The sequence below is a fragment of the Callorhinus ursinus genome, unplaced genomic scaffold (genome assembly GCF_003265705.2).
Source record: "Callorhinus ursinus isolate GAN/ISIS: 27379988/994484 unplaced genomic scaffold, GSC_fseal_2.0 scaffold22, whole genome shotgun sequence".
In the NCBI taxonomy this organism is placed as follows: domain Eukaryota; kingdom Metazoa; phylum Chordata; class Mammalia; order Carnivora; family Otariidae; genus Callorhinus; species Callorhinus ursinus.
This window is the reverse complement of record NW_027397084.1, coordinates 337570-479079: the sequence shown is the minus strand read 5'-3', so window position 1 is coordinate 479079 and position 141510 is coordinate 337570. Positions and strand designations below refer to the sequence as shown.

At 45.6% G+C, this 141510-nt stretch overlaps 4 protein-coding genes and 4 long non-coding RNA genes across 14 annotated transcripts; 5 read left to right on the top strand and 3 right to left on the bottom strand.

Moving 5' to 3' along the window:
- The first annotated feature begins 3012 nt into the window (after positions 1-3012).
- On the top strand, positions 3013-33209 carry LOC112838030 (uncharacterized). Its single transcript, XR_003211865.2, has 5 exons — positions 3013-3115; positions 3322-3406; positions 28508-28583; positions 29779-29930; positions 33081-33209. It is a non-coding gene; the product is annotated as an uncharacterized lncRNA (long non-coding RNA).
- On the bottom strand, positions 11782-14667 carry LOC141374822 (uncharacterized). Its single transcript, XR_012381960.1, has 3 exons — positions 14548-14667; positions 13362-13490; positions 11782-12612 (listed from the first exon to the last, which is right to left on the bottom strand). It is a non-coding gene; the product is annotated as an uncharacterized lncRNA (long non-coding RNA).
- Positions 30839-41806, bottom strand: LOC112838028 (natural cytotoxicity triggering receptor 2). 2 transcript variants are annotated; one of them, XM_025890771.2, is made up of 6 exons: positions 41723-41806; positions 41293-41391; positions 40803-41144; positions 35744-35873; positions 35517-35627; positions 30839-34870 (listed from the first exon to the last, which is right to left on the bottom strand). In XM_025890771.2, exons 2-6 carry the CDS (start codon positions 41381-41383, stop codon positions 34687-34689), a joined length of 858 nt encoding a protein of 285 aa, XP_025746556.1. In that variant the 5' UTR covers positions 41384-41391; positions 41723-41806; the 3' UTR covers positions 30839-34686. The 2 variants fall into 2 exon arrangements, with proteins under 2 accessions (XP_025746556.1, XP_025746555.1); XM_025890770.2 differs by lacking the exon at positions 41723-41806 and having other exon boundaries at positions 41293-41610.
- An 11401-nt stretch (positions 41807-53207) lies between these two features.
- On the top strand, positions 53208-57332 carry LOC112837967 (natural cytotoxicity triggering receptor 2-like). Of its 4 annotated transcripts, XM_025890622.2 has the most exons (6): positions 53208-53370; positions 53558-53647; positions 53801-53902; positions 54618-54657; positions 55307-55445; positions 56074-57332. In XM_025890622.2, exons 1-6 carry the CDS (start codon positions 53319-53321, stop codon positions 56155-56157), a joined length of 507 nt encoding a protein of 168 aa, XP_025746407.1. In that variant the 5' UTR covers positions 53208-53318; the 3' UTR covers positions 56158-57332. The 4 variants fall into 4 exon arrangements, with proteins under 4 accessions (XP_025746407.1, XP_025746406.1, XP_025746405.1 ...); XM_025890621.2 differs by having other exon boundaries at positions 53558-53902; positions 55346-55445; XM_025890620.2 differs by having other exon boundaries at positions 53558-53902.
- A 31720-nt stretch (positions 57333-89052) lies between these two features.
- On the top strand, positions 89053-97847 carry TREM1 (triggering receptor expressed on myeloid cells 1). The gene is made up of 4 exons (XM_025890426.2): positions 89053-89135; positions 92176-92532; positions 93914-94127; positions 97448-97847. Exons 1-4 carry the CDS (start codon positions 89087-89089, stop codon positions 97551-97553), a joined length of 726 nt encoding a protein of 241 aa, XP_025746211.1. The 5' UTR covers positions 89053-89086; the 3' UTR covers positions 97554-97847.
- On the bottom strand, positions 89134-102122 carry LOC112837854 (uncharacterized). Its single transcript, XR_003211831.2, has 3 exons — positions 101976-102122; positions 91996-92069; positions 89134-89324 (listed from the first exon to the last, which is right to left on the bottom strand). It is a non-coding gene; the product is annotated as an uncharacterized lncRNA (long non-coding RNA).
- Positions 102102-110628, top strand: LOC112837853 (uncharacterized). Of its 3 annotated transcripts, XR_003211827.2 has the most exons (6): positions 102102-102708; positions 102869-102984; positions 103988-104341; positions 105613-105659; positions 106679-106779; positions 108338-110628. It is a non-coding gene; the product is annotated as an uncharacterized lncRNA (long non-coding RNA). The 3 variants fall into 3 exon arrangements; XR_003211826.2 differs by lacking the exon at positions 102869-102984 and having other exon boundaries at positions 102182-102708; positions 108338-110627; XR_003211828.2 differs by lacking the exon at positions 102869-102984 and having other exon boundaries at positions 102183-102708; positions 103988-104136; positions 108338-110627.
- A 13852-nt stretch (positions 110629-124480) lies between these two features.
- TREML2 (triggering receptor expressed on myeloid cells like 2) lies at positions 124481-134644 on the top strand. Its single transcript, XM_025890425.2, has 5 exons — positions 124481-124731; positions 126980-127300; positions 130756-131173; positions 132228-132334; positions 132642-134644. Exons 1-5 carry the CDS (start codon positions 124671-124673, stop codon positions 132734-132736), a joined length of 1002 nt encoding a protein of 333 aa, XP_025746210.1. The 5' UTR covers positions 124481-124670; the 3' UTR covers positions 132737-134644.
- Positions 134645-141510: the final 6866 nt, after the last annotated feature.

Genomic DNA, 141510 nt, shown 5'->3' with positions numbered 1-141510 from the left:
ATAGCAGTTCCAGGAAACTCCTACAATCACCAAGGGTGTGAGTGTAGATAGTGGGCAGGGGGTTCCCAAGGATGGAGCCCTGGGAAACCGAATCTAAAAGAGGTCAGGAAGAAGAAGAAGATCCTGCAAGAAAGACTGAAAAGGCATGGCCAAGGAGGTAGGAGGAAGACCAGGAGAGTGAGATGTCCCAGAGCCAACATGAAGGGAGTATTTCAAGAAGATAGAAAGCCTGAGGTATTCCAGATAAGGTGGTAACAATGAGGACTGAGAACTGGTCACTGGACTCGGCCATGTGGAGGTCACTGGTGACCTTGACTGGCCTCGTTTTGGTGGAATAATTCATTTAAAATTAGAGAATGGGAGATGAGGAAGTGCAGATAGCAAGTAGACAATAACTTCCATTGTCCTTGATGGCATAGTTGGCAATGAGAATGATCTCATCTCATCCTTAACAGCGACCCTACAAGATGGGCATCATTATTTACAGAAAGGAAAACTGAGGCTCAGAGGTATTAGAGAATTTGTCTAAGTTCCCTGACAGAAAATAAGTGCCAGAAACAAAAGTTGAGGGCTTCCCAGGAAATGTTTCCATTTAAAGAAGCCTTTTCTCCAGCCCTTCACCTGGCCCATACCTTCATCTGGTCTTTCCTGATGTTCAGGGGCCGGTCCCCCTTCCCCATCCCCCAGAGGATTCTGCCCTGTGGGGTGGGGATGCACAGCGATGGGGAGCCTCATCTTAAAGGCTAGTCTGTTTCCTCTCTCCACTCTATGTCTTCAAGTAGAGGTTGAACACTCAAATGCCTCCAGGGGCTGGGCAGGTAATGGACAAGAGTTAAGTGTGTCCTGAATGGGATAATGGGAAATGGGTGAGGCTGAGGGCAAAGTTGAACAGAAGGACCCACCTGAAGGTGTTCAAATTCAAGTTTCAAAAACAGTGAGTCTGCCAACAAATGTGACTATGATTAAATTTGGTCCCAGGCCAGCATGTGGACTGAGATATTTTCAGTCACCCCATTATCCCTCCTATCCCAGGGGCTGGGGCCCTTACCCCTGAGGCTCCCTGTCCTGACACAAATGGGTGCCTCAAGCTCAACCACATGACCGATGTCTAAAGAAGACCGGATGTGAGGGCTGAGGAGACACTGTCACCCCACAGTCCCTGTCCAGACCTTTACCCTTTCCTGGGTCTTCATCTGCCTCTTCTCAATGTGTCTTGCCGACTGTCAACCCCTTATACTTGCCATATTCCACTTGTCTTTCCAGAACCCATTTTGCCCACCTTGGGTGTATGATCTGTACGGGCTACATCATGGCTTTCATGCCCTCTGGCTTCATGTTGGAATGGAAGCCTGACTAAAGGTCCAAGGGAACAGAGTGAGGGCAGAGCACCTATTGCCCTGGTTCCCTCCCCACAGGGCTGCTTTGGGCTTCACCAAAGGTCACAGCTCCTCTCAAGGCAGCCTTCTCTGACTCTCCTCCTGGTTCTTCTAATTACTCCTTCCCCTTGCCTTTTAGAAGTGGTTACATCTCTCTGCTTTTATAGCCCCAGGCACTGCACTATCCCTTGGGGTTTCCCCCATCTGTCCATATATACCTTTATAAATAACAGTCCCTTTGTGCTGAGTTGAATGGTGTCTTCCCCACCAATTCATGTCCACCCAGAATCTCAGAACATGATCTTGCTTGGAAGGAGAGTTTTTGCAGATGTAATTAGTCAAGATGAGGTCATACTGATTTGGGGTGGCCCTAACTCCATTGGCTGGTGTCCTTGTAAGAAGGACATGTGAAGACACACAAGGAAGAAGGCCATATGGTGATGCAGGCAAAGATTGGAATGATTCGGCTACAAGCCAGGGGAACACCAAAGATTGCAGGCAACCACCAGAAACTAGGAGGGAGGTATGAGACAGTTTTCTCTCAGAGCCTCCAGAGGGAACTAACCTTGTTGACACCTTCATTTCAGACTTCTGGCTTCCAGAACTGGGAAAGAAGTAAATGTCTGCTGTTTTAGCCACCCAGTTTGTGGTTATTTGTTACAGAAGCCCTAGGAAACTTAATACACCATCAAATTTTCTTTCAATTCTTCAAACTCGAGTGTGCCATCTGTTTCCTGTGGGGACGCTGGCTGATAGAATTCTCTAGCTCATCTCCAGGGGCTTTCCATTACCCTCAGTAAGCCCTAAATCCTCACCTTGGAACCTAAGACCCTCCCACCAGGGTTCCACACTGCTTTTCCAGCCCTCTTTTTGCCTGGTTCCCATAAAATGTGAATCCCTCGCCCCGGCCAAGCTGGTCTCTTGGCTCCTGATCCTGTTTTGCATTTGTTCCAGCTACTCTTTCCTGGTTCCTCTACCCAAATCTCATCCATTCTTAAACCCAACTCCACTCTTCCTCCCCCAGCAGAAAGCTTTCCAGACACCCCAGCCTGTGGAGATCAACCTTATTATCTCTTGGTGCCAACACACTCAGTCCTGGGGTGCCTGGGTGGCTCAGTTGGCTAAGCATCTGCCTTTGTCTGGGATCGAGTCCCACATCCGGCTCCCTGCTCAGCAGGGAGTCTGCTTCTCCCTCTCCCTCTGCCTGCCACTCCCACTGCTTATACTCTCTGTCAAATAAACAAGTAAAATCTTAAAAAAAAACCCAAACCCACACTCAATTCGGCATATGGGGGGTACACACCAGTGGCATTACACGGCGTCCTGTGTGTGCTTCTCTCCAACTAGACTGCAAGCTCCATGAGATCAGGAAGAGTGCCATATTTCTCATGTCAGGTCCCACAGTGCTGGGCACATGGGAATGAGAGTGAAGAAAAGTCTGACCTGTTTCTGGAACTGATGCTGTTAGTGTACTACCAGGGGAAGAAGCAGGACCTTCTAGGCTCCAAGGAGAACCTGGGGTCCACAGCTCAGTGACTCAAGATGGGGTCTTTGGAACTGAGTAGCTGCAACCCATCGGTGACATCATAGTAGGGATAGAGGCCTTCAGTCCCTGGACTTCCATGGATTCAAAGAGACACTGCAAGAGGTGGAAAAGAGAATTCCCCCTTCTCTCTCAATTACATCTTTCCTCTCATCCCCTCTCACATTTCAGTTCACACCCCAGACTCTATAAAAGAGTAAGTCTGACTGATTCCCCTACTAGAGGTGTGTGTTGGGAGAGAGGGTGTGTGGGAGGTTCTAATCCTCCAGCCTGAAGAATCAAACTTCTCCTCCTTATCCTTCACCCTCCTCTCCCCTGAAAACTCCTCTGACTCACTGATATTTCTAGTCACCAGCTCACTCCTGCCCCAGCTTTCAATTTCTCTATTTCTCTTCTTTTTAGAGAAAATGAAGAGACACCCTGTTGTAGAATCCATCTCTAAGTCCTTGCACCTGGAGGAAGACAACTTCCTTTGGAAAGAGGCGGAGTGAGTACTGTACTGGGACCAGGTGTGGGGGGAGGATGGGAGGGGGCTCTGTCTTTGCATTTTCTTTATTTCTCTTTCAACTGATCTGAACTTCCCCCCTTTTAGGAAAGCCAGGCACCCCAAGGGATCAAGATGGGAGGCAGAGGAAAGCCTAAGGGCTCTGCCCCCTCTCTCATTGGGGAATAAGTTCTGCTTCTCTGTGCTCCATGGCCCTGAGCCCTGCCTCTGTGGGTGTAGTCTGAGGACCAAAGCAGTGCTGCACCCCCGACCCCCTCCAGTTTCCTGCCCAGCCTCTTGGGTGTTCCCTAGCTTGTCAAAAGGGAAGAAGCAGCTGTCTCCTCCAGTGATTATCTTCAGGGCTCAACTCTCCCAGAGTTCTCCAAAGCCCAAGGCCAAGGCCAAGTCCCAGATGCTATCTTGGCACAGGTCAAGAACTTCCTGCAATGCCATGCCACTGCACAAGCTGGTATCCATGGGCGTGTGGCCCCGGGGACTTCTTGACCCACTCCCCCAGTCCTTGCCAGAGAAATTACTGCACCCTATACCCCTTTGGGAAAGAGCCATCTCCCCAGCCAAAGAGCCATCTCTCCAATGATATTGCTTGCAGAGGGTGCCCCAGTCCTCTCTACCACTCTTGTTTAAATAAAAATGTATTTAGTCAATTGTGGTCTTTCTCTCATATCTACTGAAAGCACAGTAATTGTTTGAACTGAGAATACATTTTATCTTCTCATTCTACTCCCACTTGGGTTTTCCAGGGTCCTGATCTTATAATTGAGGGTGTTAATGGTTTTTTAGTTATGGCTGCCTGTTACCTTGTGTATAGGGGATACTGTGACCTTTGGATTTTTTTCTCTAGTGTCCAGTTCCAGTGGGCCATAGAGTCAGAACTACCTGAGTTCAATTTCCATAAACCCATAAACCTGGTGGAATTTTGACTGGAATTGTATTGAATCTTTATATCAGTCTGGTGAGAACTGGTATCATTAAAATACGAGTCTTCTCATTCCTGAACATGGTATATCACTATGTTTATTTAGGTCCTTAAATTCTCCTAGTAATGGCTTGTAGTTTCAGTGTAGAGGTCTTGAACATTTTTCATTACATTTGTTCCTGGGCACTGGATAAGTTTTGCTGCTGCTGTAAATTGTATTTTTTATAAGGAATTTTTCTAAGTACTGGTGATGGGTAGTGTAGGAAGGAGAGCCTCTGCAACACTTACCTTCATCTTTTTTCTAAAAGAACAGTTTTATTGAGATATAATTCACATACTATACTTCACCCATTAAAAGTGTACAATTCAATGGTCGTTAATATATTCACAGATATGTGTGATCATCATCACAATCCACTTTAGAACATTTTATCACCTTGCAAAGAAACCACATACCTTTTAGATATTACCCACCTATTACTGCATTGCTTTTCATAATCTTATTTTCTATTTTTTGTTGCTGGTATAAAGAAATATAATTTATCTGAGTTTATCACTTGCATTTAGTGACTTGGTTAATTCTATTAATTCTAGTAGTTTTGTAAATTCTTTTGGGTTTACTATGTACAACTTAATGTCATCTATGAATAATAATATTTTGACTTTTCCCTTCCCAATCTTTAAGCCTTTTATTTCTTTTTCTTGTCTCATTGTCCTAGCTAGGATATCTAATGCAATGTTGAATTGAAAGTTGAAGTGGACATCTTGTCCTGATCTAAAGGATGAAACTCACTATTTCATCATTAAATATAATGATTGCTGTAGGGTTTTGTTTTATTTGTAAATAGTCTTTTTCAGGTTCAGGATGTTCCTTATAAACTTACTAAGTGTTTTTATCATGAATTGGCCACCCGAGTTCAAATCTTGAATCTTCCACTTATTAGTCAATAAATGACTTTGACTTTGTGAAAGTCATTTACCTTCTTTGAGCCTGTTTCTCTATCTTAAGTTGGGGGAAGGAATTTCTATCTTCAAGTTTCTTGCAAAGTTGAGAATATTTATAAATAACACCCAACTCATAGTAGGCGCTCAACTAAATGCCTGGTGTTACATTATGCCTTTTTTTTTTTTTAAATCATTTTCCTCCTGTTGCATATATGCCCCATGAAGGTTTGCTTTGCCTCTGTTGTTCTGTGCTGTGTCCTTAGTGTTTAAGAACAGTGCCTGGAATAGACAAATGGCTTCAGGCAAGAACTTTTTTGATTAATCAATGTCAATTCCCTCTTTTCTAGAATCCTATGACTATGAATCATGGTTCTGGGGCCTGGAATTATACTTGCCCCTAGAGAATCACATAGTTCTCTTGGGCACTTCCAAAGTTCAGTGCCAACTTTCCTTTTGACCTTTAAAAAATGTCATGTTTTCCCTTCTAGGTTTTTTTTTTTAAAGGTTTTATTTATTTATTTGTCAGACAGAGAGAGAGAGAGAGAGAGAGAGAGAGAGAGAGAGAGAAATAGGGAGCAAGCACAAGCGGGGGGGCCAGCAGGCAGAGGGAGAAGCAGGCTCTCCTCTGAGCAAAGAGCCCGATGTAGGACTCCATCCCAGGACCCTGGGATCATGACCTGAGCTGAAGGCAGATGTTTAACCAACTGAGCCACCCAGGCATCCCTCCTTCTAGGTTATTTAATCAATATCTGCAATCTCTTCCTCCCTAACTTGCTATACATCAATGATAGAACTCGAGGGTTGAGTCCCAGCCTTCCCAGATGCACTGCAGGGCAGTGGACAAGTCCCTCCCCATGAGTCTCTTGGACCTTAGAGATTTCCTTCAGTTGTGGTTCCAGTGCAGATGGGATGCTTGTGGTCTTACAAATCTCAGAGGAATCTGCTTTGCGTTATCGAAGTCTCTCCTGAGAGCAGCAAAGAAACCAGGTCCAGGATGAACCTTCTAGACCCCCAGCAAGTTCTGAAATCAGGGAGGTGAATGAGGAACTTGTAGCCTGAGGGATGAAGACCAGAACTGGGACACCTCTGGGTACTCCCTAATGCCACCTCCCCTCAGTTCATATCAGGTCTTCCAGAAAACACCCTTCTCTGTCCTAGAATGCCTTTCCTTTGCCACCAAATCCTTTTTATCCCCTAGATCAAGAATTCTCAACCTTGGCACCATTGACATTTTGCACCAGATAATTGTTTGTTATGGGGGCTGCCCTGTGCATTGTAGGATGTTTAGCAACATCCCTGACCTCTAGCTACCATGTGCTTGTAGTTATGATAGCGCACTCGGAGTTATGATAACCAAAAATGTCTTCAGACAATGCTAAATGGCCCCCGGAAGACAATACTGTCCCTGGTTGAGAACCACTGCTCCAGATGATCCTCTGAAGCTCCCTTTTCATCAACCTCTCCGCAGCTCAAATTGTCTGTTCCTCGGCCAGCCTTTCCTCCCCAGCTTATACTCATCCCCCCTCCTCTGAACTCTGAGTCAGCCTGAACCGGAGCTGCCACCATGCCCGGTAAGAATAGCGTCCAGCATTTACAGAGCACCTGTTGCTGTTGCACAAATTATCTGATGAAATCCTTACAACAGCCTTGTGAGCAAGTTGATGTATGGTCCTCTCCATGTTTCAGATACTATCCAGAGAGGTAAAGTCACTTGTCCAAGGTCACACAGTTGGTAAGGGGTGGATTGGGAATTCAAATCCAGGCTGTCAGCTCACAGGATCATAAACTATTCACTCTATACCACTGGATATTTCCTCAATTGTTTCACTTAAGTTCGTCTACTTCCAGACTAGACCAAAAACCCTTTGAGGGCATTTGTGGATGCTCCATGGTGCTGAGCAAGGGCAGGAGGGTCCAGTATGACATTAGTGATTGGCTTCCTGCTATTATGGGGTTTGAGACATTAGAACAGGAGTGTGTATGGGTGAAACTGAGGATTGAGGGGAAGAAAAATCTCAATTTGAAGCTTAAATATATATTCACAAAATGCATTTAGCATAGGTGCACATCTCAGTGAACTTTCACAAACTGAACACACTTGTACAACCTGATCAAGAATCAGATCACCAGAGGCACCTTGGTAGCTCAGTTGGTTAAGTGTTAAGCATCTGCCTTCAGCTTGGGTCATGATCTCCGGGTCCCGGGATCCAGCTCCATGATGGAGGGGAGTTCTGCTTTTCCCTCTCCCTCTGTGTGTGCGCACGCTCCCTTTCTCAAATAAATAAATAAATAAAATTTTTAAAAAATCAGATCACCATCAGCTCAGAAGCTTCCCTCATACTCCCTTCTCCTCATCCTCTCTTGAAGTAACTACCATCTTGCTTTCTGATAGCATAGATTCCTTTTGCCTCTCTTGAACTCTTAATAGATGGAAACATGTACTATGTACTCCTTCATGTCTGGTTCTTTTGCCCAATATTGTCTGTGAGAATCATCCATGTTGCATATAGCAATAGTTCGTTCTTTTCTCTGTAGTATTCTGTTGTGTGCCTATACCAATTGATTTATTTATTCTATTGATAGTGGACTTGGTAGTTTCCACTTTGGGGCTATTGTGAAGGGCGCTGCTGTGAACGTTATTGTATATGTCCTTTGGTGAACACACTATACATTTCTGTTGGAGCAATGCCTACCTATAGAATTGCTGGCTCATAAGTATGCATGCTTCAGCTTCAGTAGACTCTGAAATTTTCCCAAAGTTTTTGCATCTGGAGACTTTTAGAGCCATACTTAACTACCCTCCCCACCCACTCCCTTGCTTTTCTGAAGAGGTGGGAGGAGAGAAGTGGTATGGCTTTTCTGGAATCTTCTAGATGACCACTCTACTCAGAACCTTCTTTATAGGTAAATAATGTCAGAGATGAAAGGGATGGTACAGATCCCAAGTCCAAGACTCTCCTTATGCACAGGGAGAAACTGAGGCTCATTGACAGGGTTGTCTGGTCCAAGGTGAGTGGCATGGTTCTAGCCTGGTCTAGAAGCTAAGTTTCTGGATTCTGGATGCCATTTTGTTTTTTGAGTACCCGAAGAAAGATGGTCATCTGGCAGGTGATGGAGTGGAACTAGATGCACCATTGGACCCACCAGAATTGCATGTGAAGCATGTGGGGGAGGTGGGACTGGTGAGCTGTCTTGCTTCCTATATTTTCCTTGAGTCTGGGCTGAAGCCAAGGAAAACAGAAGCCTGGCTGCTCCTCTCACCAGGGGAAGTCAAAGTGAGGGGCTTTACAATTAGAGTCTGGAAAATCTTCCACCTCACGGCCTCCTCCCTGCAACAACCCCCCCAATCCAGGGAGAGGACTGGGGGGAGGGCTCTGTTGGCAGTAGGGACAGGGTTTCCAGAGTCTGGAAACAAGATGGGCTTCCCCCTCAAGGGGCTCACAATCTTAGGTAAAACCAGACAGACCTTGGGCGTAGAGCAAAACCCATTTATCACATACTGAAATTCCATTCACTAGGAACCTGGCAGGAGCCCTGAACCAACCTGCGCGGGAACAGCTAAGCCTGAACGACCGCCAGCTCCAGTCTCAATCCTTACCTGGTGCCCCAGACCCACCCCTATTCCTGCAGCCCTGAAACTTACTTAGCCTGGCCCCCGCCCCACCCGAAACTCCCGTTTCATTTTCAAAGAAGCGGTTTAAGCAGACAATCTGGAAGGGATAGAAAACGTCCCACCACCTTGCGCCAACTTCCCTTACCTCACACTCCCTCCCCAGACCTACAGGTCCCCACCAGATAGTTGAGACCTAAGGCAAGGATGAAAGAAGGGTAGCTTCTCTTTGCAAACTCTTTTGGCACCCCTCTTCCTTCCCTCCCCAACCATCTGCCTTCCCGCCCCGGCTCCCGCACCCGGCTGGGGAGCCAACTAAATCTGATCAAAATGCAATTGCCATGTCGTTAAGGTATTTGAATTTAAAAAAAAAAAAAAAACAACTCCCGAGAAAGAAAGTATTTGATGGCTAATAATCTCATTTCAATATAATGGGACCTTCTTCTGCAGAGAGCAAGACAGGTTAAGAGATATAATTATGACTTTGCAAACTCTCTCCTAAGCGCGGGAGACGCGCTGACAGGTCTGCGCGCGGCTGCGCCCGACTCCGCTCGCTCCGAGGGGAGACGCTTTGTCTGCAGGGCCCGTTAAAGAAACACGGTCCCTTTTCCCCCCCTCGGCCTATATTGCAATTTAACTGTCAATCGCGTCTTCTCCCCTGGATCGGTGTCGGCGTCCCACGCGAGGGTCTGGGTGGGGTGGGAGAGGGGGACCGGACTGAGAGGAGGGGGAAAGGAGGAGAGCGAGGGGCTGACACGTCAAACGCTGCCCCGGGAACCGGGAGCTGGGCTTTCCAACCCGCTCCCTCGGGGCCTCTTTAAGGTCACGTCTGCACCGCAGGCTCCGGGAGGAGCGATGATTGGGGGTGGGGAGGGATTCTGGCAGCGCAGATTGACCCCGCCCAGCTCCGAAGTGGGCCTTTTTGAAGGACCTCAAAGGAACGGAATCCTTTCTGGCCGAATTGCTTGGTTTCAGCTGATGGAAAGGGATCGAATCAGGGGAGAGATGGGGGTGATGCCGTTCATGTCCACTTTAATCCCCCCCTACACTCTAAGCAAACTTTTTTCCTCTCTTTACTTCAATGGGAGAAAAATACCCGTTTGGAGCCCAGATAGGAAATCCTCAAGAAAGGGGACTTTTCTTTTCTTTTCTTTTTTTTTTATTTCGCCCCTTCATGAAAGTTCGAGAAAGGAAATCTCCGATGCGGTGTATACGTGTGTGTTTGGGGAGGCGGGTGGAGGCAAGCGAACGATCCCGCACTCTTTTAAAAAGGAGTATTGATTGCCGTTCAGGTCGAGAGACTTGGGGTAAAGTCAAGGCCAGGATCTCCAGAGGTGTTTGAGCCGCGGCAGCCATTGAACTGCGGGCGCAGCGGCGCCCAGGAACCCGGGACGCCGAGTTGCAAGTGTGACGAGTGTGCGCGCGCGTGAGTGCGCACGTGTGTGAGTACGGCTCCCAGGAGAGCGCTCGGCTCCAAACGCAGTCAATAGTCAGAGCTGAAAAGCGGAGGCAGGGACTCACTACAGACAGACCGACAGACCGACACGCCTGTCCCGAGAAAAGGAGCAGGGGCTAAAGGGGGCCGGAGGCCATTGGGGTCCCCGCCTTCACTTGTCCCCGATTCTCGAGAAGCTGATGGGAGCTTTGCTCTGGGTATTCCCGGCCGTTCTCTGCACCGCCCACCTTCGCAATGAAGGAATTCGGAGGAAGCGGGTGCGCCACCGCCCCTCCCCAACACTCCAACCCCCAAGCTCCAGGCCCCTCGAACGGTGGCCCGCCAGCGGTGAGGCCCGGGTGAATCTCTGGGCCGTTCTGATCGGCGGGGCCGCTAGGCCACCGGACGCAGCGACCCCTTCTCAAGTTGATGAGGCTACGGAGCCCGGGTCCCGGGATCCCCTCAGATCCCCGCGCCTGGGGCAGGGGACTGTTTGCACGCACATGCAGCCACGGAGACTCCCCAGAGTCATTCGAGGGGGGAGCAATAAAAACGAGGTTGGCGCTGTCGTACGTCCAGCGTGTACGGTACACCCAGCGGCGTATCCTCGAAGTGGGGTTTGGACAGGAGCAGGGTCATCCTCACTCGCCCTTCGGCTCCCCCTGGCGGCCCGGGACGCAAGTTTTCCCCGCCGCGGAAGACCTGGGGAGGACGAGGCCTCGGGAGAGAAGCGACGCTCACCTGGTTGGGCCGGGCAGGGCACCCCGCGCGCCCCAGCACACTACCGCTTCGGCTTCGTCGGGCCCGCGGTGGCCTTACTGTGCTGTGGCGCCCCTAGCTTCCCGGCCGCGCACCACAGGATGGGAAGGGGACACATCTGGAGGTAGCGCCCCCCCCCCGCCCCTCCAATCCACTCACTAGGCAGTAGTTTGCCAGGCGGGTTTCTGACACCCCTTGCCATTTCGTCTTGGTGTTTAATGATCCCAGGACTGAGGCCTGGCGCGCGGCCGCCGCAGGGGAGCGATGCCGACAGGAGCCATGTGGCCACGAGGGCGCGGGATTCGGCTGGGGCTCCCCGGGTGGCACTCTGGAGGCGGGGGCCTGGCCCGGTGGGGGGCGCCGGCGAAGGTGGGCTCGGGCCGGGCGCGCCGCCGTCGGGGTCAGGGGCGAAGGGGCAGGCTGAGGGCAGCGCGCGGGGAGCCGGCGCAGCGGCTCGGGTTACCGCAGCCCGGCCCTCCCACCCGCAGCTCGGGCGCGGGGGCCCGGTCGGACTCGGGCCGTCCCCCGCTGTTTGCATTTCTCTGGCAGGCGGCGGGGCTTGGGTTGAAAGGAATCGCCTCCATTTGGAACGTTGTTTATTTTTCTTAACTAGCCAGCGCCGACAGACGACCTCGAGAGCACGGCGGCCGGACTCGGCCGAGTCCTCGCTGGGAAAGGGGTCAGGACAAGGGGCGGCCCGACGAGAGGGCGCTGCGAGCCCCCGCCGGGGGAATGCGCCCGGGTCCCCTCGCGGCCAGGGTGGGGGAAGGGTCGCGGTGAGGCGGAGAATGACTTTCTTCTACGTAGGAAAACATACTTTCTTCTGTCGCGGTTACCTTAGCTTTGACCTTGCGCGAGGCAGGGCGGCGAAGCGGTTAAGCTTTCGGGCTTCGGCGTCCGGCGGCCTTGGATTTCAGTTCCGCTTCCTCCAGTTTTAGCTCCTTGACCTTGAGCAAGGCGTCTTTGTGCCTCAGTTTCCTCTTTTCTCAAATGGATACAACGTAGTGCTTAGCTCTTTGGGTTGTTGCAAGGACTGAATGAGATCATTCACCTAAACCCTTAGCGCAGGGCCTGGAACTTGCCAAGAGCTCAGGAGAGGTTAAGCCCCTCTTGGGGCTGTGGGTGTTTGTGGTGCTCTGGCCACGCGAGGGTGCAGCCAGCAACTGCTCGGCCCACAGGGAAGGGGCTAGAGCTGGAGGCCCACGACTCTCAAGCTCTGGGGAGAGGTGCGGGCTGGGGAGAGTTCTGAGCGTTTTGACATGATATAAAATGCAAATGATATTCAAAGCAAGATGCTAATGAGGATCTATTCTTTGAGCGTCCACAGACCCGGCAGTGCCCAGAATAGTGGCGGAGCTGGTGTGAACTCAAGCATGGGCAGGGTCCTGCAGCCCAGGTCTCGGGTGTGTGTGTGCCCGTGTGAGTGTGTGAGTGTCGGCGCGCGCCTGCTCCGGAATGTGCGTAGCCGGCTCCGGGTGTGCTCGCGCCGTCATGAAAATGAGGTCAGGGAAGGTCGTTCCACTCTGCAGCATAAATCAAGGAGGAAAGGAGAATGGATGTGAGAGACAGTCCCTGGAGACCGCCCCGCGAGAGGCAGCGCGAGGGAAGAGGGAGGGGGAAAAAGTTCTGCGGAGAATAGGCGAGAAGCTGGCCCAGGCAATCTCCCTCCCCGCGCTTCTCGCCCGGGCGGCGGGTCCCTTCGCGGAGCAGCGGCGCCCTGAACCCAGTTGAGATTCGCGCCTGTAATCCCCCAGGCTCCCAGGGACTTTTCCTGTTTCCCCCCTCATTTAAATGTTCCTCATCTAAGCGCTCTTTGTGTGAACGCTGAAGCTCCGTGCACCCAGCCTCCTCAGGAGCTTGTAGGCGCCTACGTGCACACGCCAGTTGCACACAAAATTGCACACTTGTTACTCGCGCGCACAACCGCTGGGGCTCGCAGTCAAACGTTCCGGAGCCGGCTGCTCTCCGCTATCCTCCCGCCGCGCCCTCTCTCCACGCGGTTTGCCTCCCGGGTCTGGCCAACACCCACTACGGCCGCGCGCGGGCCCCTCTTGCTCTTCGCCTTCCTCCCGCCGCCGGGAGAACGCGGTGCTCCAGGCCGGTGTTGCTCGGCGCGTATCCTGTGACCCTAACCAGGAATCTCCGGAGGCTCGGGCCGCCCTGGGCCGGAACGGAGGCACAAATGCCGGGCGACCCGGCTCGCAGGGGAAGGGGACGAGCCTGCAACAATACTGGGATGGAGGAGAGAGAGAGGGAGAGGGGCATCTCTTACCTCTCTCTTGCATCTTTGAGACTTCAGGGCCAGAGGGCTGCATGGGGGCAGGGGACGGTGCAGAGACCGCCCGCCTCTCCTTGGAACATCTGTAGCGCCCAGAGGCTTTGCTCTCCGCGGGCACGATGGCTACCTCCAAAAATGGGAAGAGAGCAGGGAAGAGGATGGACTGAGCCCAGGGTCTGCACTTTGGACCCAGATCAGATTTAGTTCCCATCCCATTCTCTTTGTGACAATGAGTAAGAACAACGATGACACCTAAGAGCCTGTACAGGAGGCACAAAATAGATGCACTAATGTAGTGAATGAAATGTACAAAGAGCTGTCACCACCACGACTCTTCCTGAGCTTCCACATTTGTAGATTAATTCATTAAGTCATGAATTTATTCAACAAATATTTAGTGAGCTCCGACTGACAGAGAAAAGGGATGCCAAGAGCCTGGCCCTCTGGGCACTTACATTCTCCTGGGACAGAAAGACAGGAAACAGATAAACTCAGACACATCATATGATGTTAGGCTGGGCAGTCCTCTGTGCGGGGAATGAAAGATTATACTGGGTTGGAGAGACCCTCCTGGGGAGGAGGCAGAGGCCTGAATGAAGTAAGGGAATGAGCCATGCAGACTGCTGGAGGGACAGAGTCCCAGGCAAAGGGAGCTGGCAGTGCAGTGGTGGAGACATGGGAAGCCTGGGATACAGCCTGCAGGGAGGAGAGAGGAAGGAGGTGAAATAGAAGGTCAGGCCCGGCTTTGTAGGTCATGGTGGGGAGTTTGGGATTATATACCAGGTGTGATTGCAGAGCCACTGGAGAATTTTTAAGCAGGAACTGAAACAACTTAGTTTGTGTTTTTAAAAATGATAAACAAAGAGAATTTAACTAACTTGTCCATGGTTTCCAGGTCTGTGAGTGTCTTAACCCAGATCTCTAAATGTGTCCCCGTCCAAAATAGCAAATAGACAAGCTTAGGCAAGATCGCTCCAGAAGGGGCCCAGGAGATGTCGTGAAGGGTACTCTGTCCCTCCCACCCATACTTTTGGGAAGGTTCCGGAATGGGACAATGGGTAGGGTCTCTAAATCTGCCAGCTCAGGTGTCTGGTCTGTGGGTGAGGATCCCCAACCTGAGGATCTCTGGCGTTTTCAATTCCGGATTCCCCACCCCACCTGCTGCCTTTGCCCTGCCTACCTGGGCCTTTACCGGCTGTGGAGACGCTGGAGAGTCGGATCGAGGGCAACTCTGGCACAGGAGGGTAAGACATAGTCTCCCCGACGCTCCAATTCCGCCGCTCTTCAGGCTGCGGCGTTCTTTCCGCAGAGTGAATCTGGTTGTGCGCAGACCGGCACTGTGGTCCCGCACCGCCGCTCGGTGGCCAAGGACGATACTGCAGCCGGAGTCAGTACAGGATGCAGAACGTACCAGAGACCGCAAGGGGCGCAGAACAGGTTTAGTGATGGCGTGCCAGGTGCCAGGTGCCCTGAGAGGCGCTTCAGTTACTTTATTTAACCATCAGAGTAACTCCCGGAGAGAGAACTACGATTTCATTCACTATACAGACAAGGAAACTGGGGCCAAGAGAGGCAAAGTACTTTGTTTAAAAACATACAGCTAGTAAGTGGCAGAGTGATTTACCCATTTTCACTCTCTCTTGTCCACAGAGTGTGTTAAGAGGGAAATATTGACCTCTATCCTAGAAAGCTCTCCCTCCCTTTGGCCCCGAAGAATCATCTAGAAAATGTCTTTAGCAGGTGCCCTAAGCTTCCAAGTCCGTCTCTGGAAGTGTTTCAAGGTCCTTTGACCTGCTCCCGTTGAACGCATTTCATATGGGTCTGCAGCTGGAGACCGGTTCAGGGACAGCAGCACAATTCTGTCCTGCCTGGGGGGCGGGGGGTGTCAGAGGTCTCTGTCTCCTCTCTGAGATTCAGACTGGCTGAGCAACCTTGTCCCTGACGACGAACAGCAAGGTGCTCTGTGTGGGGAGCTCCTGAACCTCAGATGGCACGAAAGAAGGGGACGCAGGGAATGACCACACTGAGCCCACTCTGTTCGCCTTCCCGAACTTTAATCCCAAGGTTCGGAGACCCATGCTTTGGCTTGGCACTGGGGCTCTCTCTTTATCAGGCCCTGGGACTGCTCAAGCTGGTTTTGCACCTGCAGCTGTCTGGGTGAGGGCAGAGCCTGTGCCCTTCCCAGGAGATGCTGCCAGTCTCAGCGCGGAGCTGGGAACCGTTCTCCATCCTCTGCTGCCCCCTAGTGCACTAGGATATGGCTGCCTCCGGCCGCATCTTCCTTCCTACCTTCTTGCCTTCCTTGGACAAAGGTTTCTTCCAAGAGACCAGACATGGAAGGGTCTGGCTGCAGAACATCCCAGAGCTGTGTCCCCCTAACACCAGGATTATTACCCTCAACAAATATTTAGTAAGGGCCTGCCATGCACTTGGCCGTGTGGGGAGTCAAGAGGAAGCCCTCCCCCAGCCCGCCCCTCCCCTTCTTCAAGACTTGAAGGGCTCACAGTTTAATGGAGAAGACAGACATGAAATGACTCCTACAATCATTTTTTAAGAAGCTTATTAACTTTTTAAATAATTATAGATTAATAAAAAGTTCAAAGATAGTACAGAGAGGTCTTGGGTACCCATGCCCTGCCTGTGTGGATTCTTGAAACCACCACTGCAATCAAGATATCAAGATAGAGAACTATTCCAGTACCACTAAGATCTCCCTGGTGCTCCCTCTTTATACATACACCCATCCCTCCCTCCACCAGTATTCTTAACCATTGACAACTCTTAATGTTTTCCATCTCTACAATGTTGTCATTTCCAGAATTTTATACAATGGAATCATACAGTATGTGGCCTTTTGAAACTGTTTTAAATTCACTCAGAAAAAAATATTGAGATCCATCCAAGTTGTTGCATGTATCAGTAGTTTGATTCCCTGTGATTCCTTTTTATTGCTGAATATTCCGTGGATGTATTACTGTTTATCTGCTGAGGAACATCTGGGTTGTTTTCAGTTTTTGGCTATGAAGTTATGTACAGGTTTTTATGGAGACATAAATTTTTATTTCTCTAGAATAAATTACCTAAGAGTGCAATTGCTGTTTCTTTCTTTCTTTTTGTTTTAGAGTTATTTGTTTATTCTAGAGAGAGAGGGAGCACGAGCAGGGGAGGGGCAGAGGGAGAGAGGAAGAATCCCAAGCAGACTCCCCGCTGAGTGCAGAGCCCATCCCACCACCCTGAGATCATGAGCTGAGTCAAAATTAAGAGTTGGCTGCTCAACTGACTGAGCCACCCAGGCACCCGCAATTGCTGTTTCTTACATTAAGTGTATGTTTAGTTTTTAGAAGAAACTGCCAAATTATTTTCCAGAGTAGCTTACCGTTTACATTCCCACTAACAATCTATGAGAGATCCAGTTTCTCTGCATCCTTGCCAGCATTTGGTAATGTCACTATTTTTAAATTTAGCTATTCTAAGAGGTGCATGGTAATATCTCATCATGGTCTCAATTTGCATTTGCTTAATGGCTAATGATGTTGAACATCTTTTCATGTGCTTATTTGCCATTGGTGAGATGTCTGCTCATGTCTTTTGCCCATTTTCTAATGGGATTGTTTATTTATTTATTTTTACTGTTGAGTTTTGAGAGTTCTTGATATATTGAGATAGGAGTCCTTTGTCAGATGTGTGATTGGCAAATATTTTCTCCTAGTCTGTAGATTGTCTTAACATTGTCATAACAGGGTCTTTTGTGGAGCAAAAGTTTTTAATTTTGATAAGTCCATTTGTGGATTTTTTTCTTTTATGGATTGAATCATGCTTTCAGCGTTACATCTAAGAACTCTTCACTAAGCCCTAAGTCTCCAAAATTTTCTTCTATGTCATTTTCTAAATTTTTATAGTTTTATGTCTTATATTTAACCCTGTGTTCCATTTTGAGTGAATTTTTGTATAAGGTGTAAGGTTTAGATCAAATATCTTGTTTGCTTTTTGCTTTTAGATATCCAATTGCTCTAGCATTATTCATTTAAAAGACCATTCTTCCTCCATTGAATTGTTTTTATATGTTTGCAAAAAGTCATTTGGGTGTTTATGACAACATGGATGGATCTTGAAGACATTATACTAAGTGAGATAAGTCAGACAGAGAAAGACAAATACTGTATATCAATGATATGTGGAATCTAAAAAAGCCAAACTCATAACAGAGTAAAATGGTGGTTACAGGGGCTGGGGGCTGGGGGCATAGGAGAGATGTTGTTTAAGCGTGCATACCTAGTAGATAAGCAAGTCCTGGAGATCTGATGTATATAGACAATAATACTGTATTATAATCATCAAACTTGTAAAGAGACTAGATCTTAGTTATTTCCACCATAAAAAAAGAAGTGATAATTATGTCATGTGATAGAGGTGCTATCACCACAATGGCAATCTTGTTACAGTGTATAAATGTATCAAATCAGTCTGTTGTACATCTTAAATATATACAATGTTATATGTCAAATGTTTTTCAATTAATAATATTTCAAATAAAAAAATCAGCCGGTAATCATATGTGCATCTATTTCTGGGTTCTCTGTTCTCTTCTACTGATCCCTCTGCCAATACCCCCCAGTTTTATTACTGCAGCACTGTAATTTAAGCCTTGAAACTGGATAGAATGATTCCTCCCACTCTATTCTTCTTCTTCAGAGTTGTTTTGGCTCTTTAGTTCCTTTGCCCTCCCACACAAGTTTTAGAAGAATCTGGTCTATGTCTTTCTGGGATTTTAATAGAAATTACATTAAATCTCTATATCAATTTTGGAGGAACTGACATTCTTACTATATTAAGTCTTGCAATCCATTTATTTAGATCTTCTTTGACTTCTTTCATTTGAGCTCTCAGCATATAATTCCTGCAGATGTTATGTTAGAATTATATCTGAGTATTTTACCTTTTGTGAGTGATTGTAAATGGTGTTGGATTGTTAATGACGATGTTCACATGTTTATTGCTAATAAATAGAAATACAATTAATTCTTGTATCCCGTGACTTGCTGAATTTGCTGATTAGTTCTAGAATTTTTTTTTGTAGATTCCTTGGGACTTTTTTTTACATAGATCATTATGTCATCTGCAAATGGGGACATTTTATTTCTTCTTTCTGATATGTATGCTTTTTATTTCCTTTTCTTGTCTTATTGCATTGTCTAGAACTTCCAGTACTATGTGAATAGCAGTGGTGAGAATGGACATTCTTGCCTTGTTCCTGATCTTAGGGAGAAACGCTCAGTCTTTCACCATTTAGTATGTCAGCTGTAGGTTTTTTTTAATAGGTGTTCTTTATCAGCTTGAGGAAGTTCCACTTTATTTCTAGTTTTCTAAGAGTGTCATGAATGGATGTTGAATTTCAAGTGTATTTTGTACCTCAATTGATATAATCATGTGATTTTTTTCCTTTAGCCTGTTAATATGGTGAATTATACTGATTGATTTTCAAATATTGGATCAGATTTGCATCCCTAGAATAAGCTCCACTTGGTCATGGTATATAAGAATTTTTATACATTGCTGAATTCTATCTGCTAATATTTTAAAAGATTTTTTTACATATATATATAAAATGGCCAACTTAAGCCTAATTTATCAATAATTACCTAATTGCTAACAAACACATTCTAACATCTATGCATCTCAGTGTTAGTGTCTTTTGATTATCTTTTCTCATTCAGTTTGAGATCTTTCTGGTGTTTGGAGAGATGAATAATTTTCGATTGAATCACGGGCATTTTGGGTGTTATATTATAAGACATCAGATTTTTTTTTAAGATTTTATTTATTTGAGAGAGAGAGAAAGAGAGAGAGAGAGAGAGAGGCACAGAGGGAGAAGCAGGCTTCCCGCTGAGCAGGGAGCCAGATGTAGGGCTCAATCCCAGAACCCTGGGATCAGGACTTGAGCAAAGGCAGATGCTCAACCAGCTGAGCCACCCAGGTGCCCCAAGACACCAGATCTTATTTAAATCTTATGTTTTAGCAGGCCTTCTCTGACACTGGGTGAAGGTGGGTGTCCCCTTATTACTGCCAGGTGGGGGTGGAAGTCTAGGTTCTCCTCTTGGCCTCCTGGACTCCACTAGTCCTCGGACATCACCCCGCAGGAACGGGGAGAGGCGCCTCATCACTACAGGACTTTGTCAGAGGAGTGGTGGAGGGGAAGTCCAGTCTCCCCACGTGGTCGCCACTGATTTTACCCCCAGAAGTAGAAGGTCCTGGCTTCCTACTTGGCCTTCCCTGGCTCCACCACTAGGTGGTGGGGGTGCCTTCTTACAGCCTGGCTGTGGAGAGTGGGGTCTAGGCTCCCTTCTCAGGCTTTGCTGGGATGGGGTTTGGCTGGGATAGAACGGTTGGTGCCTAAAAGTAGACTGCCCTTTCCTGGTCCTCTGGTCAGAGGAAGCAGGCATTTTTTTTTTCTTGTGATGGGTGGCCCTTCTGAGTTGCCATTTTTCCAGTACCCAGTGTGGGATGCGAGAGGTAAAAAGGAACCCAGGGAACTGACTGCAGTGCTGCTCCTTAGGTCCTGATGCTTCTCTCCCTCCACCTTGCAGTCATGTGTTTGTTTTATATACAACAATGTCCAGGAGTTTGTGTTCTCCTTAGAGGGAATAAGAGAGTAAAGTATATCCACTCCATCTTCCCAGACACAGAAGTTTTGTACAATCATTTTTCAAAATTTAAGTTTGAAAAACTTCAGTGGTTCAAAAAATAAATAAAAATATATCTAAAAAGTGAAAAATCTCCATTCCACACTGTCCCCCATCACTTACTTCTATCCTACCCCCAAACCATTGTTATTGGTTTATTGTTTTCTTTTTTTTTTTTAAAGATTTTATTTATTTATCTGACAGAGAGAGTGAAAGAACACAAGCAGGGGGAGAAGGAGAGGGAGAAGCAGGCTCCCTGCTGATCAGGGACCCCCATGTGGGGCTTGATCCCAGGACCCTGGGATCATGACCTGAGCCAAAGGCAGATGCTTAACCACCCAGGTGCCCTGGTTTATTGTTTTCCTCAAGAGTTTTCTAAACGAATGTAAGTATAAATCCTTAATTTCCACATTTTTAAAAATACAAAAGCTAACATATTATAGGTAGAATTTTGAACCTAACCAAATGCAAAGTATCTTGCAGATCACTCTTTATTGGTACATAGGGAAATTCCTCATCCTGCAAAAGTGCAGAGAATGTCATTGAACGATGTATAATAGCTTGGACATTTAGGTGGTTGTCCGTCTTTTGGAACTACACATGGTGCTGTGATATGTCATTTCACATATGTGTATCTGTGGGATACCTTACAGAAGTGGAATTTCTGAATCCCTGAAGTCCTGAGAGACACTTTCTCACTGAGATAGTTGCTCAAGAGGCTGACAGATGAAGCTGGCTAAGGTTGTGTTTAATATCATGGCAAAACTTGGGGTCAGTCTGAAAAACCAGTCTCTCTTCCCGGACACATAGACCTCTTCCGATAAGAAGGTTGGGACAAGGGCATAGTGGAGAGGTTGTTGGAAAGGACATGTTTTTCCCATAATCTCTTTCTGTTTTGTTACCTCCTGGTCAAACTGCAGTTGGAAGACTCTAGAACAGTTAAGGTAAGCTGTTCACCATGACAGCCCCTCTCAGTGCCCCCCTGGAATGGTCTCTGAAGGCCACATGGTAGGAAGGTTGGGAGCACAGAGCGTGGACACAGTAGGGGAGCTCCCTTTCCTCTTGGGGGCCTCAGTTTCTCCATCTGCAGAAGGAAGACATAGGGACAAACTTCTGTTGAGAGAGGGTGCTTACCCTTCACTAAGAACCACATCACTCCAACGGGTGTCTGTACAGGGGTGCATGTAGGGTTACATTTGGTGGGAGCTTTCAGCTAGTAGAGAACAAAGAGAGGAAGAAGAGGGGGGGAAAAGGAATAATGATGGGAATGGAAGGAAAGAAAGCCCCACTTAGATGTGCTCCATGAGCATGGATCGGGCAGAGGAGGCTGCAGTGAACAGGCTCTTTGACATGAGACAAATGTCTCTGTTTTATTATTTACGTTGGGGGTATGGTTTACATACATAGTGTACAGTTCTAGGAGTCTGACAAATCATAGTCATGGAACCATCAGCCCAACCCAGATATAGACAGACTTATCTCCCCACCCACCCAAATTCCCTCAATCAGTGATTTCTGTCCCAATAGTTTTGTCTGTTCCAGGATGTCAGATATATGGAATCATGTACTATGTTGCCTTTTTTTTTTTTAAATAGAGGCATAATTAGCCTTTTGAACCTGACCTTTTTCAAGGTGCACTGGGGATTTATCAATTTTTTTTTTTGTCCGTGCATTGGTAGTTTGTTCCTTTGTACTGCTGGTTAGTATTCCATTGTATGAAAATACTACAGGGGTGCCTGTGCAGTTGGTTAAGGATCGACTGCTGAGTGTGGAGCTCGCTGAGGGGCTCAATCTCACGATCCAAAGATCTCTCTGGATCTCTCTCTCTTGATTTTGGCTCAGGTCATGATCTCAGGGTCATGGGACTGGGCCGTGTGTCAGGATCCATGTTCAGCACAGAGTCTGCTTCTCTTCCTCTTTCTCTCCCTCTCCCTCAGCCCCTCCCCACTGCTCACGCTCTCTCTCTCTCTCTAAAATAAATAAAACCTTTTTTAAAAAAAGAAAGTACTACAGTTTGCTAGTGGAAGGACCTTTGGGTTGTTCCCAATTTTTGGCAATTACGAATAAGGGCATTATGAGCATTTGTGTTTGGGTCTTTGTGTGAATATAAAGTACACAAAGAATGCTTGCTGTTTGTATAGTTAGTGAGAAGTCAGGGGTGGGACATGGAGTAGGGCTTCAGCTGGTGGTATTGAGCTCACTGGATGGTGGAGGTGACAGAACAAACATGCAATTAAAGGGTTAGGCAACTCATGAGAGCATGCACCACGTGGAAGATGAGCCTCCAGAGAGGACATTGAGACTATCCTGTCACCGTGGGACATAGTCAACAGGATGCACACATCCCTCCACTGCCCTCCTGGGGGCAAAGGCTGGTGGCACAAACTGCTGTGACCTCTGACTTCCTCATTGTCCATTTGCTTCAACAGTCACAAACAAATTTCCATCTTATCTTACCCAAGTACACATTATTGTAAAAATATTCAAATGCAGGATACTCAGTAAAATGTGAAAGTCCCCCTTCACATCCCTGTCACACACCCCCTACCCAGACTTGGCTCCTGTGAGCATGTGATCCTGATACACATTCTTTCCTGTTTTTTTACACACACACATACAAACACATACACACACACACACAGTATCTATGGATATGGCTTTATCTCTGTATCTTTTTAACTTATAATAATGAGGTACTATGATGTGTTACTCAATAGCTTGATTTCTGGGGGGCCTAAATATGGCTTGGCAATCTGATCTGTGCATTCTGTTCTGCTTCATTCTTTGTAACCTGCCACGCAGTACGAGAGACGATACATCATTTATTTCCTTCCTTTCTTATTCATGACTAGTTTAATTTATTTTGAAGTTTTGCTGTTACATAAAACATTGTGACAAACAACCTTTTATATATGGCTTTGTGCACACATGATTCTCTTCTCTCACAGAAACCCTAGAAATGATTAACTTGTTTGCAGGAAAGGGAAGGACATTTAATATTTTGATAAATCTGGACAAATTGATTTCCTAAAAGGATGCACTCATTTATATTCCTATCAATTTTCTCACAACCTTATCACCACTGGAAATGACCAATCTTTGAAATTTTTATTAACTTAATGGGTGAAAAATGATCCTCCCCCCATTGTTTTAATTTGCATTTTCCCATTTACTGATAAAATGGATCCTGTCTCGTACATATGAATTTTCTCTGGGTGTTTCTTTGTATTGTAGTTTCTACCTTTTCTGTTTCTTCCATTGAGCATTGTCCTTTTCTTTGATTTTATGTTCTTTATACATCCCGGATATTAATCTTTGTATAACATGTATTATTTTCTCTATCCTGTCACTTAAAAAATATTTTTTGTGGTGTTCTTTATCATACACATTGTTAAAAAATGAAATTCAACTGAGTGTATTTAAAGATATTGGCTTTATTCAGTGATTCATGAATTGGGCAGCATCCCATCTAGTAGCTGGAAAGGTGTTCCGAGGAGCTGTACAAAATGTACAAAATGCTTTTATAGGCAGAAGGGGCAGAAATAAGAAGTGTCTAGCAAGGAGTGTTTCAGGCAAGGTCACCTTTCACTAGTGGAAGGCAGGGCTCTATCAAGTAGTGTTCACCAGCCCTGACCAGGTAACTCCATATTGACTGGTTCCCAGGAGGGGCGGAAGCTGCAGTTAGGTTAGGTATTAAGTCTTGGTTTGCTGATGGGGCTTAGCACAGTGACTCCATTTTGGATCTGTTGTTTCTGTTTTAACAACAAAAATTGTTTTTTTAGGTAAGAAATCTGTCAGTGTTTTTCTTCCTGGCTTCTGTGGTGGGGAGGGGAGCTGTTGCGGGGAGGCGGGTGCAGTCCTCTGGGGAAAGGGTGGGTGAGCAGAAGACTGAAGCCCGTGAAGAACCACTTCCTCAGGGAAGGTTTCATCTGTGAAAATATCAACAGTTGCAGGGAGCACTGTGTTTCCCAACAGCGGGCCTGAGCTTGCCTGTTGGAGCCCAGCTAGGGTGAGGGTGAAGCCAGACCTATTGTCCTGGGCTGAGTCTTGCCTTGTGCCAGTGACTGGAAGATCACAGAGATTTGCTGAGACTCCCTCCTTTGTGCTTCTTCTTGGGGCTGGCACCCGCCACTTTCCTTCAGGGTCCAGTCTCTCTCCCCAGCAGCTTGGAATACAATGCCTCAGATCAGGGGCCCTGCAGGGCGGGGGGAAGGGAGCAACCAGCTGTGTGCCCACAGCAGGAACATGCCTCCTGCCTGACCCTCTGGTTGCAGAGCTACTTCTCCTTGCCCCACCTCTCCCATCCCCGACCTTCTCTCCTACCCTTTTCCCCAACCCCTCATCTCCTGTCAAGGGCAAAGGCTTCCTTTGGGGAAGTGGAAAGCATGGGGTAATGGGCTCTATGGGAATAGGGAAGGAGCAAAGAGGAGCCAGGAGAACGTCTCCCCTAAGGGGCATGGATCATCTCCGGGTCCTGAGAATCATCACCTTTCCCCTGCCGCCCACACACAGCAGTCACAGGAAACTGAGATGCTCTTGGCTCCCCTGGTCCCAGCTTTCACCTCCCCATTTGGGAGGGGCAGGAGTGCTGGGTGGGCAGGGGAGGAGCTGAAAAGTCCCTGGAGGAAACTGTGGTCAACTAAGCACTGTCCCACTCTTTTTTCTCTCTCTCTGCACACTGTGTCTCTGCAAACTGTCATTTCCTGGGTGTTGGTTTTACCTCTCTTCCCCAGAAGGATGGGCTAAAGACAGATGACAGAGTCAGAGGGTCATTTGGGTCCTGACCACAGTCCTAAGTCCCATTCAGCCCCATAGGCCTTTTATCCAGGTCTAAGTGGTGGGCCAGGGATGTGTGTCCACACTGGGAGGTCTTTAGGGTGCTGGAGGTGAAGGACGATGGGAGGTGCAGGGAGGGTCTCGGGCAAAAGTGGCGAGAGGAGAGCTGAGAGCAGAGGGAGGAGAGCGTGCCGGGTCCTCAGAGGGGCTGGTGGGAGAGGAAGGGGCTGGCTCAGGTGGGCAGAAGCAGCCTCAGTGCTGCCCCCCCGCCCCGGCCCATACCTTAGTTCCCTCTGTGGCCCAACGTCCTGAGGCTTGTGACATGTCACTTGAAAAAATAAGTAGATGAAAGAATCTAACAGATTTTCCTTTAGTGAATTTCAGAGGTTTTAGAATCAGGAAAATATTGATGTTTATACATAATTTACAAAGGAAAGAGAAAAAAACCCCAAGAAACCTGGTGTGATATGTGTGAGATTCTAGACGCAGCCCTTGTAGAGATCCGCCAACTGGTGTCAAGTCCAGGGCCTCATAGAGACCTGAGCACGTTGCTGGGACTGTGGTTCCGATGGTGGCTTCATTTGCATCTGATGACACCCAGGTAGAACCCTTGGGTGTATCAGTCATCAGGGCTGCTGGGGGGGGGGCGGTGGGGGTAAGTCAGCCCTTGGAAGGGGTTGCATTTTTCTCATCAGTGGGCCTCAAAGAGTGCTTTATTGTAACCTCTCCATGGGAATGGGGTCTGGTGGGGGGGTGGGGAGGAGGCATTTGTCTAATTTCCAGAGAGGAGCAGGATGTGCCTGCGGCAGACAGGTCACTGGAGCTCAGAGTCCAGGTACTCCACTCCACTTCTTTATTTTTAACTCACTGTATTCTTTATGAGGAAGTATTTTAAAATAAATTGCAGATATCCTGACATTTCACCCTTAAATAATTCAGTATGCAGCTCTGAAAAAAAAAATAAAAGAGCTTCTTGCTACATAGTAGATTAACATTATCATAGCCAATGCAATTAAAAACCATTTTATAGGCTGTACTACCCAGTCCATATGAGCAGAAATTCTGATCTCTGCAAGCGAGACCGCCGATTTCCCCAGAATGCCCCTCCTTGGACCTGGTATGGAGCCTGGTCCTCGAAGGAACCCAGAATGGAGGCTGAGGACTACAAAAACAGGAGGTGGATTTCTGAGGAAAAGATCCCAAGCCTGGGAGCCTGAATTGTCCCTGGGTACCAGCATGCTGCCAGACTCTTAGGGTGGGACAGGGGCTTCAGCCCCTTCCTGGGACCTTGTGTCCTCGCTAGGGAGCTCATGAGGTCTTGGCTACTCCAAAGACTAATGTGACTCCATAGCAAAGCTCCTCATTAAGATGCGTGTTTTTTCCATACCACCAAGCAATTAATGCAATTCTTCATGGACACTGGGTGCTCCACAAGTGGAACTTCGTTCTGACACTATGGACCTGGGGTCAGCATCAGATCCCACAGGTTAAGGGCTTGGTCCCAAAAGACTGCCCCCACTACAGACCCCAGTCACAAGTCCCAGGTTGTCACCTGTGCTTCTAACCAGCTACAAATCGGGGGTTCCCACGACCCCCTCCTTGGGCTCCACTAATTTGTAGAGTGGCTTACAGAACTCAGAAAACTTGTTGACTCACTAGATTACTGGTTTATTATAAAGGATTACCAGTTTATTACAAAGGATATTAAAGTGTATGAGGCAACAGTCAGAGGAAGCAATGCATAAAGCAAGTTTCAGAGTGCAAGAGCTTCTGTCCCAGGGTTGCTTGGGGCCTGATACAGGGGCACGTGGAAGCATTCACGTTCCCTGATGTGGATGTGCCGCAAGCACTGTCCTTCCTTGGATTTTTTGGAGGCTCCCTTACATAGGCACCATTGATTAAATCACTGGTCATTGGTGATTGATTAAACTTTCAGCCCCTCTCCCCTCCTGGGAAATCAGGGACTGGGATTAGAAGTTCCAACCCTCTAACCACAGTTGGTTCCCCTGGCAACCAGCCCTCATCCTTAGGGGGTTTCCAAACGTCAGCACATTAACATAAACTCAGAGGTGGTGGCCAGGGGCTTGTTATGAATAACAAGTCACCCATGTCACCTTTATGGCTCTGAAGCCATTTTGGGAACTGGGGACAGAGACCAAATATGACAAAAGATGCTTCCATCTCAGGAGCAAAAGAGGCTTTGATTGGGGCACCCGGGTGGCTCAGTCGGTTAAGTGTCCGACTCTTGATCTCAGCTCAGGTCTTCATCATGGGGTCCTGAGTTCAGGCCCCATGTTGGGTTCCATGCTGGGCATGGAGCCTACTTTAAAAAAAAAAAAAAAAGAGGCTTTGATCGCTCAGGAGATTCCAAGGATTTTAGCAGCTGTGAGCAGGAACCATGGATGAAGACCACAATAAACATGTATTATAAATTGCAATATCACACTCATCCTTGCTGGGCTCCTTCTGCCACTCTCTGGTGCTCACCAGTGTTCCTCTTCTCCCATCCCCTCCCCAGCCACTCCCGTCCGACTTTGTTCCCACGCCATTTCTCCTTCCCTCTGTCCACACTGGAATCTTCTATGGGGGCCCCTCCACCTATAGACTCTGAGTTCAAGGGCTGCTGGCTCCTTTTGTCTGTTTGTATCTCATGGTGCTCTGTCCCTGGCAACCCAGCCAGGTGCAGGAAAGTTCATCTCATGCCCATCGGCTTAGCCTCCTGTGGAAGGGGCTTTAGAACTCGTCTTCATCCCCTTCGTTTTCCAGAGAAGAACAGAAGTTCAGAGAGGGGCAATGACCTGCCTAAGCTTATACAGGGCTGAGCTGAGACAATTAATCGGGGTCTTATTTCCAAGCCTTGCTCACCCTGTGCCCCTCTGCTCACTGGGCTTATATACAGTGCCCTTCCCTGCTTAGAACAGCACTGATGGGGGTTTCTGGGCATCCAGGGGCCAATGGGAGAACTGAGGATAAGAAGGGAGATGATGGAGAAAATAGGGCAAAGTGGAGAAGTTCGTTCCCTGGAGATCAAATGTGGGAATGCAGAACAGTTTTAGAATTTGAAGAAAACTTAGGCTGGCTCAGGTGGAGCAGCGTGTGACTCTTGGTCTCAGGATCGTGAGTTCGAGCCCCATGTTGGGTGTAGAGATTACTTAAATAAATAAAACTTTAAGAAACAAAATAAAACAAACAAAAAAAGAATTTGAAGAAAACTTAGGAAACAATATATAATCACATAATTTTATAATTTGCAAGGCTTGTCCATTTGCATTGTTTATCTAAGTCCTCCCAATAGTGTGGTGGTAATATTTATCTCCCTGCAGGTGAGGAAACCAGTCTGGAGAAGGTCAATGACTTACTGAAAGTGGCAGGTAGCTTTACTGGCATCTGGACTCCTGAGTTCCATCAGTGTTTTCCACTGCATGTCCCACCTGCAATCAGAGCAGGAATCCAGGAGGGGGAGGACAGGCACTGTGTCAGAACAGCACCCAGATGCAGAGGCAACCCCTTTCCCATCCCATTACACTGGTTTGGTCACCACAGCCTCCCAGCAAGGAAGAAGGCTACCCCTGGCCACTGCTGGCCCGAAGAGAGTTGTCAGTGAATATGCATGTGTTTTGGGCCTAGGTTGGTCAGTTTCTTCACCCTGATTCTCTCCTGTTTTCCTCTTTGCTGTCCACCAAGAAAAGGAGCCGACTCCCTGTAGGCTCTCTGTGCCTTCAGCTGAAATTAGCTCTGAGTTGCCCCTGATGTGGAACAGGTGAGCCCTCTTCTTACTATACTTCATTCCCTCTTAAAGCTCAGCATTTGTTCATTGTGTCCTCCATATATCTGATGCTACTTAGTAATCCAATATATATCATCCTACTTAGTAATCCAAATAGCTTGGCTATTATCAGTTCTCCCTTTACTGCTGAGGAGCTTGGGCATAGAGACTTAAAGAACATTCTCCAAATTCACTGAGCCAGTAGGGGAGAAGGAGAAGGAATCCTTGCAGTGTACTGGCAGAAGGTTTAGCAATATTGCCACTTGCAGTCATGTGGAAAGTAGAAAAAATACGTAACGACCTGGGTGGTATAGCTAAGGTCTCCGGGCGAAGTGTTGAGGATGCTGTCTGGTTTCCTCTTGTGGCTTATTGGAAACTGTGAGTGCAGGGAGGTAAACTATAGGCAGGACTATTCAACACAAAGGAGCTGGATCCTGATGGCTTTGAAAATTCTCAGGATCTCCACACAGTGAATGATGCTGAAGTGAAACCCAGGGCGCTTTCAGGAAAATATGGTCTAAAGATGAAACCAAGGGTGGCTGTGGAATCCCTTGTTAGGACCTGAGAAAGATAAAGGTAATGCTTTAGACAAAGGCCCCTTAAGGAGCTTGAGGGTGTGTGCCTCATGGATTCCTTCAATGAAACTCAAGGGCTTCTATGATGCTAAAAGATATGACCCCTCAGCTTCTCAGCAGAAGCCCAACGTAGGGAAGAGACCTTATCTTGAAGAGATTTGTGAGTATGGCTTAGCGGATTTCAATAAGAGTCACAGGAGACCCACACATTTTTTAGAGAGCGATATTCACAAGACAGCTTGGACTGAAAGGAACAGAGTATAAAATTTAAAAAAGGCCTTTGCATCCTCCCAATTCTACTGGAAGGAATCAGGTTGAGAACACTGTGAAGATGTACATACAGGCTGCCTTTCATGGAAAGTGAAGGATGCCTCAGAGTGCAGACCCAGGAGCCCAGCATGAGGGGCCAAGAGCCACGATGAATCATTCCCAGGTAGAAGCAAGGCAGAGTCCAAATCAAGGAATTTCCAACATCTGTCCAGCAGAGCTCCAGTTTTTCCATGGATCAGTGCTCTGTTGGCCTCCCAGGGATATCTCTTGTGCTAGCCCAGGCCTGTATCACCACTGTATGTTGGGTTTGTATCTGGCAGATAACTCATCTCTTCCATCCACAGGTCTTCATATGGAGAACTAACTGCACATGAAGAGCTGTATGTAAGGAACTGCACCGAAGGAGCCTCATCCATACCTGGGCCTGATTTAAGTGACAATCTTCTGGACCTTTAAGCGACAAACTTCTGGACCAATTTGCCAACACCATATTCAAGTGAGATTTGCAAAGGCTTCTGGAGGGGATTGTGTGTATCTTTCTTCTCTCCATTTCTTTATCTTTCATTTTTACCTTTTGACTCCCTTCACCCGTGAGTGTATTTTGGATTGAGTGTATTTTGAATGTGGGAAAAACCTCAATAATTTGTGGCCAGAGGAGGTACTGCGGGGGTTCCATATCTCTTCTTTCAAGAGATGGAGCCCCATCCCTCTCCCTCTGAGTGTGGGCTGGCTCCAGCGACCAGCTTCTGATGAAGTGTGTGTGACTTCGGAAACTAGGTTATGAAAGGCACTGTGACTTCCTCCTCAGTCTTTCTTGGATCAGTCACTCTGGGGAAGTTAGCTCCCACATCATGAAGTAAGGTCCACATAGTGAAAAACTGAGGTCTCGTCCTGGTAACCATGTGGGTAAGCCATCTTGGAAGTGGTCCGGTTGTCAAGCTTTCCGTTGACCCATTTCTTGCTGACATCCTGACTGCAATGCATGAGAGATTCTGAATCATGAATACCAGTTAAGATGTTCCCAAATTTCTGACTCCCCCCTCCAGACCTATCTTTGAGATAATAAATATGTCATTTGTTGTTTTATGCTACTAACTTTTCGGGTAACTTATTACACAGCATCAAATGAGTTGGGAGGAAAATGACAAGATTTTGTTGTTACTGTTGTAAGCCAAGGGGAAAAAAGCATTTCAAGAAGGGAGGAGTGGTGAGTCATATCCAACGCTGCTCATCTTTCCAATATGATGAGTTTTGAGGACTGACCTCTGGAGTTAGTCACTGGAGACTGGAGGAAAATGTTTCAGGGAGTGGTACAAACAAAGGCCTAATTGGAGTGGGTTCAAGAGACAACAAATAGAGAGATATTGGGGGCTGAGAAAAACTTCTTTAATGGGTTTTGTCATAAAGGGCAATAAAATATGGAGCAGTAGGTGGAGGTGCTGTGGGGTCAAGAGAGAGTTTTTAATACATCATAGCCCATTTATATTCTGGTTGTCATGACACATGAGAGGGGGGCGAACTTCTGGAGCAATTTTCTTATGTAGGACAAGAGAGGATGGGATGGGTTCTATATGGAGAGTTTGGCCTGTGATGGGAACAGGGAGAAGAGAATGCACTTGGGGTACAAAAGGGGGATGATTGATGGGTGCAGTTGGACCAAATAGGCCTTGTTGTTCTCAGTGAGTTTAGATGCAAGGGCACCAGATGAGGGTGAAGAGAGGACACTGGAGTTTGAGGGTCCAGAGGGTGGTGTGAACTAGAGGTCTAGAATGGAGAACATTTCTGTACAGAGAGACACTTCCCATGATAGGTTGGTTTTCCCCAGCCATGTTCAGCTTTAGGACAAGATGCAGGATGGAGCAATGGAAAGCTGGATACAACCAGGACTGGAGTTGTGCCAGGGGAGTTCAATGAAAGCAGAGGGGGAAAAGAAACTGAAACTGTGTGCCAAAGAGTGATTGTAAGGATGGGCCATGGAATCCAAGGGAAAGGAAACCATGAGTGAGTTGAGGGAGGGGAACAAAATGGCAGGACTAGTGGATCAGGGATCCCAGTGGTGTTGAAAAGGCACTGTGATCAGGTCAGTAGGCTTGAGTTAGAGAGACAGGTGGTGGCTGGAAGGTGGGTGCTCCGAGTTGAGAGCAAGGAGGGGAGCTGCTATTCCTGCTGACCATCTGAATGGGTGGCCAAGGCAGGGAAGGGGATGTGATCATTGTGGGAGAGGAGGTCAGGAACTGGGAGGCCAGGGATTTGGAAGGATCATCTATGAGTCCAAGTGGGCCCCAGCTCACCAAAGATGATGACAAGAGCCATGGGAGTGACTGTGAGCCAAGGGTTAAGGCCAATGAGAAGAAAGAGGGAGACTCCAGATTGTATAGGAGATGTGATAATAACGGGGTCTATGGTATAGTCTGATGACAGGAAATCAAATCGTGGAGCTGCTTTAGGGAAGGTAATAAGAAAGGAAGTGGCAATGAGGAGTGAAGAGGACACCCTTCCCACCTCAGGCCTCGTGGTGAAGGAAAGTGAAATGTCCCCAACTACAGAGAGAGCAGTGTTCTCGGAAGAGAGGCAGATTTTAGTGAACATAGGAAGGTGACCTACAGAGAAGTTGAGACCACGAGTGCTCATGTTTCAGAGGGCAGAGAGAAAAGATTGATAGATTTGGGGAAGAGAGGGAAATGGGGCTAACTTGATGAATTCACAAGGTCTTATTGCAACGTGATCCTGGGTGATGAGGGAGGACCAGGGAGCCCTGGGCTCTTATGATTGGGATGGATAGGGAAAAAGGAATGAAACCACAAGTCTAGGGGTTCCAGCACTGGCTGTAGGGGGGCGGGGTGGAGAAGGGGCCAGGAGTCTTCACAGGAGCAAATGGAGATCTGGGGTCTTGCTCGGTCCTGCCCATGGTGGTGGGAGTGGGGAGGGGTGGTTTGATGGAAAAATCTTAGTCCCGTCTGCTCCTGCTAAGGAGGTATAGAAGCTGTGTGAGGGAAGTGGTAGTAAATGGGTAAAAATTATATAAATCCATCTTCAAGGATGGAGAGGGAGCTCCATGGACATCTTAAATCTGGGTAACAATTGGGTGACCTTAGTGGGCCAGAGAAAGGTGGGGGTAGGAGAAATAAGAAGTGAGTCATTTTTACCGTAGGATCCCAGAAAGCCCTAGAAATTGGAGGCGTGGGTAGTCCAGGATGCAGACTACAAGTGGGGGGCTGGGGTTGAGAAGCAGTCGGACTCGTAGCTTCTCTGCCTCCCCCGAGACAGAGCGAGTGGGTCAACTGCCCACATCCTTTCTCTTTCCGCTCTTTAAGCCCCACTGACAACCTGCAGGTTAGCCTCTGACGAGGGCTGAGTCACACAGACGCCCAGTCAGGGCACCAGGCACCATAGAGAGAGAAAGTGTATTCCACTTGGTGCCCAAGTGAGTGAAAACAGATGCTGGGCAGAGAGGCCCCTTTGCTTTGTTATAGTTGGTGCCTAAAACCAGGCTTCCACCCCCAGGAGGACAGTTCAAAGAGCCTTTTTGGAGAAACTGAGCTGTCAAAGAGAAAAAAAATGCAGCCGGGCTTGTCTTAGTCCACTTGGGCTGCTGTAACAAAAATACCATTGACTCGGTGGCTTACGAAACATTTATTTCTCACAGTTCCAGAGGCTGGGAAGTCCAAGACCAAGTTGGTGGTGGATTCTGTGTCTGGCGAGAACTTCCTGCTTCATACAGGGCTGTCTACTTGCTGTGTCCTCACATGGTAGAAAGAGCCAGAGAATGCTGTGGGGCCTCTTTTATAAGGGCACCAATCCCATTCATGAGGGAGGAGCCCTCAGGAGCTAGTCACCTTCAAGGCCCCCCTACAAATACCATCATCTGGCGGGGGGTTTAGGATTTCAACATATAAATGGAGAGGGGGTACATAACAGTCCATAACAATGCCCTCGCCAAATCAATGTAGGGTCCATAAAGCTCTGTAATACACATGGAGCATCCAAGCTTTTAACTCCTGATGGGCTGCCAAGAAGCAGCACAGGTTTCCAGAAAGTTCTGAGGAAAGACAGAGGTCAAGGAAAGGAGAAAACAGAAGATATGAAAAAGTATTTGGAGGAAACAGAAGATACACAAGGCTTAAAAAAAAAACCCTCAAAAGTGAAAACTTTAATATTGCCCAAGAAAAAATGGCGTCCCCAAAGAAAACATGCATGCTGTAGAGGAACATTCAGAGAACAAATGGACCATTTAGAAATGTTAAGATGTGGTAGCATAAATAGTAAATCTTCAAATAGAAGAGCTGGAACGTAAACTTGAGGAACTTTCCCAGAAAGAGGAATAAAGAAAAATAGATGAAGAACAGGAGGGAAAAGAAAGAGGCTCAGTCTGGAAAGTCTGACATTGAGAGAGTAAGTGCCAGAGAGACAATAGCCCTACGAGGGGCAGAGCCTGGGGTCACACCAGGCTGGTTTCTATTGTGGAGCCTCCTGCTCAGCTGGCACAGGAAAAAGGAGGGTCACTCCTCTCTAGAGCCTGCAGCCATCTTGGTGGCAGTGACACGGGCAGCACGGGGGGTGCACAGTGACATGGTGACAAAGGGTGGCCGAAGCTGGCAGAGCATGAGGCCCCAGTCATGACACTGGACTCCACCCCCATGTAGTAAAAGTGCACAGGGGTGTTGTTGAGAAGGAATGGATAAGGAGGAACAATCCAGGAGGTAGGGACCAAAGGCAGGACACCAGTTAGGTGATTGACAGACTGGCCGAGTACAAGTGCCCGGTGGTGGGGATTTGCAAAGTGGGAGGAAGAGGAGGGAGAGGTGGAAGCAACAGAGAGAAGCAGAACAGAGGGTCTTGGCAGAGTGTGGCTGAGCAAATGGAGATAGGGAGGGAGGTGTTAGTGACCTGGGATCTTGGCTGAGCTGTAGGGCTGCAGATAGGAGGGGCAAGGGGAGGGAAGAAGGGGCATAAGGAGGAGGGGAAGGAGAGGAGGGAGGGAGAGGGAAGACGGGGAGGGGAGCGGGAGGACGGGAGCAGGGGCATGAGGAGCCGGGCTGGGGAGGAGGCGGTGGGGAGAGGAGTCAGAGTCGCCCGCAGCGCTGGCTCGCGTTTGGTGGGCAGCTGCTGCACTGGCCTTCGGCTCCCATACCTGGACGGTGCTGTCCCAGATGCCAACTGCCTGTGAGCCACTAGTGGGCCTGGATCTTGGGAGGAGGCCAGGCTGGGAAATCCTCCGCCCTGGAGTGAGGGGTGTAGTCAAGGGTCTTGGATCAAGCTCTGGGGGACTTCTGCCTTTTCTTTGCAGTGAGCGAAGGGTTCAGAGGCCAGGCAGGGGCTCCCCGGGGGCCTGGGGGAGAATGGCCATCCTTCTTGGACCCCAAGGCCTGGAGTCTGGGCCGAGCTGCGCACATCAGACACATCCCTCTATGTTGCACACGTGGACTCCTTAAGGCTCTGAGACGGGGTAGGGAGGGGGGTAGAAATACAGAAAGTGACAAATCCACTCTTGGATCTTGTTGCTCTGTCCCCACAGCCCGTCCCTCCTTCAGCAAGCCTGCCACCGGGGACTCTTTGTCTTGCTTTTCACCCAGCCCCACCTACCTTCCCCCTCCTGCGTTCCCCGCTCCCCAGGGCACGGTTCTCCGTCCTGTCCCGTGCACAGCCTCTGTCCCTCGCCATTTGGGGAGGGGCTGTGCCCTGTGAGGTGCCCTGGGTTGGTGGCTTTGGGTAGACCTTCCTGGAAGGGCGGGCGGTGGGAGGTTGTATACAGGCCAGTGGTACAGGACGAGGGATGAATCAGAGTGGGAGAGGGGCAGGGGAAGGAAAGGAGGAGGAGAAGAGGCGGGGGAAGAACAGATGGAGAAATGTGGACAAGGCACTTGAGTTCGAGAGAGACACAGGGGAGCCACTAGTGAGCACGCACGATGGATGGAGTCTGTGAGGGATTCCTCTGGACTGGGTATAATAATACCCAACCCTCTGTTGGGTATAATTTTTCCTGTCTCTGTGTTTGCCGGCTGATTCCCTGTCTGACCATGGGTCCAGGGACAGAAGCTGTTCCCTGCTCCATTTCCCCCCAAGCCCAAGCAAACCCACTCACCGGACAAGCAGGGCTAATAGCACCAGGCTCTTGGCCACAAGCAGTGCACAGAGCATGGGGACCAGAGCACTGGGGGCTGCAGGGTGAGACTGGAGGGTGGAGTTTTGTTGCCTGGAGGACAGGGGACAAGAAGATGAGAGGAGCGTGTTGGGGGGCAGTCTCACCTGCGGGCCCCTGAGCCAGGGCCGTCTGGGAGAGGGTCCCAGAGGGTCCCACTCTGAACTCACTGTGAAGGGGCGGTGAGGGCAGAGGAAGCCCCGGAGGCCGCCCTGACTCTTCCAGTGGGGGGCACAGAGCTCTGGGTCGGTGATGAGACCAGCTCACCGGAAGCCCGGATGGCCTGTGTGGAGGCACGAGCTGTCAGCAAGAAAGAAAGAACCCTCGTTAGCTGGTGGGACAGCATGTCTGTTCTGGCTGGTAGGAAAGATGGGGCAGGGGCCTGGGCTGGACTGGGAACAGCCCATCAACCCTGGAAAAAACCAATTCGTGGTGGTGGGACTGGGCTGTGAAGTCCTGTGGCTCAACACTAGAGAGCTGCGGCTCAGGCTCTATCCAGTGCCTGTGGGCGTGTTCCTGGATCTAAGAAGAGCCCTGGAAGAGGAGTCAGGATGCCTGGGCTTCCCTCCAAGCATTTGTACACATCTGGAAGGGCACTCTCTAGCTCTCAGCCTTCCTGAGTGTAGACACAGTCACTGTCTTTAAGCAGCTCTCATCTCTGGCATCCATTCCTTTCCTCATACTTCTGGGGCTATTAGGGGAAGGGGGTCCCTTATGGGGAACTTTAAGACTGCTTTCCCACCCCTGTCCTTCCTGGTTTGGCAACAGAACCTTAAGCCCTTCTGCAGGCCCCACTGCCTCAGTGGTCTGTGTAAATGCCTTTTCTGGGGCCCCCTCTTGATTCTGAAACTTTGTGAGCTCCCTGTCCCCCATCCCCACTGCCTTGCCTTCCCAGAAAGTCCCCAGACCTACCAACACTAAGAGCTCTTGATGGAGGCTGGTGGAAGGTCACCTCTGGAAAGGTGATGGGGCTATCAAGGAGACAGAGAAGACAATGACTATCGGGGGTGGGTGAGGGCCAGAAGGGAAACAGATGGTGTCAGCCCCAACCTTGTGACAGGAACTGTGGTCTCTCAGTGTCCTCAGCTAGGTCTGCACACCCACCCAGGGCCCAAGAGGGGAGCAGTGTCCCCCAAGCTGGGGAAAAGAGAGAGGCAGGGCCCGAGGAGGCATGGAGGAAAGAGTACTTGATACTGGGATACCTCATGGCTGGGGACTTCCCTGGGGAGAGTCCCAGGCCAACGGACATGTGGACATGATCCTGTCCCACAAGGGCACTCTCTCTGAGGCTGCCTGGAGTGAGGACCAGGAGCAACCCCTACGTCTAAACTGGAGGAGGTCCTCAGGACCCTCAGGGGAAAATTCTAGTCCTGAGCTACAGTGTGTGATCTATGGTTTGGTCCTGGTCCACAAATTGTTTATGACCTGCCTGCACAAGGTAAATATAGAAATCGGGAGTAAGGATCTTGAAACTTTTATATCAGTTTGACATTGCCTCAAGGTCCAAGCATGTGATTGGTAAACTGGTGCAGTTGAACAGGATATAGACCAGTTTGGGTGTTGTCACCCTGTCACGGAGGGCTCCATATGGGGCAAGCTACATGACAGCAGAGTAAGACCATGACATTTGAACATTAGTTGGTCAACTCTAACCCAAAAGTGTATAAAAACCTGAAAAAATTATTTTTATAATTTGTTATTCTTATAATCATTGAAATTTTCAATCTATCCTTTTAAAAAAATTTAGAGTTTAACATGATTAGATAAGACAGAGTAGTGATTAGCTCATTCAAGGAATACTTAACAGCAAAACGAAGTCACTGAGCTTTTTATCAAGAAAAGCCATCTGTTTTCTGAATGTCTCAGTAATAATAAACCAAATGGTGATAGTGGAATTAATTCTAAAGATACTTTCCCTTCTGAAGTTATTCCAAAGGGTTTGCATTGGTTTTATTTGAAAATGTAATCCTTCACTGTGGTAGGCAGAACAATGTCCGTGTCCTACCTAATCCCAGGAACCTGTGAATGTCACCCTACATGGCCAAAGGGACTTCTCAGATGCCATTAAAGTTAAAGATCTTGAGGTGGAGAGATATTCCGGGTGGGCCCCCTCTAAAGATTAGTATTTAAAAGCAGAGAGTGGGGGCACCTCAGTGGCTCAGTGGGTGGCTCAGTTTGTCAAGTGTCTGCCTTCAGCTCGGGTCGTGATCCCAGGGTCCTGGGATCGAGCCCCGAGTCTGACTCCCTGCTCGGCGGAGAGCCTGCTTCTCTCTCTCCCTCTGCTGCTCCCCCTGCTTATGCTCTCTCTCTCTGTCAAGTAAATGGATGAAGTCTTAAAAAAAAAAAAAAGCAGAGAGTGTTTCCCAGTTGTAGTAAGAGAGAAATGCAGCTGGGAAAGGGCCTCTGGCTTTGAGGACGGAGGAAGGGGGCCACAAGCCAAGGGATGTGGCAGCCTCTAGAAGCTGTGAAAGCTGAAAAGTCCATAGTCTGCAAGAAAACAGGACTTTGGTCCTATAGCTACAAGGAACAAAATTCTGCCCAAGACCTGAATGAGCAAGAAGTGAATTCTATCTAACAGCCTTCAGGAAGGAGCAGAGCCTGCTGATGCCTGATTTTAGCCCAGTGAGACCCCTTCCAGACTTCTGATCTGTAGAACTGTAAAATCATAAATCTGTGAGGTTTTAAGCCACTACCTTTGTGGAGATGTGTGCCAACAGCCATGGGAAATGATGACACTCATCTATAGTATGAGTTTTGTAGTTACAATGAATGAAGTACTAAAACCCAGCGAGTTAGCTGTTAAGATGTACTAGCTAATGAACAAATACATCATGAAAACAAGTGACATTTACGTGGAAAACATAAAACCACAAATTCAAAATAAACTTTTTTTTTTAAAAGAGGATTGAATTACAAAGTTCTTAAAAGCAGTCAGTATTTCACATACAAACTCTAACGTGCTGTGGGCTTCTTGTAAAGTAGCAGCTTTGTGTTGCAAAGACAGAGTATCTATCTACAGTTGTCAAACGTTATCACAAGACTGTATTATAGGTATTTGCTCCTCTGTGTTTTGTTAGTCTGTGGCAAGGAAGGGAGCTTAAACATCCCTTTCTATTGACACATTAGCTCCACATCGTCAGGAATTGGCAATTGAGAAGGAAGATCAGCTCCTGGAACAAGTCAAGCTAGCAAAGTATTTTTCGTGGCAACTTGAAAAATGCACACATACTGCAAACGTAGCTATTCTTTTTATTGTACGTGCAATTTTGAACAGGTTGAGAGGTTTTCCTCTCTCGTTTTGCTTCATTGTCAGAAACACAACTAACCCTGAGCTGAAGAGAGCTCTGAAGGGTTGTATTATTGACCAGGGTTTTGGGGCTCCAGTTTCAGGTAGGACTATGTTCTGATGGTTGTAGCTGCTTGGGCAGGAGGACATTCTGGAGCGGTCATTCAGATTAAGGATACTTGCTATAAAAAAGTACCAGCTGACCTCCACTGTGTGCTTCTCAAAGTGGTAAAAATTGTGAATTACATAAAGATGAATGCGTTGAATTTGAAATCATTCTCTTTATGATGTGATAATGTGGAAACCCTGCATGGTTGTTATTGCATGCTAAGTTCACAGTGATTACCGAGGGGGAGAGTTCTGTTGAGAATGTTTAATCTATGAAAAGGGCTTCTAATGTTTTGGCAAGATTGAAATGGAGTTATGACCAACTTTTTAAAGATGTGAATCACACAGTCAGCCTTGTTTATATTAGGGCTTTGAGGTTATTCCATGCAAGGGAAGAACACAACATATTTTTCAGTGGCTAACAAAATCTCAGGGCAAAAACAAAAGTTGGAGGCTTAGAAGAAGTTTCTATGAGTTGTTACAGCATGTTCTTAATTTGGTAACAATTATCAACAGAACAGGAGATGATTTTGATATTGCATATCTGCAAAAGTACTCATGGAAAAACCTTAATAATTTGATACAATGTTTTCAATTTTATTTTCTGCCAAAAGAAGATATGTGATAGGAAGTTCATAGATCCAGAATCCATTTTTTCATCAAAAGATATTTTAAATATAAACATAACTTCATAAATTTTGGAACTAGCTCCTGATGAAGGATTGAGGATGCATTTTGAAAATATAACATCACTCGCTTCCTTTTGTAAAAATTAAAAATAAAAATATTGAGCTTGTGGAAATTGATTTAAAATTCCTGGATTTCTGTCAACATAACTCTGTGAGACCGGTTTTCTATTATAAGAATATATTCTATTATAAGTCTATAAAACAAAACATTTAAACAATTTGAATGTATTTTCTCTGAAGAGTTATGGTGTCTTAGTGTCATTCAGATTAGGTAAGTTAACAAGCAAAAAGAATACTCTTTTGTCACATTAAAATCCTTCAGTGTGGATATACAGGGTGTTTGTTCAAAGTGTGGATGGCATTTAATATGGGAAATTGCTATTTCACTTCTAAGTTTTTGCTCAGTTATGACTGAGGCACAACAACGTTACGACTAGAATGTTCAGCAACTACATCCATCACCTACATGCATACATGCAATGAAAAACGTGGTCCGTTTTTATAACAACTTTTAGCCTTGTGGACCATATGGTCTCTGATGGGACTATTCACCTTCACTCCTGTAGCATGACAATGGCCTCAGCCCATAGATATACAAATGGGCATGGCTGTGTTCCCAAAAAAACCTTTATTTCTGGACACTGAAATTTGAATTTCCTAGAATTCTCATGTGTCACAAAATCTTATTTTTCTTTTACTTGTTTCCCAACCATCTAAAAACCATCCTTGGCTTTCAGACCTGTTTGCTGACTGCTGATCTGGGCCAGGAGGAATGGACAGCCCAACATGCTACCAACATGGTGGGGGGCGGTTTGTGGCCAGTGACCAGACATTCACTGAGTACCTACTATGTGCCAGGTACATAGTGTGCCTTCTCTAAAAATGCCAGGCAGTCTTGGGCTCCCCTGTGGCCAGGTCATAGGAGCTCAGGCTGGTCAGCATGCTCAAATGATCTGTTTGAGCATCTTTTAGGAGGCCTGTAAATCATCAAGACGGACAGCAAATGAAGTGTGTGTGTGTGTGTGTGTGTGTGTGTGTGCGCGCGTGCACTTGTTCCCAACAACTTTCCCAGGAGAACTGGATGGGGGGGCTAGGAAACAAGGAGGCACCAGGAGGGAGTGAAGGGACCCCCGGGAAAGGGCTTACCTGGAGACACTGCCAGATAGAATCTTGTGGACTTAGAGACAGAGTTGCTGGAAGCGTGGTAGATTCTACACCAGTAGTGTCCCGAGTCTTCCTCCTTCAGACCAGTCATGGTGACAGTGAAGACACCAGCACTAGGGTTGTCCCAGATTGAGAATCGAGAGGCCTGAACCAGTCTGCCGGGACTGGAGCTGGTGACTAGCCTGGTGCACTTGAACGCTGACAGCTCCTTACACCAGCCCTTCCTCTCGTAGGGCCAGCCCTTGGGGGGGTACTGGCATGTCACAGAGAGCGTCTGCCCCGCCACTCGGTGAAGATGCTGAGCCTCCGGTAGTGCCCATGAGCCTGGAGAGCAGGCTGCAGGTCAGGGTCACACCAGCATCAGCTCCACCAGCCGTCCCCGCGCACAGAGCACTAGTGCCACGTCCCACTGTCCCAAATGTCCTCATAGCACCTTCTCCTCTCTTCCCCACGCTCTTCCCTTCCCCCTCACCTGGGATCAGCAGTGGCAGCAGCAGCAGAAGCAGGAGTAAGGCTCTCCAGACCCTCCAGCCCTTTCCCTGTGGGCTGGTGGCAGGAGACATGGGGGACACTGGGGAGAGAGAACCAGGAGCTGGTCTCACTCTGCTTAGCTTTTCCAGTGCTTCCAAGATAGACAAAACGAGAAAGGCCAAGGCCAGCCTGGGGAGCGGGAGACCTGGGGAAGGCTGACTGCACGCAGAGGGAAGCAGAGACCTCCAGGGGCAGGTGCAAAGCTGGACGTGGAGGCAACAGCCCTGCTTGGAGCACGGCTCCTGGGTCTCCATAGAGGCTGCTCCTCTCCTCTGTGCCCAGCTGCCCCTTCCCCATCAGGACCTGCCCTTGGGGGAGGAGCTGGGATGGCCAGGAGGAAGCTGTGGTCAAGTAATGGGCTGCCCACCCACCTCTCTCTGTGCACTGCCTCTTCTTTGCAGGACCCTGGCTTTGCCCCCCTCTCCAGGGAAAGCCACGCTGAAGGTGGGTGACGAGCTCAGGGGCACTCAGAGGTCTGAGCAAGAACCCTAAATCCCACTGGCCCTGGGACTGGTCAGAAACCTCATGCCTAGTCCTGCCTGGTGAGTCAGTGATGTGTTTCCACCCTGGGAGGTTTTACAGGTGCTGGAGGGGAGAGGAGAGCAGGCGGAGTTTCAATACCAGTAAGAAAGAGCAAAGGAGGGGAAAGTAAGGCTGGGAGCAAAGAGAGCCGGGCTGGTGGCAGGGATGGGTCAATGAGGGGCGGGGGGGTAGAGCACAAGAGCCTGGACCCCCAGTTACTTCTAAATCTTCAACTCCTGCCCCCTGTGGGCACAAGAGCGCTGGTTGTGTAATTGCTACACAAACAGACGCAGGACTCCGGCATCTCTTTCTTTAGTGAATGTTAGCACTTTAAAAAATGATGCAATTTACAAAGAGATTTTCTATAAAACAAAAAAGAGAGAGAGAGAGAGAGGTCAAGACACCTCGCCCTGTGCTAACATGTAACTGCACATTCGGCCACCAGGGGCTCTGCCAGTCTAGCAGCCACTGCAGGGAGCCCTGCACAGAGCTCATGACTGAAGAGGGGCTTTGAACCAATTGAGGTTATTGGTTGCACATCCCCTGTGGCCCCCTGCCCCCTGACTCCTGCTCCCCATTCTACCTGGGTGCAGAGCCCTGCTCCTAGCAGTGGGAGTGAGCAGAGACTGAGGATAAGGGCAAAGGGACAGACAAGAAGAGAAGGGACACAGGAGGGCCGTGGGCTCTCTTGCCTAGAGACTCCCGGGGAAAAGCAGGATGGAGTTGTGGAGCCAGAAGGAAAGTTTGGGACGACGCCCACTACCCACTTGCCTGAGTTAGGTTACTCAGTGTGTTTGTGTGTGCTCTCTCCACACGGGGGAGCTGAGGCTCAGATCTGTCCGTGACCCGCTCAAAGTCACATGGTGCCATGCAGATGTAGCCAGACCAGCTTCCTGACTTCTGACGGGGCCTTTTGCTGAAGCCTGGCCCACAGGGCAGGAAACCAAACCACATGCACTTGCAGAGGTGAGCTCCCGGCAGTTTGTTTCCTGGCCTTGGGCTGGGCTCCGTGTTTCCTCTCCGAACCTAATAACAGACAAAATGCGGGGGTGGGGGGCACCCTTCTAAGGGACGGGGGTTTCTGGCCCTGGCTGGTGTAGGTGTGTGTCCCTTGCGTGAGGGTGTGCAGCAACTATTTCCCACAGCAATTTCCCCTTTGTCTGGTTGCTGCTGACCACCGGGAAGGGATGCCTCCTCCCTGCAGCTCCCCAAGATCACTTTTTGCCCACAGTCCACTATCTCTATGTCCCCCCAGCTTGGGGTTGGCTCTGACTTGTTCCCTGCTGATCAGCCTGGGTCTGTAGTGCCCAGGGGACAGGAAGTTTTTGAGCAAACTCCTATACCTCTAAAAGTCTGAGTTTTCTGGGGTGCCTGGGTGGCTCGGTTGGTTAAGTGTCTGCCTTCTGCTTGGGTCATGATCCCAGGGTCCTGGAATCAAGCCCTGCACCGGGCTCCCTGCTCAGCGGAGAGCCTGCTTCTCCCTCTGCCTATTTGTGCTATCTCTCTGTCAAATAAATAAATAAAATCTTTAAAAAAAAAGTCCAAGTTTCCTCCTTTAATAGATAATGATGGATCACTAATATGATCATTCTGGGAATAAGTAAACCCTTGCAAACATTTACAGAAGTGCCTGTTACATGGTAACTTCATGGTAACTCTTCAGTGAATATCTGTCATCAAGAATCAACATCCACAACATCATATGTGCTTGACTTTTAATTATATATGTAGACATGGAATAAGCAGTACAGCAAACTTCTAAAAGGAAATAAAAATAAAAGTTATGTCATTTAGAGCAGAACTTTCTAATCATGTCCCTGGTGCCAGAAATTATATAGGGAAAAATGCTCAGTCATTCTACATACAGATTAATACTTAGACATGATAAAAAGATATGACAAACAACATTTAATAGCAAATCACAGCTGTGAATTAAGGTTTCCTTCCTATTTGGCAGATAAAGGGTTATTCGATTTCATATGAAAAACAAGTCTTTTAAATAATAAGAGAAAATGAATATTTCAATAGGAAAAGGGAGTGAAGTTATGAACAAGTACTTTTCTACAGAAGAAATACAAATGAACAATGTTAAGGAAAACATATCCAAAGGGGATATTATGAAAATAAATGCAAAACCACTCTTCTCATCAGATTGACAAGAGTTAAGATAAATGATGATAACCAGGGTTGGAGGACCTTTAGGGAAAAGACAATTGCATATTCTACTGGGTAAACATATTGATACCACCTTTCTGAAAGACAGTGTAGTCAGATTAACCCAAATCTACTTTAAAAAAGAAATCACCTTTGACTCAGCAGTTCTAAATCTAGGAATTGAAAAAGGGTACAGTGGCTGTTGCAGTATTATTTTGTTTTAAAATTTCATCAAAATCATGCTTATACATGTCTTCAAAACTTGTAGCTCCAAAAATTGTAGGTTATAAACTCATGTTAATAAAAATGCAGTAGTTCTATGCCCAAACACTCTAGCTCTCTTTCTTGCTAGGGAGTCACTGTTTTTTTTTTTTTTTAAAGATGTATTTGTTTATTTGAGAGAGAGGTGAGTATGTGCACGAGCAGGGGGAGAGGCAGAGGGAGAGATTCTCAAGCAGACTCCCCGCTGAGCGCAAAGCTGGCTGCAGGGCTTGATCCCACTCCCCATGAGATCATGACCTGAGCAGAAACCAAGAGTAGGATGCTCAACTGACTGAGCCAGCCAGGCACAGCCCCCAGGGAGTTTCTTTTAAGTAGTTTTTGTATTTACTGTTATACCGATATTTCTCTAATAGACAGGAGTTCGTATTATCCATGAAATGTGCCCTATGGAAGATGAAGTTTTCTCTCTGTCCCATCATGCCCCTGCCTGTCCCTTCCTCCACCTTTATTCTCCAAATAGTCAAATAGAGTTACTAATAAAATTAATTTTTAGATTTTATTCTTCCTGACCATGTATATGTCTTTTTCATAACCCAGTCATATAGTTCATAATGATTACATTTCCTCTGTGGTACAGCTTTTTATTTTCCATGAAGTTATTAACTGCCTTAATTTTAAAGTTTATATTCTAGCCACCATCATCAATTCATCCCTAAACTCTACTCCCAAATGTAAATTTCGCCTTAGTGTATTTGAATATATCAGTTCATCAGCTGGCTTTGTTCCTCTGGTCCATCCCTAGGTGGTCTAATGTCCTCTGGCCCCAGTCTGGACTAGCTTCCCCCAGGCCTTTAGCAAAGTTGCCTCCCTGACATATCCCTTTGGCCTTCTCCTTGGAAATGCCCTTGGGAATGCCCTTGGCCATATCCAGTGTTGAAAATGCTCTCTTTCTCGACCCCACATCTAACTCTTTCTTTGTTTGCTCTCTCCTTTTAGGGCAAGGGTTGGCGAACTAGAGCCTTTGAACAAAATTGAACTCATGACCTGAATTTGTAAGTAAAGTAAATGCAGACATGCTCCTTCATTTATGTGTTACCTGGAGAATCTGTCATGCTCCGATGGCAGCTGAGGAACAGTGACAGAGATCCTCTGGCCCATGAGCACAGGATATTTACTATGTGGCCCTTGACAGGAAAAGCTTGCTGACTTGAGAGATGGAAGATGACAAAGAAGAGAGAAGCAGCTAGCGTGTGATGGTGTCCCTGAAGGAAAGGCCAGAAGCATGAGAATGCAAGCAACAAATGTAGGCTGAGTGGGAAAAAGAATTTCTTAAGTGCTGGATGACAAATGTGATTTTCCGTTAATAATCGCTGAAAAAGGTACAAACTATCAGAACACGGGCCAGATTCTGCTGGAGTAACAAAGGACCCCAGTTGAGTGTGTTCACACAAATAATGTCTTTTCTTGCTCCTGTGAAGCCCACGTGCCCAGATGACTGTCCAGGGCGGGAGTCTGCTGTGGGCCAGTTCAGCATCTGAGGGACATTGACTTCATGGATATGCACATCAACACGTGCTTCTCTGGCCATCACCACAGGGAAGAGAGTGCTGGAAAGTGGAACTCTTGTTCCTCAATAGCTCTGTGGGAAGTGAGACACATCACTCCCAAACATTGCACTAGCCCGGCAGGTCGCCAAGGAGCTGAGAAACAGGAGTTTTCCATTTATGCAGAGGTAAAGGGGAACCAAATACTGGTCAGCAATAGTGATGCCTGTCACACACTTCTGTAAGAAAAATCCTGCAAGTTCCAGAGCTGGAAGGAAGAGACAGTTACTTCCAAAGGAATGAAAAATGAATCTCACTGGCTTCAGAGCTTCCTGCTGCAAGACCAAATGTCAGAAGACAAGAAATTGGTTTCTGGGGCACTTGGGTGGCTCAGTTGGTTGGATGTCTGCCTTTGGCTCAGGTCATAGTCCTGGGATCGAGCCCCGCGTTGGGTTCCCTGCTCAGCGGGGAGTCTGCCTGTCCCTCTCCCGCTCCCCCTGCTTATGTCTCTCCTTACTGTGTAGGGACAACCAGACCGTGTTACACATGATAGCAACCACATCCCTCTCGGACAAAAATGATTTGAATATTGGCTTCAGTTCACTGTTAGTTAATTTTTTTAAAAGGGCCAAAAAATGGTGGTGGTAAGCACTGAGATAAATCCAAAGAAAGAGAGGTTTAAATAATTATTGCATGCTGGTGATAAAGCTGACCAAAAATGATGTCATTGTAAAATCGTATTTTGTAATTGTTTGTTTTTTGTGAATATATGTGCAATTAATTTTTGTATATAGATCTTATATCTGGCTAAATTAATAATCCATTATTTCTAATCATTTGATTATTCATTTATGATTTATATATATTGAATTGTAACATAAATAATAAATTTACATCAGCGTAATTAAATATAAATTTAAAACATGAATATCATGTGAAATATTTTATAAGAATATATTTATATTTATGTATACATATAAAATATATAACATAAACATATAGTGAAAAATAAGACTGTCCATCCAGAAAGGTGAAAAAATTTAAATATGATGAAATGAATAAATGCGCTGTTGGAAAAAGATTTTTAAAAGGAAATACTTCTTTTTTTTAAAAGATTTTATTTATTTATTTGAGAGAGAGAGAGAACAAGCAGGGGGAGCTGCAGAGGCGGAGGGAGAAGGAGACTCCCCGCTAAGCAGGGAGCATGACTGGGCAGGGGGTGGAGCTCAATTCCAGGACCCCGAGATCATGACCTAAGCTGAAGGCAGATGCTTAACTGATTGAGCCACCCAGGTACCCCTAAAAGGAAATACTTCTATGTTCCTTTGGGAATGACAAATTAGTTGAAATCACAAATATGAAATGTATAGGGGCTCCTGGTTGGCTCAGTCAGTGTAGTATATGACTCTTGATCTTGGGGTTGTAAGTTCGAGCCCCACATTGGGTGTAGAGATTGCTTAAAAATAAATCTTAAAAAAAACTTAAAAAACACCAAATATGAAATGTATTAGAAAACATACAAATGATTGAATGTAATTCTATAATCACAAAAAGTAAAAATCCTGATTGGATGACCTCTTAGGTTCCTAGAGCTAATGTAGCAAATGACCACAAACTGGGTTACTTAACGGAAATGGAGACATGAAGTCTGACATCAAGGTGTTAGGGTTACTCTCCCTCCAGAGGTTCTAGGGAAGGATGCTTCCTTGTTTCTTTCAGCTGCTGCCGGCTCTCAGCTGGTGGCCCCATCATTCCCATCTCTGTTTCCTAGTCACGTTACTTGCTCTGTGCAAGACTCTGTCTAATCGCCTCAGCCTCTCTCTCCTATAAGGAGGCAGGTGATTGCATTCAGGACGCATAAGAGAATCCAGTATAAAGGCCATTTCTCAAGACCCTTAATTTAATCACATCTTTTGCCATAGAGAAGGGCAATACTCATAGGTTCTGGGGACTAGGAAGTAACTATATCTTTGGGGGTCATCTCTTCTGCCTTCTAGAGATGAATTTTTTTTTTCTAAATGAAAATGTGAGTGAGAATTAGGTCAAGATTTAAAATTGTCAGCTGACAACTAACCATGGATGATACTTGTATGGGTGTTAAAAAATCTGCCTACAAATCAGCCTAGGTGCTGATTTGGGTGTGAGTCCCGACATACTTGCAAGAGACAGATGATGCTTATCAAATCTGAGCTGTACAAAGAGGCAAAAAGATAAAATGCTTCCTGGCAGGTTATAACAAGATAAAGAAAAAGTTTAAATTCTTGTAAAAGCTTGACCAAAAAAAAAAAAAAAGGCCAAAATTAAAAAAAAGTGTGTATAGCAAATTAAAGACAGGAGTATATGGAAAGAATAATAAAAATCATGACTAAATCGCTTGTATTATGTGAATACAATGTGTTTGGCTATCAAAGTTAGGTCAATGCTTGATTCTATTTCAGTAAATCAAAGGAGAAAATTATATGAAGATATTGATTGATTGCAGAAAGGCATTTGGTAAAATTCAACATCCATCCTAGACAAATCTTTTACTGTTCTATAAATAGGAAATTGCTTACCTAATAAAGAAATTGTTTAGTGAATTAATCAGCTAACATCACTAGGAAGAATCATGTTAAAGGCTGAGATCAAGATAAGAGCACTCAATGTCAAAAGTATTGTTTAACATAGGGAAGTTTATTGTTTATTATTTAACATCTGGAAGTACCAGCAGATGTAATTACATAGGAAAATAAAACTGGACACATAAACAAAATAATAGGCTAAATTACCATGATTTGCTGGTTCTGTAGTCATCTACTTGAAAAACTCAAGGATATTTGCTGAAACCCCATACAAACCAAAGGAGAGTTGTCAAAGAAAAAACAAAGCCGGGCAGCAGCTAAAGTGGTGAAAAGAGATTTTATTTAGGAACTACTGCAGTCGGGAAAGGGAGACATCAGTACAGAACTGGGCTCAATTCGGAATACAGCACAGGCCAGTGGGGATTTATAGCCAGAAAACAGGTGGGGGTCAGGGGATGGAAAATTACTGAGAGGAAACATCAGGAGTAAGGGGGAGGGGTGCTGGCTAAACTGACTCCACCTAATAGGATTCTTTGCTGAGGACAGGCTGGGGGGACCAGACATCACTGGGCCATGGCGGAGGATGAGGAACTCCATCAGATATTGATATTAGGGATATCCATGTCTTCACCTGCAAGGTGGGCTGCACCTACTGTCCCTGGGCCCTGGAGAACACAGAATTCATGCTGAGCTTTAGAAGGAGCATAGAACAGTGGAAAAATCAGGGTTCTTGCTAAAACTGGATTTTACGAGGAAGTGCATTGATGGGCCTAGGAGAAGGTTCAGGAGCCTCACCAAAGTTTGGTCAAGCAAAGACTCCTTTCTCAGAGTTTGTTCATTCATTCACATGTACTTTCAGCAAATATTTGCTAAGATCCTACCATTCCAGACATAGGGAATAGATGAGACAGCACGCAGTCATGCAGCTTATATTCAGAGAAGGGTGTTTGGCAGGATGGGGAAGGCAGAAAGGAGAGAGGAAATTAATATGCAAGTAAACAATAACCAAGTCATAATAAGAGTAAGCACTATGTGGAAAATCATAAGATAGTCAATATTTAATTAAACATTAAAAATAAATAACCATCCATTATAACAACAATAATCATTTCAGACACAGAAACATTTGATAGAATTTGCCAGTGAGAGCATCCGGGTCTCTAGCTTCAAGAGAGGCTGAGAGATGGGTTTTTAGCAAGACCAAATGCCACAAATATTTAAGAAAGAAACAATTCCAAATTGAAACTCATAAAATAGACAACACATCCCAGCTCATTTTATAAGGCTGGAATTACCCTGGGTACAAAAAGCAGAGAAAGGAATTAGAAGCCAGGAAAATGACCAATCAATATCCCACATGTATCCTGAGCAAAATATTAGCATACTGCATTAATAAACACAAAAGATACCACGCCCGCATCAGACGGGGTTTTCCTGTGCAGCGGCCTGGGGGGGTCTCGGGGCTGGGTGAGGTGGATGACAGCAGGTGGGGCACTGGCCCCCTGAGTGGGGACCCGAGAGGACCTCACATCCGAGCAGATGGCAGACTGAGGGACAAAAGGAGGAAAAGAGGGGAAAGCCTGATCTGGTAGGAAGCTAAACACATCAGAACGACTGTCTCTCATTCTGCCAGCACCAGACTTGTCTTAATGGTTTCACTGATGAGGGACTTGCGTGCTTGTTAGAGTCAAAGGAAGGCCAAGTTCATTTCTTTAAACGATGGCTCGGGGTGCCCCCTCCCCACATGTGTTTGAACAATTATCATGGTCAAGATGGGAAAAAATAGAAAAATTCTATAATTGAGAAAAACCCTTCAAGGTACTTGTATTTCCTCTATTGTAGAATATTGTAAAACTTTGATAAACATGACCTTTGAATTAATGGTGCTAGAGTTTCATGTCGGTCCCAAATTTGTGTCAAACTGGAAAGTTATAAAAAGCTTTCAAATACATGGTTTACTTTGTCACCAAACCCACCACGCCTTTTTCAGTTTCTGGAATCCTTGCCTCCTCCTTCCACCTAGAAGACAAGAGTTATCCACCAGGGAACCCCCCCACCCCCCATGCAGCGTCTTCCCCTGCGGGGCACGCTGAATGCCCTGTACCCAGCCGCTGGAGGAGACAGAATTAAAGCAGAGCTTTTGAAAGTGTGGAGGAGTGATCAGCCTGATCCTGTGTGTGTGTGTGTGTGTGTGTGTTTGGGAGCCAGGAGTGGTCAGAGGGGTTGGGAAAGAAATAGCTCAGATCCACTCAACCCGGAGACACCTGGCCCTGAGCATTCTCCTGGGCTGCAGGAAACTCTGCAGGGGACCCAGACTAGAGAGCCCCAGGTGGGAAGACGCAGGGAAAAAGCAAGGAAGGCCATTAGATGTTTACCAGAGCTATTGACCTCATGGGCTCAATGGAACAAAAAGGTGTAATATTCCTATTTTACAGTCAGGGAAATGGAGTCCCCTCTATCCCTGCAGCCATGGTGAGAGGGAAGAGGAGGTCGAGTTGCCCTTCCTTACCCTTCCTGGGACAGCTGTGGTCTGAGCTTCTCCATTTCTTCTCCTGTCCCAAATCCTGGGTTTGGAGGAAGAAGGCAGGTCCTCTCTAGATGGTCATCAGAGTGGGATTCCAGAGGTAACAGGGGCCACCCAGGGCTATTTCCTTTACCAGGGCCACCAACGGTGCCATTCCCTGACAGTGAACCCTAGTCCCACACTTCCTGGCCATCTCGCAGAACCCGGTTCCCACAGAGCCCGATGACCTCACACTTACTCAATCAGACTCCTCCTGGGAGAGCCAAACTTCTGAAGAGGGGACCCTTCTCAGGATTGGGGACCAGAGACTGATTTGGGGTTCCTGTCTCTGCAGTTTCCATCCCCGGGGATGCCACTGCCACTGAGCTCTGACAGGTCTGAAGGCCCAGATGCTGCGCATCGTCTGTACCCATGGGGAGTCTAGGACCCCAGGCTCTGCTGGAGGGTGTTCACCCCACAGACCCTGGTGGGGAGCCCACAGCGCAGAGAAATGGCGATTCCACCCGCCAAGTGCTCCCTGTCTGCTGCGAAGGGAGGGCCTCCTTGTCACACAGCAAAGAGCAGGTTAGAAGGACTGAGGACCACAGGGAGGGCAGTGTGGGAAGGAAGAAGGTAACCTTGGGAAAGGGAAGACTCCAGGAGAACTTCTCACCCGGTAATGGCGCTCTCCGGTCAGCAGGGGGCAGGGCAGCCCGTTTGTTCCAGCAGCGCTCTCCTGCCCACCGCTGTGGCGCGAGGAACAGGTCCCCTGAACCCGAGTCAAGCAAGTCATGCGACAACAGCCCACCTCCCGCTGGGGTGCCTGCCCTGCCGGAGGGCGAAACCAGCTGCAGAAGGAGCTCTGCAATGCCACCAATTCACCGGGGAACCTTAAAGGAATCACCAAGACTCCTTGTGCCTCAGTTTCCTTATGGTGAAAGGGGGGTAGTGACCACTGCTTCACAAGGATTTTGTGGAAATGAAATTAAACCAGGGGTTCCCAGACTTGTCTGCACACTGAGATGACGTGGGGAGCCTCACCACACTGGGCTAGGTTCTTTGGTCTGGGTGGTGGCTTAGGCCTGCACATTTTTTTCCATAAGCCTGAGGTGATTAAAAGGTACAGACAAGTTTGGGACTTCCAGAGTTAAATACTCCTGTGACCAGGCTTTGTAAACTCTAAGTTGCAAATCTGGTTTTTCTCTTTTTCCTGAAGACTCTTTTCCCCCTATTTTGTTTTCATAAAATTGAAATTCCATCCCCTCTCTTCTCATACTTCCTGTATAACCTCTCAAAATGGAAAACGCAGATTTCCCTCACAATCTGAACCCAGGCTACTCAGACATTCCCTCCTACCACCTGTATGAAGTTTGTCCAAGGTGCCCGGAGTAAAAACCTCCTGAACCAAGGGAGATAGGCAGGGTGCCGTGAGTCCAGGGGAGAGTCGGGTCCGAGGCCCTAGTATCTTCACTCTTCCCCCCAGTGGGATCACCGTCAGAGGGGGACAGCTCAGGCACCTGCAGGGCTCAGCCAGCCCAGGTCCAACTTAGATAAAATCCTTAGTAGTTTCAGCCCATTGTTTCATGTTTACCTACACTACCATAGTCATGGCTGTACAGAAGGGAAATATACTTTGTATCCACAATCGTGTGGAGCCCTTGTGATCTTCATATAAACCTACTCAGGAAAGAGACCACTACACATGAAATAATGTGGGATTTGGCATTCGGGTGTTAAGTACTGAGCCATACTTGGAGCTGATGATCGGGGTGCGTGAGGGGGTGCTGTGAGAGTCGGGGAGCTTGCCTTGGGGTTGCATGGCCTGGGGATGTTTTACTATGGTTCCCATTAGTTGCAATGGGGTCCAGGCTCGTAGTGTACATCTTGGGGGGCTATGAGAATCTATGAGTAAGTGTGCCTGTGTCATTTCAACCACGCTCCCTCCATGCCAGGGGCTCTCTGCTCTCCCTGGGGGCACAGGTACTTAAGGGTGGCTCAGGCCTCAAAGAGTCCCTACCTGCCTTGGGTCAGTTCTCTCCTGGCTTTTGGAGATGGGTGGAAAAGCCAGGCCTCTGAAAGGATGAAGTGAAAGGAACCGAGATTGAAAGAAGTAGGGTGGTCTATTTCTACCTAGCTTTCCCCTATAAGTGCTGGGTGGGGAGTGGGGTGGGCCTGGGGAACCCAGAGCAGCCCCAGTGCCTGGACCACCCGGCTGAGCAAGGCTGAAGCTGGAGATGCCCCCAGCAGCTGGAGGTTCCCACAGGGGGCCCCCACCTTCCCGCTGCCCACAGAACCCGCCCTGCAGGGCTCACACTTACTCAATCAAGACCTCTCCTTTCTCAATCTTGCCCTCGATGTGCTGGGGCATCTGGGCAGAGTCGGGCCTAGTTCCTGGGTCTCTCCGTCCTGTAGCCACCCTGTACCCTTCACTCCAGGCACCCTCGCACGGGGACAGGGCAGTATGACCTGGGAGGCCCTACACCTGCCGCTGGTCCTGCTGCTGTTTGCCTCAGGTAAGGGGCCCTCAGGCGGAGGGTGGCTCCGGGGGACAGGGCAAGGGAGGGAGGGAGGTTGGAGGTGAGTGGATGGTGCAGTGTGCTACGGGAGGGTGGGATGGGAGGGCTGGAGTGCTGTCTGGGGTCATGCTTTGAGGGTGGCTGTGTCTCCTTCCTTAGCCTCACCTGAGAACTTGTTTTCTAGGCTCCTGGGCACAAGTCGAGGAGAATGAGGTGGTGTGGGCGGTTCAGCAGCAGGTGGTCTCTGTGAAATGCCCGTCCACGCCCCCGGCAGGTGAGTATGAGAATAAAATCTGGTGTAAGGAAACCAAGCCAGGTTATTGTTTGAAGCTGGTCACCAGCACCAGACCCCAGGTAATGGCTCAAAACCCTCCACATTTTATCTGGGACAACCCTTCTGCTGGCTTCTTCATTGTCATCGTAACAGAAATCACGAAGAAGAGTTCAGGAACCTACTGGTGTGGAATAGACAGAGGTCCTAAAGAGAGCATCTATATTCTCAAGAACATCAGCCTGGTGGTGACTTCAAGTGAGTTCTTTGCGGAGGGCAGGGGCCTTCCTGGGGTGTCCGGGGAAATGAAGCCACTCACCTCCTTCTCCCGCCTCCCTCACCCAATCCTACCACTTCCGTGCTCTCTCCCACTGGGGGCAGTTAGGTCCCTAGTTCCCATATTCGGGCCATCACCTCTATCCTTGGGTATTCTCTCCCAACAGGTATAAGCTAATTTGGGGCCCACTGGGTATAGCTCCCCAGTTCACATGATGGCTCAGACACAATCTCACCCACTGATCCCCAGAACTGGCCACCCCATGGAGGTACAGGGCATCTGTGTGGGGCCCTGTGGCCTAGGTCACCCCCTGACTGGACATGCTGGTTGTTCAGGACCTGGGTCCAAGGCAAGACTAGAAGGGTCTCGAGACTCTGATGGTGAAGAGGCCAGACCTTTGGGACAAGAGGTCTGTGCCCTCTCCACAGGAATGCTCTTGACTCTCCCTGCCCTTGGGGGTTTGGGGACCCAGTATGAGGCTTCTCTCTCAGCCCAGGCCTCTCCCGGCCCCTGCCTCTCTCTTTCCACCAGCTCTGAGAAGTTCCGTGTCCTTAGACCGCAGTCAGCTCTGGCCTGGGGGTGCCCCGGGGGCTGGCTCTGGCCACTCCCCCTCTTCCTGTCAGGCTTTGGGGGCTGACTTCTTCTCTGGGGACTCTAGGCCTTCTCTGTTGTCATCAATCACACTTGCTTTTCTAGTGACAACTGGTTCAACCTTCATCAGTGACTCTGATTACTGGTAGGTCTGGGGTCTCACCTAAAGGGAGGGGGCTGGGAAGCTGATGACTTGTGTGGACTCTGAGTCAGGAGATCAGGGGGACATAGAGGTCTGAAAGGGGCTCCAAGGTCTCAGCTCAGAGCTGGGCTAGGTTGGCAAGGATGAAGGAGTGGCTCTAAACTTCCCCCATGATGGAGCAGAAATAGCTACATACCAGGAATGCAAGAACTTCTATTAGTGCTGATTCACAGGCAAGAGAAATGAGGTCTGTCCAGAGTCACTCAGCTACTTCAGGGCGGTGGCAGGACCAGGATCCAGGCCTTCTGTCCTCTGGTCCAGGGCTCCTGTGGGGTTCAGACATTCTCCAGGGGCACCTCTGGGTAGTCCCCTCCCTGGTTTGCCTATTACAGATCTGGGGGCTCTCTCCCTCTGCTTTTTCTTCTGCTCCCTATCCATTGGAGCTGTGGCACGCCCTGATAGTGTCACCCAGAGAAATGACAACTCTGATCATTTCTTTTCTCCTTTCCAACCTCTCCCTCCACCTCAGTTTCCTGGGTTCTCATGATTTTGTTCCGGGTGATCCCCGTGGCTGACCCCATTGAGTTCAGGGTGGGGCTGGCCCATAAACCGGCTCCAGCCCCATGCTGAGTTCAGGGGCTGCTCTCCGCAGCCTGGGATCCTCCCCTCCTTCTTCCCCCTTCTCCCATAGTTTTTTGGGCAGCACTTCTGTGATGCTGTTGTGTGCATTCCTCATGACCAAGATCTTGGCTTTGACAGCCCTCCTCCTGTTTCTGACCTACAGAGCCCAGGTGAGTGGGGCCTGGGCTGGCTTGGGGGCCAGGGGAGTGCGGGAAACTTCTCTCCTGGGAGACAGGTACCGCAGGACAGAAGTAGCCAGGAGTCACACAGGGGGCATTGTATCCTTTGTAAGTTAGACCAACTTAAATGTTCTTTTACCTCGCCCGTCTCTGCACACGCATTTGGTTGTTATAAGCCACCATTTTCTTGGACATTCAAACTCATGCCCTTGGGTCATGTCCACCCACAGCAGCTAGGTTGTCCAGTTTTGAGGCCAGCCTCAGGCATCCTTCTTAAGTGACCCTCAGGTGTGCACACAGAGGTACCAGACACATGTGCACACATGCACAGGTATTCATTCCCTCTGTCAGAGACCACACCTACCCAGCCTGAATTCCCTTCTAAGGGTCCCCCTCCCACCACCACCAAGACTTCAGCTCACACTCTAGAGCTCCCATCCCAAGACTTTGTCTCATTCTGTCCTGAAGAGGGAAGCGTGGGCAGGGAGAAGAAGCTGAGGATCTGACAAGAAGGAGAGACTTCAGGAATGGAAAGGGGATGGGGCCGGAAGTGGGTCAGATGAAAGAGGGGAGGAACAGCCAGTGAGTGTGTTTCTGAGCCCCCTTCCCCGCTTCTCAGGTCTCCACCAGGACCATGGGAGTAGCAGCAATGGCTGCCCCCAGCCCCACCAAGACCCGAGAGCCCTTGGGCACTCCCCACTGAGCCTGGAGTTCCCCCACCTCCTCCTGTTCCATCAGGACCACTGAGATCTGGAGCCTCCGAGACAAGGCCGTTCCTGTGCCTCTGGAAGACACCTCCCACCACCTAACTCCACCAGCTACACTATGGTGGTGCCTCTCGTCCCAGAGCTGAGGATCCCCATGTTGCCTTCTCCAACGCCATGTCCACAAAGAGGGGACCCACCACCTGGGAGACTCTCCCTGTGCATCCGGGCCACCCCCTCCTACCCAGTGGACCAAACTCAACTGGTAGGCATCCTCCCCCTAATGTGTGCCCTTCCCTCCACTCCAGGGTTTCCTGTTTCTCTGTCAGCTCACAGTTCAGCTGATCTTCCGATCACCAATGCCCACTGCAGTCAGCTTTGGTTCTTCCTCCCGATAAGGGAAATAGCCTTCCTTCATACCATATACAAATGTAATATTTGATATTTCCAAAAGTGACATAAGTTTTAAAAGTATATGACAATGAAGGAATAATATTTCCATCCTCTATGCCAGATAAAAGGGTTAACAGCTTTAGGACCTAAACATCTTTTTCTTTTAAATAAATAAGCATCAGGCAAATATTTCCATTTTAAAGAGGGCTAAGGATAGGAACAAGTTAACTGTTACAGAATAAAGAGCAAATACTACGTATGAACATGTGTCCAAAATGGTAGATAATCAGAGAGATGAGAAATGAAGTGAGACCCCACACTTTGCCTATCAGTTCAAAGAAGATTAAAAACAATTGTAATCATATTCTGTGCTGGAGAGGTGTAGGGAAAAGGGGATTCTCATGAACTGTTGTAAGGACATAATTGATAGCCTCTTCCTGGAGGGGCAATGTGGTGATGAATTAAAAGGCAGAAAATGTAATTTATTCATCCATTCTACTGTTCATGGACATTTGGTTTCTTTCTCCTTTTTGGCTGTTGTGAATAAATCTGCTATGAACATTAAAAAAAAGGCAGAAAAAAGGAAAACAAACAAAAGAAACATCTGGCTTGTGAAGCGGCAATTCTAAACAATTTTCTAAGTACTTTGACATGTGTGGTGATTGCTGTTGTTTAAAAAAGAAAATAATGGTATGTCCACTATATGTTGGTTTTAAAAAGTGTTTCAATGATACTTGAATAAAAAAATAATAAAAATAAAAAGGCAAATAATTGTACAAGACTTGAAAATCCGAAGCAGTCTCGCACTCTCCCACTCTGTGCCCCCAGCTTCCATTCTCCTGAAGGAATCCACATCTTTTATCTATGTATTCTGATATTTACCTCTTTATTTGTGGAAGAGAAGAAACAAAGCCTATACTGTTCTTTGTTCATTTTCTAGTTTTTGATATTATCCACTAATCTCCCATTAATGAGGATAAGAATTGGGTCATTTCACACATCACTTCCCTACCCACCCCCACATGCTGTCTCCCCAAACCACAATATAGTCAAATCACAACTGCCCATAAGAAGGATATGCAGAGGGCACCTGGGTGGCTCAGTCGTTAAGCAGCTGCCTTCAGCTCAGGTCATGATCCCAGGGTCCTGGGATCGAGCCCCACATCAGGCTCCCTGCTCCACAGGAAGCCTGCTTCTCCCTCTGCCACTTCCCCTGCTTGTGTTCCCTCTCTCGCTGTGTCTCTCTCTGTCAAATAAATAAATAAAACCTTAAAAAAAAAAGAAGGATATACAGATTTTACATTTTGGGACCCTGTAAATACTTGTTTTTCAACCTAGCCATGGAATGAATGTATTATGATTTCGTTTTCTTTTCAGTATAATTTTTGATTATCCCCCAACTTGCCTTATTTTTGTTTGTTTTTTATGTATTTGCCATTAATTCATTTGTAAAGTCTCTACCAAAAGTGTAAATTTCATCTGGGAAGTTCAAACACATGAAGTCAGGCATTGGATTCATTCCATTGAGATGCCCGGGACATACTGGTTGTCCTACTGCTGCATTGGTTTCCCTATTCTACTCACCATCTTCTTGGACACTCCCTTGGCTTCCATTGGGTGTTCGATGTGCTCTCTCCTGAATTTCATATCTTTCTCTTCCTGAGTTTATCCTTCTTATTATCTTTTTTTTTTTTTTTAAAAAGACTTTATTTGTTTGACAGAGAGTATAAGCAAGGGGAGTGGCAGGCAGAGGGAGAAGCATGTTGCCGCATGCATTCTTTTCTGTTCCTAAGTCATAGTCCACTGTATGAATATACTGGCGTTTTTATCCATTTATCTGTTGACATTTGTGTTATTTGGCTGTTAGGAATCACGCTGCTGTGATCATTCTTTTTTTATTTTTTAAACAATTTTTTATTGTTATGTTAATCACCATACATATCATCATTAGTTTTTGATGTAGTGTTCCATGATTCATTGTTTGTGCATAACACCCAGTGCTCCACGCAGAATGTGCCCTCTTTAATACCCATCACCAGGCTAACCCATCCCCCCACCCTCCTCCCCTCTAGAACCCTCAGTTTGTTTTTCAGAGTCCATCGTCTCTCATGGTTCATCTCCCCCTCCGACTTACTCCCCTTCATTCTTTCCCTCCTGCTATCTTCTTCTTTTTCTTTTTTTTAAACATGTTGCATTATTTGTTTCAGAAGTACAGATCTGTGATTCAACAGTCTTGCACTATTCACAGCGCTCACCATAGCACATACCCTCCCCAATGTCTATCACCGAGCCACCCCATCCCTCCTACCCCCCACCTCTCCAGCAACACTCAGTTTGTTTCCTGAGATTAAGAATTCCTCATATCAGTGAGGTCATATGATACATGTCTTTCTCTGATTGACTTATTTCACTCAGCATAACACCCTCCAGTTCCATCCACGTCGTTGCAAATGGCAAGATCTCATTCCTTTTGATGGCTGCATAATATTCCATTGTGTATATATACCACCTCTTCTTTATCCATTCATCTGTCGATGGACATCTTGGCTTTTTCCACAGTTTGGCTATTGTGGACATTGCTGCTATAAACATTGGGGTGCACGTACCCCTTCGGATCCCTACATTTGTATCTTTGTGGTAAATACCCAGTAGTGCAATTGCTGGTGCTGTGATCATTCTTGAACAAGTCTTTTTATGGACATCCATTCTAATAGTTTGCCAGGGCTGCCAGAATGTTCCTTAACAACAGAAATTTATTTTCTCACAGTTCTGGAAGGTAGACATCTGAGGTCAAGTTGTGCACAGAGTTGGTTTCTTGAGGACTCTCTCCTTGGTTTGTAGATGGCTGTCTTCTCTTCCCTGTGTCTTCATGTGGTTGTTCATCTGCACTTATCTGGGTCCTCATCTCTTCTTACAAGGATACCAGTCATATTAGGTTCCACCCTAATGCCCTCAACTTAACTGTCTCTTTAAGTACCCTAACTCCGAATACAGTCACACTCTGAAGTACAAGGGGTTAGAACGTAAACATATGAATTAGGGGGGACTCAATTCAGCCCATAACATGCATTTTCCTTTCTTTGGATTAAATACATGGATATGGAATTGCTGGGTTATAGGGTAAGAATATGTTTAACTTTATGAGGAATTGCCTGGCAAATTTCCAAGTTATTGTACCATTTTTGCACTCCACCCCACCCCCAACCAACCATTGCATGAGAGTTTCTGGTTCATTTATTTCCTTGCCAACATTTGGCATTGACAGTCTTTTTAATTTTGGCTATTCTAATAGATGCATAGAGAAATCTCACTGTAGTTTGACTTTGCATTTCCCTGATGAGTAATGATGATCACCATGTCTCTTATGCTTACCAGCCACTACCATATCTTCTCTTAGGAAGTGCTCATTCCCTCATCTGCCCATTTTTATTGGATCATTTTTCTTTTTAGTATTAGATTCTAGGAATCCTTCAAATATTCTGGATATAAATCTTTTTCCAATCTTTGGAATGCGCATATTTTGTCTTAGTCTGTGACTGGCCTATTCATTTTCTTAATGGTGTCTTGGGAGGAACAAACAATTTTCATTTTGATAAAGTCCAATTTTTTCTTTCTTTAATGTTTAATGCTTTCTGAGTCCTGACTAAGAATCTTTGACCACCCCAGTGTTATAACAGCATTTGTAGATGTTTTCTTCTAGAAGCTTTATAGCTTTAGCTTTTATGTTCAGATCTATAATCAATGTCTAGTTTATTCTTGTGTATTGGGGTTCATTTATTTCCGTATGACTATCCAGTTGTTTCAGGACCATTTGTTGAAAAGATTTTCCTTCTCCGTTGAGTTATTTTAGTGCCTTTATAAAAATGACTTAAATATATAGAGTAGATCTCCTTCTAGACTCAATTCCGTTCCACAGATCTATTTATTTGTCTTTTAGCTAATATGATACTCTTTTAATTACTGTTGCTTTACAGTTAGTCTTGGAATCAGGTAGTGCAAGTCCTCCAAGTTTTTTTCACTATTTTTTCCTGGTTATTCTAAGTCCTTTGCTTTTTCATAAAATTTTAGAATCAGCCTATCAATTTCTACAGGAAAATTCTTTTTCAGGCATTGTGTTGAACTTACAGATCATTAGGAGAATGGGCATCTTAACAGTATTGAGTCTTCCAATCCATGAATATAGTATGTCTCTTCATTTATTTGGTTTTTTGGGTTAGTGCTTCATATTTCTCATATTTTCTCTGTTAATTTTCATCTCTTTTTTGTCCTTTGGTTCTTCCCCAAGTATTTTGTCAATGTTATCTTCCAATTATTCTATTGAATTATTCTTATTTCTATTATATGTTTAATTGCAAAAGGTACTATTTTTGTTCTCAGAGGACCCTCTTTGTCTAGTATTCTGTTCTAATTTCATGGATGTCTTCTCTGTTATTTTTAAAGATATGATGTATAAGACTTTTAAATTGTTTAATTTAGGCCCCTGTGTTATCTATTTCCCTCATGTTCTTTTGTATATGTTTAAATTTTTGTGGCTTTCTTGTATCATTACACATATTTCTTATTATTATTTATATTTTTCTGGGTATTTATAAATTTCTAAAGATGAAAAGTTAGAGAAGAAAGACTGCAGCATAAAAGTGATAGGGAATTCTGTGTGTGTGTGGGGGGTTGCTGAATGTTGGATTATACTCTAGAATAGAGTTTCTCAGCTTTGGCACAATAGACATTTTGGGCCAGATAATTCTTTGTTCAGGAGGCTGTCCTATGCATTGTAGGATATTTAGCAGCATCCCTGGCTTCTACCCACTAGACGTAGGTAGCACCTTCTCCTCAGTTATGACAACCAAACACTTCTCTAAACATTGACAAATTTCTCCTGGGGGGGCAAAATCACCTACAGTTGAGAACCACTGGTCTATATTAATCAGTCAAGAGCCTCTGTTCTTTTTGAAGGACACCCCACTCTCAGTATCTCTGGTACTTTTCTCATAAACTGGTCATTTCCCTTTAAAAATGAATCCCTTTAACATTCCTATTTGGGGTGGGGAGAGTGTATAAGCCCAGCTGCCAATATTCTTGAATCATAGTTGCTGCTATGGTTAAGTAATCATGATATAAAATACAGATATTCCTTGACCTATGATGGGATTATGCTACAATAAACACATTGTAAGTAAAAAAAATGAATTTAATACACCTAACCTACAGAACATCATCGCTTGGCACTATCTTAAAAGTGCTCAGAACACTAACATTAGCCTACCATTGGGCAAATCATCTAAGATGTAGAAGAAATTTGAAGTGAAACAAACAAACCCTGTGTGCTGATCAAAGGGAAAAAAATCAATGAAAAGAGATCTGTACTTATGTTTAGGATAGGCTCCTTCATGCTGAAGTAATAAACAACCCCTAACCTTCAATGGCTTCCCACAGCCAAAAATTATTTTTCTCCTGTGCAATGTCTCCCAAGGGTCCAGGCACACTTTCAGGATACAATTCTCCCAAGGTTAGCTCTGTGTTCCAGGCTGCTTCAATCTTTCAACCCTTCCAAATTAACAAGTGCTTCTACAGCAGGAGAAAAACTGCCAGAAAGATAAGCAATTCAGCACTCCCATCCAGAAGTGACATTTCATTTACGTTTCTTTGGGTAAAACAAGTAATATTGCCTTGTCTGGTTCCAAGGGGCCTGAGAAATATGATTCTCCCAAGTGTCTAGAAATAAAAGTAAACTGAATACTGCTGAATAGTAGTAATGCCAAGGGTATACCTCTAGGCATATCTAGCAAAAATATTTTTTTCTATGATAACTAAGAAAAATCTATAAGCATTAACATTGGAAGGAAGAAAGGACTAGTGCTAAAGGACTTAATAGCAATTTTGGTTTCAGAGTTTTCTGCCACTACACTAAATGCTAGAAGACAACAAATTATCCTTTCTTGAGAATAGAGGGAAATATTATAAGGATGCCTCATTAAATTGTCCTAATTTTGTAAAGACAACCCAAAGAGTTTTCATATGAAAGAAACTAAGGTACCTTTCTTTGAAAACATAGATTGAAGATTTGCTTCCATTTACTGAGGTAAAAAGTAAAAAATGAAATGAAAAATGAAGCTGCGGTGGTTAAAAATCTGGAATGAGTCAGAAAGCAGTCAGACTATAAAGATTAGCTCAAATAGTTGCTGTAATTCTATGTTCAATATAAACACAACTTATGTTTGTAATTGTTGCTAGTGTGCAGAAACATAATTGAGTTTTGTATTTTGATCTTATGTTTGGTGACTTGATAATTTCTCTTATTATTTCTAATGATTTATTGTATATATTTTTGGAACTTCTACATAGATAATCATATCACCTGCAAGCAATGTGAGTTTTATCACCTGCTTCAGAACCCTATACTTTCTGTTTTTCTTTTCTTTTTTTTTTTTTAAGAGAGAGCAGATGCACGTGTGAGCAGGGAAGGGGGGTAGGAGGGGCAGAGGGAGAGAGAGGGAGGAAATCATTTTTTTTAAAAGATTTTATTCATTTATTTGAGAGAGAGAGAGAGAGTGAGAGAGCACAAGTCAGAGGGAGAAGCAGACTCCCCGCTGAGCAGGGAGCCCGATGTGGGGCTCAATCCCAGGACTCTGGGACCATGACCTAAGCCACCCAACCGACCGAGCCACGCAGGTGCCAGGGAGGGAGGGAATCTTAAGCAGGCTCTATGTCCAGCACAGAGCCTGACTTGGGGCCCAATGACTCTGAGATCATGATCCAAGCTGAAACCAAGAGTTGGACACCCAACCAACTGAGCAACCCAGGCCCCCCTCCTATGCCTTCTGTTTTTCTTGTATTAAGGCATAACTTTGGCTTTTCAGCAGAAAGATGGCTAGAGAAAAGGAAAATGAGGATGTTTCTCTAGCTCCTGAATTTAAATAGAATAATCTCACATTTCAAGGAAGCACTCCAGCTGTCTATGCCTCTGTGAATTTCAACCACGAGTTATTTGGAAATGTGGTTTTAATTTTTCAAATATCTACTTTTAGTTATATTTTTGTCAGTTATTTTTAATCTAATTTCATTATCATTGCAAAATGTGGTCTGTATTCTGGGGTGTCATGTGCCCAGTCTGTGGTATCCAGATTCCCTTCTGGGTAGAGGTGGTTATTTTACTAAAGCTTTTGCTGGGGTGATAGAAGTCCCAGCATTTAGTGTGAATTTCAGGCAATCTCGGGAAAGAGCTTGGCTTGCTCTTCATGTACTTGCTTCCCATGCAATAAATCATTCTTACTTCCTTTTCTCTGTGACAATTTGTCTTAACTGTAATTTAAATAATTATCTTTTAAAATTTTTATTTTTTACGTTATGATATAATTCAACTCCCAAATTCTTGGCCACATGTCGTAATCTCCTCTCAAGACATTCTGACATATCAGGTATTCTACTGATTCTCTCCTTTTTTTTTTTTAAGATTTTATTTATTTGACAGAGAAAGCACAAGCAGAGGGAGAGAGAGGGGGAAGTAGGCTCCCTGCTGAGCAAGGAGCCCAACATGGGACTCGATCCCAGGACCCTGGGATCATGACCCAGGCCAAAGGCAGCCGCTTAACCGACTGAGCCACCCAGTTGTCCCTACTTCTAAAAACTCACTCTTGGAGACTTCTGTTGCCCCCATGTGGATTCGCTACCCTCCGTACCTGGTACACAGCTGTCATTTGGGGTCTCTGTCCCTCAGGACCCAGGGGCTTCTCTGTCTCCCCCCACGCCATATTGTTTGTTTCTAGTACCTTTATTTATTTCTTTGTACAGGTGGAGCACAACCCTCAGCGACGACCAGAGAAAGAAGGAAATGAAAAATACATTTTGAGACCATTTATACATAAAATGTCCTTTTTGGGGGGCACCTGGTTGACTCAGTCAGTTAATCCTCCGATGCTTGATTTCTGCTCAGGTCATGATCTTAGGGTGGTGAGATTGAGCCTGCTCAAGATTCTCTTTCTCCCTCTCCCTCTGTCCCTCCCTACCCTAAAAAAAAGTCCTTCTTCACCTTGACACTAATAGTTTGACTGACCTAATACTCGGAGTTGGAAATCATTTGTCCTCAGAACTCTGAAGGCATTGCTGTATTACCTTCTGGCTTCCACCACAGTTAAAGAGGCTGAAGCCACTGTGATAACTGTGATGAGTGATCTATTGCTTCCACTTTGCTAGTGTGTGTCTTTGTTCCCAGCACCCTCCAGTGCCACAGTGAGGACGTTCAGAGTGTGTCTACTTCCATCCATTTGTTCCCTGCAGTGAGTGGCCCTTGCAATCTAGAAATTCACTGGAAAACTTCTTGAATTTGATCATGAATGATTTCCTCCTCTGTTTTCTCTGTCTTTCTAGAATGTCTATTTATTTATTCAATTTTTTAAATTAAAAAAAATTCCATTATGGTTAACATAACAGTGTCATATTAGTTTCACATGTACAACACAGTCTAGAACTTCTTTTTTTTTTAAAGATTTTATTTATGAGAGAGAGCATGATGGGGGGGAGGGGCAGAGAGAGAGGGACAAACAGACTCCCCACTGAGTGCAGAGCAGGGTGTGGGGCTTAATCCCAGAACCCTGCAATCATGACCTGAGCCAAAGTCAGATGCTTAACCAACTGAGCCCCTCAAGGGCTCCTGGAGTTTGATTTTTAGGTTGTTGCTGGTCTAGTCAAGCTTTTAATTATTTTATGATCAATTTCAAAATTTTATGTTTTTCTAGAAATGTATCCATTTTTTTAGAGGTTGGGAGGGGCAGAGGGAGAGAGAGAATCTTAAGCAGACTCCACACCCAGCGTGTGAGCCCAATGTGGGGCTTGATCTTGCAACCCTGAGATCACGACCTGAGTTGAAATCAAGAGTCAGGTGTTTAACTGAGCCACCAAGGCAGCCCTGGAAATGGATCCATTTTAAGTTATCAAATTTATTGGCAGATGATTATTCATAACACTTTTATTTTAAAAATCTCTTTTGGGTCTCCAGGTATTTCTCATTTGTTTTCTTCCTTTTTTTTTCAATACTTTTTTTTAAATTAACATATAATGTACTATTTGTTTCAGGGGTACAGGTCTGTGATTTCATCAGTCTTACAGAATTCACAGTGCTCACCATAGTACCTACCCTCCCCAATGTCCATCACCCAGCCACCCCATCCCTCCCACCCCCACCACTCCAGCATAAGAGACTCTTAATCTCAGGAAACAAACTGAGGGTTGCTGGAGTGTTTTCTTCCTTTTATATTTGCACTTCTTAACTTTTCTCTTGATTAGTCTTGCTGGAAATTTATATATCTTATTCTTTTTTTTCTTCCAAGAAAAGCATTTTATTGTTCATCTCTCTCTTGCTCTCATTCCTGCACTTAATTGACTTCTGCCTGTCTTGCCTAGGATTATCTTAGCTATTCTAACAGATATGTTCCAAACTTGCAGAGAATAAAAGTTGATTTCTTACTCATCTCAGAAACCAACAGGTGGTCGGGGGCAGCTTAGGGAGCCAGGATTTCTTCATCTCATGGCTCTGCTGTCCTGAGTCTTCAGTGTCCTTTGCTTCAGGCAATGGATGGCACAGAGGAAGTGTGGCACATGGAGGGTCTATAGCCAGGTCTGGAACAGATCTGGACCAGTGCACATAGCTTCTGCCTCCATTTCCTGGGCAAAAATGGGGTCTACCTGAACGTCCGGGAAAACAAGAAAATAGGCTTCAGTGAGCACAGTGCAGTTCTGCCTCTCTGCCTTCACCTCTGTCATTTCTTCTTTCTTACTGTTTGGGGTTTGCTGAAAGATGGTGTCAGTTACATTCCCCACCTCCACCCCCACCCCAACAACCAATGAGGGTGGGCTTTCTGTCAGTGTCCTCACAGTATCTATCATTCCTTTTATTTTTGTCAATCTAATGGTAGAACAAATATATCCCCTTGTCATTTTGATTTGCAGTTTTTTGATTACTAGCTATGTTGAACAATTCCACATTTCCTTTTTGCCCATTGGTATTTCTTATCTTATGAATTTCTCACTGATGTCTTAGATCTCTCTTCTATATATAGGGATATAACTATCTTTCTAGTTGATTTCAAATTATCTTTCTAGTTGACTTCTTACATATTTCATGTAACAATCCTTTGAATATTATATGTTCACATGTAGACCTTTTTTCTTAGTTTGTCTTTTTATTTTGTGTTGTAATTTTATTTTATAATTTTTTATACTGTCGGTTCATGCTAACAAAGTTCTGTTTTATTACCAGCTTAAGTACATGTTTCATGTAATTCCTTCTGGGACTTTTCTAACTAGTACCAGACTCTGCTCTAAGTCCTTTCAAAAGGTTAATTCATATAATCCTTAGAAATACCTTGTGAAGGAGTCACTGGTGTTAAACATTTTTGGAGATGAAAAATCTAATTCTAACTAGTGTCCTTCTAGAAAAAAAATATAGTTAAAAATCAAGCCAATAACTGGGGCTACCCTAAACTCCTCTCTCATTCTTTAATGGCCAATCCATGAGTGAACCCTATTGTTTCTCCTTAACAAGTTTAAATGGTCACTTGCCATCACCTTTATGAGGCCACCATCATTTCTCACCTAGATTTTTGCAATAACTTCCCGGCTGATTTCTCTGCATTTACCATTGCTTCCCTACAGTGCATTGTCCATACAAGAGGAATAATCCTTTGAAACTGTAGATCAGCTCCAAACCTTTCAATGGCTTCCCTTCTCAGAGTGAAAGACAAATTCATAAAATGGTCCACAAGGTCCCCTGAGATCCAGGCTGTTCCTCTCCCTGACCCCCTCCCTTAATACTCTTCCTTTCCAACTTTTTTCTGAGGACCCTCAACTCTTTGCTGTTTACTGACCACACTCTCACCTCCACATTTGTGTACTTTTTATCCCTCCACTTTAATGTTATTCTTCCAGAACAGTAGATGCTTTGTTCCTTCCCTGCTTTTATGCCTTTGCTTAAATGTCTCCCTATCAGTGAAGCCTTCTCTGCCCCCCAGTATGAAACAAAATTTCCCCACTCCCAGACAGATGTCACCCTCTGATCAGTCAAGGTGAGTTTGGGGAAGTGGAAACATCTTGAATCATTTGGGATTATGGGAATTATAGGGTACAGACCTTACACATTGGTGAGATCTGGGCAACAAATCTGTAAGGTGGACTTGGCAGCTGGTCCTAGGCTGCAGTCACTGTAAGTCAGTGGGGTGGATGACTGAAAGTAAAGTTGGATTTGAAGGAAGGGAGAGTGAGGACAGATGGAGACCCAGAGGGCAAAGCAGAGCCTGCCACTGCATCTCATTGCCCTCCAACCTCAGCAGTGAGGGCGGACTGCAGGAGGAGCCTCAGCCTCTGGCCCAGGACTCTAGAGGTTGAATCACAGCCAGGAGCTGCCCTACACCAAACAGGTGAGTCCAACAACAAGGCACCTGCGCTGCAGTGGCACCAACACTAGCCTTCAGGGCACCACGACTGCGGCTTCAGTTCTGCTTCCAAATCCCATGCAGGTTGCTCTTATGGAAAGCCGTAACCTGGAGCCATTGAGGGAAATGAATTCTAAGAAATACAGTTCCAGCTTATCTGAGTTGATAACAGTATAAACCAGTACACCTTCCCTATATCCACCATCCTCCTCTTTTTCCTCTTTAGCACTTGTCACCATGTGATACTTGGTCTATTTATTTGTTTGCCTACATTCCTCCAAAGGAATGTAAACTCTCTGAGGACAGGGCTATGTTCATCTTGTTTATTTTGGTATCCCCAGCCCTAGAACAGTGCTTGACATATAGTGGTAGGTAGTAAGTATTTCCGGATCTGGAATTTATTCAGTAGTATGTATCAGACTCTGCTCTAAGTCCTTTCAAAAGGTTAATTCATATAATCCTTAGAAATACCCTGTGAAGGAGTCACTGGTGTTAAGCATTTTTGGAGATGAAAAATCTAAGACTTATAGAGGTTTTGCAACTTAATTCAGGCTCATGAAAGATGGAATTGAACTATAAACCTAGATGGTGGGGCTCTAGAAGAATAAGACTGTGTGATTTAAGTGGCATGAAAACCAAAATTCAGTAGAAGTATATATGACTCTTCTCCCATTTCATTCATTTATTTTTAATACAGTAGGAAAATAGTAAAAACTAATGAAGCAAAATTTACTTGTGAACTACTTAAAGTTATACCCAACAGAAGCAGTACCCAAGTATTTGCAAAAATCTTCAGAAGAGCTACAATCATAATACTATGTAGAAAGCCACTCTATTTGTTAAATATGTTTCTCAGAATCACTTCTCAATAAGTAAATTGATCTTGAAGGGAGTAGGGGATCAACTTTAGCTAAACTGGGATGCCTGGGTGGCTCAGCTGGTTAAGTGTCTGCCTTCAGCTCAGGTCATGATCCCAGGGTCCTGGGATTGGGTCCTATATCAGGTTCCCTGCTCAGCGGGGAGTCTGCTTCTCCTTCTGCCCCACCCCCCACTCATGGTCTCTCTCTCAGAAAAAAACTTTAGCTAAACTGCTCTGCTCTTGGGAACCTGGATGGCCTCTCCCAGAAGCCATGTGACTCCAAGGTGTCCCCACACCCCTCTTAAGACTGGAGGTACCTGGGAAAAGGAATGCCCATGAGTCTTCAAATGTGGCTTGGGACACTCACACTTAATCTTGTGAGGATGGCCTGACTCTGTGGGACACTCACCAAAGTGGAGGCCAAGCCTGGAAGACAGTGGTGGTCCTCTCAAGGGTTCATCTTCCCAATGACCAGAGAGCATGGCACAGACCCCAGGAGAGCTCATGATCACTGAGAGCTCCTCTGTCAGCTTTCTCTGTTAGTCAGTCAGACTAAAGGCATCTTCTCTAGCAGCTCACATACATCCTGACCTCATGTTTTCATTCCCTCAGTTTTACAGAAAAGTCCCACAAACTCAACCCACTCCCTGGGGACTTCAAGCATTATGTTATGTTCAAGGCATTGAGAGTAAGGATATACAAACACCCTCACATGTATACCACATACTGACTCATGCATGCCCACACACACTGTACACAGATGCATACACATACTTAAGGTCTAAACACATATGCACATTCATGTGTACACACATCCATAAGGCTCTTTCCAGATACACATATTACTACTATATTCTTTGCTCTTTGTTATATTCTCTTCTATTGCTATTTCCACATGTGGGGTTGAATCACATAATGGGACAAACATGCATGGCTGACCTTTGCATGTTGAGATTGCAAAGCCAGAATGAATGGAGCATTCTCCAAAATCTTTACAGGTTTTCACTCTTTTGTCGATCATATGCTATTTTCATAAAAGAGAAGAAAAAGTGATAGTGTTGAAAAAGGGTTGGGTCACTTTACAGAGAAAGAAAGACATACCAAAGAGCTAGAAACTGATTCTGGAAGCATTCAGGCATTATGGGGACTTGTTTAAAGTTAAATGCACTTAAAAAAATAACAGGACTTTTGGTATCCAAGGAATTTGGAAGGAGTTTGGAAGTTGTCATGAATCTTAACAAGTAAAATTCTTGAACAAACTGAAATATCAACAATTATTTGTAGATCTGTCAGAGAAGTGAGGTCCCAGAGTAAATGCTGTCCCCTAATTGGAGAGACACACAAGCAGATACAAAGAACCACAACTTACCGGAGCAAAAACCCGGTAGAAAGGGCAGAAACTTCTTTTGGGACCAGTACCAGGGTAGGAAACCCTGAACTGTCATTGATGAATTGCTGGAGGCTCAGTGTGGACAAATCTGAGAGATAAAATCTCCAGGGGGGGCACTAATAGGGAGACCCCAACACTATTGTGAGTTTTACCATCAGGATCTGTACCATGTTCTTGCAGTGAATATTGGAGAAAAATCCCTTTGTGCTCCTAGCAGGGGGAGGGAAAGAAGAATCATTTTGAAAAATGCCAGAGCATTCTGTTCTTCCTTGAGTTCTGTTCTCAAGAGAAATCATTTTATCAGAGCCTAACCTGCTGGGATTTTATCAGAGTCTAATTAACCTGGGGGAAGGAAAATACTCAACTCCAGTGTGATATAGCCTCCTATGTGCAAGAAGGGAAATCTCCAACTGTAGCCCCCTTTAGCCATCCTGTACCACCTAAGAAGCGGAGCAAAAACTGAGAATTAAATGTAAAGTTCATAGCCCAGGGGCACAAGCTCACTAAAAGACTGACTTCTAATTAGTCTTGTGCTCCCCCCACACTTTACCACCACATTACTAAAGGCCTGGTTACCACACTACTTTTACTCAGTACATCATCTCCAGCTATCAGGAAAAAATTACAAGGCATACTAAAAGGCAAAACCACACAGTTTGAGGAGACTGAGCAAGCATCAGCAAGAACCAGACTTAGATATGGCAGGAATGGTGGAATTATCAGATCAGGAATTTAAAAAACTGTGATGAATATGTTAAGGGCTATAATGAAAAAAGTAGACAACATGCAAGAACAGTGGGAAATGTGGGCAGAGAAATGGAAATCCTAAGAAACAGTAAAAAAGAATTGCTAGAAATAAAAGATATTGTAACAGAAATGAAGAATACCTTCAATGGACTTCTTAGTAGACTGGACATGGCTAAGAAAACAATCTCTGAGTTTGAGGACATGTCAACAGAAACCTCCAAAACTGAAAAACAAAGAGAAAAAAGACTGAAACAAAAAACCAGAACCAAAAGTCCAAGAACTGTGGGACAGATACAAAATTTGTAACATCTGTAAAAGAAGTACCAGAAGAAGAGAGAAAGAAAAAAAAAAATATTTGAAGCAACGATGACACTAACTAAAAGAAAGCAGGACTACCTATACTAGTTTCAGACAGAGCAAGTTTCAAAGCAAGGAAAGTTATTAGGGATAAAGAAGGGTGTTATATAATGATAAAAGGGTCAATTCTCGAAGAAGACAAAATAATTCTCAAGGTCTATGCACCTAACAAAGGAGTGTCAAGTTTTACATGAGGCAAAACTGATAGAGCTGCAAGGAGAAATATATGCATCCACTATTATAATCTGAGACTTCAACACCCCTCTATCAGAAACAGATCCAATGGGACATAGTTGAACTCAACAACATCATCAATCAACTGAAAATAATTGACATCTATAGACTACTTCATTTGACAACAGCAGATACACATCCTTCTCAAACTTATGTGAAACATTTACCAAGATAGACCACATTCTGTGCCACAAAACATTACCAAATTAAAAAATACATAAACCATACAATATCTGTTCAGATCACAATGTAATTAAACTAGAAATCAATAACAGAAAGATAACTGGAAAATCCCAAAATACATGGAGAACAAAAAACACACTTCTAAATAACACATGGTCAAAAAAGAATATTCAAGAGAATTTAATAAATATTTTGAACTAAATAAAAACACAACTTATCTCAAAATTTGTAGGATGCAGCAAAAGCAGTGCTAATAGTGAAATTTATAGTATTGATTGTGTATATTAAAAAAGAAGAAAGTTCTAAAATCAATAACCTAAGTTTCCACCTTAGGAAGTTAGAAAAAAAAAAGAGCAAATTAAACCCTATATAAGCAGACAAAAAGAAATAATAAGAACTAGAGCAGAAATCAGTGATATTGAGAACAAATCAGTAGAGAAAATCATTAAAACCAAAAGCTGATTCTTTGAAAAGCTTAATAAAACTGATTAGCCTCTAGCCAGGCTTACCAAGAAGAAAAGAGAAAACACAAATTACCAATAGCAGATATGAATGAAGGGAATCCCTCCATATTTCAAGACATCAAAAGGCTAATAAAGGAATGCTATAAACAATTCCATGCCTACCAGTTTGATAACTTAGATGAAATGGACAAATTCCTTAAAAGACCCAATCTGCCAAAACTCACACAAGAAGAAATAGACAATCTGACTAAGGCTATATCTATTAAGGCAACTGAATCAATAATTAATAACCTTCCAAAACAGAAAGTGCCAGGCCCAGGTGGGTTCAACTGCGAATTCTACCAAATTTTTAAGGATGAAATTATACCAATTCTCTACAATCTCTTCCAGAAGATAGAATCACAGAGCCTACTACCTACTCATTCTATTGGGCCAGAATTACCCTCATACTAAAACCAGACAAAGACATCACAGGAAAAGAAAACTACAGATCAATATCTCTCATGAACATGAATGCAATGATCTTCAACAAAACATTACTAAATCATATCCAACAATATACAAAAATAATCATAAACAATAACCAAATAGATTTACTCCAGGTATGCAAGGCTGGTTTCAACATTTGAAAATCATTTAATGTAATTTATTACATCAACAGGCTAAAGAAGAAAAATCACATGATCAGATCAATAAATACAGAAAAAGCATTTGACAAAATTCAACACTCACTTATGAAAATTTTCAGCAAACTAAGAAGAGAAGAGAACTTCCTTAACTTGATCAAGAACATTAAAAAAAATAACCCTATGGATAACATCATACTTAATGGTGAAAGGTGAAAAATTTTCTCACTAAATCAGAAAAAGGCAAGGATGTCCCCTCCAACTACTGCTTTTCAACATTGTACTGGAAGTCCTTGTTAATGCAATAAGACAAGAAAAGGAAATAAAAGGTATATAGATTGAGAAGGAAGAAAAAAACTGTTCACAGATGACATGATCATCTATGTAAGAATCAGAAAGAATCAGTAAGAACAAAAACAACAAACCCTCCTGGAACTAGTAAGCAATTACAACAAAGTTGCAGGTTATAAAGTTAACATACAAAAGTCAATTGTTTTTCTATATATCAGTGATGAACGAGCGGAATTTGAAACTAAAAATACAATACCATTTACATTATCACCACCAAAAATGGAATACTTAGGTATAATCTAACAAAGTATGTACACAATCCATATGATAAAAACTATAAAACCCCAATTTAAAAAATCAAAGAAGAGTAAATAAATGGAGAGATGTTCCATGTTCATGTATAGCAAGATTCAATATTGTCAAAATATCAGTTCTTTCCAGCTGATCTATAGATTCAATGCAATCTGAATAAAAATCCCAGCAAGTTATTCTGTGGATCTTGGCAAAATGATTCTAAAGTTCATATGGACAGGGAAAAGACCCAAAGTAGCCAATGCAATATTGAAGGAGAAGAACAAAATTGGAGGACTGAGACTACCCAATATCAAGACTTGCTATAAAAACTACAGTAATCAAGACAATGTGCTATTGGTTAAAGAACAGACAAATAGATCAATGAAGCAAAATAGAGAGCTCAGAAACAAACCCATGTAAATATAGTCAACTGATCTTTAACAAAGGAACAAAGGCAATCCAATGAAGAAAAGATACTCTTTTCATCAAATGATCTTAGACATTCACATGCAAAAGATGAATTTAGACACAGACATTATACCTTTCACAAAAATTAACTCAAAATAGATCATACACCTAAATGTAAAACATAAAATTAGAAAACTCCTAGAAGATAACCTTGGGTACTGTGATGACTTTTTAGATACATTGTAAAAGACATGATCCATGAAAGAATAATTGATAAGCTGAACTTCATTAAAATTAAAAACTTATGAGAGCCTGGCTGGCTCAGTCAGTAGAGATGTGGTTCTTGATCTTGGGGTCATGAGTTTGAGCCCCATGTTGGGTGTAGAGCTTACTAAAAAAAAAAGAAAGCTTATGCTCTGTGAATGACACTGTCAAGAGAAGGAAAAGACAAGTCACAAACTGTAAGAAAATATTTGCAAAAGATATATCTGATAAAGGGCTATTATACAAAACATTTAAATAACTTTCAAAGGCCAACAAAAAGAAAATGAACAACTCAATTTAAAAATGAGCAAAAACCTGAACAAACATCTCCTCAAAGATGTACAGATGGCAAATAAACATGCAAAAAGATGCTCTACATCATATGTCATTAGGGAATTGCAAATTAAAACAACAATGAGATTCCACTACACGTCTATTAGAATGGCCCAAATCCAAAACACTGACAACACCCAATGCTATTAGGATGTGGAGCAACAGGAACTCTCATTCACTGCTTGTGGGAATGCAAAAGGGCACAGCCACTTTGGAAGACTGGTGGCTTCTTATACAACTAAACATACTTTTACCATAGAATTCAGTAGTCATATGCCTTGGTATTTACCCAAAGGAGTTGAAAACTTATGTCCACACAAAGAGCTTCATGTGGAGGGGCACCTAGGTGGCTCAGTTGCTTAAGCGTCCTATTCTTGGTTTCAGCTCAGGTCATGATCTCAAGGTTGTGAAATGGAGCCCTGTGTTAGGGAGTCTGCTGGAGATTCTCTCTCTCCCTCTGCCCCTTACTCCCGCCCTCAAATAAATAAATAAATCTTAAAAAAAAAGTTGCACATAGATATTTATAGCGGCTTTATTTATAATTGCCCAAACTTGAAAGCAACCAAGATATCCTTCAGTAGGTAAGATGGATATATAAACTGTGCTACATCCAGACAATGAAATGTCATTCAGCACTAAAAAGAAATAAGTTATCAAGTGCACTAAAAAGAAATAAGCTATCAAGTCATGAAAAGGCATGGAGAAAACTTAAAAAAAAAAGATTTTTATTGGGGCGCCTGGGTGACTCAGTTGTTAGGCATCTGCCTTCAGTTCAGGTCATGATCCCAGGATCCTGGGATCGAGCCCTGCATTGGGCTCCCTGCTCAGTGGGAAGCCTGCTTCTCCCTCTCCCTCTTCTGCTCCCCCTGCTTGTGTTCCTTCTCTCGCTGTGTCTCTTATTTATTTATTTATTTGACATAGAGAGCAAGAGTGAGAGAAAGAGAGAGAGAGAGCATGAGCGGGGGGAGGACAGAGGGAGAGGGTGAAGCAGGCTCTCCACTGGGCAGGGAGCCTGACTTGGGGCTTGATCCCAGGACCCCAGGATCATGACCCAAGTCAAAGGCAGACGTTTAAATGTCTGAGCCACCCGGCACTCTAAGACATGGAGAAAACTTAAATGTATATTGCTAAGTGAAAGAAGCCAATCTGAAAAGGCTACATACTGTGTAATTCCAACTATATAACATACTATGGGGACAGTAAAAAAGATCAGTGATTGCCAAGGGTTAGGTGGGGAAAGAGGGACCACAGAGGATTTTTAGGGCGGTAAAACTATTCTGTGTATTATAATGGTAGATACATGTCATTACACATTTGTCCAAATCTGTAGAATACACAACACCAGGAGTGAATCCTAATGTAAACTATGGACTTTGGGTGGTACTGATGTGTCAGTGTAGGTTCGTTGAGTGCAACAAATGTACTACTCTGGTGGGGGATGTTGATAATGGGGGACTCTGTGGGGTGGTCAAGGGGTATATGGGAATTCTCGGTACCTTCTGCTCAATTTTGTTGTGAATCTAAAAAATTAAAGACTATTAAAAAATGCATGCACATGGTAACAAAAATTTCCAAGCAGTTTAGAAGTATAAACTGAAAAGTAAAAGTAAAAAATCATTCTTGTCCTTTCTTAACCTCCAGGTTCTCTCCTCAAAGGCAACCTCTATTAACTGATTTTTATATATTCTTTCATAAAATGTTATATCTTTATAAGAGCATATACTTCTGTCTTTTAACATTTTTTACACAAAACACACCATGCAGTAAATATGATCTTGCATCTTTTTTTTTCTGATCTTGGAGATTGCTCTTTATCTACATGTGGAGATTGGACTCATTCTTTTACATTTTATTTTATTGCAGTTCACTCAACCACTTCCTTAATGATTGTGAAAGTTTTAAAAGGCTCTTACCAATGGTGATGCAATAAACTTCCTTGTAATTTTGTGGCACATCTATAGGCAGATTTCTAGCTGTAAAATTGCTGGGTTGGTAGGTACGTGCATTTCTACTGATGTTGTCAAAATTGTCTTCAGAGTTTACACCAACTTGTACTCCTAATAACCAACAGTGCATGGGATGCCCACACTTTTGTTAATACTAAATGTTATCAATTTCTAGTTTTTTGCCAATTTAATAAGTCCAGGTTATATTGTGGTGTTGTTTTGTTTGCATCTTTTCAGTTACAAGGAAGGGTGATCCTCTTTCGATGTTGACAGACTGTTTACATTGCTTTTTTTTCTGTGATCTGCTTGTTCACGTCCTTTGCACATTCTTCATTAGTTTATTAGCTTTTTTCCTATTGACTTCTTTGAATCATGAATAGTTGAAAATACTGAAGCAGAGATGTGCTTCAGAAAAAATGGTCTGGGAAGTGTGAGCAGTCTGGATTGAAGCAGACAGAATGTGAAGCAAGACGAGCTTCTGGAGGCTCCAAAAGTGACCTGGAGAGAGGTGACAAGGGAAGAGGTGACATGGGAGACAGGACCAGTGAAGTGGCAGGAGAATGCAGGAGGATTAGGTTGAGGTAGAATTGACTGGCTGTGGCAGAAATGGGATGTGGAAGATGAAGGAGAGAAACAAGAACCATAGCTGACTCTAGCAGTAGCCGCAGTGACTGGCAGATTAATGGGGCCAGTGACAATAGAGGGAGACCCTGGAGGAGGGGGAAGTCTGAGCTAGAGAGGAGGTCTGAGGATCCTCAGTCTGGGGGGGTGGGGGGAGGAATGCACCACAAGTGCTAGGTGGTGTTCTGCATACAAGGTCAGGGTCTTTTCCTTCATGGGAGCTGTGTGGCTCATGTGTCAGGGACCTCCCAGTAGACATGCATGGGAGGGGAGCATGGGAGGCTTGGCTGGAGCTGCTCGTGGATCCTGTGATATCCTTTCAGATGCTCTAGAGTCTAAAGGGAAAGAGAGAAGAGAGAGGAGGCATACCACAGCCAGGATGTAAGTTCAAGGTTAAATTATTCCTCCAGACTTTGAACCACATCTCCTGGAAGTGTGGATTCCTCAGACCAATAGCATGTTATGAAATATGTTGCATGCCGACATAAGGGCAAAGTTTTTATTTTATAAAAAAATTACTTCTATCTTCTATGGTCATCATTTTATGTAAAGAAAAGGCATTTTGAAATGGTGTATGTTGTCTCGGATTGTGAGCATAAGAACTACATCTGGTGATGGCAGCATATTGAGCTGGAGGAAACCCGAGGCCTGAGAACTTCAGGGAGCCCAGTCCCTATCCATCTGGGAGGCAGCACAGCTGTCTCATTACAAGGTGAGAATAAACCTCTAAGCTGGGTTAAGCACCGTTATCTGGGGTTTTTCTATTCTTTACAGCAGAATCCAATCCTAACGAATACAACTCTCACTACTGAGAGTTTCCTTAGGTATACAATTTTAGTTTATTTTCCCTAGGCACTTTGGTGATTTTGTTCCATCGCCACCCGGCTGGCATTATTACAGCTGAGAAGTCTGTTATTTAACATTCTTCATAAATGGTGATTGCTTCTTCTCTGTTTTGTGCTCTTTAATTTCTTGACAACATGCCCAGATGTCGATTTCTTTTTGTTTACATTGCTTGGTTGATGATAGCCTGGGTCTGTGGCTTACTGACTTTTCATAGCTCTGGAAAATTTTCAGCCAATACATCTTCACAGATTGCCTCTCAAGTTGTTTATGCCTAGGATACGGAAAGCTCAAATGAGTGTTGCTCCCATCTGAGCAATAAGAAAAAGCTAGGTAAGCTGTAGGGTCATGACTTTCCCTGAACCTAGAAGAAAGCTGAGGTTGCAAGGCAACCAAGTGACCCAAAACCCAAGGGAGGACAGGCCACTGCAAGTGGACCTGAGATGTGAGCCTTGCTCATATATCCCACAGAAGGGGAGGAAGAGATGCAGAATACCAAATGAGTGGGTAAGAACAATTCAGTTAAGATTTTGACAAATGTCAAACATCAAGTGCAGGCTGGCATGACAGCACAGGACTCCTGGGGTCCCAACACATGAAAAGTGTTCACATTCACTTGCAATCTCTTTTCTAGGTGCTCATGAGAGAGACTGAAGGCAGAGAACCTCCCTCCAGCATGAGGACCTGGAGAAAGGGAGTGGGAAATAGATCCTTATCTCTATGGAACAAAAGCATCAAGCCACCGGCATAGGGGCAACAAGCCTGGTCAGCCTCAGGGAAGAGGCGAAGACCCCCTGAAGTTAAGGAAGTATATAAGAAAACACCTTCCGGCTATCTAGAACACAAATGTGATGGTTGGAGCTCCAGCAGTCATTTTGACCAACAAGATGAGGGGATTTGGAGGCTATGAGCTGGGATGCTGCGGCAGAGAGGAGGAATCAAAGTCCCTGATGATGAAAAACTACCATACCAGCCCTGAGATGCCTATTTCTGAAGTTTTTAGTGAGAGACAAGAAACTACTATCTTACTAGAATTTTCTGTTACATTCATCCAGCTAATTCTAACTAACCAGAACCAGACCTACAACTCATTTATAGAGAAACCTCATGTCCCTGGGGCCTCCCTAGGTCATGAACACTGTATGTAAACCAAGATTAAGCTAGGCCAGACAGTAACCTTGTCCTTATAAACTCCAGCTGCTATTAAAAAAAAAATCTTCCAGGTTAAAACTATCTTAGTGTAAAAGATATTACTAGGATAAAACTTTTTGAGTTTTAAGGCCTGAGGATAAGGAGTCTAAAAACTATGGCCTCCTTAAGTGACTTTCCACTTAATTGCCATATGAAGTCACAGAAACTTATCCAAAAATAAACTAGACAAATTGTTTACCCTAGTGGTGACTTCAGATTTATGCCAGGTTGTGACTTGAGGGTTTTGTTTTTGGATCCCCACCCCATCACACCCCTCAAAAAATATGAGTTTGGACAATTTTAAACTAATTTTCAAACTTTTTTTCTTTAAAACAAGTGAGTTGGTGTTTCTTTTATTTGATCATAGTGCAGTTACTGTGGGATGAGTGACATTTTTCCCCCACTAAAACTTACTAGGCTAGGGGTTTCTGACATAATTATTTTATAAAAAAGTTTAAAGTTGCCATTATCAGACTGGTTACTATATAAATAACTGGTGTCTATATAAATTGGTTCTTGTAATCCATATAAAATGGAAAATTGTGTGGACCAGTGTTATCATTCTACTTGGACCTTTTGGTAAAGTTTTAAAAACATAATATTTCTATAATAATTCTTCATATAAATGAATTGATGGTTAATAAACTAGCCATATTTTATGAACTTATTAATAAATTTTGGACTAATGCAATACTGGGAAAATGAATATTTTTATCTAAATATTTTTAATAAAACTGAAGTTCAAAATTAAAATGGATTATGGTAAAAAAATAACACTAGTGTATATTAGGGACCGAATCTACATTAAAGACCTAATATATATTATTTGTATGGTAATACACATACACACAGATGTACACACATATATGTACTTTTGACCAATGGAATAAAGAACTGAGGTTTTAGATAAAGTTTCAAAAACTTGTTCTTGTCTGTATTCTCCCTTTCACTTATCATATGAAATTACCCCTATAGTTATTAGAGACTCTCCCTAATCTATTCCTGAAGGTAGAACAGAAGTGCTTCTTTACAGTTTACTAGTACCGTGTGAAGATCATACTAAAAGGGAGGATACTCTGGACAGACACGATTTGAAATAAATGCCCAGATATTTAGGCTAAGAATTAGGAAGAATAAATACTGTTCTCATATAGTCCCCACGAGTTCTATACCTATGTGTACTTATCAAAATATAGAACATGCTGCTTTTTCCTAAAACCCAAAATGAAAAAGGAAACAAATCTATGGTGGACATTATCCACAGTAGAGACTTGGCTGATAGAAGCTTCTATAACCACTTTAGAGGAAGAGGAAATGTGGTGAATTCTGTGCTGACTCGTAAAGCCTCATTCCAATGGATATGTATTTTTGCTCATAATTCACTGGCCAAAGCAAATTACATGGCCAAATCAAAGGGTACAGGGCACTGCAATCCCACAATGTGCCAGAAAGAGGAGAGACTGAGCATTTGTGAATAGTGTTAAAATTAACAATATATGACATGTTTTAAGAATAAGAAAATGTTTTTAAAAAGCAAGAAAAAAGTTCATGAAAGAGGGAAATCTAAATAATATGCTTTTATATCAAGATTCAGTAGAAAATGACAGAGTAAAGTTGAAGTTGATTTGGATACATCTAAAAGTGCATTTGAAGATTATATATTCTATTTTTTGTCTTGTTTAGTTTGGTCTTTGGCATTAATCGTGATGACAATTCACAGTTGTGTCAGGCTTAACAATGAATAATTTTGGAAGTTTTATAAATTTATATTATACTTTAATTGTATTACTAGAATTTCTGTTGTTATGGATAGTCCGTGCAAAGTGAATTTGTTCAGTGGGGATCCCACTTATTAACATGTACAGAAAACCATGCATTGAGCAATTGATGGCAGACCTACTGCAGCTAAATGGAAGGCTTTTAGACAGAACTGTTCACTTTTTCTCACTTGGATCACAATCTAGACTTGTAGAGTCAATTTCACTATCCTGCCGTAGTAAAAACCAAGTATAAAATGTCATCTGATAGGGCACTAATACTCCTCAATAAAAATGAACAATGGGCATCAGAGTTTATATAACTAAAACAGAATTAAGAATTATTATAATTCTTAATATAAGTATGTTATAATTATATGATACTTATAATTATCATAATTGCATGTAATTATTACATACTTTTTTACATGCATATATGTTATATACTACATATTATATAGTGGAGCCAGCTTATACTGGCTCATGGAAGCTGACTGCAAGCATCTCTTTCCAGCTCCACATTCAGTGACATCATGTTGGGAGCTTGAAATCAATCCTTATGGGAGTATTTATACCACAGAAATTGGCTTGCTACATATCAAGCCACTTTTCAGAGAGCTGGTTATCAAATATTTCCCAGGACATCACTGAACATAAGTGACCCTAGAATAATGCATATTGGATATTTGTTTTATATTTTTTGGAGAAATTTGCCCATTATAAATTTAGATTATTTGTCTTTTTATTGTTGGATACTAGTTCCTTATCAGATATATGATTTGCAAGTATTTGCTCCCATTCTGTGGATTGTCCTTTCACTTTGATGGTGGTATAATTTTGTAGTACAGAAGTTTTTAATTTTGATGGTCAGTTTATCTATTTTTTTCTTTGGTTGCTTGTGTTTATGTGTCATATCTAAGAAATCACTGTCCAACCCAAGGTCATATAGATTTATTCCTTTGTTTTCTTTAAGAGTTTTATAACTTTAGCTCTCACATTTAGATCTTTGATCCATTTTGAGTTTTGTATATTGTGTGAAGTAGGGGTTCAAATTTGTTCTTTTGCATGTTCCCATACAGTTGTTACAAACCAATTGTTTAAATACTATCCTTTCCCTTTTGAATTGTCTTGTCACTCTTGTTGAAAATCAACTGATCATAGATGTCTGGGTTTACTTCTACACCATCAATTTTATTGCATTGATTTATGTGTACACATTTATGCTAGTACTTGCTGTCAATTTCTGAAGAAAAGGAAGTTGGAATTTTGATAGGGATTTCATTTAATTTGTAGATAAAGTTGGGGAATATTGTCATTTTAATAATATTAAGTCTTCCAATCTATGAACAAGGATGTCTCCCCATTTATTCAAATTAAAAAAAATTTTTTCAATGTTTTGTAGTTCTCAGTGTACAAGTCTTGCCTTTCTTTTGTTAAATTTATTCCTAAGTATTTATACTTTTGGATGCTATTGTAAAGGAATTGCTTTCTTAATTTCATTTTCAGATTATTCATTGCTAGTTTGTAGAAATACTGCTGAGTTTTGTATAATGATCTTGTACCCTGCAGATTTGCTGAAATCATTTATTAGTGCTGGTTTTTTTGTTTGTTTGTTTGGTTGGTTTTGTGTGTGTGTGTGTGTGTGTGTGTGTGTGTGTGTGTGTGTGTGTGTGTCTTATTTATTTGACAGAGAGAGAATGAGAGAGAGCACGAGAGGGAAGAGGGTCAGAGGGAGAAGCAGACTCCCTGCTGAGCAGGGAGCCCGATGTGGGACTTGATCCCGGGACTCCAGGATCATGACCTGAGCCAAAGGGAGTCACTTAACCAACTGAGCCACCCAGGCACCCCAATGTGTGTGTGTTTTGATTCCTTGGAATTCTCTATGTAGAAGATTAGGTCATCTGTGAACAGAGATAGTTTTACTTCATCTTTTCTAATCTGAATGTCTTTTATTTATTTTCTTGCTAAATTGCCCTGGCTAGAATCTCTAGTACAATATTGAATAGAACTGGCAAGTGAAGCATCCTTGTCTTATTCCTGACCTTAAGAAGAAAGCCCCAGCCTTCCACCATTAAATATGATGTTAATCATGGGTTTTTCATAGATGCCCTTTATCAATTTGAAGAAATTCCTTTCTTATCCTAGTTTATTGAGGGTTTCTTTTTTTTATCATGAAAATGTGCTGGATCTTATCAAATGCTTTTTATGCATCTGTTGAGATGACCATGTGTTTTTTTTCTCCTTTATTCTATTAATATGATGAATTACATTAATTGATTTTCACATGTTGAACCAACCTTGCAATCCTGGAATAAATTCTGCTTTGTCATGTTGTATAATTCTTTTTTATATGTTGTTGTATTCAGTTTGGTTGTGTTTTGTTGAGGACTTTTGTGTCTATATTCATAAGAGATATTGGTCTAGATATTGGTCTATAGTTTTCTTATAACGTCTTTGTCTGGTTTTAGTATCAGGGTAGTACTGGCCTCATAGAATTAGTTGAGAACTGTCCCCTCCTCTCTATGTTTTGGAAGAGTTTGTGAAAGAGTGGTGTTAACTCTTCTTTACATGGTTGGTAGAATTCACCAGTGAAGTCATCTGGTCCTGAGATTTTCTTTATGGGAAGTTTAAAAATTATTAACCTTTTTTAGAAGTATTTTCTGGCTCTTCCTCTGAAGTGGCTTGAAGCAGGGTTACCTCAGTAATAATAATACTCCTGAGAAACAACTAATGGTCCTCACTTGGTCCCAGAGATTGGTTTCTAATACTGTTCTCTTCTTCAAGGTTTCTTGGCTTCTTGGAGGGTGGCTGATTCCATTTTGGGAAGGGAGAACTTAAGATAAGCTTGTGGCATCTTGTTGCTGTCAAGTGAGGACATATTTGACCTTCTGTGTGGTGGTGAAAGGCACAAAAGCCAGCTTAAAGTCCCCCCAGTGGCCAAACTGTTACTACATGAACATCAAAAATGAAATAGCAGCCAGTCTATTAAAAAATTGAGTCTCAAAAAGCTGTATCTATCTTTTATTGTATTAAAAAAGGAATAGAATGTGTTTTTCTTTACAAATTAATAAGTGCTATATATAGGTTGATATTTTTTTGCCCAGATTAAAAAAAAAATGTGCACATTTAATTGTATGTATGTTTTCAGAGTGGGTAGAAGTGTTTCCATGTCCAAAGGTTGTTCAATGTTCAAAGTCACTGTCAGCAAGACACATAAAAGATTCCCATCCCATGACTAGGGCAGCCTCGTTTATTGATTGTGAGTGAGCTGGTTATTCAACTATCATCTCTTTGATTAAACCTTTCTCTTCCCTGGTCTGAACTGAGATTCTGAAACCAGACTTCTTTGCCCACTGGTTCCCTATTGTCTTCTGTCGATAAGGGGGCTAGAGGCAGACTGGGGGACTGGAGGAGGGGGTCAGGATGGTTACATCCTGTTCCTTTGAATGTCACACAGCAATGCATTTCATCAGGGCAAGGACAGTGGTTCCAGAAGCTGTAGTTGGTGCCAGTTTAAAGCTTTTCTCACTCCCAGTAAAAGCCTCATTGAGCCTTCTCAGAAACACGAGCACCAGATCTCAGATCCTAGACCTGTGGGACCCTCTTTTGAGACAGAAAAGAAGATATGCATAACCTCCCTGTTAAAAAATGTCACAGATATATTCCAGCTAGGTTAGAACAGATATGTGCTTAACCAATCCATATTAAGAAAGAAACTGCTACCTTACCCCATCATGACGATTGGGACATATTGACTTGGGCCAGTGACTTTATTGAAGGAAACAAAAAACCAAACAGAATAATATTTGTACAGGCTTTCATGATCACACTGAAAATAATGTTTGACCAATAAATACAAAAAGGCTCATGGTACCTTAAAAATAAAGCTTCCTGGTACTCTGGCCACCAAAGGATTAAGTGTGAAAGTAGAATTTTTGACTCAGCCTCAATGAAATGAAAAGAAACCCTAGGTCACAAGACCCACGATGATTTAATGAGAAGCCTTAAGAGATAGTAGCCTGATGGGAAAACTAGTTTGAGAATTTAAGATACTGCACAGGTCATCCAACTCCTCAGAAAACTAAGGGATAAGGGAGTAGAGGATATTTACATTCTGTTTACCTTAAGTGCACAAAGCAGACAGGACAGGTGGAAAAAGACTTTATTCTCATTTTATTTTTATTTTTTAAAATTTTTAATTAAAATATTTTTTTGCAGAGATTTTCTGCCTTTATTTATTTATTTATTTATTTACTTTTATTATGTTCAGTTAGCCAGCATCATTTTTGATGTAGTGTTCTCATTTAAACACACTCAGGTGCCACCTTGGTTTAAGATGATATGAAGGAGGAATCCACTTCTGGTGATAGTAGGGGTTAGTTAGAAATCCTTCTTGGGCTGTTAATTAAAAGTTCCCAAAAGGAAAACAGGAGAATGAGAACCAACAGGAAAGAAATACAAAGCAAGTAATAAAATGGTAGACCAAGTGCTAACATATCAATAATTACCTTAAATTTAAATTGTTGAGATATGCCTATCAAAAGACAGAAAATGACAGAGTGGATAAAAGAGCACAATATGACTAGATACTGCTGACAAGAAATTCCCTTCAAAGTCAATGATTAGGTAAGTTGAAAGAAAAAGAATGGAAAAAAATATACCATACCAACAATAAGTTATTTTTTTAAGATTTATTTATTCATTTTGGGGGGGAGGGGCAAAGGGTGAGGGAGGGAGAGAATTCTCAAGCAAACTCCCCACTGAGTGCAGAGCCAGACCTGGGGCTTGATCCTGTACCCTGAGATCATAACCTGAGCTGAAATTAAGAGTAGGATGCTCAACTGACTGAGCCACCCAGGTGACCCCAACATTAACTTTTTAAAAAGCAGGAGTGGCTATATTAATATCTGATTAAGGTAGACTTAAGAGCAAAGAAAACATCTACAGACACAATATAATGTTAAAAACATCAATCCACCTAGAAGATTTAATTATCCGAAATGTATACACGCCAAACAACAGAGCCTCAAAGTACAAGAAGCAAAAATTAATACAGCTAAAAAAAGTTCTCTTTTAATCTTCCAGGAAATTGACTCCCAAAACGAAGTATGTAAAGACATGAAAAATTAGGAAATGTTGTGTTATTCATTTAAGTGTGGAATTTGTTGTAAGAAAAGGGATTTATTAAATGAACTGTACTAATCTGATTCATCCCTATAAAAAATCACTTAGGCTTCTCTCCGAGTCAGAAAATTTCAAAACTGTCTAATTTTCCTCCTTGTGGGCCGAAGGAGTAAAACAAATAGTGGGTCTGGCAGATTTCAATCCAAGCTCAGTTTGAAGCCTGGATTCTCTTATTTATAGAACACAAAAGGAACTCTAGTGAAACCTTAACTATAATAATCTCTGCAGGGTATAATAATATGATTTCAAAGTCTCTACTACTATGTATATTTTAGAAATTGCTACATTCCACAGTTTTAGCTTAAAAAGTCAAAGTTAACTTTAGAATTTCTTTTTAAATTTGCAGACATAATCGTACCTCTTTGTTGTTTTCAGACTTGAATAGCAATCAGTGTGGGTGTAAAATTCTAGTCATAATGTTCTTTATACAGCATCCCACTGCCTCTTAGCATTTGTTGCTTAGAGAAAAATTATGAGTCCTGCTCATTTCAATTCTTTTGAAGGAATCAAGGTGGGTTTTCTTCCTGTTTGTTTAGCAGTAGGAATCTTTTTAAAATTAATTAATTAATTAATTAATTAATTTTTCAAGTTTTTATTTGAATTCCAGTTACTTAACATACAGTATAATATTAGTTTCAGGTGTAGAATTTTGTGATCCATCACTTACGTACAACACCCAGTGCTCATTACATCGCGTGCCCTCCTTAATACCTATCACCCATTTACCCCATCCCCTACCACCTCCCCTCCAGCAACCCTCAGTTTGTTCCCTATAGTTAAGAGTCTGTTTTCTGGTTTGCCTCTCTCTCCTCTCTTTTCCTCTGTGTTCATCTGTTTTGTTTCTTAAATTCCACATGAGTGAAATCATATGGTATTTGTCTTTAACTGACTTATTCACTTAGCATAATACACTCTAGTTCCATCGACATCACTGCAAATGGCAAGATTTCATTCTTTTTTTATGGCAGAGTAATAGTCCATCATATATGTTTATATACATCATATACATATCACCTCTTCTTTATCCATTCATCAGTCGATCAGTTAGTGGACATTTGGGCCCTTTCCATAATTTGGCTATTGTTGATAATGCTGGTATAAACATTGGGGTGCATGTATCCCTTTGAATCAGTATTTTTGTATCCTTTGGGTAAATACCTAGTAGTGCAATTGCTGGATTGTAGGGTAGTTGTAGTTGTATTTTTAACTTATTGAGGAAACTCCATACTGTTTTCCAGAGTGGCTGCACCAGTTTGCAGGAATATTTTTATTTAAATTAAAAAAAATTTCACCTGCTGGGATGCCTGGGTGTCTCAGTCAGTTAAGCATCTGCCTTCGGCTCAGGTCATGATCCCAGGGTCCTGGGATTGAGTCCCGCGTCCGGCTCCCTGCTCAGCAGGGAGCCTGCTTCCCCCTCTGCCTGCCACTCTCCCTACTTGTGTTCCCTCTCTCTCTGACAAATAAATAAATAATTAAAAAAATTTTTTTCAATTGCTGATAAATTACTGAACACTACATCTGAAACTAATGATGCACTATATATTGGCTAACTGAATTTAAATAAAAAAATTTTTTTCACCTGGGAACTTCCTTGGTCTCACTTCATGATTTTTTTTCTTGCCCCTGTTGGGCTTTCAACTTCCAATTACAGATTTCTTTTCAGATCTAGAAAGTGTTTTTCTTTTTAAAATTGGGGTATAATTGAATTACAACATTATATTAGTTTCAGGTGTACAAGATAATAATTCAGTATTTGTATTTTTGCAAAATTATCACCACAGTAAATCTGGTTAACATCTGTCACCGAGGGGCGCCTGGGTGGCTCAGTTGGTTAAGCGACTGCCTTCGGCTCAGGTCATGATCCTGGAGTCCTGGGATCGAGTCCCACATTGGGCTCCCTGCTCAGTGGGGAGTCTGCTTCTCCCTCTGACCCTCTTCCCTCTCGTGCTATCTCTCATTCTCTCTCTCTCAAATAAATAAATAAAATCTTTAAAAAAAAACATCTGTCACCTACATAGTTACAGATTTTTTTGTGTGTGATGAGAACTTTTCAGATCTCTTAGCAACTTCTAAATATGCAATATTTTCTTCAGTTGTCATACTGTACTGAAAATATTTTCTTAAATATACATTTTTATTCTCATTTATGAACCACTGTTCCATGTTATACTTCAAAAATATCTCTTATTTGTATATTACTTATTGGATTTCTAGGACTTTCCCTTTAATATATTTCTGAGCTCTTCAAAATGTCGATATTCATTTTACATTTGGGAGTATTTCTGAAGTAAATTTGTTCTGTTATTGATTTTTCACATCGTCAAATCTGCCTGTATTCCTTCTGGTATGGAAACTGCTAAATTTTTCCTTCTTTCATCACTGTCCTGTCCTATATCATCCTGTTTCTAAGTTTATTCTTGTTTAATGGCAGCCATGTCCTCTCAAATCATTTAGGGGGCTTCCTACACTTCCGTGAGCTCCGAAGCCAGGTCTATGACAGGAGGCTGAGGGCAAGTGCAAGGTGTGGGCCATCCGGGTGAAGAGGGGGCAGGCCTCAAGTCAGAAAAAGCCAAGGGAATCAGGGTGAGGTGGGGGTAGGAACAGGATGTAACAAACATGTATGTTGGGTACAGTACTAAGCATTTATCATAGAGACCCCCAATTCATCCCCACAATAACCCTAAAAGTGAGGCATTATTATCCCAACCTGTCCCTCCATGTACCTGGCATTCTTACCTACACTGAACTGGATGGGAATGGAGAGCTGGCCTCAGGAGAGCAAGGTGGCCCTCTAGTCCCCTGACAATAGTGACACCTTACTTTTGCTCACACCAAAGTATTATTCTCACTAAAATTTTGCAAGTTTGGCTGAAAAGGTAATTGTCATTATCCCCAGAGAACAGGAAACTGGAATTCAGAGGAGGCTGACACTCAAACTCTGTCTCTGGATTCCTGTGTTGTCCCTGACGTCTGGAGCCAAGACAACCAGTGACGAAAACAGAGCATCAGCCTCAGCACCTCCCAGGAATGACTTCATATCCTGTTATGCAACTTCCTGGAGCCTCTAGGTCAGAGTGTCCTAGGCACACCAGTGGCAGTTGGGGCTGGCGCACACAAAGGATGAGGAAGGTCAGGCTCCAGGAGCTTGTCTGGATGCTCTTCATCTCAGGTAAGGTGAGGAAGAGGCATGAGCAGGTGAGGCCTCTGCCCAGAACCTTGAGGATTCCACCATGAGAAAAGCTTCCCTTCTCTTTGGAAGCTCCAGGGGATGTGGCCGCCCAGCATAGAGCCAACCAGTAGACTTGTCAGACTGTGTTTCTCTACCCAAACTTCACAGAATCAGGAGAATATATAGGACCTGAGAACAGAAGTAAAAGGGGTGAATTAGGGAAACAGGATATCTTCTGCATTTTGGTGTTGGCAAAGATAGGAACAAGTCTAGGTGGGAAAATGCTAGAGTAAATCTAAACTTGACATGATCCGAAATAATTTTGCTTGAGTTTGAAGTTTTGTTTTCTTATATTCCATCATGGTGCTTTTAATGTGACTTCTATTAACCCCCAAAGACATAAGTCATTCAACAAGTATTTCCCAGGGGCCTACTATGGGCCAGGAAGTCTGCTATTGCTGAGGAATAGCAGAACAGAAAAGAGAAGGGGCTTGGTGCCCACTTTCCTGGGGGCTGTGACTGCAGGCCTATGTGTCTGCTGGTGTTGGAGGGTATTGTTGCCCTGACTTGGTGGGTCTGCCCCATTGCCACACCCTCGCTTCTCTTGTTGTACAGCTCACACTTGGATTACAGATGGAAGCATTTGGGGCTTTGGCGGTTCCTTCTCTTAATCCTTATGAATAAATTGGGAAAATAACAAGTGAAAAGAAGGGTTTGCCTTAGAAAGACATGAAGATTACAGAGAAAAGGTACTTTCCAGGAATACAAGGTTGAGCAAGGTTACAGACACTCGCCTTGCAGAGCCTGCACACACATAGCACTTTGAGTCTACTTGGAGCTGGGATGATAACCCAGATGGGCAGATAGGAGCTTGGTTCTCATTCGCTTGTGTTGTATTCATGTTTTTCCAAAGCAGAACTGGGAGAATATGGAGGGTTGATGCTTGTGTACTTATGTGCGAGAAAGCCAGTGGTATATATTTTATTGTGTCCTATGGGGGTGGTTTGGGGTAACCTAAAAACTCCCTCTAGCTCCTCTATCCTAAGGGACAGAATCATTAGATATCTCTTCAGGTGTGGGCTGGGACTGCTCTCATCTCAACCAGATAACTGCCTTGGGCAACATAGCTCCAGGGTTTAGAGCTGAGTTTGGGGTCAGACTATCCAGGCTTGAATCCTGACTCTACCACTTTCTATTGCGTAACTTTGGGCAAATCACTTAATAACCTCTGGTTTATTAAATAACCTTTCTGTGCCTCAATTTCCATATCTCTGAAATAAGAATAATGGCAGCATCAACCTTAGAAGTTATAGAGCTTAAATGATAAAGTTAGGAAGATTAAATGAGCTAGTACTTTTAAACACTTAGCAATACAAAGTATTTGGAATTCCTTTCTTGCAGTCGTGCAAGGAATGGTGCACACATAGCACTTCAGCGCTAAGTTCTTGCTGTTTCCTTTCACAAGAGATAGGCAAGTTTGTGCAGAACTCAGACTCCTGTAACTCCCACTCTCTTCATCCACTTGGGCTGCTATCATAAAATACCATAGACTGGGGGGCTTATAAGCAATAGGTACTTATTTCTCACAGTTCTGGAAGGTAGATATTCAAGACCATGCTGCCATTTTGGTTGGGTTTTGGTGAAGGCCCTCTTCCAGGTTGTGGACTACGGACTTCTCACTCTGTCCTCCCAGGGTGGAGGCAGTGAGGGAGCTCTCTGGAACCCTTTGATAAGGGCACCAATCCCTTTCGTGGGCTCAATCATGACTTAATCATCTCCCAAAGGCTTCATCTCTTAACACCATCACCTTGGGGATTTGGATTTCAACACATGAATTTTGCGGGGGGACACACACATTCCAACCATAGCATCTACTTTGCCCAGGGACTTGGCAAATAATTTATCTATAATATTTACATTAATGTTACAGAGGGTAGAGAGAGGAGGTGTTTATCTTCCTCAGAGCTCAGCACAGTGCCTGGCACACAGTAGGCTCTCAGCCACCAATTGATGAATGAGTGAGGCAAACTTGGTTTAAGACAGCCCCCAGTCTTGGCTCCCCTCTTTCTTGGAGGGGAATTCCTGACCAGAATTCAGAGGACTTTCCAAGAAGCTTGTTTTCTAGGTTTCCTTAGAAACTGCAGTCTGGTCCCAGAAGAACTGGCCTGGTTTCATATTCGAAATCCTCAGGAGTCCACAGGTGGGCTGTGATGATAGCCCAGGGACTCCATTAAATGGGCGGCTATTGGCATTTTTCAATGGGCATTCTCAGAACTACTGCCCAGGGATTAAATTGCGTGTGTGCGTGCGTGTGTGTGTGTGTGTGTATGTGTGTGTGTGTGCGCAGTAGTATTAATAATAGCAGTAGTAGTTGTAGGTAGCGGTAGCCTGATCCACAGTTTGACCCGACATTACTGTCCAGCCCATTATTTGGTGTTCCATGGAAGAAAGTAACCCAGGCTTGAGTGGATAAACTATAGACCCTGTGGATAAGTTATAGAGCTCTGTTGTGTCCAGCCAAAAACACAGATCTAGATCTTATTTCCACTCAAGTTGGCCCTCCCCTTGGCAAAGCTCCTTTGGACCAGACCAGAATTGATCTCCTCTTTCCCCTAGCTGTTTGGAGGAATCACTGTCTGCTACTATCATGTCTTCACATCCACTCATCACCCTGTATGTCCTTCTCTATAATCTTCCTTTCCATAATACCCCTGTCACTCATGGTCTTGGTACATGTCCCATGTTCTGCCTCCAATCGGAGGCAGATTTTTTTCCTCTCAAAAACAATCATTTATGAAAGTTTGCACAAAGCATGTGCAAAAGATGGTCTAGCTCTTGGAGTAGAAGAGAAATTACTCACAGTAAAAAGATCTGGGATCTAGTGCTGGCTTGCAGGGAAGGATGCATGTTCTCTGGAGGCCTTGAGGACCTCATCTGAAAAATGAGAGGTTGAACAAGAAAAAGAGGTTGTTTCTCTCTTTTTTTCCAAAGAGAAGAAAACTATTCTTCACAGAGTCTAACTCTGATTCCCTGCTTACAGAACTCCGAGCTGCAACCGAACCACATGAAGAAAAGTATGTCTTAGCAGCAGGAGAGACCCTGAATGTACAATGTCCCTTCTCCATCCGGAAGTATGCCAATAGCCAGAAAGCTTGGCAGAGGCTGATGGATAGAGGGGAGCCCCTGACACTGGTTTTCACAGAGAGTGTTTCAGGGAATCCCAGTCAAGTCCGGATGGGCAGGTACTTCCTAGAAGACATCCCCAGTGAGGCCATGCTGAACGTCCAAATGACCAGTCTTCAAGTGGAGGATTCAGGACTGTATCGGTGTGTGATCTACCACCCTCCCAAGGACCCTGACATCCTGTCTCCCCTTGTCCGCCTGGAGGTGATCAAGGGTGAGTGACCTGGAGGGGGGTAAGAGGATGGGGAAAACCAGCCCAGGTGGTAGTATGGGTGGTGGTGGTAGCGCCCCCAGGGCTGTGGCTTAGGATTTCTAGCAACCTGACCTCTCCCAGAAGCTTCTTGTCTTTCATTTGAGGTCCTTGAGAGGCATTTGGTCCAAAAGTAAGAAGGGGCTTCTATGTATGGGATTCCTCTTAGGGTAGCAGAACTTAATTTGGGGTACTATTGTAGGAAGTAGGGTACAGTGAAAGATGAATGGTAGACTTAGATAATTTAGTCTCATACTTTAGGTTTCCAAATGGAAGTCATTTCTTTGGGAAGCCTTTGTGATCAACTATTTCCTCCCCCCCCCCAGTACATTTGATGGCCTTCCTGTGTGCTTCCAAAGCAGTGCTTCTCAGACTTTACTGGGGATACAAACCACCTGGGGATTTTATTTCAAAAGCAGCCTCTGATACAATAGGTCTAGGGTGGGACCTAGATTCAGCATTTCTGATCTGCCTGCAGGTGATGCGGCTGCTGAGACTGGTCCATGGGCTCTCATTTTGGGTAGCAAACCTCCAGAGCTCACTTTGTGTCCCCCTCATAGATGATGCTATCCCACTGGGTAGTAGTGGCCAGCTTACTTATCTGCCTCCAATGCTCGTCTGTGAGTACCTTAAGGAAAGTGTTTGTGCCTTTCACATGTCTGTATCCCTAGAAACTAATGTAGTGCCTGGGACAAAGTAGGACCTCAGTAGATGTCAACTGGAGAAATTAAGGAACGAGAAGAAAGGGAGGAATGTTCAAGTTTCTAGCACCTGGGGAATCCTAAGCCTAAGGAAGACAAGGCTCATATGCAATATATTAATAAAAGACAATTTGAAAAGCAATATGCTATAGGTTTATGTGAGGGCAAGACAGAAAATGGTACAAGGTAGAGTAATCAGGGAATTATTCTTGAAGAAGGTGAGGCATATGGATTGGTGAAGAATAGCAGGCGAGTGCATTTCCAGTGATAGGAATCACTTGAAAATTCCATTTCCCCCCTCTCCCCTTACCCACCTTCCTCCCTCCTTCCCTCTCTTCCCTTTTCTGCTTTCCTTCCTTCTTTCCTTTTTCCTGCCTCTGACCCAGGCTGACCTCACACTAATTCTTTAACTTAGCAAAAGAGAAACTTGCTTCACGAATGGCCATGTTCATTTCCTTCCTCAGTTTCATTTACCCTGCCACCTCTCCATCCACCCAACTTTCCTTCCTTCCGTCCAAACACCCTTCTTTCCTGCCTCCCTGCCTTCCTTCTATTCATCCTTCCATCTGTCTATCCACCCACTCACTTCCCAAAACTTCATTCATTAACTTAACCATCCATTTATCCAATGTGCTTTCTTGCAGATCCTTTAGGCACCACTGTCTCAGACAAGAATCCTACTCAGAACTTGGCTAAGATTTCCACCCTTCCTCCTACCACCACCAAGGCCCAGAGCACACTCCTCAACAGCCCCAGGACTGTGACCCAACTCCTACCCAAATCAACTGCTGACATCTCCTCTCCTGGCTTGGGAATCAACATCACAAATGCGACGGATGTCACGAGCTATGGTTTCAGGTCTCTGGGCCTCCTGGTTTGATTCTGAGTCCATAGGCTTGAGATGTGGGGAGTGATGAATGAGGGAAAAGGGAGGGCAGGAGCAGACTTGAGTCAACTAAGTCTGGTGAAACTTTCCTGGGGAAGAAGGGAGTGGTGCTAGAGTGGGAGGAAACTTGGTGAGGCTCCCACTCTCCCTGGTTCACCCTGTTTCCTTGCATCCTATAGGAGTAAGAAGAAGGAAAGGGTATCTTTGCTTAATTCCAGTGGGTGTCAGCCAACCTTACCAGCCTAATGGTATAGTGGAGTGAGGGTCCTTGGATTCTAATGCCAGCCAGATTGGCTAGCTGTGTGACTTTGGGTGAATCATGAATGCTCTGTGGCTTGTTTCCTTGTCTATAGGGAGGCTAGCAAATGCAGAGCTGGAAATAATAATAGCCCAACGGCTCCCCTCTCAGCGGCTGCCGTGTGTTAGGATTACCTGGAGTGTTTGCTTTTGCTTTGGTTTGTGTTTCATACCAATGCATGTGCCTTCCTGTAGACCAATAGATCAGGATTTCTGGAGATCGGGTTGGTCTCAGCATTTTTTATGAGATCTTCAGGAGATTTCTTAATGTGCAGACAAAGCTAAGACCCATTAACTTTGCATGCATACCCCTCTTTATGGTTTATTATTAAATGTTGATTTATCTCTGAATGTGTTTATCATTAAATATTGAATTAACAGAGAGATATTCATCCATATTCCCACTAATCTAACATGTTTGATCGCCACATTCTCTTTCTAGTTTTTATTCATGTTCATACATATTTAATATAGCAGTAATTCTAATTATAAACATTGCCATTATTTTTCTATGCTAAGACTATTCTTTGATGTTGCTACCTAGACTTCATGATTATAATTTCAACAAATGCATCTTTTTCTATCAATGAAAAAGCCATGACTTACATCTTACTTGCCTGTCTTTAGACACTGAGATTGTTTTAATTTTTTACAGTATTGATAACTTTGAGATGAACATTTTTGCAGATGTCTTTTTTCTTTTAAATTATTTATTCAAAAGAAATTCCCTTAAGAGAATGTGAACATTTATATTGCTCTGTATACATATTGCCAAATGGTCTTCAAAGGTTAGAAACAATTTGTGTTGTGATCTGTAATGTATAAATGAAGCAGTTGTCACTGCAAGGATTCTTTGCGTACAAGGATTTAGTATTTGGAAAATATTCCTGCTAAATTGGACATGAACTATCACGTGCTTTCATTTCTCTCTTGCTGTGGGCTAGAAGCTCCAGGAAGATAGAGGCAGTGACTATCCACTCACTGCCCCCCACCCCACAACTGCTGTTTTGTTGGCACCAGTGCCTGGTACATAGTAGGTGCTTACTAAATCTTTGTGGACTAAATAAATGATCTAGTGAGAATCAACATTTTTTTTAAGTTACTTTGATTTTCCAGCATGTAAGTCGAGAGTACCCACTTTGGTCCACATTGTTACTAGAGGTTGCACATTTTCTATTAACTTTATTTATTAACTAATAACTATTCTGTCAGTCAGAATCCAGCCAAGGAAGCAGAAGCCACTGAGCTGTTTGAAAAATATGTTTTGTACAGGGAGCTATTTGCTTAGGTAATGGAAGAAGTGAACTTCCAATCTGGGAATGGATGGGGTTGGGGGCCACCACCAGGAAGGAAGGAAGGGAGCCATCACCTCACTGTCTTAGGGTGGGTCCCTGGAAGCAGGCAGTGGGAAAAGTCTTGTACAAATGTAGGAAGTGATCCCAGGTAAATCCATCCGGGAAGTGAGACCAGGAGAGAAGGAAGCTTAGTAAGGATGTCATCACCAAGCTGAGTCCCAGAGGGGGGAGCTTTGGGGTTCAGTCCTGCAAGGGGTTTCTGGGAGACCCACGGACTTGTCTATATCAGAGGCTGGGGGAGCTGGAATAGTTATACTCCGAATTTCCAGTCCTTTGTTAGGGGTGGCCCAGTGGCACACGAATTCCCAGGCACTGGGGTAGGGGCAGTGGTCTGACCTCCTCTGTGCAGCCTCAGAAAGGGGTGCGTGTTGGCTCTGGAGAGTGGACACACTTCAGGAGCTCCGTGCATGAAAATGTGAAAGGGCTGGGAGGACAAGGCAAACTTGAAGGTCAAGTTAGCCCAGCGGAGCTGGGACCTTGGAGCCATGGGCTGAACCCGAGCCGCGGTGGCGGGGGGGTGGGGAGGCGCTACTGTAACCATGAGCGGCCAGGAGTTGTCAGGGGTCAACTTGACCATCTGCTGGTTCACGTAGCTCCAGGTGATGGGGGAGAAGGAAGACAGGGAGGACGGGACGGGGCCGCGGGCCTGGGGGTACTTCAGTGTAAAGGGGCGGCCTCGGTGGCTTTTTATTGTCATTCTGTCAATTCTCCTTCTGCGAGCTTGCACATTTGCTTTTAAGTTTTAGTATGGACAAATGTGTTGATTTTTAAATTATTACTTTGCTTTATTCCTTAATGTGCTTGATTCTATTTCCTGGTGATGTCTCTAGTTCCCCTCCCCCCCATTTTATTTCAATCTTTAGTCCATCTTGGGGGAGGTATATTTTGCTAAATGGTATAAATTGTACAAAAGATGACTTTTTCTTCATATTACGATCCAGATACCACAAGATTATTTACTAAACAATCCTTGCCTACCTCCTGGGCTGCCGGATTTCTTAGATGCTAAATTCATACATAACATTAAGTCAATATCTGGACTTCTCTTTGTTTCCTGCCATCTATTTCTCTTGTCACCCTTTGTCTTATCATGCAGATTAGTTGTGCTGTAATCTGTTTCCATATCACTGAGTCTAGACAGACCATGCTTCCTCACTCATGGGTATCTCTTTCTTATGGTATCCACTGATGTTTTCTCAGGACGTTTAGAATCACTGAGCTAAAATCTATGATAAATCATGATGGGATTGGGGCAAGGATTGGATTCTTCTGTTTCTAGATGGGGAAACCGAGACCAGAGCGGTGAGGTGGACCTCCCAGGAAGTAGGCCTTCCTGCTGGGACTAGAAACTGGGCTTCCTTGTTGGGACTTCTCTCTCTGCTGCATCCCGTTGAGGAAGAGGAGCCCAGGCAGCCTGCCCTTTCTCCTGGGTGCCTCTTCTGCACATGGGCTCTATGCTTTTTACTAGATATATTTCCAGCAGTAGTTTTAGGCAGTGGGACACACTAAAGGCACAGGGTTAGGGACAGGTGCTAGAAGGGCCTAAGCAGATAAGAGAAGGGGCATGAAGGACTTCTGTAAACACTCAGGTGTGAGGCGCACCAGTGTTAACAGCAGCTTACATCTCTTCTTTCCCCCAGGGTTCCCGTGATCAACATCGTCATTCTCTTGCTGTGTGGACTCCTGAGCAAGAGTCTGGTCTTCACTGTCCTGCTTGCTGTCACGCAGAGGTCATTTGGACCCTAGGCCAGTGAAGCCATAAGCATGACCTCTGACCTCCAGCCACATCCCTCCGGCAGTTGTTCTGGGGGAGGAGTGTGAGGGGGAAAGGAAGGAGGGGCAATGACAAGAGTTGAATCTGTAACACAGATTCTTTCTAAGGCTCATGTCCCACCTTCTCAGCCTTGCCAGCTCCCCTAATTTACACCAGTGACCATGGGTGTGTGTTTTGCCCCCTCAGAAGAGAAGATACAGCTGCAAACATGCCCATTCCACCCGTGGTTTGGGATTTGCCTTAAATAAAGACAGAGTCCAATGCTCTTCACTGTTGCTGTCTTATGGAGGTTGTGAGGTACAGAGGACACCCCTGCTAATTCTGCCCTTGTTCTTGCCCTGGGCCGTAATGGTTTAGCCTGATCTGGACAAAGCTCTTACTACAGAAACATCCTGTTTTCCCTGCTCCTGGGCTTTTCTCTACTCTAGAATCAGATGGTTGGGTTTCTCTCTTCATCTGTGGCCCTCTCCTACATTCCCAGAGAAGGGGTTTGAGGAGAAGACAAGACACCATGGTGAGAATACCATATTTGGTAAAGAGAAACCAAGTTAACCGAAAGGTTATATCCTGGGAAAATCCTGGATGAGATGAGATCCAAGGCACAGGACGGATAGAGAATCTCATTTGTCAATCATGTGTATTACCAAGGGTACATCTTACCCCTGCATCCTCAGATCATACCCATGTAGGCCAAGAAGTATGCAGATAGAAACATACCTCAACAGAATAAAGGCCTTATATAAAAACCCCGGAGCTAACATTATCCTCAATGGGGAAAAACTGAGAGCTTTTCCCCTAAGGTCAGGAACAAGACAAGGATGTCCACTCTCCCCACATTTATTCAGCTTTGTACTGGAAGTCCAAGCTGCAGAAATCAGACAACAAAAAGAAATAAAAGGCATCCAAGTTGATAAGGAAAAAGTCAGACTTTCACTATGTGTAGATGACATGACACTCTGTATAGAAAACCCTAAAGACGCTACCAAAAACCTGTTAGAACTGATAAATGAATTCAGTAAAGTCCCAGAATACAAAATCAATGTACAGAAATCCACTGCATTCTTATACACTAATAAAGAAGCAGTAGAAAGAGAAAGTAAGAAAACAATCCCATTTACAATTGCACCAAAAATAATAAGGTCCCTAGGAATAAACTTAACCTAAGGGGTGAAAAACCTATACTCTAGAAACTATAAAACATTGATGAAAGAAATTGCAGATGACACAAAGAAATGGAAAGATATTCCATGCTCATGGACTGGGAGAACAAATATTGTTAAAATTCCTATATTACCCAAAGCAATCTTCAGATTTCATGTAATCCCTACCAAAATACCAACAGCATTTTTCATAGAACCAGAACAAACAATCCTAAAATTTGTATGGAACCACAAAAAGATCCTGAATAGCCGAAGCAATCTTGAAAGAGAAAAACAAAACTGGACACATCACAACTTTGGACTTCAAGTTATATTACAAAGCTGTAGTAATCAAAACTGTATGGTATTGGCACCAAAATAGACACATAGATCAATGGAAAAAAAACAGAAAGCCCAGAAATAAACCTACAATTATATGGTCAATTAATCTTTGAAAAAGGAGGCAAGAATATGCAATGGGAAAAAGACAGTCCCTTCAACAAATGGTGTTGGGAAAACTGGACAGTAACATACAAAAGAATGAAACTGGACCACTTTCTTATACCATACACAAAAATAAATTCAAAATTGATTAAGGACCTAAATGTGAGGCCTGAAACCATAAAAATCTTAGAAGAGAGCACAGGCAGTAATCTCCCTGACATTGTCCATACCAACATCTTTCTAGATATGTCTCCTGATGCAAGAGAAATAAAAGCAAAAATACACTATTGGGGCTGCATCAAAATAAAAATCTGCACAGCTAAGGAAATAACCAAAAAAAAAAAAAAACTAAAAGGCAATCTACTGAATGCCATATTTGCAAATGACATATCTGATAAAGGATTAGTATCCAAAATATATAAATAACTTACTCAATTCAAGATGAAAAAACCCACAAATAATCCAATTAAAAAATGGGCAGAGGACGTGAACAGATATTTCTCCAAAGAAGACATGCAGATGGCCAACAGAGACATGAAAATATACTCAACATCACTCGCCATCAGGGAAATACAAATCAAACCACAATGAGATATCACCTCACACCTGTCAGTATGACTAAAATAAAAAACTGAAGAAGCAGCAGGTGTTGGTGAGGATGTGGAGAAAAAGGAGCTCTGTGCACTCTTGGTGGGAATGAAAACTGGTGTAGCCACTGTGGAAAACAGTATGGAGGTTCCTCAAAAAAATTAAAAATAGAACTACCCTAAGATCCAGGAATCACACTACTGGGTATTTACCCAAAGAATACAAAAACACTAATTTGAAGGGATACATGCACTCCTATGTTTATTATAGCATTATTTACAATAGCTAAACTATGGAAGCAGCCCAAATGTCCACTGATAGATGAATGGATAAAGAAGATGTGACATATATATATATTGCTCAGCCATAAAAAAGAATGAAATCTTGCCATTTGCAACAACATGGATGGAGCTAAAAAGTATAATGCTAAGTGGATTAAGCTAGCCAGAGAAAGACAAATACCATATGATTTCACTCATATGTGGAATTTAAGAAACAAATGAGCTAGGAAAACAAAAAAGAGAGTCAAACCAAGGGACAGACTCTTAACTATAGAGAACAAACTGATGGTTACCAGAGGGGAGGTGGGTGGGCGGTTGAGGGAAATAGGTGATGGGGATTAAGTGCCTCTTGTGATGAGCACAGAGTAGTATATGGAACTGTTGAATCACTATATTGTACACCTGGAACTAATATAACACTGTATGTTATCTACACTGGAATTAAAATAAAATAAAATAAAATGTTAAGTGAAAAAAAAAAGGAAATATGTGCCTAGAATGAGACCACATGGGTAATAAGTTACTACTTACTAGCAGGAACTAAAACTAGAGTTCCTTTGCTGAAGACTAGGTGCTTCAAAGCCATATAGAATGGAATAAGGAGGAGTTCTGTCAATGTCTAAATGCCTCTTCTCCTTGTATCACACAAGAAGCAGGGATGGTGGCCCACAAATAGGACCCCTTTCCTTTAGAGCAGAAGGGGTAGAAAATACCAACTTAAATCTTTGGAGTTTGCAAGACAAGGTGGGCCTGAACACCACGGGTGAGCAAAGGAGTTACAGGGCAGTTATAGGGCAGACAGAAGGAAGACAGAGTGATAACCGTACGTGCACATAGGGACAGCCTGCAGAAGTCTAACTGGTGAGGGGTGCCTGGGTAGCTCAGTCAGTTAAGCAGCCAACTCTGGGTTTCAGCTGGGGTCATGATCTCAGGGTTGTGAGATTGAGCCCCATGTGGGGCTCCACACTTAGGGTGGAGTCTGCTTGAGATTCTCTCTTTCTGCCCCTTCCCCCGCTCTCTCCTTCTAAAATAAATAAATAAATAAATAAATAAAAGACATCTAACTGGTGAAACCAAGAGGCAACGCACAGCAGAGGACACAGCTGAGGTCATAGCAGAAACAGCCAAAGGGTCTGATCACCTGTTAGAATTCTGCACCCAATTCCCGTGTGTGTATGTTTTGGGAAGGGGTGGTTTTCCCACACCAACAAGCAATTCTTGGACACCAGCTGGGTGTCCTGTAATTCCACTCAATTCTGATACTACCTACCCAAAGATAACATCAGATTCCACAGATTGAGGGCTCAGTTCCATAAGACTCCCCCTTCCCATCTTTAGATGCCATTGGAGAGCACTTGTGCTTCTGACCCATCTACTATAGAAGTTACCAGTGAGAAATATATTTTAATTATCTGCATGACCGAACACATATTTCCTATATTCATAATATCACACAATCTAGTGATTTTGTCATTGGTGCCACTGCCCTTGGACACTTGAAGCCACCACATCCTTGGCACCATGCTATTCCTGGACTCTCAATGCTTACATTTCTTCTGTGTCAGTCATCTTCTCCAATAGCCCTACACCTTGTATCACACCTTTAGGATCCAGAATCCTAGACAGAATCTTACATTTGGCCAAGCTTAATTCAAGTCACATGCCTAGCACTTAGATGCAGGAGAAATATCTACCTCCATACTCAGTAGTAGAGGAAGTAGAACTCTGCATCTTAGTGAGACCCATGCACTGGGGCATGTCCCCTAGGTGGAGAAGGTATTGGGTGCTGGAGAGCCAAAAGATGACAAATATATCCTATCTGTTGTAGTTACTCCTAATACCATCATGTTTGTGATCTCCATGCCTCTGCCTAGGCTGGGAGCTCAGGGAAGTGCACACCTTACATCCAGAATGAGTACCTGAGGAATGCCTCAGCACTTACCTGACCTCAAACAGAACTTTTACAGGCATCCCTTCTTTGGACCACTTGCCTCAGAATCCCCTGCGCTGCTCGTTAAAATGCAGATTGCTGAGCTTCCCGAGACCTACCAAATCAGAATCTCTGGTGGTGCAGCTCAGGCTTGTGCATGCTTGCCAACTTCCTGTGTGATTTAGTCACATGCCCATACTTGAGAACCACAGTGTGGAGCAAGAGTAAAGAAGGCAGGTCACCAGCAAGGTTTGAGCTCTGTCTTGAAGGACAAGACAAATTTCGATGCATGGTGTCATTCCAAACAGGGAAAATGGTGGAAAGGTGCAGGATGTAGTGGTCAGGGATGAGAAAGTCCTGGCGACCTGAGGAAGTGAGTGGAACAGAAGTGGGACATCAGATGGGTGTGTCCAAACTTGCTATGGTGGAGAATGGGGAGCTCTCCAGTGTTGACCAATGGGACTGTAACGTAATGGAAGCAGGAAGGAAGATGTCACAAGGGCAGTGATCACTCTTTTCTCTTCTGTATTTTCCTGAGCTGCTCCCTCTTCATACTTCCCTTCTCAATTGCGAAGTAATAGTCAAGCCTCTCAGGGAACATGGAAAATATCCCTGTGGGGGCAACATCCTCCAGCAACTGGAAGAGCCTTGGGATGCCCAGCATCCTGTGGATCCTGGGACTGGGATAAGATGGAGGGGACAGGGCTCTGAGGGTGGCCATGGCTGCTGCTGCTCTGGACCTCAGGTAAGGAGATGTGGGGGACGGATGCAGATGGCCGAAGGGGTGCCTGAAAAGAGGGGTTTCTCTCATTTCTTTAGAAGGTACTGGATGGGATCAGGGTGTGTGCTAGACACAGGGAAGAGACATGAAGGTAATGGAGTAATGGATGCAACTGTCCCAGCAGGAACTGGATGATGAAACAGAATCTGGAGCTTCCTCTAGTGCACTGTGAAGTTGAGAAATGTGAAGTCATCCAAACAACCTCTCATCTCTATGTTGATTTCCTGGGAGATGTAAAGTGTAAGACAAAGTCTCTCTTTAAAGGAATCAGGCACTGAGGTAGAGGAGGATTAGTAGAAGGGAAAGGTAAATAACAAAAGGGCAAAGTCACAGCATGAAGACAAAAATACAGTGGAAGTCCTTCTAGCAAGGCACAGAGAGGCCATGTGGAAAAGAGGTGAAGGGTTCTGGAATCAGACAGAACAGGTTTCAAATCCTATCTCTGCCACTCTCTACATTTGTAACCTTAGGAAGTCCTCCAACCACTATGAGCCTCAGTGGCCTCATTTGTAAATAGTATCTATTCAGTATTTATTTGTACATGGTACCTACTTTAGAAGGTTGTCCTAAGAGTTAAGTAGTAGACTGATGTAAAATTCTTAGGCTCAGTATTTAGGGCATAATAAGTGGCTTAATAAAAGTTATGGAGGATGATGATGATGGTGGTGGTGGTGGTGCAAGCAGGTGCAGGGTGATCAATGGTACTGAGGGTTGAAAGGGGAAAGAGATTAGTGCAGGTGGAATTGTTCAGGTAGACTCTCTTCTGGGACCAGAAGGGGCAGATGTGGGTGGCAAGGAGTGGGGAGAGCATTCAACCTGGGGATGACAGGAGCTAGTATGAAGTCTTGTGTACTAGAAAGCAAGGGACATGTCTGGGGAAGCATAAGTAGAATAGAATATGGGTTGTAAAACTGGTTAAGTTCTTTTTTACTTTTTTTTTTTTTACCATTTTATTATTAAAATTTTTCCATCTATAAAATATGGAAAGAATAGCCACCACAAACTTATTACCTAGATTCAAATTCAAACATTCAACCATAATTGATGTTTTGCCTTATTTGCTCCATATGTATTTATAAAACTGCTGAACCATTTCAAAATAATTTATAGAAATCCTAAATTACTCATAAATGGAGCTCTTAATACTTTTGATCTACGACCCTGTATCTGCACTGGGGTCTGCAGATGTAATGAAGATGGAAGAAACATTTGCTCAGTGAAGCACTTTGACTTTTCATTCTAGGATTCCAAGCTGTAGGCGAAGGGGAGAAACAAAAGTGCTTGCTGGGAGGAAAGAACTGGACCACAGTTGGTTCTTACAACATCATGCTCTCCTCCTCCAGCCCGAAGGCCTGGCAATGGGAGAAGAGCCAGGCCTCCCCAGAGACACTGGTGCGCATGAACACTAGGAGCAAAGACCTAAACTGGGCCCAGGCCGGGAGATACCTGCTAAAGGATAGTCCCAGGGAGGTTGTATGCAAGGTCACAGGGACAGAGCTCCGGTGGCAGGACTTGGGGCTGTACCAGTGCATGATCGACCTCTCACCTCAGAACCCCCATGTCCTGTCCAAAAAGATTCGGTTGATAGAGCGCAAAGGTGAGAAGTAGCAAGACCCAGGACAGGGAAGGGTTTTTGTGGAGGCTGACCTCAGCCACAGGCTGGGGCCCCATCTGCTGGGAGGGCTGCTTTGGAGAGATGGCGCAGAGTAATGGGAAAAGCTCCAGACCCGAAATCAGTGCACCTGGGTCTTCCACACTCACACTTTGTGAGTTTGAGAAAGCTGGTAGCAGCTTCATATTCCTTTTCTCCAGTATTGGAGAAAACTCTAAGCTAATGAGGCTAAGGAAACCAAGTCTAGTACAGATTGCTCCTGCTTGAAGGAATTATTAGTCTCACAGGGGAGACAAAATATAATCCTCTGGAAAGGGTACCAGCAGTAATGACTGAGTTTGTACCGAGAGGAAAGGGTAGTCAGGGACTGACTTTTAGTTAGGTTTAAACAAACAAACAGAGAAGGTTTCTTTTTGGGATGGGCTTGGCCTGCCCAGAGATAAATGGACGCTCCCTCAGTGCACTGGGGGGAGTCCTTCTTTATTCTTCTTGACTTTTTCTTCAGTTTTCCAAATAGAGGAGGGTATGGTAGTTGCTGACCACAGAAAGAAAATATACTGTGGGGATATAAGGAGGTGATGGATGTTGTCCACCCAACCCCACGGTAGGAAGGGAGGCCTGAAATGGGAACTTAGGAGAGAAGGTGGACCGGGGAGGGGAGTGGTCAAAGGGGGGGCAGGAGGGAGGTTCCCTGCCTCATGGGCAAGCTCCATGTTAGTTTGGAGGCAAGAGTAGAAGGACCGTTAAGGCAGGTGAGTGGGTCACTTGACTGTGATGGGCTGGGAGGACATGGGTGCTAAGAGCTGAAAGATTAGACTACGCTCACTGGATGAGACTCTGGAAGAGGCTGAGGCTGAGGCCAGCTGGATGTCACAGAGATATATAGGAATGGAGTCAGGAAACGTGGGTCCTAGTGCTGGTTCTGTCTGCTGAGTGACCATGGGCACTCCCTGTCACCCTGTTCCTTGGGGGGTTGGACTGGATGGTATTGAATGCTCCTTCTACCTTTGACCTTCCAGAACCCTGTGAATGTTTCTCTCATAAACAGAGTATAGTCCCATGGCAATGATTTTGGGAGAGGGCTGCTCAGCATGGAGGAGAAGGAGGTCCCTCTCGGGCTCAGATTAAGTCAGCTGGGTTGTGCAGATAGGCTGGCAAGCTACGGGGATGCTGAGCCATCTTCAGCAAGCATTATCTGGGTGCCCAGTAGGAGCCCATGTCAGGCAAGGCTCAGAAGGGCTTTTTATCTCTTCCAGAAAATGGCACTGGCCAAGAGAACCAACCAAGGCAATCTGGATCCAATGTAAGTTGTGTCTGAATGAGGGTTGCTCAATGGAAGCCAAAGCAAAGCAGTGTAAGGGCTTAGCTGAGGCCCTCAGCTCAGGCCCCCACATGTGGACTCCAGGGAGGCAGGCTGACCACATGGAGGACTTTCTTCTGCTCCAGGCAGGCCAAGAGAGTCATGAACCCTAACAGGCAGAATGACCTTCACTTCTGTTTCTATCCTGAAGCCCCAAAGCAAGCATTGAATGTTATTTCTTCAAGGCAGCAAAGGTCCCATCCACCAGCCACAGACGAAAGGAGCTGGGAGTTGGGGAGCTGAGAACATGCAGGCATATTATACCCCTGACAATGAGGCACCACTTAGAAAATGGGGCCCTGGCACCAACGGAGTCTGAGTATTAGCAGCCTCTTCTCAGAGTTAAGGAATGGGATCAACAGAAGTCCATCCCTACCCAGAGTTATTGGGGAGTGCAAGCCATGGGTGGGTGTCAGAGAACACTACCTGGAGGGGAAGAAATGTTGAAGGCACAAAGGGGGTGGCATTCTATGCCAGGAGCAAGTGGTGGGAATGCATGCACAGAGTGTGTCAGCTACAGAGGTGGACAGTTGGACTGAGTGTTGAGGAGAGGGTAAAGTTAACGCAGGACCATGCATTCAGATTGTGGAAACTCTTGAAGGCCACGCAGTCATGCGCACTTTGTCCTGTAGGCAATGAGGAACATGATGGGCTTTCCCTAGGCACCCTGAGAGGAAGAGTGAGGGTCTCAGTGCAGAGTGATCCCGCAGCTGTGCAGGAGGTCTGGAGAAGGGAGGTGTTAGGGGCAGGAAGCCAGATAGATTCCTTTAGGGTGAGTGCTGGGGTTAAGGATCCTGGGAAAAATAGAGGCCCTGTCTTCAAAGGGTATAAACCCCTGCTTGGCTGCTCTCATAGCCAGGAGAGGCTGAGCTTCAGAGCAGAACATTCAGCAGATACTCACACTTTTGGACTCTGGGGTGGGCGGGGGGAGCTTAGGATTCCAGTGTTTGCCCTTTCCACAGGCCTGCTGCTGGTGGTGATTGTTCTGATATGTGGATTCATCCTGAACAAGGGCCTGGTGTTCTCTGTCTTGTTTATCTCTCTCCAGAAAGCCTGGGCTCAGGTGAGTGGGGGCCAGGGACAGGCTTGAGTGGAACTAAATGAGGGGACACAGGTGGTAGCTGCAGATGTGGATTTAGAGGGACAATCTCCCAGGAGTTCCCCAGAGCCTGTCCCCTGAATTTCCTCACTTCTGTGCTAAGAAGTCTGGAGAGGAGGCAAGGCCCACCATTGGGAATGATGTGAATGGGGTTGGGCTGGTTCCTTGGGATGGGTGGGAGGGGCAGGGTGAAAATTTTTGTTACTGGCAATCCAGTCTTATCTTCAGAGGAGGGAGGAAGATGCAGACCGGGGCTGGCGTGGATGTATCATTTTCTTCCTTCCTTCCTTCCTTCCTTCCTTCCTTCCTTCCTTCCTTCCTTCCTTCCTTCCTTCCTTCCTTTTTTCCCCAAGATTTTATTTATTTGAGAGAGCGAGAGAGAAAGAGAGAGAGGGAGAGAGCACAAGAGGGGCAGGGGCAGAGGGAGAGGGAGAAGCAGACTCCCCGTTAAGCAGGGAGCCCAATGTGGGGCTCGATCCCAGGACTCTGGGATCATGACCTGAGCCTAAAGCAAACTAAGCCCAAGCTTAACCAACTGAGCCACCCAGGCACTCCAGATGCATCATTTTCAAATATAATTCATTTCTGTCACTCCTCAGGTAAGGGAGCCTCCTGAGGTGTCCCCAGGGCAGAGCAAACCCAGGGAAGCAGACTTAAGCTTCCAGGAGCAGACGGGCATGCCTTCCTCCACTAACAAATACCACGTTCCACTCTGTTTAGTGGTAAATAAGAGGTTTCCTGAACATCTTTGTGAGATCTCTGTCTGACCCCTCTCTTACCCAGAGGGAGAAGAGTAGTAATGGGGGGGTGATGTAGAGGGCTGGCTGCAAAGAAACCCATGGGGAGTCATCAGGGCTAAGGGAATGGCAGTCGATTTCTGTATTGGGACTCACAATTGGGACTCACAAAGTGTAATTCAGATGAACTTTATATTTGTTCTCTTACTGCTGTCTAGACTCGCTCTGCTGAGGATCTTGCTGGCCCCCTGGTAAAACGTACAGGAAGACCCATCACTCTTCTGGTCATTTTTTGAAAAATAGACTTTACTTTTGAGAGCGGTTTCAGTTTCACAAAAAAACTGAGGATACAGTAGAGAGTTCCCCTGTCCCACCACATGCACAGCCTCCTCCACTATAGACATCCTGTCCCTGAGTGGTACATTTGCTAGAATCGATGAATCTACATTGACACATTAGTGTCACTCAAAGCCCATAGTTCACCTTAGGGCTCGTGTTTGGTGTTGTCCATGCTAGGGGTTTGGACAAATGTGTACTGATGTGTACCCACCACCGTAGTATCACACAGAGTAGTTTCACTCCCTAAAACCCCTCTGTGCTCTGCCTATTCATCCACACCCTTCTGGGCATTTCTAAGCAGTATAAAGTTTATTCCTAAACTAGCTTCAGTTCAGTAAGGGTAAAAGGGGTTCCATTTAAAATGAAATCTTCTCCAGATCCTCTAGATTTTGTCCCTCTGTTAGAGGGACAGAAGGGTACAGGCTGGTTTTTCTTTCTTTCCTCAGCCACCATCTCTACCCCTTGCTGTAGCTTCTGACACCCTAGGACTGGAGCTGTGGAAGGGAAGAGGAAAGGAGCAGGGAAGGTCTCACCTATCACTGCTGCTCTGAGGGTAGTCAGCTTAAGTTAACCTTTTATGAGAGAAATTTACATTTATGAAGGAAATTCCCAGTTGTAGTGGTGTCTCCCTCTCTGTACCAGGATGAGAAGGATGACTCTAAATCATAGAAGAAATTTATCCATGAAGAAGGCATGGATTGAAATCTGCATAATGAACCTTACCTCTTGTTTACAATGCTTTTCTTGGAACTAATCTCCCCATAGTGGCCTCCCTACACCTGTCTTTTGTCTTTAGCTGAAGACAGAACTTAAGCTGGAGTTCTAAGCCACCTTGGGGAGTTACTCAGTTTTCCCCCTGGTTCTCTCCCCTGTATACATGAGGTATACATGTTCATAAACTTTTGTTTGTTTTTCACTTGTTAATCTGTCTTTTATTAGAGGAGCCTCAGTCTCTACCAGAAGGATAGAGGGAAAATTATTTTCCTCACCTATATCAGTCAACCTCTAGCTTCCTTCCATGGGGTCTGTCCACCTCCAGGCAGCCTTTTTGGACAGGATCCTTGACAACCCATACTGGTGGGCTCACACATGTGCAGCTCACATCTGGTGCATGGGAAATACCCACTTCATTCACCCCCAACAAACTCATGGAGCCCTGGTGGATCCCCACACAACCAGTTTTTCACTCCATCATTGGGACATCTAGCCAAAGGCAGTCTCTGTCAGTTACAGTTCTTAGGCTGGAGTTAGACACCAGTCTGCTGTGTCTTTCAAGTGCAGAAGACATTTAAGCTCTCCAAGTTGTGATCTTGAAGCCCCTTTCCCTGGGCTTGAGGAAAGGAGCAGACATCCACTCCCCCTCTACCCCCAGGGTCATAATATATCCAAGCTGTGTCTAAAAATCCTCTCCTAATCTTCAAAATCTCTGCAAATGCATAACCCTAGTGTGAGTGAAGTTTGAATACCTTTTTGCATGGGTTGCTCATGCTTCACTCTGGAATATGGCATCTATTTTCTTGAGACTTGTGTTAGTTGCAGACAGCTAAATCCAATCTGCCTATTTTATATAGGAAGGGATTTTTAAAAACTAGAATAGTAAATGATTTACAGAATCAGATCCTACTGTGAGCCACTGGGAATCACTCTCAACGCCACACTACAGGGTGGGGCTGCTAAGGGGTCACTGCTCTTGTGACAGTCAGGACCCTGAAGAATCAGAACACTTCCCAAATCGGGAAGCTGCCAGCCTAGCTTCTGGTTCCAGCCTCAGCCCACCTCAGCCACAATCCACACCAGCAAAATGGATGCCTTTCCTCCAAACTTAAGTCTCGCACAAATGCATTTGATTGGTGGGGCCTAAATTATATCTGGAACCCTAGCTGTCAGAAAGTCTGAGAAAAGATTGTGCAGACCTTTTACTGTACAGAAAGGCCCATGAGAAGGAGAAAGGATTGGTCCACAGCATCTGCCCAAACAATCTCAGCCAAAACTGAGATGAAAATAGTTCAAATTTGAAAGGTCTTTGCTTTTTATGGTCAATGAAAAACAAATACAAACATACATTCTTTGTTGTGTTATGACAAATATACCCTTTTGTTTATTATGAAGTTATTTTATAATAAAACTTCCTATTTACCAAAAAAATATATTGGACATTATTATGTGTTTTGCATATCACATAGTAAGATACAAACACAGAGAGTTCCTATTTTTTTCCTATTCCAAAATCTATGGTACTTTTCTCAAAAAATCTCTGCATGTTTAAGAAAATGACTCCTATTTCCCATCACTCTATTTCAATCTACTCCTGGGATGGCCACATGATCATTAATTATTCAGTGACATTTGGAAAATTCAGGTTCCATGGCAGTCACGTAAGTGAAAACTGGATAAAGCAGTTCCTGTTCCAGGCTGGATGTACATCCTCTCATTTATGTTAGGAAGTAACATCCTCCTAAAAGATGGAGGAGAAGGCCAAATGCAAACAGAATGCAAACATGCTTTGTGTTTGCTTTTTTTTTTTTAATTTAAGATCTTTTAAGTGCTCAAAACTGAGTTGCCATACTCCTTACCCCTTGGTACAGTCACCTATGGAAATACCTTACCACTTACTTGGTTTAATGTGATTTTTATTTTTCTCATCTTCACCCACCCATTGTGCTCCCTCCCCACAGGCATCCTCTTCATATATTTAATGTATGCCCTTTCAATCTAGTGTCCATATGTTTATTTTTATCTGTGTAGATCCTTGGAAATATGTAGTATTGATTTTATGTGCTTTGTTTCAACACATTATATTCTGTTGTATAAAAAATGTGCACTTCAGTGGAAAACTGCATTGTCTCTAGCACACTCTTTCTTCTGCTCTCTGATTCTGATTCTGGGGGAGCTATTTCATAGTTTTGTAAGTTGTAGGTAAATGATAGACATGCAGTTTCTGTCTTTTCTTCCATCCCCTGCTGGGGGGGGGGAAATAAACCCCAGACTGGTTTGCTTTCCTATGCAATTTGTTTCAACATTCCTTTCCTCCATATAAACGTATGCTTCTTGACTTCCTTTTCTAACTGGTTCTAATGTCTGCCTGGTTCATTCACTGAGTATGAGTTGAAAAGAACCTTTAATTTTTTTTAACCGTATGAAAGTTGTGATTTAACCTTTTTTTTGAAAACTATAACTCTGTTTATAAATTTCACACAATCCTTCTACTTTGCTTCTGAGACTATTCTTGTTGCTATATGTAAATCTAAGTCTTTGATTTTTTTTTTTTTACTGCTATGTATGATTCCACGTAAGTGTTGAGTTTTACTTTTCCATTCCCCTTGTGATGGACACCTCACCTGCTTCAGCAGCAGAGTATAAAAAATAAACAAGCAAAATCCAGAAAAACAAAAAGCAGTTTGAAGTAAACATCCCCATCATCTTCCTGGAGGACCCATGTAAGGTATTTTCTAGAGCACCCAGGGGGCATAAGGCAAATAGAACAAAGGTTCAGAGACACACCCATACGTGTATTCACCTAATTATCACACAGGTGCCTCTGTGATTTAGTGGGGAAGGTTGGTCTTCCCAACTGATGGTGATGGTCTATTGGATAGTTGCTTAGGGGGGAAAAAGGCTTTTACCCTTCTCTCACACCATACAAAAAATGAACTAACATGGATCATAGACCTAAATATGAAAGGTATAAACAATCAAGCTTCTAGAAGAAAACAGAAAATATGACTTTGGAGTAGGCAAATGTTTCCTAAACAGGACAAAAAAAAAAAAAAAAACAGTAACCACGATAGAGTATACATTCAGGAGTTGGACATTGAGAGCAGGACAGTCACACACTTATTCCACATGGAAGTTCCAAAACTTTCTCACATGTTCACCGATACTGAATCTTATCCAACTTCCTAGTCCCTGCCAGTCTGCCGAGTGCAAAATGGCATCTCAGTGTTTCACACAAGTGTTCCTCTGAGAACTAACGAGATCAAACATCTATCCATGGGCTGGTTAGGCATTTGGATTTTTTCTGTGCTGGATCTCTTGCTTCTGTTCATTTTGCTGTTGGACTTCCTTTCTTCTGCATGCTGATTCTTAGTAACTCCTTGGTTCATTAAGGTATTCATCTATGGTCAGTTTTAGACACTGCAAATATCTCCCCTCAGTCTCTCATCTGTTACTCGGCAAGCACACATGAGGCCAGGCCTCAGTGATTCGGTGCAGAAGACACAAGGAGCCATTTTCAGATTTAGACCGTCTATTACTTACACAGGTAGTGAAAGGAAGATCAGCTGAATGTTCCAACTTCCTGGGGTCCTCATCCCATACTCCAGAACAAAACGGGTCAGAGAACTGCAACCAGCCGTGATACCCCATAGCTGAGGAGCCCGTTGGCAACGGCCACTTGGTGGTCTTACGGTTTGTTCTGAGGGGGGCAGCAGAAAGCCTCGTACCTCATCAGAACACGGCGGGTGATGAGAAACTGCCTTCCAGGAGGGGATCAGGTGGTGAGTAGCAGGTGTTCACTGCCACTGTCTCTCACTCTGGGAAGAGCCCAAGTGGATCTGTCTGACTCAGAGTAGCTGCAGTTCAAACCTTTGCCTGCATGGCTCCTGTGGCTGCAGGTAGGCAGGCCAGTGTCCACGTGGAGCTCTTCGCCGATGTTGCTTTTGTCCACGATAGCCTTTGTTTGAAGAATAAATGTTTGTGCTGTGCACTGAAGCCATTTATAACTACCTTCCGTTTTGGCCACATCTTACTGCCTATGTGAACATGACTTTGCTCTTACACTGTTCGTAAGTATTACTTTACTTTTCCAATGCTTTTCTTGGAACTATCTGGCAAATAAACCAGGCAAATGGTTTCATTGTTCATTATAGAAACTTCCTGAAAGATCCATCGACTCTTCAATGGAAAGCATCATGAGATAGTTTGCACCCTAAGAATCTTTGAATCCCTGCCTCAAAATCCTCGCCTTGCTGTTTCTACCAATCCTAGACTGCTGTACTGCAACCCTTCCCCACTCCTGATGCAGCCCCTGCTATGCTAAGACCTGCCTTAAGCCAAACTTCTCAATAATTTCGGACCTTGACTTCCTCTAGGACGCTGCCACAGCTCTGCCAAGGTGGTGTCCCCCCTGATCGCCATGAGCAATAAACTCAGCTTTCTCATCCCCACAGGTTGTGTTGCTGATATTTGGGATGACAGCATTTGACAATGTAATGAAATCCATCCATTTTTCCCTTTATGACTTAGGTTTGGGGATCTTATTTAAGATGTGCATCCCAATCTGAAGCACAGTAATATTTTGAATATTGTCTTTTAGAGAATGCATAGAGATCTTCTCATACATCATCTTCTATTAGCTTTATAGTTTCAACATTCACAAACAAAGAGATCTGTCCCTTCTGAGGGGGGCAAGATATTGTTAAAATTGACCTCAGTCACCTAAAGCTGTGCCAATACTCTAGTCACTAACCACACATGGCTATTTACATTTAAGTTAATTAAAATTAAGTGAAATATAAAAATTCAGTTCTTCAGTGGCACCTGCCATGTGTCAGATGTTCAACGACGGTACGTGGCTAGCGGCTACTGTGCTGGGCAGGAAGATAGGGGACCTCTCCCCCAAGCAGGAAATTCTGTCCCACAGCTCCACTTTCAAGCATTCTCTTTCAACAGAACCGGTTGGCCAACAAAGCTTTCAGTTCCTTGTTATAAATTTAGCTTCTTATTAATATAAATTGAAACATTTTATAGCACATGGTACTTTTACAGCTGGGTAGTTTGACTTAGAGTTTCCATTCAATTAAAGCAGATTCTTCTCTTTAAAAAAAAAAGAGAATCACACTTCTGATTTTTTATTTTTCATTCTCAAAGAAAGGGCTCATATGATTTTGGTGCCTAAATCCTTTCACCCTTTTCCCCCAAGTCTCCTCCAATGCTGCCTTGTCCTTGGGTCTGTGGGTGCAAGCTCAGCCCATTTGGAGGGATGATGGAGACACGTTGCTGGGAGCCAGGGTGGATGAGGGCTGCTCAGCAGTGGGCAAAGTGCTAGGGTGTGTTGGGGGACAGGGTTCAAATGCCTGGCTCAGCTGTGCAATCTCCATGAGAACTTGGATAAGTCACTCGCCTGCTTTGCAGCTCAGCCTCCACAATAAAAGGCTGGAGATGAGCTCTGTGGTTCCTTCCTTATCAGATCAAGGCGAATGCCCGAATGCTGCTGCAGGCTTGAGCAAAGCAGGACTCACAGAGAGAAAAAGCTGCTTGGCCTTCAGGGGGCTCACAGTATTGGTAGCGTTAGGACAATATGTAACACAGCACAGGATTAGGGACCATCGTGAGCAGCCATTGCATTCAGGCCTCTGCGCCAGCTTCTTGCAAGAGGACCCCTTTATGGCTCGACACCTGTGAGGCTAGTTGGGGAGGAGCTCCAGGAGGAATTCAGCACGGTTTGAGGCATGACCAGCATGGCAGTCAGGACTGGGGCCTTGGGGAGACCAGACACACTGGGGGCCAGAGAAAGGGGTGGGCACAGACTGTGGGGTCTTAATGCAGGCTGAGACCTTTAACAGAGCCTAGAAATCCAATTAATGCAGGGTAGCTGAGCCCTCACTTTAGTTCTGCGGTGAGAACATGTGGTCACAGACAGGAAGTAGCTATAGACCCCTCCTCCATTTTGTCCCCCCTGCCCTGGGCAGCCTCTTGGTGCCCAGTGACAGCTTGGGCTCTAGGCCCCCTGCTCATTCTCCTCAGAGACTCCACCTTCCTACCTCCTCCCCTCTGTTGTCACCCTTCTCCCTGGTCCTCTCTGGGGCCCAGTTCCACAGCAGGACCAGGGCAGAGAGGTCCAGGGTCATGTGATGTCTTGAGCAGACCTGAGTGTCCGCTCATTTTAGGGAGGTGAGACAATCCTGTTACCTGAACAGGGTGCTCTGAAGACTGGACACACCTAGGGAGGAACTAGGTTATAACCAACTGGGAACACCAGCCAGGTGATTTCAATGCACACTGGGCTACATACATGGTTGGTGTGCTTTCCTTAGATCTGCTAGTCCCTTACATGGTCATATTTGCTGTTCTTTGTGCCTAATCAAACTAAATTCTTAAAAAATACCTGTCTTTCATTTGAGAGTTGTTAGAGATTTTCTCTCATGAGGATAGGGGTTTGGGGAGGAAGACTGTAGAAGTAAAGTGCCATTCTCATCAAATCATGTCAGAGGCACATACAATCCACACGATTATTGTGGACACTCTTAACATCGATCACAGAGCTGAGGTGGTGTTTGCCAGGTTTGTCCACTCTGAAGTTACTCTTTCCTTCTTTCCACACTATTCTTTTTGGGAGAAGGCACCACAGACAGCTCACACTTAAGGGGTGGGGGTTATGCTCCCCCCTTGAGGGCGGAGGATCCATATAAATTATCCAGAATTCTTCTGTACAGATTTGTCTATTCTCCCTTACCTATAAATTTTCTCAATTATTTACTTCTATCAGTGTGGATTCATGGATAGTTATTTTATACTTTACCACTTTATTTTGTCTCTCAGTTTGTTCCAACATTGGATGTTTTTTCCCTCTTCACATTATACACACACATTGTTAAAATGAAAGACTTTCAAGTATTCTTCCAACCAATGTTGATGGACCACCTTTAAGGAATGAGAAGTGAAGAGATGGAGCTGGTGCTGAGCTCTCCTCCTTGCTTCCTGTGCCCAACGGACCTGTCCTTCTCGCCTTCCCCTCCGATACTCCCTGTTCAGCACTTCTTTGCCTCCTTTGGCCCCCACCTCTTGCAGGGACCATCCTCACAGTGCCTGGAATTGAAACTTGCCCTCCACTCAAAAACCTCCCAGGGTGAAAACACATCATTGACCCACCATGCCTGGGAGTAGAGTCCCTGTGCTGCCCTGGGGGGACAGGGACGCCACAGCCCCCCAGCCATGCACAGGTAGTGCATGGAGAGAAAGAATAGAGGAATGATGGGGCTCCTGGGTGACTCAGTCGGTTGGGCATCCCACTCTTGATTTCTGCTCAGGTCATGACCTCAGTAAGATAGAGCCCCAAGTCAGGCTCCCTGCTAATCATGGACCCTGCTTAAGAGTTTCTCTTTCCCTCTCCCTCTGCTCCTCCTCCCTGGCCCCACTTCACTTGTGCATGTGCTCTATCTCTCTCTCTCTTAAAAAAAAAAAAGAATAGAGGAATGGCCTCTTCTTTTACCATAGTTCTCTTCTTGGGCATTCTCAGAGCTTTCTGTAGCAATGGTGGAGAAGTGTGATGGGGTGGAAGGTGTGGCATGACATAAATGGGGAGAAGCTGGGCAAAAGTGAATGCCTGAGGCAGAACTGAGGTCTCCAGGCCCAGAAACAGGCCCTGAAGGTGGTGGACCCCCACCCAGGCCTAGCTGCTCCTTCCTCCCCACTGCCCTCAGAGCCTACCTGTAAGGCTGCTCACTTCCGCAATCAAGGTGTTGGCCTTTCTTGATTCTTCTAGTTCTGAAATGCTGGGAAGCTGGAGTAGAATCAAGCTCACCTTCTGCTTCCCTTTCCCCAGAGGCCTCCCCTTCTCTCCTCCACTGTCAGAAACAGGTTGGGGGTAGCATCCTTGGGGAGCCCTATGCTTGATCCTGCCACCTGTCCTGCTGGTGCTCCTGGCCTCAGGTGAGATGGAGAGGGTGAAGGGGAGGGATGGAGCAGGGAGGAGGGTGGCTCTGTGACCAGAAGGCTGGCTTTGGGGACTATGCTGTGGGTGTGCACTTTCTCTCCCCTTACCCCAACCCTGGGAGAGGTGTAGCTGGGGACAGCTAGGGCCCTGACTTGAGGGCTTGTTATCCGGGTTCCTGGGGAAATAGAGTTGTGCCTGTGGAACTTTATGAATTGGTGGGACAGGCACTCTCTCTGCAATGCCAGTACCCTCTCAAGGGAGAGCCCTATGAGGAAAACCCAGTGTCAGCAAATATCTGCAAATGAGTCTGCCAGATTAGTCGCAGCTCCAATCCACATGTGACAGCTCAGAACTCTCAGCACACAGTCTGGAGTGGGCTAGATGCTGGCTTTTTCATCACCATGATTTAGCTGAGGGAGGAGGACCCAGTGCCTTACTGATGTGGAAGCTACAACTCTTCTGGCAACTTGGTCACTATTCTCAGAATTATCAGCTTGGTGGTATCTCCAGGGGAGCTTCCTTCTTGAGGAAATGCTCCCTTCCCTCCCAAGTCTGGGAATAAATGTCGTTCACCCCCTTCATGTGTTTCAGTCACCTCAGATCCCACCAGATCTTCTGCTTTGATCCAAGGGGAGTAAGGACTTTCTCTCCAGGGAAGGGCTTTTACCTCTGTTCCATGCTGATAGTGCCAGCCCCAGCTGGTGGGAAGATCTGCCCAGGGCTCACTAGACAGAATCCCAGAGTCTCTCTGTTTCTATTTTTCTTGCACACATACACACCAACAGCAATGGTGTGCAGACCTTAGGCACAGGTCACCCCTGGCCTAATGGACCCTAAGGGACAGTCTCTAGGTCCCCTACTTTCTCTCACAGCTTTGGGGCCAGACTCCATTCTGTCTTCTGGGCCCATGGACAGTTGTTGTTTACTTTCTTTATGTCTTAGCCCCAACCACTTCTCCTGTGTGGACACCCACCTAGCTTCTACCAAGTACAGGTAGGTCTGGGGTCTCAGTGAGGTGCATGAAGAGGGACTGGGCAGCTTGGGTCACCTCAGATTTTAGGAAGGAAGCATCAGGGGGCCTGCCTTTGTGGTTTGAGCTTCTGGGGCCTGGGCTGGTGGGAAGCTACCTTCAGGGCTTGCTAGGCTTGAGACTTTGGGAGATGAACATGCATGATCTGATCCGAACATGAAGATAGCCATGGATGGGCTGGATGCCCCAGGAGGCAAGCCTGTTCAAGAAGACCCTGCACCTGTGTGTCCCAGACCTACCCTTTGCTCCCCACTAGCTTGGGGAGATACTCCTCCTCTTTGGGCCCAGGGCCAGCCTGGACTTCAGCTGATTATAAAGATCCCAGGCATCAGTTACCCCTGGCCTGAGGGATCCTAAGGAGCTGGCTTTGTCCCCTCTCCACTTCCTTTCAAGGTTTTTGGAAGCCAATCCCATTCTCTATTCTGGTTCCCTGGGCAGTCACTGTTTTCTTTGTGTTCTCCTTAGTTCTGATCACTTCTCCAGAGGGGACCTCTGGCCCACTCTCTCTCAATGGCTCTGAGCTCGAGTAGGTCAGGTAGGTCACCAGAAGGGAGAGTCCTAGGAAGGGTTGGCCAGATAGCTCATGCAGCCTCAGAGTCAGGAAGGGGGGACCCAAGAATTATTTCCAAGATGGTTGAAGTACAGGGTGCTGTAGAGGCATCTCCAAGGCTCACATTCAAAATTGGGGAGAGAGAAATAAGGAGGATAGAAGTCATTAAGTCTAGAGTAACTATAGATCAGTTAGACATGGGATTTCTGGAATAAGACCAAATAGAACCAATATAATGTGGAAGCCAGAGGCTATATTGGTGTACAATTGGTGGGTGCAAGATCACAGATGGGCAGATGGTGGCTGGAGACGTAACAGAAAACAGGTGAGAGGAAACTTTTTATATCTGCTCTTGACTCCTGCAGTCATGAGCTTTGAGACCATTATGAGCTTCCCTTCATTGCAGAAATAGCCTGCATCAGCCTAGGTCACAGGTGCTCTAGAGGACTATGTGGCCCAGCAAAAGCAGTGGGTGACTGATGAAGACAGGTGGCCAACTGCCTATGGGCATTTGCTCCCTAACCCTTTCCTTCTCCAAACTCCAAGGCAGGCGGGTTACAAACTAAAGAGGATCTCCCAAAGTGTTTAAAGGTGAAACCCTGGCCATAGGATGGGAATGGCACAATGTGGGTACACAAGGGGGTACTCTTATGCTCTAGGTACTACTTTTAAAGCTCATGAGATAAAAGGATCTAGCCTTCCATTCTTCCCCTGTCACTAGACTGGGTATATGATTAGCCCAGGGGAATCTGAATTCAAAAGCCAAAATAACCTGGTGCCTTAAAAGAACTACTACCTTAAAAGAGTAACAACATACCAAACAAGAGAAACCATCTAAGAACTATGGGGACTGACATCACAATAATTATAGGTAAATATTGCCCATATGGCTAAGAGGTAAGGGAAGACATAAACTACATGAATCAAAAGCAAGAACCATAAAAACTGCTAAATTAAAATAATGGTTGTGAAAAATATTATGGTTGAAATAAAGACCAAATATATGTGATATATAAAGAATAGATATGGTGGGAGCATGAGCTAGAAGAGACGCTCAGGAAAGTTCCTGTAAAGCATTAGGAGATTAAAGAATCTAAGACAAGTGAAGGGGCGCCTGGGTGGCTCAGTCTTTAAGCGTCTGCCTTCGGCTCAGTTCATGATCCCATGGTCCTAGGACCGAGCCCCGCATCGGGCTCCCTGCTCCGTGGGAAGCCTGCTTCTCCCTCTCCCACTCCCCCTGCTTGTGTTCCCTCTCTTGCTGTGTCTCTCTCTGTCAAATAAACGAATACAATCTTTATTTATAAAAAAAAGAATCTAAGACAAGTGAAGAGACATGGAAAAGTAGATGTATCAACATATGGTTACAATAATCCCTGCAAAAGAAAAAAGATGGAAGGGAAGAAATATTTGAAGAATAAATTAATATAAACCTCTCAGAATTATAGAAGAAAAGATCTCAGATCAGAAAGACTCTATATTGCCAAGAAGAGAAAATAGGAAACATACACATACACAGCCCTAAACCCATGATATGAAGTGTAAGAACATCAAAGACAAAGAGTAAATTCTAAAGACTTTCAGATCACCTATAGAAGAACAAGAATTAGATCTACATTAGAATTCTTAAGAAGAGCACTGGATGCCAGAAGACAGTTGAGTAATATTATTAAAAGATTGAAAAAAAGAACTTTGTACCTAGAATTTTATATCCAGCCAAACTGTCATTCAAATATGTGATCATAATACTTAGGGACTTTGAAAGCCTCAGAGTTTGCCACATGCAAAGATCCCCACTGAAAATACACTTGGAGGAAATACTCAAAACAAATCCAGAAGATGCTGCAAGAGGTGAAGAAATAGTGTGATCAAGCACCTTGATAAATCTATTTTTTTTCTTCAACAAACAAACAAAAAAAAGCAGCTAGAACCAAAATGAAGAAAAAGAGAAAATATATCCATGACAACTGAAAAATAACATTCCAGACAACATCAACATGTGGTGAGAAGGAGAGACCAGAAGACCATGAAAGGTTGGCAAGTACTTGTCTCATGAAAGAAAATAATGTAGATAATGATAAGTTTAAGGGAGCAATAGGAGTAAGTCAATATAAATATGGGTCCTCAGTTAAGTAAATAGAACATATATTCTTTAGAAAGACAATTATCATATGGTTTCACTCATAAGTGGAACATACATAGCGCAGAGGGTCATAGGGGAAGGGAGGAAAAACTGAATGGGAAGAAATCAGAGAGGGAGAAAAACCATGACAGACTCTTTACTCTGGGAAACAAACTGAGGGTTGTGGAAGGGGAGGTGGGTGCGGGGAAGGGGGGTAGTGGTGAGGGAGGAGGAGAACACCTGTCTAGCCAGCCAAATCAGCTGAATCAACCCTGGCATTCAATGGGGTGACAGATGTCGCAGCCAGATCACCCTCACATCCTACTTTAATTTTTTAAAGAACTCAATAAACTTACTGTAAAATTATATGGAAAAATAAAGATGCATGAATAACTATGTCAATCATAAAAAAATAAAAATAAAAAGATAGGACTCATCCTACTAAATATTAAGATATACTAAGTAATATAACTGACATTAGTGGTGCTGGTACAACAAGAAGTGACAAATGAGACAATGGCATAGGGTATAATTCCAGACAGTTCCATATATACACAGGAACATACTTTATCATAAGGAAGCACCATGAATAAATGGGGCTAAGGGCCCATTATTTGGTAGACATCCTTGAGAAAACTGGCAGAATATATTAAAAGACAAAACAAAACCCCAAACCCCAAATACTGGATCCTTGTCTAACATTAAACACAAAGATGGACTCCCGACAGATTCAAGACATATATGTGAAAAATAAAATTATTAAGTTAATAGGAAAAAACCCTACAGATGAATACCTAGGGATGAAGAAGTACTTCTACAAAGTTTCAAAGGCAGAAATCGTAAGGGAAAAAAATATTTAATTTGATTACATCAAAATTGAGGAATTCTGCTCATTGAATAACACCATAGGAAAACTTACCAAGCAGATGACAGACTGGAAAAAATTAGCTGAAAATATCTAAAAGTAATATAGCAATACAATCTATAATATACAAGGAGCCATGCCAATCAACAAGAAGAAGAATCCCAGTGGAAACGGGTAGAACATGTGAAACGCAATTTCCAGGAGAGAGAATCCAGAAGGCAAGCAAGTGATGTTCACACTTGTTAGTAATCTAAGAAATGTCAATTAAAACAACCATGCCCCAACTCCTCCAGGCTGATCACCCATGGACAGTTTCTCTGCATCTGATCAACACCTCTGCTCCCTGGGCTGACCCCCAGGTAGCACCCTGCCCCACCTCAGCCCTGCTCCTTCTCTCCCTGGATTCCTGCCCTCTCTCACTACCCCCTCAGCTGGGCACCTACCTCACTTCCTCACTATCCTCTGTTTCTTGCCTCTGCACTACCTGAAATTCCTATGTATTTTCTCTTGTGCTCAAATGCAAGTCCTTGAACTGAAATATGTAGGGGGAAACTGAGCAAGATGGCACACGAATCTCACCAGCTTTCTTCTCCTCCCACTTCAAATATGTTAAAAAAGCTAAAAAATGACTCCAAAATAAATTGTTAAATTGAAAATAAGAAAGGTTGTAATCAGCAGACCAAAAACTGAGGAATTCCTAGAAGTTAAAAAAAAAATCAGATGCAATCAACATGGCAAAAGCAGATGCCTTGGCAGCCCAAAATGTGAGCAGAAGACAATTATTCCAAAATGCTTTGTCCACAAATAAAATGTGACAACCAAGATCCATTATTCTGTCTGCTCTATACATGATGAAATTCATAGTCTAAGAGAAAATCACATTGAACAAACAGGATAATTGCCTGTGAGTGAAAGATAAATGTTTCAGGGAACAGAAGAAGATATCACATCCATAAAACAAGAAAAGCCCAGAGTCCTATTCAGAACACTGAACATCCAGCAAGGCCAGGGCATTGAGCTCTCAGAATCCTCATCCACCACAAACGATCTTAAGGGAAATGCAGCCAACATATTTGCCATAAATATAATGTTAGAGGTAGGTTTTTGATAAATGTCCCTTATTAAAGCCAGGACATTCTCCTCTGTTGCTGCTTTTCTGAGAGTTTTAAATTAAGAATTGGTGGTGGTGGGGGTGGGGGTGGGGGGATTAGTGCGAATGCTTTTTTCTGCATCTATTGAAATAATCCCATAATTGTCCTTAATTTCGGTGATGTTGTGAATTAGGTTGACTAATTTTCAAGTGTTGAACATAGGTCACATTCCTGAGATAAACCCTACTTGGTCATATTGTTTTATGTTATTATATACATTGATGGTTTTGATTTACTTATGGTTTGTTAGAGATGTTTCTATCTATGTGCATAAGGCACGCACATCTGTGCTTTTCTTTTCCTATAATGTCCTTGTCAGGTTTTAGTGTCAAGGATATTCTGACTTTACAAATCAAGTTGGGATATGTCTCCTTTTCTACCTTCAACTGTTTCTGTAACATCAGTGTTATTCCATCTTAAGTATTTGGTGCAGCTCACTAAAGAAGTTGAAGAAAATTGAGTCTGGAGTTTTCTTTGTTCCTGGAAAGGGTTATTTTACTCTATGTAAATTAGACCTTAGTTTTTTGATGGGAAAATAAATGTAAAGAAAAAAATATAGTACCGTGTTAAATCGTCTTGTACATAAAAGCCTGATGTATACACATTTTTAGAGTTTTTGATAAATTCTTCCAAATTTCCCTCAAGAAACACTGAATCCAGTTTATATTTCCTCTCTCAGTGGAATGAGAGTGTTGGGTTTTTATGGCCTTATCGTCACAGTTATCACTGTGATTCCAGGCAATAAGTCCCCCCGAGAAGTAAATAGAACTCCCCACTCTTAAAGCCACTTACCACTGGGATGGAGGAAAGGAAGGAAGGAAGATGTGTTGGGAGGGCAGAGAGCCTTTCAACGCAGGGATCTGAGCACTGGGAAGGCATATTAAACAGGAAGGGTGAATAAAGAAAGTGCAACAGGTCTTCTGGGAGCTGAGAGGTCTGAAGTGACAACTATAGCTCATTCCTCTACCCCATATACCTGGCGCCTCGAGTGGCGCATAAGACAGTAAAGACGAACGAACGAATGAATGAACGGAGAGTAAGTTAAGAGACTGAAAGTTTGGAATCAGCAAAGATCAAGCTTCTTTGTTTTGGGATTTGCGAGTTCAAGCTCAGTTGAAGACTTACTCTGAGTTCTGTCTAAGGAGAAGAAAGTTGGCATAGGTGAGTAGGGGGAGCATACCTAATCATGTAGGCCCCCCTCGCCCCCAGTGAGCAGATGACACAGCTCCTGGACGTCAGAAGTCTATCCTTCTAATTCTTAGAGCTCGGGACTGAGTGAAGGGTGGGGTCTTGGGCCAAATGCTGGGTCATTTCGGCTGCAGCCGGGCGGCTGTCTGGGCGAGATAGGGTTGAGTGAGAGGAAGTTGAGTGGGTATGCGCGTGCGGCAGGGGGCCAGGCCCAGGGCCAAGGGGCTGGGGGCGTGGCTTCTGGAGAAGCGGGGGAGGGGAAGCCAGCGAGAAAGAGGCGGGGCGCCGGGGGGCGGGGGCGAGCTGGTGGGTGATTAGACGGGATGGTAGGAGAATGGGAGAGAGGGATAAAGATAAGGAGACAAGTGAGTAGTCAAAAGGAGAGACAGCTGGGGGGGGCGTGTGCGCACGCGCACACGCCCTCACGTGTGACAGCACAGAAGCCCCTCCCTGAGCCCAAACTATGCTCTGAGCCTTAACAATTTGCATCTTTTGTCCCTGTCACTCTAACCATGACAGAAATAAGATTGTCTGGGAGCACGGAAGGGGTTCTTTGCCAGTGTGAGCGAGAGGGACTGCTCTGGCCAGCCAGGAACTTGGCAAGAGAGACCGGGCACCATAAGGAGCGCATCAGTGAGGGCTGAGTGGATGAATCAATGGAGTTGACAAGAACCTCCTTGCAAATGTGTGTTTGTGAAAACCTAGGATCCAAGGTGCCCTGTCCCAGCCCCAAGCCCCTATCCCTGGGTCTCTGAGCCCAGGGAATCCCAGGGAGTCCGCAGCTGAGGGTCCAGAAAACTCACCCCAGCCCCCTACACCAATCCTCTGCTTCAGGCTAGGAGGCACCCCCACCGGGCCAGTTTCCAGGGGGGGACTGGAGAGGATGTGAAGTCTTCTGACCCCAAGAACCTTCCCTGGGCTGGGGGGCGGGGTGTGGGGGGCCGACTGGGTGGAGCAGCCACACCTGCCTGAAGTTTCGGGGAAGAGGGCGTAAACAGCATCCAGCACCGCCCTCCGTAGGCTCTGCGGGCCCGCGGTCGGCTGATCACAGTGGGTCCCACAACTTCCTCACTTCCCTAAATGGGCAACTGCACTTTCAGAACGCCAGGTCCTTCCCTGGCAGACCTAACTGGCACATCCTGCGTTGGCCTGGGCCCCTAACCCTGGATTCGAGGTGTCCTGGCCCCCGGCTGGCCTGCGACTGTCCCCAGCTGGATGGAGCCATGGCTCCCACCTTCTTGCTGCTGCTGCCCCCGCTGCTGTGGTTCCAGGGCCCTGTTTCAGGTGAGAGCGCAGAGGAGCTGGCTGGGGAGGAGGGGATGGCCTTTTGCAGGACTCTCCCTCCCGGCTTTTCCTTGCCCAGTAATCTCATTTCATGCCTTGTGGGGTTGGAGGAGAAGGCAGAGATGGGGCTGACCTAGTGGCTCCTTACCAGTAAGAAGGTCACGTCCCACTATCTGGCCCCAGGCAAAGCTAACACAGGACTCACAAACTAGGATTAAGCTCTGGACCCTCTCTGGGTGGGCCCCTTCAACTGCCAGCCTTGGTCAGGACCTCCGACCATGGACACTTGATTTCCTCCCCCAAAAAGGCTTTTTCCTTGTCAAGAAAGCCCTGTTTGGTGCGTACATGAATCATTGCATCACGTGTGTGTGTGTTTTAACTGGCTAAGTGGCTTGGGCCACTACCCCCTGTCCTGAGGGGAAGCCATCCTTGAAGGCCTCACTCACCCCATAGCTACTAAATGCCCCTTGAGGGGGCCTGCCCCAATCCTGCCTCCCTTACTGCCATGGCCACCAAGTTACCCTTTCCTGTTCAGTTCTGGCCACTGCCTGTGAGAGGGTGGAAGGTGGGCACAAATGAACACAGACCCTTCCCAAGGGCACCCCACCCCACACCTCTCCTAGAGAGCCTCTTCCCTCTGCCAGGGCAGAAGTATGTCTCCTGTGCAGAGCAATCTGGGGTCCCTCAAACCTCCCACCCACCAAATCACTGAGTTGGGTCATTCAGTTTAGTTTGTTTGGGACAAAGGGATGCTCAGAGAGGGTGCTACCTTACCCCAAGCCTCAGCTGTAGTGCAGCTGTGTTGGAAGCAGGTAGATGTCTCCTGTCATGTGTGGTGTCCTTGGCTATCGCAGCTCAGGGCTCTACTGGAGAAGTCTGTAACCACCTGCGTTTGAGAAAAGGAAGCACGTGGAGCCCCAGTTACCTTCCAGGCACTGTTGAAGCCCAGTTCCCACAGCCAACCTGAGGCAGATGAAGAAACAGACTTATGGGGTCTACTTACACAGTTAGTCACGGCGGAACCAGGGTTTGAACCCATATTTATTTAGACTTCAAAATGTGTGCTCTGCACTCTGTCCTGCTGGGGAGAAATGTGTGTGTGTGAGTGTGAGTGTGTATGTGTGTGTGAGTGTGTGTGAGTGTGTGTGAGTGTGCGAGTGTGTGTAAGTGTGTGTGTGTGTGTGTTGAGGCAGGCTCTGGGGGGTGTAAGAGGAGTAAGTGCTGAGGCATGGAGGGCAGTGGCGTGGAGGGAGCCCATCATAGCTTTGTCCCTCTCCCTGTCCCCTGATTCCCCACCCCCACCCTAGTTCTACTCTCTCCCCACCAGCTGTGGATTGTGAAATGCACGGACCACATCTTATTTCTAGGCAGAGACTGTAACAGGATGTGGACGAAAAGTGAATAATTGTACAGTTCTTCGGTTTGCACTCCATTGGGAACTTACATGCATGTTTGGTCATTTTTAATCTCTGGGTTTTATGCAACTAGAATGTTTTAAAATGAAATAATACCTAAAATGAACTACGACAACTTGCTATTTAAAAGATAACTATGATGAACTTATTTGTGAAATAAATAACTACTCTTCATTTTTTCAAATATTGGATTTTCTTATCTATCTAAGTTGTTTGTGCTCTGGAATTTTATAACTTTGTGACTTCTGTTTGTGTCTGTGTATCTGTCTCACTGAGGACAAGACCTGGGTCTTTCCCACAAAACCCTGAAGATGGGGCTAGTACCTTCTTATTGGGCTAGAAAATACCATGAAAAAAGGGGCTGTGTCAGTTGGAGCTCCCTGAGTGTAAGGGCTGAGTTTCCTCCATTAGCCTGGGGGCTCCCTGGGGGCTGTGCCTGTGTCTCCACCATCAGACTGGGAGTTCCTTGAGGGCTAGCCCTATATCTTCATCCTAGAACTCCCCCAAGGGCATGGGACTATTGTCTTTCTCATGAGATTGGGAACTTCCAGAGGGCAGGACTAGTGTCTACTCCAACAGACTGGAAGCTCCCTGAGGGAGTGGCCTGTGTCTCCCCCCTCAGACTGGGAGCTAGTTTTTAGCAGGGCCCGTGCATCTCCTCTAATCGGATGGCGGGGGGGAATTCTTTCAGAGTAGGGCTGTGTTTCTCCCTGAAACTGTTGAGTTCCATGACGGCAGGACAGTATCCACCTCCTCTCCCCTCTATCCCGACCTTCCAGATGCCTCTTTCCCCCTCTGTCACCAGACCTTGCTCACCAGCAGTGTCTCCCCAGGTGTCCCTGTCGAGAACGTGTACACTAAAGTGCAGCACTTTGAAGGGGAGACTCTGTCTGTGCAATGCTCCTATAAGAGCCGCAAAAACCACGTGGAGGGCAAGGTATGGTGCAAAATCAGGAGGAAGAGATGTGAGCCTGGATTTGCCCGGGGCTGGGTGCAGGGGCCGCGCTACCTGCTGCAGGATGATGCCAAGGCCAAGGAGGTCAAGATCACCATGGCGGCCCTCAGGCACCAGGACTCCGGCCGGTACTGGTGCATGCGCAATAGCTCTGGGACCCTGTACCCCCTGATGGGCTTCCTGCTGGAAGTGTCTCCAGGTGAGCAGGCCTGCCAGGGCACTGGGAGGGTAAAGGTGTCCTCCCTGCCCTGTACTCCACTTGCAGCAGAGTAGTGAGAAGAATCATCCATCAATGGGTGTGTTGTGCCACAGGGTTCTCATGGTTCCTTTACTGACATCTTCATGGGCATTATTGTCCGCCACTTTCCCAATGAAGAAAATGAGATCTAAAAAGCCCTCTGTGGATCTGAACTTGCCCAGGGTCACAGAGCTAGCAAGTGGCAGAGACAAGATTCAAACTTAGGGCTCTCTGTGCTTTGTTTTTATTCCATCATCTGTTCAATATATATTGAGTCCCAACTCTGTGCCAGGGACTAGACGCACTCTTGCCCTATGAGAGATGACAGGTGATCGCACATCATCAGACGAATAATTGTAGATAACAATAGAGAAAATCTTAAGATTAAAGAAAATCTTAAAGAAAATTCTTAAGAAAATCAAACAGTGTGACAAACTAGAAAGTAACTCAGTGGTGGGGGAGCTATTGAAGCACCAGAGACCAGAGAGGACCTCCCTGGCAGATGACATCAAGCAGAGCCTAGCATGAGGAGAGCTTTCTAGCCCTCTTGAAATGTGGGTGCTTCATATTCTAGGCAGGGAGAATTGCATGTGCAAAGGCCCTGAGGTGAGAAAGAGCTGGGCTTGTATAAGGCAGGGCTGTGTGGCTGCCCCATATTGAGTGTGGGACACAGTGGCAGGAGATGAGGTTGGGAGAGCAGCCCTAAAGTCTATGATGTGGAGTTTGAGTTTTATTCTAAGTACAATAGGAAGCTATTGGAGAGTTTACAGGGGTGTGTTGTGGCTTGTCTTTAAGATTATAACAGCTGCTGTGTGGAGGATGGATTGTGGAAGGGTAAAAGATGAGCAGAGAAACCACTGTGGGTATTCTGGCTGGGAATGACAGTGTCTTAAAGTAGGACGTGGGCCCTGGAGGTGGAGAGAAGTGGAAGGGTTCAAATCTGTGATGTTCAGACTTCCTGCCCACCCTGTACACTTTGGAGGTAAGACAGGAGGTGAACGAAAGGGAGGAATCGAGAGTGACTCTAAGGTTTTCTATTCCATCAGCAAGGTGCATGACACTACCATTTATTGGGTAGGGTGACTCTGGAGATGAGCCAGTTTGGAGGAGAAAAATCAAGAGCTGTCTTTGGTCATGTTAAGTTTAAGACACCTCCTAGAACTCCAGGTGGGCAAATGGATCAGCGTGAATATATCAGCCTGGAGCTCAGGTGAGAGGTCAGAGCTGGGGATATACTTGGAAGTATCTCTGTGAAGATAGTTTATTTTTATTGGTTCTTTTTTTAAAGATTTTTTTTATCCATTTATTTGAGAGAGAGAGAGAGAGCAAGCATGAGTAGGGGAGGGAAGGGGCAGAGTGAGAGGGAGAAGCAGACTGCCCACGGAGCAGGGAGCCAGAGGGACAAGGAACAAGGATCTCAAAACCCTGAGATCAGGACCTGAGCCAAAGTCAGATGCTTAACCGATTGAGCCGCACAGGCACCCCTCTGGGAAGATAGTTTAAAGTCTAGGGGATTTGAGAAATCTATACAGACAGAAAGAGGATTAGTTGTTGCTTAGGGCTGGGGGAAAAGAAAGGGAGGTAGAGGGTAATAGCCAAGGGATGGGGATTTCTTTTGGAGATGATGCATATGTTCTAAAATTGACTGGCTGCATGACTCTGGTGGTGGCTGCACGACTCTGTGAATATACTAGAGGTCATTGAATTTGGTGCTACAAATGGGTGTGGTATATGGAATGTGAATAATATCTCAAAAAAGCTGTTAAAAAATCAAGGGGATGTAAAAGTTCTCCCTTCAGTATAGAAAAAGAGAGAAGGGCCAAGCCTGAGGTCCTTCCACATTTATACGATAGGAAAGGGTGAGGAACCAGCAAGAGAATCTGAAAAAAGCAGCCAATGACGATGACATGAGTTATCCACCCTGCCCCATTCCCCTGACCCACCTGCATCCCCCTCTTCTGTTGTGTCTGAGCTAGGGCAACTGCTGTCTCTAAGATGTGGGGCCAAATCTCATTCCCCCTCTCCCGTTCTGCTTTAGACCCAGGGAATAGTTGAAACCAAGTATATCGAAGTCTTAATTTGCAGGGATACAAACATGAAATGGTTTTGTTTTTCTCTTTGCATATCCCCCACCCCCTCCATTGTCAAATCCCATGGTCTACCTTTTAAAGACCATTTGGGGAGATGCCAACTTTGCAGACCTTTTCAGTTATTAGGAAATAAAAAATCCTCAGCCTATGTAAAAACTCTAATCTTCTAGCAATATATGCTCTTCTACTCCTCCTTGAAGACCACACGTTATGGCCCAAGCCACCCAGAGTAGGGAAGAGGGTAGCCTGCTGCCTAACTCCCTCTCCTTCATCTTGGCGGGTGGGGAAGGTGGGGTTCTTCTCAGTACCTCGTCCTGCTTTCTCCTTCCAACCCCCTGGTGCATTGAGGCAGGAATAAAGAAAGGGAAGCGGTTGTGTGACTTCACTGCCGCTGTAGTTCTCTTTCTGTTGGGTGTTACTCTTTTCTACCCAGCCCTTTGCGATCCTCTGTAAGGTGGGTGTCTAAATGTTGGCTCTCCCAAGTCACCTACACGTGAGTTCTCTGAAGGGTCTTTGAGGTCTCCCCACTGCTGAGTAGGGTGTTAAGGGAGGTCTGGCTCCAGGTCAGCCTCTTCCCCTATCCCCACTGTCACCAATGCCACTTGTTCTGGGTTCCCTTGCCCAGAAAGATCGGGGTACCTTTCGTGGTGGCCATTTGGCCCTCAGGAGTGTGTCCTTGCCATGCACAGTCATGGGATGCGGCAGCCTGTGCCAGCCCTCTCTCTCCCCCACCATCTCTCTCCAATTCTCTCATTCTCTGTGGAGATAGACTCCACCACACTGCCCCAGATGGGACCTCAAGCTTCCTACAACCCCTTCCTCTTCCACCATCCAATGCCAGCCTCCTAGGAAATGGGAGGTAAAAGGCTGAGGGGATGGATGATAGGAGTAGGTGTCTCTTCGTAAGCTCCTAAGGAGAGCATCTGACCCTGCTGCTGGAGGCATTCTTTGGAATGTGGGCCTTCGATGCTTCCTTGTCCTCATTTCTGTACCTTGGTCACCAATTATGGAGCACCTGGAAAAGTCCCTGTTCAACATCATAGTGAAGAGATCTCTTTGGCGCACAGGAATCCTCAATCCAGAGGGTCTGGAAGCAACTAGAGAGATGGGGACTGGGAGGGGAGTTGGCTTGACAGGGTAGGCTAAAGAAACTATGAGAGTCTCTTCCTTCTTTACTGTGCCCACTTCTTCTCCCTGGCAAACCCACATCTGGCCACACAGCAGAGCAGAATCCTGGGTCCAAGGTCAAGGAGGGGAGACGAGGATCTGCTCCCATCAGTGAGGCCCCCTATTCAGTCTAACGTTCCTTTCTCTCTGGCCCCTTAGCCTCCACGACCAAGAGAAGCATTCCTCTTAGACCTCTGGCCAATATCCTCAAGAGTGGAATTGTTGTCACATCGGGCCCAGCCTCCACCTCAGGCCCTGATGCTCCTTTCACCACCAGCATGACAGTGCTCACACCTGGCCTCCTCACCTTGACCAGACTCGTGCCCTCCACTGCCTCAGAGTCCATCAGACTGACCTCCATGACGGGCTTCAGCTTCACCGGCACTGGCCCTTCCGCCGCAGGGCCCAGGAGGACCGTGGAATCCCAGACAGTGACTGTGTCTCCCAGTGATGCCAGAGCCTCCTCTGCTGGCCCAGCTTCCATGTCCACCAGGGCTGGGCACCTGCACACCAGATCACCCACCACAGGAATGTGCCACACTAGCGGGGCTCTCCTCAACAAATTATCCCCTATCAGGTACCTGTGGGTCCTGGGCTTGGGTGACTTTTGACCAGATAAGGCAACAGTAATTGCTGCCTGAACAGACCTCAAGGTGCAGATGTTATAGCAGAGCTTTCCTTTGCAGGAAGTCAGTCTGGCCTGCTGCTGAATGGGAGGTGGGTGGGAGGCCAGATGCCAGGATGGAGATGTGACATAAAGGATGGCAGTGAGAAGTGAGGGTTGGGGACGGGTTAGTGTATGAGTCTGTGGATGGAGAGGAGAAGGTTCGGGCAGGACAAGGATGTGGCTTGGGGGTAGGAAGTGGGAAATGGTGGGTGCTTTAATTTGGGCTCCCCCAGAAGCAGCCTCTGGGACCAGGAGTACTGGAAAGAGCATGGGGAAGGGAGAAAAGGAACAGTTGGTAGAGAACTTAATCAAGCTGGCCACCATTGTGGGCAGCGGAGCTCAAGCCTAGGGGAGGCTCTGGGGCCCAGGAGCAGATTCCCAGGTGAAGGGCGAGGGAGCTGGGGTATTGATACAGCTTCTCTTGCACCAACACTCTTCGTGTTGGTCATCAGTCGGGGGCTGCCTGCCATGGGTAGCAATGAGGGCTCTAGGAACAGGAGAAAGTCCTCAGGCTGAAAAAAATTTAGATGGAGGTGCTGAGGGCTGGTGCAAGGGGATACAGGCCATGTACCTACCGCATCTGCTTCAGAGGACAAAGAAGGGAAGGGCCACAAGGAGAGGCTCTCTCTATGAGAGCAAGACTCTCAGTCTCATCTGTCACAAATGGGAGTCTCTTAGAGTCCTCATCCTCAGTGATGCACAGTCATGTTTGGGGGAACAATGGAGGGGAGGCTTTAAAGTGGAAAGATGCCCCCCTCCACCTGGGACTTCTTCCCCTGACCTCTGAGCTCCTCACTTCCTCCTGCCACAGCTGGGTCCCCAAGAAAGGGAGGCAAACACTCCCACCAGGGCTGTGAAGATTTCTCCAGGTCTGGGCTCCTCTCATGGGGCATGCAGAAAGACATGGGTCAGGGTGGGGGCAACTGAGTGCTCACCTCCTCCCTGCTCTGTCCCATCCCTTCAGGCACCAGGATTCGTATCCCACTGTTCTCCTGGGGATGCTGATCTTCCTCCCAGTGTCTGTGATGTTGATCCTGGTCTATGGGTTCTGGAAGAAGAGACACATGGGAAGTGAGTACAGCCCACCCTCCCAGCCTCCTGAGGGCAGAGCACTGGGGTCTGACACACTTGCCAAAGCGCCTGACTGCACTCTGTCCCCAGGCGGTATGTCCTTCCCTGGGTCCAGCCACAAAGACTACTTGGCACCCAGGCGAGGGAGGAGGGTGGGCAGGCAGGAACAGCACACCATGATCCTCTGGGGCTGACCTGGCAGGAAGCAGAGGGCAGAGCCAGAAGAGGGGATGGACTGGCCCAGGATCATGGGAAGAGGAGAGAGCAGGAACCCTGCCCCTCTTCATCTCTCTCCTTGTCCTCACAGGCTACAGGGTGTGCAATGATCCTACTAGACCCTGGAGGGACCCACTTGGAAGACTGGAGCCTCCATGGAAGCCTGCTTGGTCTGAGGCCACTTAAATATGGAGTGTGTGAGCTCCTCCTGGAGGGGCCTTTGGAGACCAGAGGAGAGTGAAGATGGGGACCTGTCTGAACTGGAGCCAGGCTGAGAACTTGCTCAAGGCTGGACTCAGGCCTCCCCAGAACCAGAGGCTGCTCTTCACCTGCTCAGTCCCCTTGAGCTGCCAGGAACCTGGGACAGCCCCCAGATTGGGGAGTACAAGGCAGGAAACCCCAGGGGAAGCCACTGAGGGGATTCTGCTCAGAGCCACAGAGCCCTGGGTCCCAGCTGGGTGGTGGGGAAGTCCTGATGGTGCTGTACACAGAGAGCTCCAGGTCCTGTGGGCCTCGGAACCCCTTGCTATGGAGCAGAGGGGAGGGAGCGGACAGGGGGAAAGAGGTCCTCTCCCCATCTGGAACCTGTGTCTTCAGCTTCCCTCCGCTCCCCTCAAGCTTCCCATGGGTTTGGGGAAGAAAGAGTCCCAGAGGCAACCAGTGTGTCAAGGGCCCCGACTTGGAGGGGAAGGAACAGTGACTAAGAGCTGGAGGTCCACAGGGGTGTTGGCAGCAGGGGACCCCAGAATGGTCCAAGTCCCCCACCCTCAAGGCCCTGCGTCCTCTGATGGGCGTCTGGATTTGTCCTGTCCTGACAGCAGCTGCTTGTCCCTCAAGTCCTGGGAGCCAGCAGAGCCCACCCTCCCACTGGTGCTACCCATTGGCCAGCCCTCCCAGGTCGCCCAGACTGGCGTGTAGAGGCTGCATTCAGGGCTTTCTCCCTCGGTTCCCAGCTCCAGGTCTGAGCTCCCACAGGAGACTGAGGGCCCTTGAGAGTCCATAGCAGGGGAGGCCACGGCTCCGAGGACCAGCCTGTCCCCAGACTGGCGTGTAGAGGCTGCACTCAGGGCTTTCTCCCTCGGTTCCCAGCTCCAGGTCTGAGCTCCCACAGAAGACTGAGGGCCCTTGAGAGTCCACGGCAGGGGAGGCCACGGCTCCGAGAAAGAGTAGATCATCCACCTTCCCCTGGGACTCACTGTCCCCTGGGAAGAGAGGAGCTACTTGTGACCCAGCAAGCACAGCTTGGAGCAGAGCACAGCCTGGAGGGATGCCTGGGTGGGGAAGGGGTGGGGAGGATGGAGCCAAGGAGCCTCACCAGGGGTCCTATGGCCCTAGGAGTCTGGCCTCTGCTTCACTGGCTCTTGGCTCAGACTTGGCTTCTTCTACAATGAAGACTGGTGAATATGGGCTGGATTCGTCCCCTGGAGTAGGGGCTCCACCAGCCTGGAGCAGCTGAAATAAGCACCTAGGAATCGATGTGACATCTCCACTCTGCGCCCCGGGGCAGGGACCTCCCCGGTGCGAGAGCAAATGTCACAGTCAGGAGAGTGACACAGACCGGGCCTTGATGGGTAGCTGGGGGGCCACTCCAGAATGGACGTGGGGAGAGAGCAAGGGGCAGGAGGTAATTCTGGGGGACAGCAGGGAGGAGGCACCTCTGTCCTATGTCCAGGAGAGGGCACTAGAGGAGAGACTCAGATCGAGGAACAGAAAAGCCTGGTGCCAGGACACACACACACACACACACACACTGAAATCCATCGTCCTTAGCAGGAGGGTGTGGCCACGACCTTGGTGTCTAATGGAGGGGGGCTTAACTTCCCTGGGGGAAAATAGCTCCCGAAGAGCCACCCTCCACTCGAGATCCTACAACAGCATGCTGACAGCCCTGCCTCGTCTGAGAACAGGATGTCCTGTGGGAGAGCCGCAGAGGGCTCAGGACTGGGACTCAGTGAGGCCACCTGTCACTGTGTAACCCTGTGCGAGTCACTAACCCCATCGGGTCTCATTTTCCTCTCTTGTGAAAAGGGACACTAACTCCTACCTCTCAAGACTGTTTTCAGGATAAAATGGAGTGGCCTGAACCTCACACAACTGAGTTAATGCCTCATGATTGCTGGTCCTCAAGCTCTCCTCTAGCTCTAGTGGGCTTTGTCTGCATTGAAGACCTTTGGACCCTATTTCTCTGTTTTGCCCTCAGTTGGAAGGGGCCAGGGAGGGTTGAGGGTCACACGGTCAGGCCCCAGGTGGTGGGGGCTGGACCCAGGCGGAGGCCTTTGGCTGTGCCCTGATGCTAGGCAGGGAAGCTGTTAGGAGACCTACCATCCCTCTCTGCCCAGGATGAGGGGCTCCTGGAATGGCGTGAGCCTGCACGAGGTGCCCACCCATGGAGCCTGCTCCCACATGAACTCCACAGTAAGGACACAGGGCTCTGAGAAAGGGGTCCAGACCCCCTGCCCCAGCTCTCCACCTCCGATGGGCCTGGGTGGCCTCTTTGGACCTCCAGTGCTCTGGGACATTTTCCTCAAAGCCCTAGCCTCTCATTTTCTCCTTCCTGTTCTTCCTCCTTTCCCTGGAGCTACAGGTGGACCCCGAGCCCCGGCAGTCGGAGGGCAGGCAGGTGCATGGCAGGTGGGGGTATCAAGACAGGCCGGGGCAGCCGTTGCCTTTAGTGGTAAGGCAACAAAGCCTCCTGAGCAGTGGGCTGTGACGACGGGACACACCTGGGAAGGGCTTCCTGTCGTGACCAAGGGCAAGGACGCGGAAAGAAAACCCAGCACCGAGGGGGATTTGCTCTGCAGAGTGTGGCAGGCAGATCTGTCATCGTGGGACACACAAGCCCCTGCGGGGAGGCCAGCAAGCAAGACTTAGGGTCACAGTTCTCCCACATGGCTGCATCATATTGAGTCGGTGGATGCTCCTCCTTCAGGCTGATGGACTTGCCCCACTGCTGGGAGCAGTGAGAGAGGAAGGCCTCCTCTGCTGGCCCCCTTTGGGGGCTGCCCCAGCTGCAGAGAGCCAGGCCCCTCCCGGGGCAGCCCGCCACCCCCCCACCCCCAACCGGCCGCTGCAGGGTCTGAAGCCCCAACACCCCCTTGCCATCCAGGAGAGCATCCTGTCCTCAGAACGCTGCACACCCTGGCCTGCTGCCTGTCCTTCCCATCCCGGCTGGTCCCTGGGCACTTTCAGCCTCCTGTGCTAATCTCCACCTCACAGCCTGCGCCCCACAAACCCGACCTGCCACGCTGCATTTTCATGGGGTTTTCTCCTTTCTTGGTTGTAAAGAGCCTGTGGTGATAGCTTTTCTGTAGCTTTTCTAATGACAATTATTCCTTAAAATGTGCTTGATTATGGTGGTCTTTTGACAAATGCTGATGGGGTGATTATGGCAGGCTGAGAGCTGGGGACATGGGGTGGCCTGGAGGAGGAGACCCCCTCCAGGTCCCGTCCTTCTGCATCTATCTTCTACCCCCCCCCCCCACCCTGCCAGTCATGTCCCCAGCTTCACTCTCTCCCACCCTTGCCAGGGGCATTTCCTGCACCTCCATTCCTGGAAATGACTCTCCCTCTCCTTTCTCCTCTGCCCTTCCAATCCCTACAGAGCTCCTGGGCTCCCAGACAGGCCTGGGCAGGAAGTCTCAGACCACTGGGCACCTCCAAAGAGGTCCCCTAACTGTCACTCACCTTCAGCCAGGGCTTTTTACTTGAGTGAGGAGGCGGTAGTTGGGGCCGGGAGGAAGTGGTAGGATAGAGGACAGATGGAGAAAGGAGAAATAGGTTCTTGTTTCACCAGTTTCTTCCTGGACTTTCACAGCCTTCTACACCCCGACCCTAGTGCGACAAGGAGGAAGAGGCAGGGCACGAGAGAGCCGACAGAAGCTTCAGAGTCCCCCTGGAGCCTCAGCCCTGAGACCGGAGCCAGCGCACATGTAGCACCCACAGCAGGAGGGTTCCGCCTATAGGCCAAGGCCTCCCCTCCTCCCAGGCCTCCTGCTGCCCCCTTGAAGACTTTGCCTTCTTCAGCTCTTTCCCCCCCCACCCCGCCCCGGACAAGGGAGAGTGGCTGGGCCGAATCCCCACCCCTGTGCCCCAGCACTGGCTCCCTCTCCTCAGGGCTTCCCTGCTCCCACCCCAGCTCAAGAAGAGGGCCCATGGCCCAGGAGGCCACACGCCTGCTGCCCCCTGTCCTGCTGGTGCTCCTGGCCTCAGGTGATGAGGAGGGCAGAGGGAGGGAACCGGACACAAGGAGGGGGAGATGGCCCAGTGAGGCAGGCGTGAAGGCAATGCAGAGGAAGGGCCAGGGCAGGCTGGGCTGTGGCCAGAGACCCCTGGGTCTGGGGCACATTCTGAGGGGCAAGATGCCCACCTGACAGCCCCGCAGTATCTGAGGAATGTCTCCCTGCCGTGAGAGCGTATTTTCAGGCTCGTGGGAACAGAAGCCAGAGTCGCTGCCTCAACTGGAAGGGAAGTCAGTCTCCGTGAAGTGCCCGTACCAGTCCCAGCAAGGCTCAAAACCGGTGAAAGTCTGGTGCAGGCAGGTATCAGCATGGACCTGTACCCTGTTAGCCACCTACCCCAGGCTCCCGGGAGTGCCCTGGAAGCCTCGAAACTCCATTCAGGATAACGTCAGTTGGGGCTACTTCATCATCACCATGACTGAGCTCAGGGCAGAAGACTCTGGATTTATTCATGTGGAATCTACAAATCCCCCAGGATCTTTGTTCATAGAAACATCCGTCTGGTGGTATCCCAGTCGTCCTAAATCACAAGATGTTAGAGCTAGGAAGGACTCCAAAATAATTGTCTTCAGTGCTCTTACAGCCAAAAACCGGTGCCCCTTGCCCAAGGTCACTGCTGGTTAAGGGCAGATCCGGCACCAGAACTCAGACCTCTTGGCTCACTTGGTTCTTCTTTCCCACCACATGCATTTCTCTGAACATTTTTGTGGTTACTAACAAGACTCATCCATTGATTTGTAATGACTGTAAGGCCTCCTCAGGTTTGAGCAAGACTGGCTGATTGGGCCATTCCTGGGCATCTCGACTCCTGGCCCTAACCCCTAACCCTTAACCTTCTCTAGAAGGGTTGTGCTTGAGTTGCAGGTGACTGGGTGGGTTAAAAAATGTGGACAGACAGGAGAGAGCCAGCTAGTGAGGCAGACACAGGACTTTGGGGGTGAGACAGGGAGCGGCCAAGGGCTCAGAGAGCCTGGGTCTTCAACTTGGACCTGCTCTTTAGAGTCAAGAGAACTTCCCTCAGGTGGGAAGCTGAACGGTACTCCTGAATGAGGTCCTGCGTGTTTTTCCTGAAAAACTGAAGACTTGCAAAAGCCCCTGTGGTTCCCTGTGATGGCCAGGGCTTGAATGGCATCTTCCTAGACCCCTGCCCAGCTGCCAAGCCTGCTCAGCCATTCGGTGAGCTGGGCGCCCAGAGGACCTTGGTCAGCTGCTTGGTCAGTCACCACCCAAGCCATGGCTCACTGTCCACTCCATGGAGGGCGGGGGCTGCACTCCGGAAGGGGAATCAAACACCCAGAGACTATCCTGTGCTGGATCCTCCACAGCGCCCCCTCCGACCCCTGCACCCAAGGCGGACACATAAGTGAAGGATTAGGATGGTGGGTGGTAGGTGGCCTAATGGAAGCATGTTGGATGGCGGCCCAGTGAAGGGAGGACAAGGCTCCTGGAGAAAGCAGTGGTATGGATTCTCTTGGAGGACTCCCCATTGGAGGTGATACCACTTGGGCCTTATGAGTGAGCAGGAATTGATCCAGAAGAGACGAAAGTGGGAGGAGGTGGGAGGGATGCATTATAGGTTGAGAGTTCATGACATGGTCAAGAACAATGAAAGCAGAAAAGACTGTGCAATAGATCCAATATACCAGTGACCATGGGATCCTAACATAAAGACACTTGCACTGGAGCACTTGACTGTGAGGGAAATCCCACACCACACAGAGTAACACCTTCATTCGTTTGCAGGGCATGTGGTGCTTCTCAGAGTCCCCACTTGGCCCAAGGGCCGTGTGTGGGCTCCTCCTCCCCAGGGCCAAGGGCTAGAAGTGGGGAGTTTGGGGCAAACACATGGGAGTGCTCCCCTCATTGTCATCTCTTACAGCTTCAACCTTGCCTACCACCAGGAGCAACCCCAGCGGGACCACAGCTTGGACCTCTGCCACCAGCCCTGTCACTGACAGGTACTGTCACCTCCTTCCCCTTCTTCTCTGCCCTCCACTTCCTCCCACCCACGGCCAACTGTGCCGAATGACTCCAGGTACCATGTCCCCGCCACTACCTGGCTCTCAAGGGATGAAATGGGAGTCAAACCGTTTGCATAAAGTCACTTCACCTCTTTAAACCTCAGTTTTCTCATCTGCAGAATGGGGCCAATGACATCCTCACTTTACAGAAGGGTCGCTTTCTTTGGCACTATTGACATTTGGTCTGAGGGGTGTCCTGTGCACTGTAGGATATTTGGCAGCATCCCTGGCCCCTACCCATTAGAGAACAACAGTGCAAACCTCCCCCAGACCATCCAGTTGTGACAACCAAACCCAAGTGTCTCCAGACATTGCCAAGTTTGCCTTGGGGGACACGAGCACACCCAGTTGGCAACCACCGAGTGGCTGTGAGGATGAGGTGGGATTGGCACTGGCCCAATGCCAGGCACATGACCAACGCTGCCTCATTTGCCTCTCCCCTCTTCCAGCCCTTCTCTATCCTAAAGCTGCAGGGGTCCCGGGGACGGGCGCACTCTGTAGTTCCTACAAACCCGTGGCCTGATTTCTTTTCTCCCCTTGCCTGATGGTTCCAGGGCCCCAGCCCCTGGGACTGACCCAACAGCTGTTTTTCTTCTGGCTTCCATCCTCCCCTGCCTTCTCCCCACCCACCATCACTGCGATGGGAGCCCAGGGCTCTCACAAACCCTGGTTCCTTGCTTCAAGGCGTTATACCCAGAAACTAGGTGGTGTTGAACATGGAGCAGCGAGGTGGCCCAGAGTTGCCACCTCCTGGGCTTAGGGCTTCGACCCTTGACACCCCAGACGCCTTCCCTGGGAGCCTGCTGTGGTGTAAGGAAGCCTACCTTATTGCTCTGCCTCTGACTTAAGACAGGTCCTTTTCAAAGGCTTTTATTATGTGGCAGCACTGTTGGTCACAGGACACCAGTATTCCAAGAGCTGAGAGCATCTCACGGGCAGGGGTGAGGAACCAGGACCAAGAATAGTGAAGAGCAGGATGTGGGAGGGGTGAGTACAGACCCTGCAACAAGGGCCCAGGGGCAAGTTAGGGGACAGCAGCCAGAAAGGGAAAAGGAGCAAACACATCCCTGTTTCACAGAGGAGGAAACAAGCCCAGGCGTGAGGGGACTTGCACGGCTTCCGGGGCAGATCCCTTGACCATGGGGCTGCCTCCTGGCCAGCTCAGCAGGAGTCTGTCATGGCCACCTGCATGGGGAGAGGGATGGCTTCTGGACAGAAGGTTGGCTCCCACTTTCCTCACCTCGCTGGTCGTTCCTTGTTCCAAAGCCCCCAAGGCAACTGGCAGCTCATCGTTCCCAGCTCCACGGTGGCTGTCCTACTGCCGCTGGTGCTCACCCTCCTCATGATCCTGTACTTCAGGAAAGCCTGCAGAAGTACCAGGAAAGGTAAACCCCAGTGCTGGCTCTGGGCAGACCACCCAGGGCTTAGCCATGATGTCCCCATGCCCGCGAGCCTGAAGCAAAGTCTTCTCATGCCCATTTTACCAACAAGGAAACTGAGGCCTGTGAGGTGAAGTGGTCAGGATCCCTGGGTTCTCTTGCTTTGTCAGAGAAGCAGGCAGGATCATTCTCTTCAGAATCAAGGTCAGCACCCTCCAAGCCTCATTTGCCTAAAACCGGGAATTCTAGTATCCATTTGGGAGCGTATATTTTGCCATCTTCTTTTAGCTAAGGATTTTTAAACAAATTTATCTAAAAACCTTTCTGGGCAACAGTATTGTTTTTTAATTGTCACTATTGTTTTTAAAAATTGTCTTCCTAAAAGCATTGAAGGACTTTTTAATCTCCCAAGTTGCAAGGTTTTAGCATTAATCACATGTAAAATCACCAGCATTTTGTGCAAGACTTATCAGATTAGTTCCTTTTGATGATGCCTACCTTGTTTATGTTGTTTGGTTTGTTTAGCACAAATGTGCTGCATATTTATTAACCATATATCCAGTGTGAAGTGTCTGTTGACAAGATTGAAATGTGGAAGTGGGTCAGCACTATGTTGGACATCAATGATTTAATTTTTCGAGCTATAAAAATCCTAAATAGTAATGGGTTGTAAAATTATATACACATATTTTTCAAAATGTGCTGTGTAAAGTCAATTGAGTGGGTCACAATACTATTTTCATAAAATAAAATAGAAAAGCAAAATGTCACAGTGGTTTGCACATTGGAAGGATAAATATTTTTTCATTTGACTTTTATTTTAGGAGAGAGAGAGAGAGTGTGTGTGTGTGTGTCTATGAGTGTGTGTGTTTCTATATGTGGGAGTAAGATAAAATGTTTCTCATTGTGGTTCCTGGTCCAAAATTTTGAAAGGCATTATAGACAACTTCACCAGCAAATAGATTATATTTATTTATTTATTTTTTAATAATTTTTTATTGTTATGTTAATCATATATTACATCATTAGTTTTTGATGTAGTGTTCCTTGATTCATTGTTTGTGCATAACACCCAGTGCTCCAAGCAGAACGTGCCCTCTTTAATACCCGTCACCAGGCTAACCCATCCCCCACTTCCTTCCCCTCTAGAACCCTCAGTTTGTTTTTCAGAGTCCATCGTCTGTAATGGTTCGTCTCCCCCTCCGACTTACTCCCCTTCATTCTTCCCCTGCTGCTATCTTCTTCTTCTCTTTTTTTTTTCTTAACATATGTTGCATTATTTGTTTCAGAAGTACAGATCCGTGATTCATCAGTCTTGTACA

Bases quoted from the DNA above. Each gene is read 5' to 3' on its own strand.
- TREM1 (XM_025890426.2), top strand. From the start codon at position 89,087: ATGAGGAAGGTCAGGCTCCAGGAGCTTGTCTGGATGCTCTTCATCTCA. The intron at 89,136-92,175 runs GTAAGGTGAGGA...CCCTGCTTACAG, and splicing joins CTGGATGCTCTTCATCTCAG to AACTCCGAGCTGCAACCGAA. The intron at 92,533-93,913 runs GTGAGTGACCTG...GCTTTCTTGCAG, and splicing joins CCGCCTGGAGGTGATCAAGG to ATCCTTTAGGCACCACTGTC.
- TREML2 (XM_025890425.2), top strand. From the start codon at position 124,671: ATGGCTCCCACCTTCTTGCTGCTGCTGCCCCCGCTGCTGTGGTTCCAG. The intron at 124,732-126,979 runs GTGAGAGCGCAG...GTGTCTCCCCAG, and splicing joins GTTCCAGGGCCCTGTTTCAG to GTGTCCCTGTCGAGAACGTG. The intron at 127,301-130,755 runs GTGAGCAGGCCT...CTGGCCCCTTAG, and splicing joins CCTGCTGGAAGTGTCTCCAG to CCTCCACGACCAAGAGAAGC.
- LOC112838028 (XM_025890770.2), bottom strand. From the start codon at position 41,605: ATGGAGACCCAGGAGCCGTGCTCCAAGCAGGGCTGTTGCCTCCACGTC. The intron at 41,145-41,292 runs GTGAGGGGGAAG...CCTGCTCTCCAG, and splicing joins GCTGCCACTGCTGATCCCAG to GCTCATGGGCACTACCGGAG. The intron at 35,628-35,743 runs GTGAGTTCAGAG...CCTGTCCTCCAG, and splicing joins GCCCTCACCGCCCCTTCACA to GCAACAAAACTCCACCCTCC.
- LOC112837967 (XM_025890620.2), top strand. From the start codon at position 53,319: ATGACCTGGGAGGCCCTACACCTGCCGCTGGTCCTGCTGCTGTTTGCC. The intron at 53,371-53,557 runs GTAAGGGGCCCT...CTTGTTTTCTAG, and splicing joins CCTGCTGCTGTTTGCCTCAG to GCTCCTGGGCACAAGTCGAG. The intron at 54,658-55,306 runs GTAGGTCTGGGG...TGCTCTCCGCAG, and splicing joins ATCAGTGACTCTGATTACTG to CCTGGGATCCTCCCCTCCTT.